Below are 122,562 nucleotides of genomic sequence, written 5' to 3' on the forward strand. Positions count from 1 at the left end.
GTGTGTGTGTGTGTGAAAAAGATGCTTCTTATTTTTCTTTCTATCCAGCTGCTCACTTTCTTGCTCACACAAGTGTAGCTTCATATCAACGTCTTACTATTCCATTAGAAACAACTTTATTGAGCCTTCGGTCAATGACCTTTCTCCAGCAAGTTAGACATCTGTTAAATCGTTGCATAACCGTAAAGACATCAAATATTTGGGCTACATGGCAACAGGGTACTGACGAGTGCAATCTTACGTGGGACAGTACCTAGATTGTTAGTGAATGTTATAACTCCCGACACAATTAAGCCTTCTAATTAATGTAACACCCAACACCATTAGGAAGCGTCCAAATATTTCAAACAAAAATTTCCCTGAGGAGTGATAGTATTGGCTGCTAAGAATTCTGATGTCATTAATATTTGCCTAACATCAATTAAACATTAAACATTTAAACACCCAATTAGTGGTTTTTCGATGTAGAAAAATTAGAGTTTATAATGAATAATGTTTGTAAGCTTGTATGTTTCTCACTACAAGTCAATATCCGTACACGATGTACTTCTATAACATGTTAGTTATTTCTTACAATGTTTTCACAACATACAGAATTATTGCCGACACCAGCTTAGAAGTCTTGCTTGAGATAGAGAAAGCAGACTAATACAAATGCTCACTTCTCTTCAAAAACCCATGTTTCTTCAGATAAAAATATGAAATTTCTATTTTCTGACAGGAACAAAGGGTATGGGATCTCACTAAACTAAAAGTAACATTTTGACAAAACACGGATGTCTGGTGGGTCTATAAAACCATGAGATTTGCGCGGCAAACGGTGAATTTTAAAGCGAGCTAATACTTAAAACAAGATTCTTTTCTTAATGCACAAAATTAAAGATGTGAAGATTGCTTAGTCTCTATATTTATATCTATAATGTTATTAATGTCACCCAAGCAGACGTTTGATAAAATACCTTTTACTCCTGTATTAGATGTCAGGAACATTTCGATGCGAATGTTTAAACTGCAATGACAAATATAGGAAAAAAATCAAACATTAACAGCATAAGACCTTCAGCTTTAAGCAGAAAAGGTGAAGCAAATACACGTTGTTTGAAGTAGAGTGGAGTAGAGAGTGTAGTGGTTGCCGCAGCCAAGTCCTTCACAGTTCATGTCGTGGAACTGCTTTTCCCTGGTGACCCTGCGGAGTGACTACCCGACCAAACAGGGTCCGAGCAGGAACGATAACGAGGCTGGGGTGACGAGGGTTTAAACACGTGATTCCACGAAGACAATAGAGTTCCGAAGCTGCATGTACCTAACCTTTCTTAATGATGAGGTTTGACAGAATTACTTGGCTGTGCTCTGGCCTGGGGTCTGATGTCTTGATGCATCACAAGGTACCACAGGATCTTTTTGTACAGTTTGTGTCACATCTAGCTAAAAAATACATACCCATACTTCCCTTCGGTAAGCTGCATTTTTTGTGCAGTATTGATACCTTTCTAGTGAAGGATATAAGTGATATGCGAAACACGAGATTATCTCCGAGCTATAGGTGTTAGTAGAAGGAATATTGCAAAATTCACACTTTGTTACTGGCAACACGTTGCACGTGCGTATATTCTATTAACGCAAATACACTCACCTTAATTATCCTATGATCCGTTTTCTTACTAATGAGGTTGAAAGTGAAGGAGACTTAGTTCTTCTCTAAAGCTAATGAGAACGAGTAGACAAAGACGTATCAACAACGTACTTTGCATCTCAATCTTTTCTCGTGAAATCTGTTTTATGTCGTTCAATAAATCTTCGTTTTAGTTCGTCTCCCTGAAATGGATCGGATGACAGGTTATAAAACGTTCTAGTGTCTTACAAACACTTGTTGTTTGGACGACACATCGCACGTGACGTGTGTTGTATATGAGTGCTTGCTGATTTCACAGAATAACTGTCCTAACGCAGTTCTAAATCGAGACGATCGGGAGAAGTAAACAAAAAAGTTGATGCATCTGTTGATGAGTAAAACAACGAATGTCACAGCAGAGAGAGGCACAGAAGGTCTCGAAACACGCTCCAGAGGCTAAACACTCGGTGATGAACTGCAGGCTGATTTGCTGCATCACGAACGGCACCATGACGATGACGTAGACGCACGACACGATGACGAGCATAGACGTGAGCGCCGCCTGGTGGCTGTTGCTGTCAGACGTTGCGGAGCTTGTCTGTTGTCGCCACCTGATGGCGGATTTGAGTTTTACAACTGTGACAGCTGTTGCAGCCAACACCGTCAGGAAACTAGCGACGGGTAGAACTGTTCCCAGTAGTAGGTACGCATACATGTCCACTAGTGTCTTGTTTTCAAAGTAAAATAATGTGGGAATAAAAAACCATTGCTCGCTTTGCCCCCAAGTTATAGAAACTGGAATAAACATAAATTGAAAAATTAAATGAGAGGACTGAGACAGGACAAGGCACGAGACCATGACGAGAGCCATGGTACGGGGACTTACGATGGTGGAAGCCCGCAGTGGAAACACCACACACACGCATCTCTCCACCGCGATCACCGCCTCCATCCACTCAGATGCCGACCGGAAGCCGTACAACACACTGCCGACGTAGGTAAAAGCTAAGACGTAAAATTTTTCTCCAATGGCCTCATCACAGAGGCGCAGCAGCTCTGTCAGAGAGAGGACTGTAAAGGTAGAGAGCAGATAAGAACAGTCGGTGAGGGCCAGACAGAAGAGACAGAGGTTCATATGGTCCTTCAGCCCCTGGCGCCAGAAGACCAGGCAGCTGAGGACGTTGACTACAACACCAACACAACACAGGAGAGATGTGAGTCCGCCATAACAAACGATCTCAACGACTCTCCGACTCTGCCGACTAATGAACCTGTCAGCACTGAGGTAGAAGATGTACGAGTCCATTGTCAAGTTGGTTTCTGTCCGGATCGTCAGGTTTGCAGTGCTGTTCATGGTGCAGTTTGCAGGAGTGGAGCAAACAAATCATAACAGATTGACAGAAGGAATCCACTCCGAGTCCATCTTATTCAAGGTGTGGTCGAGTAGCGGCTTCTTAAAATAAGATATGCACCTGTCTTTACCTACTTTTTAATCACGGCAGTTTGCTGACAGAAAATAATCAAAAGATAGAGTAAAAAATAAATAAACTGTTTCTCAGAACAGCAATTATTTGGAAGATTACTGTGTTCTAATCTCTTGAAAGAATAATTCAGTAATAATCATAACATACACTCATGAAATGGAAAACAAAAAAATCGCAATCAAATAACCTGCAAACAAGAAATCGCAAATATGATATAATATAAAGGAAAATAAAACTCCTTGCAATGGTGCAAATTCTTTGGTATTTTCAAAATACTAATTAGATGTGTTACCGCTTTACTCAGAAATTTGACAGAAACTCGATAAAATGCTTTTCTTTTACGTTACAGTCTTTGAAAATTGTTAAGGGGTGAAATGCAAATATATTTAATTTGTTCTAAGTGATAAGCACACATAATTCACACGTGCATGCTGTCGCGTGTCAGCGATTGTGCTGTCATCATTGCATGCCTCCCATACTGAGCTTTCCCATCGTTAGGTGTTGTCTTCACGCTTTTGTCCTCTCTTTTTTCTTACGTCTTGCGCGCGCGCACAGCTTCCTTGATGCGTCATTTTACTTTTTCCTTCTTTGACGTCATGGGTAGTCGTCATCAAGTAACAGACGGTGCTGGACCGTGGCCATGACAGTCAGAGTTTTTCATTTTTGTATCGACCGATCTGCCACAAGCCGTTTTGGGTGAGTAGAGATCCATTCTGTCGGGTTCCACACCATTCTAGTCTGTAAGGGGCCTTGGGTGGCGGTGGAAGTGCAAGTGAGAGAATCCTTTTATGTTCAAAGCCATAGTCCGATGTTTAATTGCAAGACTTGTACTTTGTTAGGTTAACGTTCGTGATTGCCGGGTCGCGACGCTTGTAGCGCGTACTCGTTTCCCGTTGTATGGATTAGTGTAAGATCAACATTAGAATTTGAGCGAATCTTATGACTAGTCCGATGGTCAGATATATGTGTCGGTGTGAAAATATTGTTTTAGAAATTGAGCAGTTTCAGGACACGCCTGTTGATTGTAAGAATTGTTTTATCTACAGGCTTATTTTTCGTTCTTCTTCACTCTTCCATTTGTTGTTGTTTTTCGCTCTTCCTTCGTGTCACCGTGTCTTCACATCCTTTGTTCGCATTGCTGTCCGTCAGCGTGTCGAGCGTCCACCCTGCACCATCATCATCATCTCGTCGGCGAGTGAACTCGCGACCCTGCTGCACCAGTGTGCGGAAAGGCTTTCGACTGAACACCTAGAGCAGGAACCTTCGAGCAGGAGCTCACGTGACCAGTGGCCGGCCAACATCATTGCATCTGGACGAGAAGACAGAGGGGTGGGGGTACGTCGTTAGAGCGGCAAGCAAGGCCAGAGGGCGGGCTGCCGTCTGTGGACACCTTCAACGGACTTCTAAACTGTCACCCTGCAGTGCATGCGGGTGATGTATTGTATATACGGTGACTGAGATTAGCCTGTGCACAGGGCAGCTGTTTTGTCTTATTTTAATTTATCTATTTTTTGTTTGTTGTATTGTTCGCGCTGATCTATATTTGTTCATGTGAGAGTGTGGAATGTTTGATTTTTGATTCCTATCAGTATTATTTTTGTAGCTAATAAATTAGTTTTGATTTGTTATGTGAATTTTGTCTTTGTGATTTCTGTGTATGGTCTGCGCTCAGTTGAAGTTCGACTGGCTTCGTCGCGGTCACGCGACACTACTGACACCAAAATTCCGCAATTGCCTCAGCAGGAACAGGCGTTGATGTGCTTTCCTAAAAACAACGCTGGTGTTTTCCTGAAAGGACAGTTTGTTGTCTAGCACAGTGACGAGGTATCTAAAACTTTGCACCTGTTCTATTACCTCATTATCAATAATTATGGGGGTGTGGACAGGTTGATATTTTCTTCTGTCAAGGACCACTTCCTTAGTTTTGGAGACATTGAGCACCAGGAAGTTTTCTTCAAACCATGAGTGTAATTTCTGAACCTGGAGGAAATAACTTGCCAGTGACTCCTCATCCTTGAGCCTAGCAACCAATGCCATATCGTCTGCAAACTTAATCAATGATAGGAAACAATTTGAGAATTCCGTCCTGACTTCACTAGTATAAACAGAGAACAGTATCGGGGTTTGGAACCTACATCCTTGCTACAGTATGTCCAGAACTTACATGCTTACTGACAGACCACAGTGATGAACACCATCACAGTAGCTGGATGCCGAGTAATAAAACTGTGCTCTAATCGTTGTAGGATTCCCGGTGTAATTCACACAGAAGCCAGTAATTCGTGACCTGACCATCACCTGTGGTTGGGGGATGACATGGACGGATGCGGCAGCTGACAGGGCCACCACGCTTGTCTATTGTGGGTCAGCAGGTCCTGTACAAGACTACCAATCCAGTCTTGGACCTTCGTGTCAGTTCTTCCTCTGACCACCGTGGAATCGGCCACCCTCTAAGGTACCTTGAGAGTAGTCTTTGACAGGGTGTCGTGCCGGGTCACGTGACCAAAGACAGGCTTACGTCGCCTAAGTGTTAAAAGTAAAGCTTGCTGGAGGCCTACGAGTGTTTCGCACAAAAGTACGAATAGTTCATGTGACTAGCAGCGCAGTTCTTACAGTGGATTAAAGTTTTATCACTTACTAAGTCGTATAAAGCAAAATGAAGTAAAGTGCTAGTGTTAGTGTCGCATTGACACCACGTGGTTCATGTTTGGCGGGAAATATCATATCGATGATGTGTACCTGGTGCCTTGTTTCCTACCGTCTTTATTCTTTATGTTTATTTTCACTGTGTTTAGATGTTTATCGTGGGTCAAAATCGTATAAAACGCTAACGAAATTGCGATGTTTGTCTAAACTATCCGTGGACAGCTTCTAACAATGCTGATAAAGGACAGAGAGAAAGACTGAGAGAAAGAGAGAGATAGGGAAAGAAAGAGGTGCGTGTGTGTGCGCGTGAAAGATGCTTCTTATCTTTCTTTCTATCCAGCTGCTCACTTTCTTGCTCACACAAGTGTAGCTTCATATCAACATCTAACGATTCCCTTAGAAACAACTTTATTGAGCCGTCGGTCAATGACCTTTCTCCAGCAAGTTAGACAGACTGTTAAATCGTTGCATAACCGTAAAGACATCAAATATTTGGGCTGCATGGCAACAGGCTACTGACGAGTGCAATCTCACTTGGGGACAGTATCTAGATTGTTAGTGAATGTTATTAACGCCGGACACTATTAGGACGCGTCCAAATATTTGAAAACAAAAATTTCCCTGAGGAGTGATAGTATTGGCCTGCCAATGGTTCTAATGTCATTAATATTTGCCTAACATCATTAAACATTTAAACACCCGATTAGTGGTTTTTCGATGTAGAAAAAAATAGAGTTTATAATGTTTTTAAGCTTGTATGTTTCTCACTGCAAGTCAGTATCCGTACACGATGTTCTTCTATAACATGTTAGCTATTTCTTACAATATTTTCAGACCTACAAAATTATTGCCTACACCAGCTTGGAAGTCTTGCTTTATGATATAGATGAAGCAGTCTAATACAGATACTCACTTCTCTTCCAAGACCCATGTTCCTCAGATAAAAAGATGAAATTTCTATTTTGACAGGAACGAATGGTATGGGATCTCACTAAACTAAAAGTAACATTTTGACAAAAACTAACGTCTGGTGGGTCTATAAAACCATGAGCTTTGAGCGGCAAACAGTGAATTTGAAAGTGAGCTAATACTTAACACAACATTTGTTTCTTAACGCAAAAAATTAAAGATGTGAAGATTGCTTAGTCTCTATGTCTACAATGTTATTAATGTCACCTAAGCAGACGTTTGGTAAAATACCTTTTACTCCTGTATTAGATGTCCAGGAACATTTTGATGCTAATGTTTTAACGACAATAACAAATACAGAAAAAAATCAAACATGCACTGAATAAGAATTCGTCAGAAATGGTGAAGCAAATACACGTTGTTTAAAGTAGAGTGGAGTAGAGAGTGTAGTGGCTGCAGCAGCCAAGTCCTTCACAGTTCATGGTGTGGAGTCTGCGGAGTGGCTACCCGACCAGACAGGGTCCGAGCAGGAACGATAACGAGGTGACGAGGGTTTAAACACGTGATTCCACGAAGACGGGAGCGTTCCGAAGCTGCATGTACCTAACATTTCTTAATAATGAGGTTTGGCAAAAGCTACTTGGCTGTGCTTTGGCCTGCGTCTGATGACTTGATGTTTTACAAGCTACTACGGGATCTTTTTGTACAGTTTGCTTCACATGTAGCTACAAAAAAATACATACCCATACTTCCCTTCGGTTTGCTGCAGTTTTATAATGTATTGATACCGTTATAGTGAAGGATAAAAATGATACGCGAAACATGACATTATTTTTTATCACATGGTCTCCGAGCTATAGGTGTTATTAGAAGTAATATTGCAAAATTCTCATTTTGTTACTGGCAAAACGTGGCACGTGCGTATATTTATTAAGGCAAATATACTCGACTTAATTATCCTATAATCCGTATTGTTACTAATGAGGTTGAAAGTGAAGGAGACTTAGGTTCTTCTCCAAAGTCAATGAGAACGAGTAGACAAAGACGCACCAACAACTTACTTTGCATCTCAATTTTTTTTGGTAAAATCTCGTCTTCGTTTCATTTCGTCACCTTGAAATCGATCAAATTAAGGTTATGAAACGTTCTAGTGTCTTACAAACGCCTGTTGTTTAGACGACACATCGCACGTGACGTGTGTTGTATATGAGTGGTTGCTGATTTCACAGAATAGCTTGCCCAACGCAGTTCGAAATCGAGACGATCGTGAGAAATAAACAAAAAAGTTGATGCACCTGTTGATGAGTAGAACAACGTACACCACAGCGGAGAGGGCAGAGAAGATCTCGAAACACGCACCAGAGGCTAAGCACTCGGTGATGAACTGCAGGCTGATTTGCCGCGTCACAAACGGCACCATGACGATGACGTAGACGCACGAGACGATGACGAGCATAGACGTGAGCGACGCCTGGTGGCTGTTGCTGGCAGACGTTGCGGAGCTCGTCTGGCGTCGCCACCTGATGGCGGATTTGAGTTTTACAACTGTGACAGCTGTTGCAGCGAAAACCGTCATGAAGCTAGCAACGGGTAGAACTGTTCCCAGTAGTAGGTACGCATACATGTCCACTAGTGTCTTGTTTTCAAAGTAAAATAATGTGGGAATAAAAACCCATTGCTCACTTTGCCCCAAAGTTATAGAAACCGGAATAAACATATATTGGAAAATTAAATGAGAGGACTGAGATAGGACAAGGCACAAGACCATGACAAGAGCCATGGTGCGAGGACTTACGATGGTGGAGGCCCGCAGTGGAAACACTACACACACGCATCTCTCCACCGCGATCACCGCCTCCATCCACTCAGATGCCGACCGGAAGCCGTACAACACACTGCCGACGTAGGTAAAAGCTAGGACGTAAAATTTTTCTCCAATGGCCTCATCATAGAGGCGCAGGAGCTCTGTCAGGGAGAGGACTGTAAAGGTAGAGAGCAGATAAGAACAGTCGGTGATGGCCAGACAGAAGAGACAGAGGTTCATGTGATCCTTCAGTCCCTGGCGCCAGAAGACCATGCAGCTGAGGACGTTGACTACAACACCAACACAACACAGGAGAGAGGTGAGTCCGCCATAACAAACGATCTCAACGACTCTCCGACTCTGCCGACTAATGAACCTGTCAGCACCGAGGTAGAAGATGTACGAGTCCATTGTCAAGTTGGTTTCTGTCCTGATCGCCATGTTTGCAGTGCTGTTCATTGTGCAGTTTGTAGGAGTGGAGCAAACAAATCATAACAGATTGACAGAAGCAGTCCACTCCAAGTCCATCTTATTCAAGGTGTGGTAGAGTAGCGGCTTCTTAAAATAAGATATGCACCTGTCTTTACCTACTTTTTAATCACGGCTGTTTGCTGACAGAAAATAATCAAAAGATAGAGTAAAAAATAAATAAACTGTTTCTCAGAACAGCAATTATTTGGAAGATTACTGTGTTCTAATCTCTTGAAAGAATAATTCAGTAATAATCAGAACATACACTCATAAAAGGGAAAAGAAAAAAAATCGCAAGCAAATAACCTGCAAACAAGAAATCGCAAATATGATATAATATAAAGGAAAATAAAACTCTCTGCAAAGGTGTAAATTCTTTGGCATTTTAAAAATACTAATTATACGTGTTACAGCTTTACTCAGAAATTTGACAAAAAACTCGATAAAATGGTTTTCTTTTACGTTAGAATCTTTGAAAATTGTTAAGGGGTGAAATGCATATATATTTAATTTTTTGTTCTAAGTGATAAGCACACATAATTTACATGTCAACATCCAACTGCGCGCTCGCACACACACACACACTCGAATTTGTGTCTGGCATCCTCCCCACGGCAAAACAGTTTGTGGAGGTAGTATATTTTCGTTCCCCCTCACCCCTGTCCTGCCCATTTGACCTCCACCAGTCCTGCAATGTCCACTGATACCGTCCGAGCTCGAGAGTGAGTTGTTGCACCTGTCTGCACCGATGTCACGTACGGACATTGGACTTGGCAGTGGATGTTCTTTCCTTCAACTTTGGTTTTGCAGATATCAAGTTGACAAGGGTTAGTTAATTTTGTGAATTAGGCCAACGAGGCCCACTGTGGTCCTTTGTCCATTTACGTGTGGGCCAATCTGCGGATTAAAATCTCCGATGACGGCGAGGATGTGATTTATAGGTACCGCTTGGATAGTCTTCTCCAACTGTTTGTACAACAGGTCCATGTCCTGTACCCGTGGTCGAAAATGGAACGTACACCTGAATGATTTTCAGGTCATGAAGCGTGGCAGTGATTCGGATTGAGATGATCGTGCTCGAGGTGTGAGCCAATAATGAAGAACCACCCCTCCCCATTTTTCTAGACAAGGAATTCAACCATGTGCTCATGTTTAGGACTGTTCAGTGGGTCGGGGAGCAAATTTGACATTCGGATTAAAAGGAAACAGGTAGCTCATTAATATTTTAATCCTCTCACTTCTGGAGAAACAGAGATGTACGACAAGTTTATGTTGTATTTGTTCAGAAAGTGTCTGTGGTTAGTTGATAGGTTGTGTAGTGGAGGATCAAGAAATCGTGATTCAGTAGCAGTATACAGCTGAATGTCGGCTCAGGCAAAACAGCAGACACTTCTCACCATTCTTAAGCTTTCCTTTCAAGAAACTATATTTCTTTTCCGTGTGAACTATAATTTTTAACTGCATATGATTTTGGAAGTAGGAGCACTGCAGCAGCAGTGATGATCCTGAACTCTTGTAAGTGAAGTTCACTGTATGCAGTCTGGTACACTACAATGCTAGTTCAGAATTTCACATAATTTTTACATGCCGGATGACTTTCAATGAATATTTAAAAGAACCCTGACCAGAGAGGCTAACCTTTGTCTTCATGAGTGTGTGTTGAGCTTTTGACTTTATCTGTCATATTTACTTCAGAAATTATGACTGCACATGCCCATGCCCCACTTGTGAACTCCAGGAAGTGTGATAAGTGATGGAAGTAGAGGATGAAATAAAATTTTCTTCAGCTGACAATGATTGTAGTGACTGCAATTAGCTTCTCTGGCATATCACACAAATGCAATGTTTGAAAAATTATTAGTTCAGGAAGGGAATATGTACACTGTCTCTGTCCTTTGGTCTGTAATTTTTGTGAATTTTATATCATTAATTTTAAATCATCAATAATTTTGATGCTTCTGTTACTGAAATGTTCAGATTTATATCGTCTTACCGTGATTACATTCACTAACCCTGCTATTACTAGTACTATTAGTAATAATTTAAAACTTTTAAAACGAATTTCAACAGCAATTCTTCTCTGTGTATGCAATTTAAATTAAGGGAAAAATTGCTTTTTTAACATTGATTGCTAACGATTGTCCAAATATGGAACTCACACAGTCAGTTTGGCAATCGTATAATATAATTATTAACTAGTAAAGATTCAAACACTACTGCACATTTGTTTTTAAGTTCTTTATTGTTTTAAACGGTAGACATTACAAATGTGTCTCAACATTGTCCACATCTCTCTCGTTTCGCGTACATTTACAAGGGAAGCAACTTCTGTAACCCTTCTAACGTCAGTCGATTCGAAAGACATTGACTGTCTCCCTTTGTGATTTCTAACTTGCACAGTGCTGATATCTTCCATAAACTGCTGTCTTCTTCCGATTCAAACCTTATTGCATTACATACATCAGATCTCTTGTTACTAGACACATCGAAAGAGGTAAAGAGAAGTTATTTTGTTCCCAAATTTTTAAATAATCGGCAAATCAGGTGTTATTGCCGTAATTTGTCTAGGGATTATCATTCTTTTTTATCTTCTTTCTTGAACATTTTTAACCGTCTGGTAGTATAAAATTGTAAATGCCACTATATATATATAATCCATTGAGGTATGTACATAAACTTTAAAGTTTCCAATTGTTTTCAGCGTGTAATCGGTAAATTACTCCTAATAAAGCGCCGTTTAAAACAATTAACAATGAAAAGCAAAACCTTTTCCAACATTTTTTAAAATATCTCGAAATAAAATAAAATAAAAATTACTATGTAACACAAATTTCAAACATACAATGTAAACAATTAATTAGGGCATTGGTTAGAGGGTGAAAGACCTCGGTACTTGACTTATTTTATTTGTCAGGCAAATGTACTTTATTTATGTAGTAGATTGAGTTTACGTGTTTACAACAAATAGCTGTCAAGCAATACACAGAGAAAATTTAGGGTATAAAGTCAGCTTACGTTTACAATACCTGTCAAGCGATCTCTAGAGATAATTGATGTTGTAAAATTTACCTGTTCACTGTAGAAACAATGATCAGAACATGTTTACTAAAAATAAAAAAGGGAAATAAAAAAAAAACTTTTTTTTAGCAGTAATCAATTAAATTATAAAACCAATTCTTTCATAAATAGTAAATTAAATGCACGTTTATTTTCAAGGCACTCGGCGTTCAACGATGATTTATTTAATAAGAGAGGGGTCAGGTCCTTTTTATGTTTTCTATAAATTACTCTAGTGATCAGAGAAAAGCGTTCAGCCAAGCTTTACGTTTGTCCATAAAATACAATACCTGATCAAAATGCTCCCACACACTTCATGCTTTGTTTATTATCTGTTAAAACTTACGCAGTTTTTTGTAAAGGATAAAGAATTTAGATACAACAACTTTTAATCGAACTGGGGGATGTCATTTCGCGAAATATTCAATTGTTATTGAGCTAGTGAGGGTTTAGTGCAGTTCAGTGGAAGTCAGCAACACTGGCAAGAAACAGATGATCCGCTGTAAAGAAATGTCACAACTTTTTGAAAGTTTGTTTTTATCCAATACCATTGTACTTGCCTAATCCATATAAACCGCCGAGTTTTACAATCAATTGCTTTTTTTTTTTTTGGTACAACAAGTACAATTTTTCTAAGATTTCACAGCTTGTCCATGTATTTTGATAAAAAAGAGAAGTCGGAACCCTTTAAACGCTGGAAAAAAAAGTAGTTTGAACTCATCAAGATGGCAGTGAAGAATGAACCTTAGTATGGTGCAGGGGTCCTGAAACTAGGTCAGTCTCACCTAGTTTCTGCAGTTCCAATTATCCGACAATGCTTCTCTCCCCGGCCTGAGGTAAACAAAGCTAATGACAGGTATATATTAAGGTATTGATTACACTCTACTGTGTGCAACAGGTCGATCTCAGCCTCAAGCTGCAAAGTTTTTCCAATATATGATGGCCATGTTATTATTTCCAGTATACGACGGTCTACTCATGCTACTGTGCAAAAAACAAATCCATGACCTGATAGCTTTCATGCTGTCCTGAATGTAGTTTAAAATGAATCTCGAAACACACTATAGATGTATTCTGCCTGTAGTTACATATATGCACTCACTGTGCGAGGGAACTCACATTCACAGGAGTTGATAGGCAGTAGGAGCACCATGCTCTGTAAAGAAATATGAGGTCACTGAGCATTGATGAGGTCTGATGAGAGAATTTCAGCGATCAGGCATTACAATCTGATCACGTGGCAGTCTAGCGTTCCTCTTTCCTGTGAGTTGGATATCCACAGTCTAAGAAACTGTGTGGGACAAAAAAAATATTTTAACGTTAGGAATTGAATTATTTTCTTGCGAAAAAGATTCATTTAACTGAGTACTGGCTCTTTATCTAAATAAATATCTACTGCATGGTTATGAGTCATCAGACACCACTTTGGTAGAATCCTCTGTTCAAAGTTTACGAACATGTTGATCGAAAAAGTTTATGTTTTGCTTGTAAAGTAATGTAGATCATTCTGTCTAAAGTCAGTAGTAATCACGGTGAGGATTGCAACTCAAGGGAAGGTAGTAAGAAAATAGTAACACTTGGGTGTCCACTTCCAAGATGGCGTCTCATAGTGTGTCAGGTACAGCAGAATAATTGGTCTCGTGATACAAACCCAACCCTGCTGTACTGATAAACAAGCTGTGGTTTGTTATTACTGGCCTGTTGTGTGACAGCACGACTGAGTTGTTGCCTACAAGTCCTGCGTTGAGAAGCCCTCAGTGACATGCGGTTGCCTGTGACTGGCACAGACGACTCGAAGAGCTGAGCGGAAGCGCGATGAGCGCCAGCAGTAGATGAAGACGTGGACAGAGCTGTTGACGTGCGACACCGCATACGCCACGGCGCTGATGATGGTGTAGGTGACGTAACAATGACCGCTGGCCACACAATCAAACATAAACCACAAAGATGCCTGCCGGGTTACAAAGGGGGCCATCGTGATGACGTAGATCAGAGACACAGTCACAAGCATTGAGGTCAGAGAGGTCAGTTCTCTCCTTTGACCTTGCCCTTCGAAAGGCGTGGATCTCGTCTTTTCTCGCCAAGTCACTGCGGTTCGTAACTTAAATACAGTGATGGAAGTTGAGATGCATATTATCAGAAACATACACAGAGGCACTATCGTCCCCATTACAGTATACAGAAATGTGTAGACCACCGTCATGTTCTCTATGAAGAATGCTGTGGGAACGTGCAGCCATTCAATTTCATCTCCTATTTAACAAGTTTTGCGTGAAAAGAAAATGGCAGCACAAGATAGCAAGCATGGAACAACAAAAATGACAGGGACACGAATGCACCCAGGGTGCGGTTTTCCATGATATTCGAAGCATGTAGCGGGTACACAACACACACGCACCTTTCCACAGCAATCAACACGTTGATGAATCCGGAAGTCAACCGAAGACCGTTTAGAAAACATCCAATAAAGACAAATGATTTTGCGTAATATTCTTCACTCAGGCTCTTATCATGAAACCAAATAAAAGAACTGACTGAAAAGATAGTGAAAAACGCAAATTAAATACAAACAGTCAACTACTGATAGTAAAAATAAACACAGTATCATGCGATAGTGGAGGCCTTGGCGCCTGAACACCAAACAGTTGAGGATGTTTGCGGGAATTCCGAGCAGACAGATGAAAGTCGTCAGACCAGTGTAGAGAACTACCTTGACGATGTCGTCAACGTTTATCCCACTAGCATCGTTCATGCTGTACACCTGGAGAAACACATCAGGTGTTGTATCTACATCTTGCTGGTTTAAAATCTGCTTCTGTTATTTTTGTGATGTTTACAGAGAGATTCATTTTACAAAACCGAGAATTTCTATTCTGAGCTGCTTTGACACAAGTTGTCTGCGACTAATTTCTAGGTACTTCGTGTATAGACCCAGGAGACACTTTATACTGTGAGGAACATATTTTTTTGAAAATTAGAAAATGGCGCAGTTGTTTCCACGCATTCTAATTAGTGACAAAGGGTGTTAAACTTTTCATGTTTACTGCTGTCGATTTTTCTCGAGGGGAAAAACATTTTCAGGAAGCAATTTTCATTTAATTATAATGCGGAAAGTAGTTTTACAACCAAGTACTCTACAGATATTCCTTAGAAAATAAAAAGTCTCACCAACCATAGCTGTTTCCTAAATTCCCACAAAGATTCTTTTAAATAATAGTTATTAGCTAAATTCTTGTTGTTGCTTACGTGTGTGTGTGTGTCAGAGAGAAAGAAAAAAAGTTCATTATAGTAACCTGGTTTAATGATGTATATATTTATATTTTTGCCCATAGCTTGTTTTCTCATAAGCATTTAGTTTGAAATAGGACATTAACTATAGTTTGATTAAAAAAAAGAAATCAGACAAGCACACACGCACACGCCTGTACTAATGCGAGAACGTTGGACATCGCCGGTTGTCGTCGCTGTCTGACATGAAGCTGGTGTTGAGAGGAGGTCGAGTCTCAGGATGGAGCTGAAGGACGCACAGCATGAATGTATCAGGTGTAGTGACTCAAGGGCTCTAATTCCCGGTGCAGATGACATCAGAGGACTAGTGATGACACTTTATGTGTGTAATCGTCTATTTTTTCTGTTAAATAAATATTTATTATTGTTCATAAGTCATTATTGTTGTGTGTTCGGGGAACAGGAAACGGTAAGGGCTCATGAGCCACTGAGTGATCGAGTGTGAGTATAGCACATGTGGTTCCCTGCAAATTAATGTTGACGTGGGTAGCAGGAGTTCAGCCTATCGCCCACAGGTCCTGCTCTCTGGGGCAGTCTTCACGTTTTAACCTAAAAATTAAGAAATACTGCAACTATTTCCTTTCTTATTAAAATCTCTAATAACATGTAAAGTCTTGTCTGACATGGGGTGCTGTCTGGCAGAGATCCGGAACATATTTCTGTTGTAGATGCTTCAACACATATTTAAAGTAGAAACAAAACTTGCCCTTATGAACATGATAATGATTTCTAGAGGCCTACAACGATGTCCTCAATGCCAGAACATTTAGGTTAGAACGGGTATCATGTCGCGAAACACACATCGAAAATTGGAGGACCGCCGGTAGTACACGAAAAAGTTGGTGGCGCTGCTGGTGAGGGAGACAACTGTTGCCACTGCTGTGAGTGATGCATATGTCTCGTAGCATCTCCCACTTTCAGCACATGAGGACAGAAAATACAGCCCAACCTGTCGACCGACATACGGGATCTTTGTGATGATGTAAACCAGTGAGACTGTCACGAGCATCTTATTCAGCGCCACCTGACGGCTGTCACTGTCACTGCCGGTAAAACATGAGTTTTTCCTCCATTTCAAGGCATCTCTAAGCTTGCTGACAGTGACAACCGTTGTGGCTGACACAACAACGAACGTAATAATAGGTAATACTGTTCCCAAGACGAGGTTGAGAACAAAGTAAACAAAGTCTTTATTGTCTTCACCGAATTTGGTGTAAGGCATCGTTAAAACCCAGTCCGTGCCATTTCCCACAATAACAGACACTCGAGAGAGTGGAAGCAAAATGTAACAGGACTGAAGCAGCAAAAAGGAAAAGAACAATATTAAAGCAGTCGTCTTAATTCTCATCGCTCTTGTCGCCACAAGGGGAAACACAACTCCTGCCAACATCTGTGTGGCTATTAACATTCCGAAGACTAAAGAACTGGACCTAAAGCTGGATAAAACGCAAAGAAAGGCAGTGTTGTTTGTAATGAGAAGGTATTGTCTACAGGTGTCACCATCGTAGAAGTTAATCATTCGAGACACAGGCTGGTTGATGAAAGTTAAGGTGAGATACAAGGTGTCGACGACGGCCAGGGCCCAGAGGCTGATGTTCATCCCATCACCCAGACCCTGGCGCCAGAACACAACACAGTTGATGATGTTGGTGGGAATACCGACAGCGCACAACAACGTTGCTATGGCTACGTAACAAACTGTCTCCACCACCTGGCGGGTCTCCTCACTCATCAAATCGGACTCGCGATGTAAGAAGACTATACTCTCGGTTGTGTTTATATTGTCCTGCATCGCAAGAGTCACACAGTTTAGGTCTGTCTGGTCTCAGCCGGCAAAACACTTTGTTGCAGGGCAGCCGTGAAGGAAGCCAACATACTGGTCATCAGAGGGAATCAAAATGATGAATGTATAATACAAGACAGGGTGCTCCGTGCCCACCTGTTTGCTGCCAGGAGTGGATGGTTCATCAGCCATGTGTGACCCCGAGTCAGCACATCACGGACCGGTACCCTAGCCCGCATAAACATTCAGAACCCGAGTTGCTATACAACAACAAGGCGTTGCCTAGAGCGTTAAATATAATAACCGCAGACTAAAGACTGTTCTTAAGTTAAATAATGGGGAGTTTGTATTTAACAGTTAATAGATAAAACAATGAAAAACAATTAATAGGTAAGACAAAACAATATATGTAAGTACAATGCAAATATGGTTTTGGGTGTGTGTGTGCGTGCGTGCGTGCGTGCGTGAGAAAATAAATAAAGTTGGAGTAAAACTACGAGGAAGAAAGTTGGTAAATACTTGTCAAATATAATTGCCACGCAGTGTTAGCAACGGTCGAGACTTTAGATGGCGTTTGCGTGAGTGGAAGAGAGAAAATGTACAATAAAACATGTTGCCAGCTCATTTCACACAGGTAGCTTCATGCTCCCTTGACTGCACGCACGTACTTGTGTGTGTGTGTGTGTGTGTGTGTGTGTGTGTGTGTGTGTGTGTGTGTGTGTGTGTGTGTGTGTGTGTGTGTGTGTGTGTGTGTGTGTGTGTGTGTGTGTGTGTGTGTGTGTGTGTGTGTGTGTGTGTGTGTGTGTGTTTGATTAATTCCTTTTCTTTCTGTTTTTGGCTAGAAGCACAGTGCCTTCATTTTGTTTAATTTCAACTTTATTCAAATTAAGCTGAATAAACACATAAAAGTAGTTCGTTCGCTGTCTTTTCTTTAAATTCGCGTCTCTCTTTTTCATCCAATTAATTATGTACCTAATCAATTTATTTCATTATTTACTGTAACGCACAGCGACATTTACAGAAATGTGCCAAACAAAATGGGACATACCTGTATCATGCTCACGTGACACACACACACCTGCCCTCTAATTAGCTGTTACAATTTACATATGATTATTTTACACAAGAGCTTTGGGCTTTAGTCTGCATTTTACAGGCCATCGCAGGTTTAGACAGCAATAAATGGAAGCAGTAGTTTTAGTCATCACTTCGAAGTAGCGGTATTCTTTTTCTTAACTGATTGTGGTGTTTTACCGGTTAACATTGCGAGATTTTATTGTAGGGGAGACAAACCCTGTGTGTGTTGTGCAGTTTTAAACAGAGTCATCTCCCCTAGCTCTGTGAATATGATACACGTTAATTAGGTGTTAACGAGGAACTGTCTTGTCATGATGAGAGTAAGTGCCTCGCCAGGGTGGACCGGTTTGTTACAGTGAAAGTTGTGGCACGAGCTGAGTATCAGAACAGTTTTTAAAAAAGTAAAACAAAAACACAAAGGATGTCGGCTGCTTTAATGGAAAAGGTTAAAAATGAAATATTAAAAGAAAATACATTTTCTTAACATCGATTTGTGGCACACAGGTAAATTGATCCCAACTTTACTAGAGCAAAAATAACGAGAAGTTTGTGACTATAAAGATGAAAATAAAGAAATGAAATTATTAAATATTGCTGAAAATTAGAGCTCACTTCACGTGTCCAGTAGCTGAAGATAGTGCAGCATTCACAAATAAATAGAAAACTCCACTCTTTCCTGAAAAAACTCAATAAAATGAGTTTTTAATTTACTTTCATTCCGCTGAATGTATCCCAAGATTCGTGTCTGTGTTTTAACATCCTAGTAACAAAGTTAATAAAGTGATGCAAAAGATTTCTAAGCGCTTTATATATATATATGTGTGGGTAGAGAGAGGTAGCATTTGAGGTAGAATGGTGGCCGTGGAGTGTACAGGTGTTGTGGATGGTGATTTAGGGACGACGACGACGACGACGACATGATGCACGCGAGAAACTTGCGACTAACCTCGCTGATGCCTCGTATTTTGAATGAGCGCAAAATATTGACAAAGAGAACAAGAGAGACAAAGAAAGGTATTATGGAAGTCCTAGAAGTCCTTGCAGGATTTGTTGTATTTAACCTTTTAAGTCCGATGGTTTTACAGCCTAAATGTACGCGTCATAAACAAAAACAAGCTATGTTGCCTGTTTATTGCATGTTTACACTGTGACATGGTAACGATGATCTCAGCCTCTGTATTCCCACTTGCGTTCAACAGAAAATAATTCGGACTTTATGAGTTTTGTCCTTTGTATTGATAGAAAAAGTATATCCGGTTTATGAGACATTTATAAATTCTTTATCTTTGACAATAATTGTTGCATTAATAGAATGTATGTATTTTTCAGTAGTAATTTACCAGCTTTTACAAACTACGGAACACTTGTTGTTACAACACTGGAAGTGACATGACCTGAGCTTTCTTCTCTGTCGTCCACTAAACCCTTTTCCCTCTCTCTATCTCTCTTTCAGTTCGTTTCTAAACATATAGAAATAACAGGCAACTCATTAGCGTATAAGGTATCACTCACTAACATAATTCAAATTTTTTTCGCGAATGTATTATAACATTGCACAGCAATAAAACTGTCGAAGTTAGTCAATCTGTTTTTTTTTTTTCTTATGACTGTGTAAAATGCGACGCACTTGAGAAAGTGAAATTACTTGTGAAACTTTTTAGCTCTATATATGCGTGTTTGTTTCTGTTATGTTTGGTCCAAAAAATATTTCTTCCTCAACAGACAATCTTTATTATACTGCCCTAATAAGAACAAAACATTAAAGTCTTCTGAGTGAGCAGCCTAAACGATTTTTATAATAATTGTAAAACTTTCCCCATGCACTATAAATTGTATTGTGTATTAATTGTCTATGAGACAAGGCCATTAATGGAAGATTATGTTTATTTTGTGCTGTGTCTACACGTGTACCCTCATGCATGTACTAATTAATTAACTCCTAGTTAGAGCGGACGGATTTAATCAACTTCATAAGGTTATCAAGACCTCCGACTGCAATAAATAGTAACATCATGTCACTAGCTGCATGCAAGTGGTAGAAGTACAACAGTAAACAAATAAAGTACAGTGTACGCCTCTCTGTAAATACTTGTGAGGTAGGAGAGGTGTCAGTACCGACACTTAGCAATGATTAATAATGACTTTTCCTCCTCCATACGCGCCGCAGTGTGGCGATCATATTGACAATAATGAGGCGAGACAAGTGTTCATTGTTATTTATGATCACAGCGTATGAACACGTTGAAACAACTTCCTTTTCTGAGTTCAAAATCCTCCTGCTGCCTGGCATGTACACTGTCTATGATAGAGTGTCAATATTGTACTTTTTATTCTTCGTGTATTTATTATTACCTCAGCAGAGTTCATACCTATTATTACATTAGCCACTGCCTTTTAGCAGTTGTAAAGAATTATGCTCTATCAGCGGGTCTGTCATGAACTTCATGCTAACAGAATGCTAAAAAAAGAAAAAAACAAAACAAAACAGGATATGAACTGAAGGCTGGCAGATCTGAAACACAGAAAAATACAGTTCACCACTAGAGACACAAATTAAAATTATCTAAGGAAGATAGGACGAAACTTACATATGAAAATATATTTATGTAATCTGACAAAAGGTTGATCGACATTTTCAAACGGTCTAATGCTAATGTCTAAGTAGACATTCAAAATTATTTAACCTGCCATTGAAAAGTCCAACTCACTCGTCAGGTGACATGAACATTGCCGCATATAATCTTGTTATCAGTGGAATTTTTTCTTCTCACAGTGACTGACATATGAGCACGAGTTTCACAAAAATAAACATCAATACTCATCACTTTTTGCCTCCCAGTGCCAAACGCCAATCCCGTTTATGGAAGGTAATCCACATCAACACATCCCAAAAACAAAACTTGTTTCCACTTTAAATAAACCGTTTGGGAAGCAAACAATTAAAGGTCACATGACAAAGGTCCAGTGTCTAGACTCAACCACAAGGTTCACATCGGGGTCACCAGTTCAACAGTCCGCCTCTCCCAACACCAGAATGCTGAAGGTTCCTGAAGTCTACCTCTGAATGTAATCACACATTTTTGAAACCTTTCTTGAAACATCTAATGCTCACAAGTCTGTAGAAAGCCACAATTTCTGTTCAAACGCAGCTTACGGAGACTCGCAATCGATGTAGTTTATTAGTCAAGAAAATGAACACAAAACTTACAAATAATCAACTTGTATTGCCAGAACTTAGTATCCATCTTCCTCAAAAACTAAAGCGAATTTCTGTAAGTGTTTATCTGCGTGCACCACTCGCAATTTACTAAACAGTTAAGCACAACAATGGACATGGTCACTACTCACTCGGTTTATTTGCATATTTTACATCGAGGTATTAGCCAAATGGTTAATTTCTGACAATGCAGTGTTCCTTGAATCAAAAAGAATAAATGGAACTTCATGTCCTAGTTATTTGTAAATTGTTTTTATTATGTCAAATAATGATCGAAATCGGTTGTTGAATATAAGAGAGAGATGATCTGTCAGTATCTGCTTGTAGAGTCTAAGGAGTTGGCAGTCATGGTGTCAGTGAAGCTAAAGAAACTGTGAAACACTTTCCGAAACCGCGACGACCTTAAGAAATACACAAAGAAGGGAAATGAGCTGTTGACGTTGGACAAGACATTTACGACGGTGATGACTGTCATGTAGCTGTTGTAGCACACGCCGCTGGTGACACAGTTGCTGATAAAATAAAAAGCAGCTTGGTGCACAACTACCGGCGCCATGGTAACGATGTACACACAGCAGACAAGCACCAGCATGGACGTCAGCTGGTGGTTGTGACTGGCGCTGGTGGTGATGACACTCGTTTTCTCCCGCCACGTCATCGCCGCTGATAATTTTTTTAAAGTGATGGTCGTGGCAACCGTTACAGTAAGAAAGGAGACGACTGGCATCAAGGTTCCGAGCAGCACGTTGCCAACAACGTAGACGAATGTGGGATTTGTTTCACAGAATCTCGTGGGTACAAACAGGGTTAACGTGTCGTCTGGAAGTTTAACTATCTCTAACCGGTAAGAAACAGGTATAATAATATAGAAGATCTGAAACCCCAAGGAGCATGAGAGCAATATGAGAGCCATTGTTCTGGTCCGCATGAGACGAGTGGCGTGGAGTGGATAAACAACACACAGGCATCGCTCTATGCAATCACCATGGTGATACACCCGGACGTTGACCTCAGTCCGCTTATTAACCCTGTTAAGTTGGTATTGATAGTCAAAGTATATTGTTCAATGTCTAGGCTACCCAAGTTCAGCCCTATTGTGATCAGACACTGTGTGAGAAAGGTCAGCAGCAGGTAGCAGCCGTCCACCATTGCCAGAGAGAAGAGACAGAGGTTCATGCGGTCTCTCAGTCCCTGTCGCCAGAACACCAGGACATTCATCAGGTTTGTTGGGATGCCCACTAGACAGAGCAGAGTGGTCACTCCTCCGTAACACACAGTCTCCACAGTCCTGCGGATATCTTTGCTGACAACATCGTGAACTGGATACCTGTTGTGTTGTTGTTAACAATGACATACATAGTAGCTACAGTTCTATTGCTGAACGTATACATCGTGCCTGGAGTGTAAGATCAGACAGACGGCGCAGTGCTTTATATACCCAAAGCCACGACTAATTGCATCCCGGTGTGTTTTACAACAAAGATTTTACTTTCCCCAATAAAATAGAAATTAGCTTAATCAGGAAAATAAGTTACATTTATTTATATAATCAATCCTTTTTATACAAATTGAACGGCACGAGCAAGGAAATCAGAACCCGAACACACGAAGGAAAAAAAACTGAACAAATTATAAAGCAAAAAAAAAAAAAAAAAAAAAAAAAAAAATCAAATATGTCAGTCACGAGTAGAGAATATCAACTTGTGACAGAATTGTAAATCATCTCTGACTCCGGTCGAAGATATAGTCTAAAGACATATCTTGTATATCTTGATCTTTTGCTTCCAGGCTTTGCAAAGGCGGAATTGTGTCTTGGTGAGAGGAAAACATTTTTATGATGATTATGTTGCTGTTGTTGTGTTGATGCTGCTGTTGCTGCTGATATATATATCATTTTGCTTTTCATTAACTCTTTAATTATCGTTAACGTTGCTGATGATTAATTACTTACATCACCATACACTTCGCTGTTTTCACACAGATGAAGATTAGAGAGTCAGTCGTGTAAATTTCTAGTAGACACAAAATTTAGCTAGGGAGGCAGTTGATTGTGTGTTAGCGATATTTTTCCAAAATTTAAAAGTGCGCTGCTTACTATCCTGCAAATGTGAAAGTGAGGCCATGAGGCACAGTAATGATTTGTTAAAATATAGACATGCGGTCGCAAACGCCTTTTGCTCAAGGAAAAACACCGCAGAAATAGCTGTTTAAGCAGGTTTATCTTGATGGAGATAATATTTTTCAATCCTTTTCAATTTGGTCTAAAAGTTTAGTCATGAAGAATGCATTTTAAGGGGAGATATTTTTAAAAGACAACCTGCCTGGTTCTCCGACAGTCAATAATGACAAATAAACACTTTGTATCTTCTTGTGTGTGTGTGTTGTGTGTTTCTCTCTTGTTTTAACTTATATTTCAAAGCTAATTATTGTTATTATCAACACGTGTGCTCTCTAGTTTACTAATGGTCTACTGACATCGTCGCTCGCCGGGTGGATAAGTGACTGTTGGTGATGGATGTGCGCGCGCATAAGAGGGTGGAGGGTGGATTGGCTGGATCGTGAAAGTTTCACACGGGACTCCATGGAGGACGATCATTGTTCGGGACTCGTGTCTTGCGTTTTGGAGGAAACATGGCCATGAAGTCACCTTTGTCCATTGTGTCATACATAGAAGCGTGTACAAACACGTCATAGACAAGAAGTCAATACTGTGATAAATCGTGAACTTTATTGGAAAATATGAGGTCCAACATCTGGCAATTTATCTTGCTGTTCAAGCAGATCACAAAGATGCTCTCTACCACGCAAGTGGTGGGTAAGCTTGAGAAAAGTTGCTAAGCGAGTTTTTGGGGATTTGGAGAAAAATAGTTTTATCATTAGAATGAAAGAAAAATAAAAAGCCAAAGGCTTTCTCTAAATTTTGTAATTTCCAATGGGCGCACAGATTGTATTTGTTGCTGACATCATAGACCAGGAGTTAATAACTTTTTCGACTCTAAGAACTACTTGAAGACTACTAAATAATACGAGGAACTACTGGCTTAATACAAACTTACCGTGTAATGAAGCTGCACAGTTCAACTTCAATGAATATCAAACCACACAAACACACTGCTTGCATCTCAAACCACCCTCAAGGTTCACCTACATCACTCACCCACGTGCGACATTGCACTGACCATCGAGCAGCTGGACAACTGGGTTACAGCCGAGTGTCCATTACATTAGCAGGATGTTTGTCTGAATTCCGTGAGACAAACTCTCCTGCTAGGACAGGGTGAGCTAATGATTAATGGTATGCGCCCGAGGTTAGAAACTTCTAGAACTTGTAAATGTAATTTACTGTTTGTCAAGTATTTCACTTTTTTGTATGTTCATGTACTAACTACAATTGAGCTTGATATATGATGCAAGAAAGAACCTAAATGACAAATGTGGGAACTCTTAGCCCGAGAGGACAGGCCGTGCACGAGTCGTGTGGACTAATGAGCTGAAAAATGCAAAGAGCGATCGACATGGCCGGGATGAGGGCTCAGTCTCCGGTGAGTTTACTGAAGCCACGCCCTTCTACTGTCAATAAGATAGTTGTTTTCTGGAGTGTTTGCCCAAATTAATCAAGAGCAGGATCACTTCGTGCCGTATGATTATATTTTGTTCTTTTATTCTTCTCATGCCAATACAGTGGTCCTGCTGACACCTGGACAATGACCCCCGCGCTATGGTTGAGCTGAGACTGGACGATCCAGTTTAAACTTTGCTGCTGTATGTAGTGGGAAGGAAAGTTTAGGTTTTGCATGTCAATCTTAGGTTTTTTTAATGGTTTTCGTTGGTTATATATATTCTATATTCTCTGACAACTCTATGTAACTTTGGCACACACTTACATGACAAGAGAGTTGGAACTGTACACTAGTGTGAGCAAGGCTCAACCTTCTGATGTCGTCTGCTTGTCTCGACGTTTCCTTTGTCACGAGCAGCACCGGCGGTCGATGATGTTCTCTACAACACAGGGATTCATTACACTTACAGACATAGAGACAAGCTCACATTCCTAACATCATTAGGACTTGCTAAAGTTGCTTCCTTCACTACTAGGACCTGCCTGCTAGAGTACCTGTACTCGCCATCTCATTAGGATCTGTTCCATTCCATGTCACTGGAGCTTGTTACACCATTAAAACATATCCAATAAGTAGTGATTAAAAAGTCACTAAATCTCCAGAACCTATGAATTCAGACAAATTGAAGCAGATCCCATTTCCTAAAGTATTGTATGTTTGCTAGAGCTGCTACAGGTTGCTCACAGTCCGTAGTAAGAAAGTTCGGACAGTGAAAGACAAAAACGTGTTGGAGACGAGAACTACCGACAGACGGAGGGTGACATCAATGTACTGTGTTTACTTCCCGTTCGTATCCCAGTAGGCTAGTGAAATAAAGCCACTGTAAACTTCGAGTTAAAATTTGGAGCTGTGACAAATCAAAAATCAAATATACAATAATCATAGTGGTAATATTTTAAGCAGTATTTCAACACCGCAACAGGAAAAACTCAACGACTCTGGCTTGGGTAACATTCTGAAATTTGACAGCCAGACCTTGCTATTTCCTTGTTAAATATTTTATAAATGCTTTGCTGAAGTAAAAAAACAAATCAGTTACTTGAATTTCATGGTTGTTTACACAATTGTAATATTTCCAAGTGTAGCCACATACGCCTCGCCTTAGATGCACATCCACATCTAAACCCACAAAATTGTTTCTACACAAGTTTGTTTAGGTGTGTGCACCAAACATCAAACAGAACAAAGATCAGTGGATCCCTCTAAAATGCCAAAGATACAAAAATATTAAATGAAAAATTATTTTTATATTATTTGTAAAATACTAAATGAAAAATTATTTTGATACTATTTGTGAAGCTGCTTTAAAAAATAAATTGTATTTAAAAAAAACAATAATTGCAGGAAGATATCGTGGTATGCAGTGTTGATTCAAGTATCCATGGGTGGGTTGCGAGTTCATCTTTCCGTTTTTATTTGGAGAATGGCTGCAAAACTAAATATGGAATATGGTTGGCCTGTCGTGCTTGAACAGAAATCGTAGAAAATTGTATTTAGGCAATTGTTTAACTATGTTTGCAATTAAATCATATACAAACCATAATAAACAGAAATGAATGAGCAATTTTAAAATTTAACCTGTGCTTATATTTACCAACCAGTTCTTTATAAACTGCCTCATACAGAATTACACCTACTTTACTTATTTGTATCTGAGTATTAAGTGGGTTGGTGTCGACTATCGTAGCATGAATAACTCTAATCATCCTACGAATCCTGAGGATGTTAATAAAACCATGAGCAACTTGCTTGTCTGGAATGAAGATCGTTTCATCACGCAGGAAGCCCGGAAGATGACAGAGACAGTGTTTTATGCAGGTCTAACAACAATTGAGTGTCTGTTGGGCATCCCGGCAAATGTCATCAACAGTCTGGTGTTCTGGCGACAAGGATTGAAAGATCGAATGAATCTTTGTCTCTTCTCGCTGGCTGTCGTGGACGGTTCCTACCTGGTCATCACATTCCTCATCTTTTGTGTCACTTCATTAATTCGCATTTTCGATGCTGCTTTAAGCGACAAGTATTATGCAAAAATGTTTTGCTTTCCTCGGAAGTTTCCTCTACGGCTATAGGTCAACATCCGGGTTCATCGGTGTGGTCATCGCCGTGGAGAGGTGCGTGTGTGTTTTGTTTCCTCTCCGGGCTTCAACCTTAATGCAAACCCACACATTAGGGATAATGTTATTATCATTCTTCTTTATATTTCAAGGTTCTCATCTTCTATATCAGTTTATGTTTGAGCCTGTGGCCATCCATACCAAATATGGCGTGCTGTGGACGTTCACAGACACTCAGTTTTATAGAGATCACAAAGTCCTGGTAGAAATCATCACATTCACTGTGCTCGGGACCATAATTCCTGTCACAAACTTTGTCATCGTGTCCAGTGCCACGGCAGTTACAGTCTCGAGACTGAGAGCCGCCGCGGCGTGGCGGAGGATGACGAGTTCTACATCTAGTGACAGCCACAACCAACAGATGGCGCTCACCGCCATGCTGGTCATCGTCTCGTGCGTCTACGTCATCACTATGGCGCCGTTCGTTATTCGCCAGATGCTATTTTTGTTTGTCGTGAGTTGTTTATCCGATGGACAGTGCGTGGAATCGTACACCGCCTTCACTGCTGTGGTGTATGCAATACTACACGTCAACAACTCTATCAATATTTTTATTTATTATAATCGCTCATCCAAGTTCAGGTTGGTGTTTCAAAGAATGATGCCATGTGGTAGAGATGCCAGTGATAAGGACAACGGCCTAGTAAAGTCGGTTTATGGAAAGTAACTCGCCCTTGTGACAGCTATTGTCATCAAATATTTCGCTTGGCTTGCTCAGCTTGTATTTCTATTACCAACATTGGCCATCCATCTTGACCTCATGTTATATATGCTTGTCGCTGCTTTAAATTTTCGATCCTTTAAAATCTTCCATCTATGATAACAAATACCTATTATTATTATTATTATTATTATTATTATTATTATTATTATTATTATTATTATTATTATTATTATTAGAAAAGCGAGGTGTTGTGCAGCACTTTATATATATATTTTGATATATATATATACAGTCCGTGCTGTGGCGCTGCTGTCAGAAATCCGCGTGGTCTCCTTCGTCACAACGATAACCTCTTGATGTAGAGCGAGCGTGCTAGAGCTACGAAAATAATTAGTAAAAATAGTAAAATAGTAAAATTTATCATAGGCCTGATAATCAAAGTGGTGATGTACAAGGATGTCCATTGTCTTGGGCATAGGATGTAGGGAGAAGACTTGAAATGTTTCTTCCTCGATTTTTCCCATTTTTCCATCTGACAGACAAGTCGAGGCAGAAAAAACCCAAAGGCTTTTTTTTAAGATTAAAAATGTGCTTCGTACTACTAATAGCAACACTTAACACTGTATTGGTAGGGTAATTAAGATTTAAGCATTTGAGAATAGTGTCAGGTTAGAGAGAGACAGATGTAAGAAATACAACAATCTGCTATCAGGCATCTTGAATATAATTCGGCAAATGTAACTTGACGGACTGTTTGTGTTATTAAAGTTTGCATGTGACAGAAAAAAAAAACCTTCACAACCTGACAATGAATAAAATACCAACAATATCAATACTGTGTTCGCTAACTTTCATCAGTATCAAAGAAGCAAACAAAGAATTTTAATTTTTATTTTTATCGTCAGTAGCAAATAATACAGCAGCTCTAGTCATTTGTAAATTACTACAGTAGGAAATGTTGTAGTTGAACAAGTCAGCCTCTTACCCATTTTCCCTACCCCATATAAAACAAGATAAGACGACGAAACAGATCCGGATAATTGTTTTTAATTAATTAAATGACGGAAAAGTATGGACTATTTATGATTTCATACATTGTTGAACGAAAACTTGAATTTAAATAGTTCTATAAAAGGCTTTTAAGTTTCAGTATTAAGCTTAAATGACAATCCCCTGAAAATCACATTATTATGAAACGGTGTAATGAGTGGCATCATGCTCATTAGAGGTTGGACTTGTTTGCACATAAAGAGCTAATTACGACTGGTCTCCCTTTATTAACAGATTTTCCACTTTCGCATTAGTTCAACGCTTTAGTAACTTATTACATGTTCTCTAAGTATGTCCAAGACAGACACTTGTTGATTTCTTTGATTTTTTTAATATTTTTTTGAATATGTTATTCTTTTGAAATTATCGCATTGATTACCAAGCGCATTTTTTACGAACATCAAACGGGTGACTTGATGCAATCGCAATATTTTGTGTATTTATTTCTTCACGAGGTGATTAGGGTGGGGAGAGAGATATTTATTCTTCTTCGACTTTTGTTTTTAGAGTCGCGCCAAGCTTTTGATGATTCATTTTGGCCTACATCTGGTACATGGAATATTTTCCTTTATTTTTGTTACTTGATTTGATCTTTTTTGTTACATCTAGAAAAAAGTATTTGAAACCTTGCTGATGCGATTTGATTTAGTAAACGTTAAACTTGGTTATAAAGAACTGATTATTTTTGTTAGAAATTTGTTAGATTTTTGAGGAAAGAAAAATTGCCACAGAAACAGTGATGAACACTGATCCTAAAAAATAAACATTCCTAGCTGCACAAGAAAACTGGTGACACATGGGTTTTGTCATGAAATTTGTGGGGTACAGGTGGCATATTGACACAAGAGTAGAACAAAAGTGTAAAATGCCTTTTACTGCAACCTGTGTCGACTTTACCTCTACATGTATGTGATTAGGTTCCCTATGTCCCCCATGTCTGCCTGAAGTCCCAAATGAAGTTTAGATTATTATAAATGTTTTTAAGTACCACGTGTTTTAAATAGTTTTGTTATTTTCTGGATATTGTGCTGTTTTAGCGTTATAATATTGTTTGATAAATGAGGAATATTCTGAAAATAAATCACTCAGAATAATTGAAAGAATGACAGTCTTCGTGGGAACTCCACACTGGAACGGTCAAGGGTTTTGTACCTTGTTTCAACTTCTTCACGAAAAAACTAGAATCACAATGTCAGGTAACATAACTGACATATCATAATATAAGCAAAAGACGAATTTACGTTGCCTTAAGTTTACATCTATGGTAGAAATTACCACTGAAGTAAGCGTAAAGATATATTAGACATACATAATTACTAATCAATAAAACTTACCTAAAAGTAGGAACTGTAGACAAGCCATCGTATATATATATATCAGAGAAAAAGACTAGTTTTTCCCTCTGGGAATGTCCCTCTTAAAACATTTGTTTTGGAGAATGTCCCGTTGTCAGAGGATACCTACCTGAAAATATAAAAATACCTGTTACCATCTTCATGACACCTCTCTTGCTTTTTGCGGACACCAGTCTTGGACGACTAAAAATATATTTCTTTGATTGTAACAAGACTCAAGGTTGATCTCTCTGAAATGTTCAACACACATTTTAAATACCAAAAACAATTATTAGAGTAAAAGTAGATTATTTTATTGTTAATATTTGACCGGTACTTTGGTTGTTTAATCTTCACTAAAGAATTAAACAATCTGCTAAGAACGAGATTGAAATTAAAACAGATGTTTTTAATAAAACAAAAAATATGTGGAAATCAATTGTTTTTAAAACATTTTTAAAAACTGGACACACAGAATGGATATTTAGATTATGTCATTCTCGGTGAGTTTTGCTTTGCAGTGAGTAGACTGAAATCGTAGTAGAAAGGAATTCAAGTTATTCATGTGACGCAAATAACATCTGTAGCAGACATATCGGATCGAAAAGCAGAGAGTAAAGAACAATTAAACTAAGTGCATAATAAGTATTTGTCTAAACAAATTTCTTCAAAAAGCAGTATCAGGCGCGCTTTAAAAAAAAGCGAAATTATTAATTTGTTTGTTTACAATTTGTACACGTTTTTCTATTTTCTTGCTCACATGCAAGCACACATGAACATTTTATGACCATCAACACACGCACACACAGACATACACACAAAAGAGCAACAATTACAGAAGACTCCAACACAAACAAAAGGAAAACATTGATGTTCTTCAGTGGTTCTAACAGATTATTAACGGAGTATAGAAACAGAATGTCAAAAACTACTACAATATTTAATCATTGCAGGATAAACAACGATGTCTTTGTTTCTTTTCTATAAACGGCCTTTTCTACATTGCTGATGTTTGTTTTCTTCCCCAGTAATTAATTTCAGTTTGATACATCGCTTAATAAATTTTTAAGAATATATATAAAAATTAAAAAAAATATAAAAGCATACATTTTCCGTCTTTAAACAAAGAGTTCTATTAATTAATTCGTCGATTTAGGACAAAGTCTCTATAAACTTGGAACATTACTAACTGTCTGGTGGCTCAGGCTCTCAATTAATGTCTGGCCATCGTGATGAACATCTTACTAAACAATACCAACTCGGAGGCAACTAATTCCTCGCTTGACCTTATCCTCCCTTGGAGCCATTCAAGACGATTTCATCAGCACGGAGGCCCACCATGTGATCGAAGTAGTGTGTTATGGTGTTGTCACGACTTCTTATGTTTGTTTGGCATTCCTGCAAATATGATCAACTGTCTGGTCTTCTTGGCGCCAGGGCCTGCGAGACCGAATGAATCTTTGTCTCTTTTCTTTATCTTTAGTGGATTGTTTGTACCTCGGAATCAGCTTTTCAATTCTTTCTGTGACTTCGCTCACCAATTTGTACAACCAGTCTTTCAGCAGAGAGTACTATGCAATGGCTGTTTGTTATCTCGGAAATGTGTTCTACAGCCTCAGAGCGACCTCTGGGTGTATAGGTGTGGTGATCGCGGTGGAGAGTGTGTGTGCGTGGTATTTCCACTGCGGGCTTCCACTCTGATGCGATCCAGAACTATGGGCATCACCTTGTTTGTATGCTTCTTGCTTGTGCAAGGCTTACATCTGATATATCGGTTTATGTACTTACCTGCTGCAGTCAATACATCCGCAGGTGTCATGTGGATATTTGTCGGCACACAAGTGTACCTGGAAAACAAACTGATTTTTGAGACTATTGCTTTCACCGTTCTCGGAACATGCCTCCCTGTCATCAGCTTTCTAGTTGTGTCATCTGCAACTACTGTTACAGTCATCAGACTGAGAGCCACCATGAGTTGGCGCATGATGACGAGTTCAACATCTAGTGACAGTCACAGCCAGCAGACGGCGCTCACCGCCATGCTGGTGATGGTTTCCTGTGTCTACGTCATCACAATGGTTCCGTTTGTCGCCGGCAGGTAGGCTACTTCTTTGTGGGCACGTGTTCACTTGCTGGCCGTTGTTTACAGTTTTATGCTGCAGTCACTGCTATCGCCTACGCTGTGCTACACATCAACAACGTCATCAACATCTTCATCTACTACTGCCGCTCGTCAAGGTTTAGACTGGAATTTCTCAAATTGTTTGGGTTCAATGGAGGACAACCAGAGATCGCTATTGTAACATCAACCAATTATTTCAAAACTGAAGTCGACACGGATGTGACTGAACAAAGGTTTTAGGTTCACGATCTACAATTCATTGCCCAGACATCTAATTGCACCTTTAGTACTGTATACGGGCTTTATTATTCGTGTGCAGGGGCTACATCTACCAAATTGGTTCCCCTGATGACTAGTACAGGCGGACCACCAAAACCGTTTGTTAACTAATACCAGTCACTTGAGTTTTGCCGACAACGACCCTTTTATTCATTCGAGTTTGGTTTTGCGACATATGGAAGGCGAACTGACCACATGTCGACAGTTCAAGTCACTGGGGATAAACTGAAAGTGATTATAAAGAGGTGAACTGCAGGTGGTGAGTAGTCATAGAAGGTGGGCCAGCCACCAAAGGTCTATGACTTGTGTGTACGAGGTATCAGTCGTCTAAAGAAGTGGGCGAGATGGAGTCTGGTGGGTGATATCCACCTTTGTGTCTTAAATACAATTTCGGTATGCAACATGCGTGGCATGTTTATGTCAATCAATTACTATAATCACACTTTGTCCAGGATGAATCTAACATACGTCTGAAAAACGTGCTTACTTAGAACAAGTTTGACACTCGCTTTTGATACTTTCGGCCGCTAAAAAAGTCAAAGAAAGCAGACAATCACAATTAGAAATAAAATCGCAACGAACATACCAACCATGCGTCGATGCTGTAAACGGGAGTTTATTCATAATGACTTCAGTATTATGAGCAGTCACAGTGACCACGGACGTGTGTAGGTGGACTGCTGTCTGTCTGCGAGACCAATGCTTAGTCTCTTGCGAAGGGTTCCGCTGTCTCGGAGAGCCTAAACAATGAAAGTGACTAAAGCGGAAGCTTTGCAGTCTAATGCCTCGTTTTAGTAGTTAACTGGAAAAATCGTCTTCCAGCAGTCCAGTAATACAAGTTCGTGGAGTGACCATGTGTGTCACGGGTACGTTTTCATTTTTAACATAGCAATACCTATTTGTCAACCGCCACTTTTGAAATTCGTTTACTTTATTGTTTTATAAACTTGGAAATATATATTTTTAGTGTTAGGCAACTATGTATACAGCGAGAGTTAGGAAAATCAAGATTTACAAGACAACTCTGTCAAGAAATGCAAGTTACCAGTTAACAGCGAGAAAGTAATGAGCAGCAACAAACTATCGTTGGTAAGGTCAGAGTTAAGACCACTTACTACCCTCTCACAAGTATGGTGGTATCATGCAACACAGCCATCTGTGAATAAATGAACGAGTGCATAAGGGAGGAAACTTCTGCAACCTTTGTGAATTGTTCCACTATCGATTACTTCCCATTAACAGCTGAAAGAAAAAAAAAATAGTCAACTAATCGGGTGTTTTGTTATGTTAGAAAGCAGGCGAAGGTTCAATTGATCAAATGCCATGTTGTAGTCGGTTTCCCGTCATTATTTAAGCTCCAACAACTCAAATGAGAAGACAGCAGTAATATTTAAATTCCAATGTATATTCTAAAAACTATATGTTTATTTGGTACTTTATATACATTGTGAAACTAATATTTGTTAATTTCTACCTTTTAATCTTGTCGTTTATCTTGAGTTCTACGTCTCATACAATTGCAATTTTTTTAATTTAATATTAGTACAAGAAAATAAAACCTATATTTCTTAATGAACCCACGTGAATGCTCTTTAACACGGAATATCCCAGTTTGTTGTCTTTATTGTTGGTTAATACAAATGCCGGTAGAAATTTCAATCGCAAACATTAGTCGCCACGACATTAAGTACTCAACACCCCTTGGGAAACATAACACTTTTTATGTGCATGATATGGGCATTATTATAATAAAAACACACAATGATTTATTGTGGATTTAAGATATTTTATTTCAGTTGTTAATGTACACGGCACGTTGCTGGCCTCCGTTGCTGCGCCGAGACTGAATATCAACATCAGATTTACTACCATGTCCACTTATGTTTCATACATACACACACATATCCCCATTGTGTAAAACAAACTGTTCTGTCAACACGATTTCACTCGTCACATGCAACTGTGAGTTACTATCGTACAAGATAAAAAACACCAACACCCGAATTTAAGACATTTATACACTAGTAAAACACAATATTAGGCATACTTTCAAACACATAAAACAGTAAGCCCTCATTTTACAATAAAGGTTTTCTTCACAGTTGACTGACGCACAGTTTCTTGTGAAGCCTCCAGCACCAAACATCGATACAAGTTTTTTCTAGGACCCCGCCGTTTTCAAAGTCGAAGCAAGATCCGCCAAATTTCTCAAAGAAAATGCAAATAAACAAAAGGAAAGAAAGAAAGCGGACAAAACATAAGTTTCTTTAAATCTAACAAATCAGATTTATATGTACTGTACTACTAATTTTGTATTCTCCACTTACATTCATCACTAAAATTGCACAAACATAAAGACTAAGCAAAACTAAAAGACTGACCTCAACAGGTTTTCGCGATTTACACTCTTGTAGCAAGTGCTGTCAGTTTAGGCTTTACATCAATTATAGATGAAATGTGTTTAAATTACAAGTTTCTTAATAGAAGTGTTGATATAAACGTGATGCATGATGCACATAATTAAATAAGGTTGTTTACAATTATCCATTTTGTCGCAGATAGCTGTGACTAGTATAATTACAAATTATAATCATTTTACAAAGATCCATTCTCCCTATATTATAAATATATAAGTGAATTGTACAAAAGAATGTTATATATATATATCTTACTAACAATCTACACATATTGAATGTGTCTTTATAGATGTACACACTGATATCAGGACTGTACATTATATGGATATAAAGCATGGTTATAATAATATATTCTTTTTCTATATCATGATCTTGAAATCAAAATGTATGGCGTGGTTTGAAGTTAAAATAAACATCACTCAAATTGCCTTGGCATTAGTATTTCTACCTGACTGTGGTCGCTAGACCGTGTGATCATGGGAACTAAACAAGTGAAGTTGGGGCCACCAGGTGGTCATTGACTGCAGCACAAAGTCACTGAGATAAACAATGTTACATCACTGATATAGACAGTGTACATCACTGAGATGAACAGTGCTACATCACTGATATAGACAGTGCTACATCACTGAGATGAACAGTGCTACATCACTGATATAGACAGTGCTACATCACTGAGATGAACAGTGTTGCATCATTGAGACAAAACGTGCTCGTTATTGCTCAAACACTTTCACCTGCTACTACCGCTTCCATTATTCTTGTATTTATTCCTATAATGCCTACAAATCCTACCAGCTGTTATCTTACTGCTAATCCCATTCGTACTCCTACCACTAATGTTACTTTGACTTCTACAACTACTATTGACACTGTGCCTGTTATGCACAATAAGCTCAACATTTTCTACGAGCTCTTTGATAGAAGCTTTTACATTATAAAACATACAAACCGTACTACAGGGATGTGATCTGTTCATTTGTAAAATGCTATCGACATTTCGACTTGGTATTTCCAATAAAGATAAGTTTTAGGAACGTGTATGGCTTGATTGTCCAACTATATAAGGTGCTCCATGCCATGGAATGTCTCTAATGAGTATATCCGACATGATGTGAACTTGTCACAGCCAGCAAGCAATTTCCTACTTGAAAACATGTATGTATCTTTTTGCTCCGCTGTAAAATTTTACTCAAGGAGTTTTAGTAAACATTTTCCTTGAAACTTCAGAAGAATACAGTCCTGTCCATGTTTGCGATGTAGTAATGTTTTCTCCAAGAAGCCTGTTATTGACAGCGGCTCGTTTGAAGTAGGACACGTGCTTGTAGTTTGCTCTATTATTTGAGACCCAAGATACTTTTTAAGAAAACAAGTTTGTTTGCAAAGCAATTACGCGATGGTACATTGAAAATAAAAATTTAAAACGATTTAAAATGACAGATTGAAGAGCACAAATTAAGTTCAAGGTAATAGGATGTGTACACAGGTCTTCTCCACACACCCACAGAAATAGTAATAGTTTCCAAGCAAAGATAGGCAACACGTGCACACATTCGCAAACGCACAACATCAATTGATAATAACACTTAAATATTAGTGTTTTTAGAATCTGAAAAACAATTATCAAATAAATAAGATGAATGTATGTTTAGTTGATTTATTTCATTTAATCGAGCCACATTCCAGCACTGCAAATAAAATTGGGAAAATAATTTTATCAGCCAGTGTAATTATCATTACTGGATCTTTAAGGACGTGTAGCTAATTTGTGTGATTTTCTGTCAAGTAGTGAGGACTGTGTAGAATTACTTAAATAAAATTGAACTGATTTAAATCAGAAAAAATACAAGGTACACAAAATGTACGAATTTGTCCAACGTCCTTACGATCATTTAAAAATGTTATAGCCTTCAATGAATTGTCGAGAAGTATTTTTAGGAAAAGCTAGTCGATATTATGCACATGGATAAAACAGTAGAACAAAATTCAGTAGCGAAACAGTGAATAAGTACAAGGTTAATGGACACCCCGGGAGCAAAACTTAAATGAAAGGAATTTGTGATCGCGCGTGTTTATCATGGCTGTCTTGGAGAATCAGTCAGAGATCGTTTTCTCTGATTTCTCAGGTCAAAGTATTTCTGCCAGTTGGGACATAAGCCTTGCCACATACCTACTGATACACACGATATGTAGCGATTATCTCTCTACAGTCATCTGCCTCGTCGGTATCCCTGCCAACATCATCAACTGTCTCGTCTTCTATCGTCAGGGTCTTCGAGATCGAATGAACCTGTGTTTGTTTTGTCTATCTCTAGATGATCTGGGCCTGCTAGTCTGTGTGTTTACCATTTCTTCTCTCAGCTTCTTTATCGCCTTGGTGGACAAGGCTTTTAGTAACGAATATCTGATGAAGGCACTTGCTGGAGGAGGAGGAGTAGTGTATGCATTTCGTTCTGCATCCGGGTGTATAACTATGATAATATCTATTGAGAGATGTATTTGTGTTGTGTTTCCTTTAAGGGCGACATCTCTTATACGAACCCAAACCATGGGCGTGCTGCTGGGAGCCTGTTTATTCCTCCTTCAGCTCGCTCAGATAGTGCTCCCCCTCAAAGTCAGTGCTGTCGGAGTGTACAGCAACTTCACCAGACAAATAGAGTGGTACATGGTGCCAACAAAGCTCGGAGTCACTCACAAAGAACTGCTTGATATCATTGAAAACACCATTCTGAGTATATGCGTGCCAATAATAACTTTCGTCGTGGTTTCTTCAGCAACTGCTGTCACCGTTGTTCGTCTGAAGACGGCAATGAAATGGCGGGAGACGTCCACCTCCGTCAGCAGCGAGTCCACGAGCCGCCAGAGGGCGCTGACTAAGATGCTGGTGCTAGTCTCCTGCGTCTACATCGTCAGCATGGTCCCATTCGTCGCTGTTATTATCGCTCGTCTCTTCGTGGAAGAGTTCTCTCCCTACGGCAGGTGCCATAACCTGTACCTGGCGTGCAACACGATTGTCAACCAGCTGCCTCTCGTCAACAGCGCCGTCAACTTCTTCCTCTACTGTGGTCAGTCCACCCGCTATCGCGCTGACCTGCGGGCTGTAGTTCACTGTGATACTAAGGTCAAAGTCAGGTCCTTCAATCTAAAAGTGTCTCAACAACAGACCGCCCATCAGCATCATAATAATTCGTTGTGGAAGGTAGAGTAACGAATCCTAGGCTGAAACGTGAGTCTACACCTCACTGATACCATAAGACACGGATATATATTTTTCAAAATAGTTTTCAATCTTCTGAAAAAAGTTGTTTAGGAGTTGTTCAATCAAATCATCATCGAATTTTTCTATTCCTGACATGTACATTTTCCAACAGCATAATTTGAAATTTGGTTTGATAAGTAGCTATATTGTCCCTCCGTGTCATGCTCCTTAAATGTGTCATTTAATTGATGCTTGTACTAGAAGTTTATTATATAATGTATGCGAATAAAAATAATAATAACAACAACGAAGATGACAACGCTGACGATGACAATGGAGACGAGGAAGTAGAGAGAATGGAAAGTTAAGAAGGAGGAGAAAAAAGATAGCAAGAAGGTAGAAGGAAATTTTCTGAGTAAATAAGGAGCTCAACACTAACTATTAATTCAAAGTAATAATTAACACTATAATGGCTGTGTTACTCTATCTTTTAATTGCAGAAACGTCTAAAATGCTGCTGCGGTCCTGTTGTATTTAAATTATGCAACTAATCAGCTTAAAATCGACTAATTATATCGTCGTGTTAGCTTACATATAAGTATCCACAGTCTAGGCTCTGTGACAACCAGAGTTCAAACACTCGGCAGTCAACGCCGCCACATCTACATCACGCACAGCCTTCTGTTGTCGCTTTATATTTCTGCAGACACATTGTTACTAAAATATTTATATTTTACCCAGTTGCTGCCTCCATCTAAAGCAAGTGCTGACATGGAGGTGTATTTTGAACGAAGCTATGATGGCGATACATTTGTTTCTACTGAACACCTCGACATGACTTTCCCAGAAAAAAAATCAGTTCACCTTTTAAAATATTTTAGGAGAAAAGGAAAGAAATTCATTTTCTCTTATTACAGCGCTGGTATTTTATTGCTAGAAACTAAAATAATCTTGTAAAATATTCAGTAGTGTTTGTGGCAACTCTGGCGAACAGAATACAAAAGCCTGACTAGATGTTTTATTGCAACTACAGTAATTGTAGAGGGATACGTTTGGTGACATGTATCATGGCATGGCACCATTGCATATTATGGAAATGTAGTATAAGCCCTTTAGGATGTTAGAGACAGTAATTTCCTCAGCTTAGTGTTTTAATAGGGTGGTGCCTGCCTCCTCTTCCTCTCTGTTTTGTGCCCCTTAGTCGCTTCATCGCGGAAACTACACCGACCCCACGAGTACGGAACTGACTAGAATATTTACATCTTGCATCCAACAAAAGTACAACTGTATAACAACTACATGGTTCTGCTTTTATGTTTATGACCCAAAATCAAATCCGCTCGCCTCAGCTGAGATACTAAGAATGATAATGTGACCAACCTTGGCAAAGATTTTATCATGTACAAACTTTGGCAACTATATTACGCTCAAGTCTAAAAATTGGCAAAAAGTTTATATACCTGTCATGTAAAACATTGCCAAACTCATTTTTCCGATTGTTTACAAGTGAAAACCACATAATTTTCAGTTTTCTACTAAAATGAATGCTGCTCAGGGGTGATATAAAGTGCAAGATAGGAGTCGTACTGTTGTCTACCTCCCTTCTGTTCAAAGCAAAACAAGAACCAAAAATGCGTTAATTACCTCTATAAGTTACCTCTATATTGCTTTAAAATGATGGCGTACATAACATAAACAGTAGATTGCTTTGTGTCATTTTCTTCAAATTGTTGCCGCATGTAAGGCCCTGGTGGATGGCTGGTGGTAGTACGATTAGCAAGTAATTAACAGCTTCTCTGAGCCACAATCAAAAATGTTTCATTACAGTAAGCACACTCACGCACATGCCACACACACAGAGAGAGACATGCCATACACACATGCCACAAACACATTTTTTTCTTTTTTTCTTTTTTTCTTTCTGTCTCTCACACACACTCTCACACATTGTGTCCCTAACGCGCACACATTTCCATCTTGTTTAACAAAATGAATACACTTTATTTTTTAAGCGTCAATCTTTCTCGCACATCTTACTTTTATATAAATTGACAAACATACAACAGGCCAATGAATTGTTAATAATTAAATCTATAATAAGCAGGACTTCTTGTTGCATTCCATTAAAATCGTCGATATTTGTGGCTATTGCGAGGACTTTTAAATCGACAGGACAAGCGTTTAAAGACCAACCTGAAGGGCTGCATGTTTGTAGATATCTGTAGATATCGGTGATATAAACGTAACCTGTAAATCTCAGCTTCCAAAACCAAACCGTTAATTGATTATCCGCTAGCAAAGTATGCATTTGGCTTCTGCCATCAATGAACACCGCTAATTGAGTGCCACGTCACGCTAACAGTGTACTACGTCAAGCTAAGAGTGTATACTACGTCAAGCTAAGAGTGTACTACGTCAAGCTAACGGTGTACTACGTCACACTAACAATTTAAAGATGTAAAAATGTTAAACAGATTGGCGCAGAATCCAGCAAGTCTTATAATCACAAAGTTATTAATAAATACACCCAACTGACAAAATAATGCACTTCTGTCCCGTATAAAAATATTGAAAGACATTAATGTCGGTGTGACTAATGAAATAAAAAATGTCAGAAATGCGCTTACTTTAAAACTTTATTTAAAAACTCATTTTGTACTATTTGGAAAGAAGAAACGGAAATTGTAAGTTAAACTTAAATAATAAATTTTGAGTAACAATGATATCTGTGTTTCAAATTGCTTCAAACTGGAAAGCAATCGCTTGCAAAACATAAGATTAGGGTCATGTGACCTCACATCGTCAAAAGGACGGAGTTGATATTTGCTTATCGTGGAAATTGTGTGTAGTAAGGTGTTGTTACAGCTCGGTAACTGTAAGCTTTAATATTGGAAATCAACAAAGACGTTGACGGGCCAACGACCTCAGATTTTGTTTTTGTGAAACTTAGTCAACCTTGAGACCGATGAACAGACAATAATCCTCGCACACACATAAACAATATGAAAACAGTGAATGTCACCTGTGTTATCAAAGGTAACTACGACCAGTGTGTAGACACCAGGCTCGCTATGCTGATCTCTGTAGGTAGAGAAAGTCACGTGACAAGTGGACGCAAGTGGTTCCAGTATCAAGTCAGTCCGTCGCATTCTTGTCAACTAGAATCCACTGAGTAAAGCTTCACTGTCACACTTTAGTAGGAATTTTTTTCTTTCCCGATAAAGTGTGCGAACATGCCCACCAGTACGTCACTGCAATGAAGTCTAACTTTTATGTAAATAATTCCTAGACAACCGGAAATTTTAGTTGCTCTTTGTAAAAATGGCAAAAGATTTCATTTATGTATAATTTAATATTTCACCTGCCTCACCCTCTATCTCCTTTATTTACACACACACGCGCGCGCCCACACACACACCGCGTGCACGTTCATTGGATGTAACAGCCAGTGAAGTCACGCCCACAATATGTCTGATCTCAAAAGCGTGAGTCGTATTCGTTGATCTTAAACCTGTTTTCCCGTTCAGTCAATTGCTTCCTTTGATCGTTACCCATGATGCTCCAGTGCCATGAGTACAAATGTCTACCAACGTAAACAGACGCATGCTATTGTCTTGTACAAGTATAGATCACTGTCTACATCCTGGGTAGAATGTGTGTTAGATGTGTGGCTATACTTCACAGGTACTTAGTGATTAAAGTTTAGAATTTTTTATACCTTAGTTTAATTTATTATCATTGATAAGCTCTGAAGATTTTTGTTTGAAACAAACTGTTCTGCCGTAGCTGTCAAAACCGTGAAGAGATTCTTTTGTTGAACTTCTAACTTTTCAATACACTGTAATCACGATCAGTATGTAGACACACCAGCTGGTCATTCTCTGTCCACGAGGAGAGGTTGTAGATGTCCGGGGTGTGCTTCCGTGGACCTTCTGTCACTCGGCACCACTGACGACAGGACTTCTGGTCCTCCCTACCATCCAAACCCAAACTGTGGTGTCGGTGATCTGGACAAGATTTTCGTTGTTAAGCCATTAGTAACATATCATAAATGTAAATATGAGAAGTTGAAATAAAGTGTTACTTAAAAATACATACTGGAGAACTTACCGGAAAATCTGTCAATAATGTGCAGGAAAGCAAGAGAAAGTTTCGCTCCTCCTCTGTCTGTCTTTCTTTGCCATTTCCAGAGTAAGAAGAGAAGAGGCAAAGAGAAAAATAAAAAAAAATTAATTAAGGCATGAAATAAAAAATAAAACACTAGCAAGAAAACAAAATATTTTTACTTGTATGATTATAACACATAATTAACTATCCTTAAGACTTCCGTTGAACGAAAAATACAATATTTTTCTTTTGCGTCTCACAGACAATATTGTGTTTCATGCATTTTCTGTTTTTCAAACCCTGCATTAGTGAATTACCTTCAAGTAAGTTCTGGAAGAAAGAGAACGCTCAAAACACACACACGCACACATACACACGCACGCGCATATATATAGATATGTTCTGAAACTTTGGAGAATTAATTAAAAGCATGCATCGATGAAAAATATTCTTTGTTAACATGTTATTATCTGAGGGTTCAGTAATGCGACTAACAGAATTTAACTTGACATCTACCTCATTATATTCGCCACCAACGACCCACTTGGGATTCATCAGCCATCAACTGTATGAGTTCATACACAGGCTGTGTGGTCAAGTCGTCACCACGATTATCTGTGTCGTCGGCATTTTCACCAACATCGTCAACTGTCTCGTCTTCTATCGTCAGGGCCTGCGAGACCGAATGAACCTCTGCCTCTTCTCTCTGGCGCTCATCGATCTTTATCTCTTGCTTTGCATCTTCGCGACTTTTTCTGTTAGTTCTTTTATCGAGCAGTTGGACGAGTCAGTCGGAGAGGAATATTTAATTCGTGTGACGGCGGGTATGTCGGGTATAATTTACGCTTTTCGCGCTGCCTCGGGTCTTATCACTGCTCTGATCGCGTTGGAACGCTGCGCATGCGTGATGCTACCTCTCAGGGCAACTTCCCTTATCAGCACTCGCAGCACGGCAGTGGTCCTAACCTCGGGGGTTGTAGTCCTGCAGGTAGGTTTCCTAGTCGTGCCGTTAGAGGCGGATGTTGCGCTCATTGATGAGAATGAGACTGAGAGAGAGTGGCATTTGGTCCCCACGACAACAGCCGAGAAAAGCCAACTGGTGTCGGAAGCTGTCGTCTTCTCATTATTGAATATCTCTCTCCCCATCCTCACGTTTGTCGTCGTGTCGCTGGCCACCGCCCTCACCGTCACCCGCCTCCAAACGGCCATCAAGTGGCGTCAGACGTCCAGCTCCTCCACATGCGACAACGGCCGCCGACAGGTGGCGCTGACTAAGATGCTCGTGCTCGTCTCGTGCATGTACATCGTCACCATGGTACCCGTCGTCACCATCATCGTGTGTCGTCTGTTGGTGGTGGACTTTTCGCCGTACGGTCATCACCACACCCTCTACCTGACGTGCAGCACGCTCGCCGACCAGCTTCCCCTCGTCAACTGCGCCTTCAACTTCGTCGTGTACTGTACCCAGTCCTCCCGCTATCGCGCCTACCTCCGCCAACTGCTGTCTTGCCTTTTGAAAAATGGAAACCAGTTTCCGGTCTTTTCAATAACAAACTCTCTGACATGTCTCTATTGACGACACTGCAGCACACTTCTATTGAGACAATTGATTGTTTGTTAAGCGATCGGAAAATTGCAATTTTTGGTGTGAAGTAAATTATTTATTTAAACTGGTTTTCTTTATAATCACAGTCCACCAAGTTCAGTGTGGCGAATTTACCTCAAACTATAGTTTTGAACATTTCAGGAGCGCTTGGGTAGGGGTAGGGTAGATTCTTCAAACCAAAGCGAGCTCAGTGAATGTTTGAATGGTGCTACACTTTCAGCTTTAGCTGGATGTTCATTTCTGTGTATATTACATAGTGTGTATATATGTAGTATAAGAGTGTATATTACTCTTGCATTATAAATTTATTACCAAAGCGACATGTAAGACAGTGAACTGTACCATTGCTCTGCTTTCTCGTAAAGTGTAAAACAAGAATGTGCTAAATTCCATTGTGCTAGGCATACTATAATCTCTGCCATATAAACTCTAGATGTTAACAGTTATTCAGGAGTGACAGTAGAGTGTATTTACTAATCCTCGTGTATCAATGAAGTCAGTGCTGGTCTGGCACTCGGTTTTCTGGAAGGTTCTACGCGACTAAGGTAAGTACGTGTTCACGTGAGCACAGACCAACTGTTTGCTCTCCTGTAATCCGCAATATTGAAATCCATGTCATGCTGGCCAGTCAACTAAACTGTTACCGCATCATGGCTTGACACTTTTATTCTGTGGGTCCATCAAATCCTAAACAAAGCTCTAAGAACTACCCGGTGCATCGTTTAGCACTAAGAAAACAGCCAGACTAAGTCTTACTGAGGAGGAGATGATGAGCTGACCTGTGGGTCATTGTAGGTTTTGTTATTTGCAAGACTTTGCTGGTCGCAATAATTGTAATCCACCGCCTGCTCTGTTGATTTCCGTTTTTCTGCTGCATGACCCTCGTCACCAAGATTTTGCTTTTGCTAAAGCTTTGCTGTGTGTTGACATGTCTCTACTGGATCATGTCTCCTCCACACGCATGTGAACACTGCCTTCTGCAACCTGTACAGTACTTTCAATATTCACAGCCATTGTAAAGATTCTCTGTACAGTTTTTAACACATCACTACCTCAATATTTTCATCCTCACTGATACGCGGCAAGGAGATGACAGCGTGAGTGTCGATCTCACTCCAGTGAGCTACTGTCTGAAATCATTCCCCAGTCCTACACATGGAGGCGGCATTGCTGTTATCTACAAATCATCACTTACCTCGTACCTGTCTTTTACTACTACTTCACACACATCTTTTGAATGTGTACACGTCTCTATTTCGACTTCCTATTGCTCGATACACATGTTCTACATCTGTAGACCCCCTGCGAATGCCAAGAACAAACTCACAGCCTCTACCTTTTTCTCGGAATTTCATGATATACTGGACTATAGCTCTTGTTGTTGTTATTTGGTTCCTCTTTGTGTTTCCCCGTATTTGATTTTATTCTTTGTTTAGTACGGCTGTTCATTCTATTATAGTTCATATGTTATTTATTTGTTTTCCTGTCCCTTATATGCTGTCCATGTTTCGCTCATGTTCTTAAGTGCTACGAGCATGATCCTTAGGAGTGTGAGTATGCGCTTTAAAAATTTTACATTTATTATTATTATAACTGATATGTCACCCCACACGCACCTGGCTTACAGGGATGTGTCAAGGTTTCATGTTGGCTCAAAGACAGCTACTTGCTCCTAAGATTTCTCATACCAAGACACATTGAAGTGATAACAGCCCAGTATATTAACTTGCTTCGTAGGAATATAAGTAACTCCAGTCTATCTCATATATTTAGAGACAATCCCCCTTAACGTGTTTTGAATATGTTTCTGTTACGAACAATAGTGTGCTAGTCTGAACTTCATATTGACAGAAATGATTCAGAAATAAAGATGAACAATTTTTTGCTTCATTTACTTGTGTTGCAAACAATTTAAATTAGTTTAGCTAACATCGACATGACATAGAGGGGCTTTCGTGATTTTACTTTCTCCGAAGAGCGGACTAAGCGAGGTTTGACAACTCGGCATCGAGGCGGAGCTCACTTGTTGTAAGGCTATTTAGCGAAAGAAATACAGGGAAGAACATTTAATCATTGTCTTTGGTTAATGTTTTAACCATACGATTAAAACCTGGTCTAGGCGAGGTTAATCCTAAAGAAGTCGCACCGCACCGCACCCACCGTCCATGGCCGCTACCCTGGTGGACTCTAATCTCAACTCGGGAGATGTACATGTCGTGACTAAGGCTCGTCTTCTTCCTTCAGGACTGGTCAGAGACATAAACATTATTAAAATCTTGTTAGTAGTTTGATTCCTAACGACCTGAGCTGGTTCAAAAACTAAACATCTATTAAGATATATATATATACACACACGCACGATAAAAAGTAAAATTCAAATTTTTTTTTGATTGGTGCAAGAAGTGTTTCATTTTTTATCATCGGAGATAACAGTGGATAAGAAAAGCAATATTGTTTTATTTATTATTTACATTATAAATAATGTAAATGCATGACAAACATTATAGAGAACTAATGTCATTACCGGATCTCAGAAGCACAGGAGTTGCCAGCCTTACTGTCAGCTGACTGGTGTCTACATTCTTACCTCCATTGTTTTTCGTAGCCCCAGTGTTCTTAATTACATCGCTATGCTGTCGTGTCCTAGAGTAAACAATTAGAAATAGTCTTGTCTAATAGTTGTAAAGAGGTGTTCAGACTACCTACCCCCCCACTCGATACTGCTCGACCTGGTCTGGGGAGAAATATTTTTTTGCTTGCCATTCAGTTGCATATGTGTGCGTGCATGTGACTATCTTATGATCTGCTAAAGTGTGTTGTATGTTTTTGCAGACATTTAATATTGTGGGCAAACTTTTTTTATCTACTACGAGTCTATGTAAAGTAAATTCGTTAAATGAATAATTAACAAAACCGTGAATCACAAAGACCGTCTAGTCGCGATAAGTTCCCCATGCTGACAGAGCTATGTGTGTTGTACTTTCACTTTCTGTTTCTCTCAAATGTTCTACTTTTGCTTTCGCTTTGTCCTATATGTTCTTCTTTTGGTGTCTACTCATCTTGTTCCTTTTTGTTATTCTGATAACTCCTTGCTTTTCAACATGCACACATAAACTGCTGTTGTTAAATTTATTTGAATTATTTGATCTGTTTACACAATGGCGCAATATAAACAACGAGATTTGTAAAATATGGCAGACAGACGGACAGACAGAGAAGTAGGTAGGTAAACAGAGATTTACAAAAACAACGAGAGGGTTTTTTTTACAAAAGTTCTTATCTCATTTCTAAAAAAAGCCCTTACTATGAAGTTCGTTGACGATTCACATCCAGGGACATGCAAACATGAATATTGAACAGAAACCACGGAATGCAATAACTGACAAAGGAACAGATTTCAACCGGTCGTCCTCTCTAAAGTTGAGTGAGACATAATAACATCCAAGGGCACCTTCAGAAGACTTGATTTAAGGTGAAAGGTCATCTCAGTTGTAAAAAATGTTGAGTGGCGAGGTGATCACTTGTCAACCTTTCACCCGAGCGCTTCTCTAGTTCTGCCTGTTTGTTGAACGTCTGCAGCTGAAAAGGTATAAAAAGAAAAAGAGAATACATTCACTTTATTTTTAAAGGTGGCATTCACGACTTCTTCTAAGAGCTCAAGGAGATTGATTTAGCTTTTCTTAAATCGTCGCTGCTTTCGTTTTCCTGTATGAGGGGGAGAGTGAGTCAGTGCAAAGGTTTGTTGTCACGGGGTTACTCAGGATCGACCTGTTCACGTGACTACACGTTTATGTACACGGCCTCTGGGATTACCAAGTAAAAAGGTTTAGAAAAAGGTGAATGACAATATCAGACCTTGCCACCTTCTTGTCAGAGATAGACAAGTTTTGCTTTGACTTACTTCACAATTGCTGCTACTTTTAGTTTCGTAGTTCTAAGTTGGTGTACACTTACCTGCTACAACAATTAAACCTCTCTCTAACATATCTATGTGCTTTGGAGTGTTTAAATATGTGCAAATAACATAGGTGTCAACACTTGAACACATGGCTAACTCTGAAGGATGTTTTGACGTATGGTCTGCACGTCTTCTTAAAATAATAATAAATTAGGATATATAAAGCACACACCATCTTCCTTGACACAAACCCAAAGACGTTTTTAACACATACTATACTCTAGTACCCTAACCCCGATGTCTAAACGATCAACTATACCTAAGCTTATGTTCTACAGCCAAACGTTAGAATACGTGTGGGTCACTGTCATGTCTGGGATACACCTTCGAAAGAATTAGCTTATGAAAAGTTTCTCTTAAAAGCTACAGTAAACATTTGAACTTTTGTGACTCCCGAGGACGCCTTTCCCGATGTATAGACGCATGCTGCCAAACGTGACCTCTTTGACCTGACGGCCATTGAGGTTAAAGTAGGTCAAGAAGACAGAAGGAAAAATGGGGTCACGTTCTATGAACAGGTTTTCAAAGGTCGCCAAGGGGCTCCAAGAGACACACAAGAAAAAGAACTGCGCGCAAACACACAAGAAGGGAAGAGATCACGTGACACACTCGAAGCCTGTTATAAGGATCATAAAGTAAACATGGTTACTTTGGGTCGGAAAGTTAAATTCTAATAGGCTGGGCGTTTATCAGCACCATCGGCGCGATAGGCAACTTTGAGATGATAAAAGAGGAACAAAACTTATATAACCTGGTAAAGCACAAAATAGTTCTCAAGCACTGAGTCATAATCCTTTTTTTTTATTTATTGAGCTTCTTGTCTGCAAACATATCCATGGATAGATATAAATGTTCATAAAGCCAAGTAATTAACCTGTGACAGTCTTTCCCCATTAGTTCCACTATTGATACCTTAGAAGTATTTGTTTACATTCTCGATGCCATCGTCTCAGACGATTTTTATGTTATCGTGAGGTTGTAGGATGAAAGGAGCAGGGTGTACTCTTGACTCATACTGTGATAGGATATTGTTTCAAACTGAGCTTTGACTATTCATTCGAAAACAAACATTGCAGTCGAACTGTCAGACTCATCAGAAAATAAAACATAAACCACTTTTTTTCTGTGGGAAAAAAGCCTACACAAATTTCAGATATTTTAACAACACACTATATGAATTCGTGTGCAAAAATACAAGCGCCTGATGAACTATTTTTACATTTTCTGGATTTATATTCTCAATAATTATAATATAAATGCATTGATTTTAAGTATTATACAAATGAAAGCGCTTATAAATTAAATTCAGTTTGTGCGTTGTTTATTGCTTTTGTTTTTTCCATACGTCTTTTCAAATAAATATCACTCTTTTGTCGAAATTCTTCTGCAGACTTACCTAAAGCTTTATGAGATTAAAAAAAACGAGATTGTATTCAAGACTAAAAATCAAACTAAAACAACATTCAGGACATGACCCTGTCCCTAAGGTAAATAATATGGAAAGACAACGTAGTCTAGACTAGGACATTTTAAGGAATGAACAAAGCTCAAAACAAGAGACATGTTTCTATTGTTTATTCATACAGTGAGGTACATCGTAGGTAAATTTACTTTATTTTCATTTGAGGTCATTGTTCATTCTTGTTGCTTCAATCCTCACATACACCTTCACCTTTTACCACAACTCATTCTGCGATGAACACGATGCGTATCGCTGATCACCACCAACTCTTCTTTGACTTAGTAAACAAAATGTCATCCAAGAGTATAACGATGACAATTTTATGTGCCATCCTGAATGAAGTAACTGCTTACTTGTAAGCCAGTGTTCAATATGAACTGAACTACAAAACTATAAAGCTTGTCTGCCCTATCAGCCACTTGCATTCTCAAAGAAAATCATCTTTAGTACAAGCGAGACCTCTACCAAAGCTTCATAGACTTTATAAAAATACTTGACAGAGTCTGCCACAAAGGAATATGGCGAGTGATGCTCATATTCAACATCGAAGAAGACCTCGTTCAAGTCGTCAAAGTGGGATACAATAGCTCAACGAGTTCAGTTCTGATGAACAGCCAACAAGAAGCTTACTTTCGAACCCCAGTAGGCGTACGTCAAGGATGAACACTATTACTATATTTATTGATATTATTACTATTATTATTAATGTGGCTTAATATCTTCTTGGAGAATATCATGCTTGAAGCACTCCACGACCATCATCTTGTCAGAATGGCATCCATTAGTCAACCTAAACTTTTTTCCCTGCTATTCGAGGATAATGATTAAACGATGTTCTTTATCAGAATACGGTGAGTATATCCAGCAATATATTTTATATATCTATTGATATGTATTATGTGTGCACGCATTATTGAATTATGATATAGATATGCATAATTATTATGATACTATTGTTTCGACATGTTTACTTGTGTTGACATTATTGTTGTACTGATACGCAGCTGTTTAGTCTGTCCGTTGGAATGTGTACTCGGCACCTGTGTGTATGAGGAATGGTGCAAGCCTGTACCTCAATGAACGTGTACGATTGTGTATACAGTGCGTCATGTAGTATGTATCTGTATATAAGTGTTCACTATTTATATGTTTGTAAGTTATTCTCTATTCTGATATTTTTTTACTGTCTCTCTTGCTAGCTGCCTACCCTAAACAGACCAAAGAAGCTGCCTTTTTCGTCGTTGGACACAAAGAGGGATCCGAGACCTTAACATACAGTTTGTCCCCCTTGTGGAGCTCGAGCAGTCCTCCTACGTAGCTGCTGTGGCGGTCGTTGTCCTTGTCATTGCGGGTGTGGCGGGTCTTGAGCACGATACCCGTCGCGTGAGGGTCCACCAGGCTGTCGCGGAACACGTAGCTGCTGGCTACCCGAGTGTTGGAATCGATGTTGTCGTAGAGGATCTGACAGTAGACGTAGTACATGCCACGGTTGATGACGTAGATAGTGTTGTCGTAAAAGGTCAAGCCGGGTCGCAGGTATGACATCACTGAAGCATCCGGGCCTTTCAGCTGTTGCACCTCGTTTGTCCGTGACCCTGGAAAAACAGCTTATGAGCATAATATTGGTATTTCATTACTACTTTAACATTAATGACTTAGGTTAGATAGGGGATCCAGAGCTACAGAGAAATAGAATGAAAGAGTAACAGGGACTCTTTTATGGATATATTTTAGAAGTTCGCTCTTAAGTTGTTTTTTGAACTTTTCTTTCAGAGTAACACCAAATATCACGAGACAGCACACACGCACACAATCACACGCATGTACCAACTCTCTCACTGGCAGTAAAACACGTCAATCCTTAAACAGAAAGAAACAAAGAAAGAAAGACGGGTTCGATAATATATGCTGAAAAGAAACTGGAACTGGTTATACGTGGGTTGCTGTCAACGTGCTTATGCTTATGTCTGACGATGAATGATTGCAGACCTTTCACATCGCTGTTCCTTTATTGGGTGTGAGAGTTGGACAGCTGGTCACTGTTGACCACTTGCACACATTTGCTGCCTGGAGGTGTTACAATGAAGAAAGACCCACACACCCCTTAGTATGTTCTAATCTCCTCCTAGTACAGCGAGGCAGAGATGGTGTCTCAGCAAGCTACACTGGAAGAAAAGCTCTCCTTCATCTTATAACTACAAAAAAATTGAAGTCTGACAAGCATGAACCCTGGAACTCAAATAAAAATGGCTGCGACATCAAGGGGGGGAGGGGATAATGGGTGAAATTATTTACACGGCTGCATGTCGGCTACAAATGCGACAAACAAACACCGTCTAGAATTGTCAACAGAATTCCGTCAACATGTAATTTAATAAGCTTCTACGATGCTTGACCTTGATTGCCAGGTGACCCGAACTCCACCTTGACCTCTGCAAGCGCAGTCAGCAAAGTGCAGTTGATGACTAGACCGGGCTTAGGCCATGTTTGCTGGTCTTTGTGTGAGTTTTACCTGCGATCGTTACCTGCAGCTATCAGCAAGCACTCCTGGCGGTCAATACATATCGACAACCCCAGTGCACCTCAGGTTACAGAGAGAGGAGAGAGACACAGTTAGGTGAGATAGATACATAGACACAGAGGTCGCATTGTAGACAAACTGCTGCACTTTGTGACATCTGCAGAACCCTCTTACCTGGCTTAAAGACAAGATGAGCAGCAGCCACAGCTTCCATGTTGGGCTGTTCTTCTGTACCTCTAAGGACATCTGTAGACCAATTAATTAATAAAGAAGCACTGCATATTCTGTAGACTTAAAAACTGCTAGACAAACATTTTTGATTAAAACTAAGGACATTAAAATACTATAATATTGTATCTCTATTTAATTCTTTTTCCAGTCGTTCATGACGATTAGCAAAACCTCACCCTGTGTCACCTCAATCTATCTCTTTGAAATCAAGCATTGATATTATAGTGTATAATAGAATCCTGTGACATCTGAAGTCACTTAAGGTCTCCTCATATTTGTGTACCATACCTGCAAGTCTCTGAACCTGTTGCTGTCTCTGAAGAATCTGAAACCAAGAAAAATACAACAAAACTAAGATGCATTTTCTTCATTTCTATGTTAGATGTTCAGGCTAACAATGTGTATTACATTGTTGTGTGTTTAAAATGAGCTTTAGAAGGAAAACAAAGCAGGCTTAGCTGAATGATATACTTTGCTATACAATATTCCCGTTGCTTTACTCACCAGTCTAAAGAGCGCGGCAAACTGCGCGTTGGTGTGCGCACAGCATGTCTTTGAATCGTTGTTGTTATCGATTCTGACATCCAGCACTTCCAGCAGAGGAGAGTCCGTACCGGTAACAGGGTCAGAGGTCAGCTGCACACACGGGAGACAAACCTCTTCGCTCGGCGACAAGGAAGGCTCAATGGACCAACTGTCCACTCTGCCAACGAGGATCCAGATGACAACGGTTCCAGTGATAACCAGAGTCGCGATGCCGACGACCAGAGAGAGCCAGGCCAAGCAGACGACAGTGGACCTGGTTGAGTGGATCTCCCTACCTTTGCGGACTTGAAAGCCATCATCTGTTAGATGAAGATCTTTGTCGACCCGCAGCAGGTGCGAGATGCTGTTGTCACTGATGTCTGATTCCATGGACGAGGATGAGCCTCTTGCATCCATTATCTCATTACTAATTACTCATTCACAAAGGTAACTCTACATTGCGAGTGCATGCCATCCTAACCTTTCTGTGTCTATACCTACTACATGGCTGTTAGAAACAACCGACGCGTTGAGGTCTTTATGCTGTCAACTAACCAGCCATTGGCTGCTTTGAATGCTCAGCCAGGTGTGCACACGGCCGCTCAATGTCGTCGCCCGAGCGACTCGATATTTGCTGTTACCTGGGCTCCAGCCAGGTGGTAGCAGGAAAGAACGAAGTAGAAAATAGATTTCAACTTTCGTTTTAGCTGTCAACTCATATACCACCGCCATGTTTATCGACAAGGTATACAAGTGAATCACAGACTGAAAGTCCCACAGAGAAACAAGTTTTCTGGGAATACAGCGCATTCATGAAAATCTCAAGGTTCAAAAAGAGAAGCGAAAATGTCATTCCAACACATGACAAAGAGTATAATAATTTGATGATATGATGTGAAACCAATCCATGTCATAGCTTTTTGATGATGGTGACATAATACTGAAATGCAAGGCATAAGACAATGATATATATATATTTGTCTTATTCTTACTGCATGTGCATTTTATTAAATTTGCTTATTATTTTGCATTGTCATTTTACCTAAACAAAATTAATTTTAAATTAGGTTGCATTTAACACTACAATGAAATCAACAAAAGTAAGGCAAGGTCAGACGAGTAAAAAGTGATTTTGTTGTATTTGTGTCGCAAAACAGTATTAGTGGGAGACACACACTTAAAAATACATCACACGCCTTAGAGAGAAGGCCCATGTCCTGTAGCTCTGTCTCTCAAACAACTGTAAACTATTATTTATGACTTCTTAGAACAAAGGATATTGTTCATCTTAGTCTATCGTCTGTAAGTGTTATTTAGAGCAGGTCCCTCCCTTTGTATCCGGATTCATTCATTTATTATAGCAGGTGTCTAAGGGTGTAGAAGCTTTTCCTCAGAAAACTCTTTTGCACAGAAATCGATTACGTGGAAGTCTCCACACACACACATATATACATATTGTAAGTGTCTTTCAAATATGAACAATACACAGTTACATTGTTAGAATCATAAGTATGGTCAAAACTTGCTGAGTGTACCATGTACCAAAGGAAAATAAAGCTAGCAAGGAGCGGAGAAAAAGGACAGGTGAGAAAGAAAAATGAAAGGGTTGTAATACCGAGAAATAAGTGAGGTGAAAAACAGTAATAAAATGAGTGAGATGCAGAGAAACAAGGAGGGAGAAAAAGAGAACTAATTCGCACGGAGGATAGAAAACGAGAAGAAGTACAGGAAGACAGGTAGACTGAACGACGGTTTTTAGAGAAAAACAAATTTAAATGTCAACGGCTATTTGTAAAAGATAAAATTGACAGATAAAAGTGCTAATGTATTTCACTACCTTTAAATATCTACTTCGCTTAGTGAAACATTCATTCCATCAAAGCAGAAAGCTGTTTGTAGGACATGGTGGCCTGCCTGATCCGAGACATGTCGAGGTCTTGTTATAAATTAGCCTTATCTCTGTGAACAAAACAACGCCGTCAAAACCGAGCAGGATACACGTATCCCACAATGTATCCTGTTATGTTCCCCTGACAGACCTCGCCCTCTTAAAAAAAGACAAAAACTTTCCTGACCTCCTTTGGAGTTGTACTGGTACAAAACATTCGTAAAACTGATATAAACACTTGCTCCTGCCAACGCCCTTTGCTCTGTAGAAGAAAACACTCATAAAACCCCTAAGGCACACAACATCGATGCTGGAGACCCTTTAAAACTCTTTTCCATCTTACGTTCGCTACTTGAAGACACTATTCAACCGCCCACTGAAAACATATCTTTTAAAAATAGTATTATGCACATGTCGAAAACTACAGGAATTTGGTAGTACATATTTTCGGATGTGTTTCCACTGACCTTAACCCATTCATTGGAAAAAGTAGACATTTACCACATCTTTAAAGGTTAAAGGCAATTGTTTGTATCAAGTCTTAGAACAAAGAACATCCACGAATAAATCATCAAAAGGTTTCTTCTGTGCAGGTGACAATAACCTGTTTGAAAAATTGCAGAAAATGCTTTCAAATGGTCTAAACTTCTACAATATCAACTACGTTTTTAGCCCAAACGAGGAAAGAACTCCATCTGACATCTACTGATCATTATCATTTAAACATTTAAACACGCAGACTGCATGTTCCACACAGCAAATCGTGGGTAACCAGGAGTTTGAAGCATGTACTAAATAAATAAAAAAAGCGTGTTTATTTCACCGGCGATGACTTGGCTAAAACATCTACGGATAGAGAGGTGGGGGACGAGATCAAAAGAGCTAAAACAGAAGAATAAAGACAAACACGAGTTTGGTTACTGTGCTGGCGACCTTTGACACGCCTGGCAGGAGGTCAAGTCTATGTCGTCTGTCAATCACAAGAAGGACCGCACTAGGAAAGTAATCAAACTCAATGGCGAGAGCGATCAGGACTTGCCTAATGTTTTCAACAACTTCTACGCATGTTTGGAGAACCGTGATTTTTTCCTTTATAGTCAGGGAACTGAGACAGTCGTTTGTCTCCGACATCGACAAAGTCATTTCTGAAGTCTGCGTGATGGAACTGCTATAGCGGGTCAAGGTCAAGAAGTCGCAGGGGCTGATGGGATCTGTGGGCGTGTCCTAACATCTGTGCTGTTCAGTTTGGCGGAGTGTTTCAACTCTCAACTCCTTCTCGACTCAAGGCACATTCCAGCGTGTTGTATGTGTGATGTGTGTGATATTGTAGGTGCGCACATGAATATTCCTAATGTAATTTTTTGTTTAAATAATTATATATATAATTGTCTCTTGCACATTTTTTCATTTCCTAATATTTTTTTCATGGTGACATATTTTAACGCATCACCTTACAACGAACTTTCTCTCTTATTTTTATTTCTTACTTTTACTTTAGTGGTTAGAGCACCTTTCCAGGTTCTAATTGCCTACTAGGACAAATAAATTCATTGTTATTGTATTTACCCTGTTGTATCAGTTAAGTTTATTAAGATATTGTGTCCCTAAATTACATTGTGGTATCAGCTAACTACTCTGTTGTATTAGTCAAATACTCTGGTAGTAGTACATTACACTGTTGTATCAGTTTAACAAACAGTGTACCAGCTAAAGACATACCCGAAAGGGTTTTCTTGTGTTCCAATTTCTGTCTGTAAAGTACAGATTTGTATAACCGTCCCAAACACACGAATCTCTTGATGAACTGTAACTATCAATGTCAAGCGTATACACACTTAATCAAAACAATGTTTTGTTGTCATAGTAGCTTAACTTTTATTTTTGTCGTTTTGTGTATTTGTTAACACATCATGATTGACTTAGCAAAACATACATCGAAAGTTACTCGTTAAATATAATCGTCCTTAAAGTGGACTCAGTACATTTACCTCAATTATAGACTTTAGACACATCCCCTGAGAGCTGTAGCAAAATGTCTGCATTCAAGTCATTGTTCTTTCTTCACCTCCAGTGCCGGCACTCAACAGCCTCCAGCCCAGACTCAAGCATCACCAACTCTGAAGAGACCAAAGAAGCTCGATTTCTCATCGCTGGACACGAGGGACGGATCGGAAACTTTCACGTACAAATTGTCTCCCCTGTCAAGCAAGACGAGTCGGCCGACGTAGTTACCATGGCGATCATTCACGTCGTCGTGCCGGAAGTGACGTGTTTTCATCAGTATGCCTGAGGCTTCCGGTGAGATGAGGCTGTCACGAAGGACATAACTGCTGACAAGTCTTGAGTTACTTCCCTTCTCTTCGTCTTCGAGATCAAAGAGGATGTGGCAGTAGACGTAGTACAGGCCGGGGCTGACCACGTAGATGGCGTTGTCTCGGAACGTCAGACCAGGGCGCACGTGAGAAAATGATGAATCTTCTGGAGCTCGCCAACGCTGCACAAGCTTTTGGGGGGACTCTCCTGCACGCCAGATAGGTTTATCTGTGTTTATCACTGCAATGTTTACACGATTTGTCCTGGCTCTCTCTCAAATTCGTAAACACGACAGTACACACATAAACACACACACATATGAAAACACACATAAACACACACACATGAACACACACATGAACACATACACACACATGAACCCACACACACAAAAACACAAATGAACACACACACAACTAGGAAGTTAGAGGTCTGACACCATTACGGGGGACTGTGCCCTAATGACATGTCAACGGATCAGGAAGTGTAACTAATGTTCAGGTATTCCCTATCTTATCAGTTTCTGGTTTTCCTTGTCTGATCCAGACGTGACTTCTGGTAAATACAACACAAAATTTCTTATAAGTTCAAAGGGTAAATTTAGCTATAAATATAAAATGAGATTTACCATAGAGGGTTTCATGTTTAATGAAAATTAGTCATCCTGGATATTTAGGTTATGAACAGGGTGTACCTTGGATACCTCTGACCATATTATTAGAAACAACCCTAACCCTGACACTATTATTAGAGACAATAGCTAGACACACCTGTGGCACAGGTAACAAGGTGTTTCTGTCATACATACCTCTGTTAGCGGCAGAGTTGAGAATAAGATGAGCTGAGACAGCCGAGCTCTTGTTGTACACACTGTAGTCGGACTCTTTCAAAATTTCTGTGAAAAGATGCATGGTATTATTATAATGTCCGGCAAATAATACTACAAGATAATAAAGATCAGTAATGTTTGCACAGGCTTACACTGAAAGGTCGCCTAGTGGGTTTGTAAGTAAGACTAACTTTATTGTAGTGTATTTGAAGTAATAAAGGTAAGGAGATGCTGTCAATTTGTGAGAACTTAAGCCAAAAAATTAAAAAAAAAAAAAAGGACGCATGAAGTCTCACCTGCCAGGTGTCGAGCCCCTTGCTGTCTCAGTAAAATCTGTGAAGACAGAAGGTCAGGTTAGTCTGTTTAGTATGGTCAGGATTGTATTTTTCACCATAAAGCTTTTGTTTATAAATAGAAAGCAGTGTCCGAGAAATAATATTGTTAACGGCCGTCACTCATTTTAATCTTTCTAAAGATAAAGGTATTGCGAAAGTAAAATACGTTTCACGTGTTCTTATTTAAACTTATCATAATATTATTGCAATATTATCTTAGTGCTGAAGTTTTATTCTAGTTTAAATATTTTTGTGTCCAGTCCTACATTGATGTCATGTAAAGCTGAAGTATAAAACTAACAGTGTTTACTATATGTGGCATGAAAAAGCAACAAAGCTAGTTTGTAAAATGCAAATACTTATTTATATTACAATAGAAGATTAATCGAGTTCCTATCCTGCTAAACATAGTGACAACTTTATATGTACATATAGCTTATATAGTGTCAAACACGTGGTTGAATATCTTAAATGGTGTAATGTTGTCATGTATGAGCATTTACTGTACTTCTATAGCTTTTAGTGTGAATATGTCATGTATTGATGCAACACACACACACACACACTTGTATTAACGTGTTTGTGTGTGCTTTCTTTTAAATGTGTGAAGTTAAACACATATACAGTACAAAGCATAATAAATCAGAGAATCACTCATGTTCTACTGATGACCTGTTGTACCATGCACACAACTTGGCACATTAATTAATATAATAACTATGCATTTTTGGAACTTATTAGGTTATTAATGCACTGGAGAGCATATACACACCGGAAAACAAAGCATTGCTACAGCTGTATAGCATGTGCAACATCCCGTTAGCTGGGTAGTTGCTGAGGTCAAGAGGTGAACTTACCAGTTTGAACACTGCGGCATACTGTGAACGTGTCCTTGCGCAACAAATCTCTTCGTCTGCCTCGACATGGACGTCCAACGTCTCCAACAACATCGACTTCACCTCGCTAGTGGGGTCAGGGGTCAGCTGGAGGCAGGGGACACAGGTCTGTTCCTCGCTCTCTTGTCTAGCAGCCACGTGACTGCGTACGACGACGACTACAGCTGTGGCGGCGACGATGAGAAAGCAGACGACGGTAATGACGAAAGAGAGGATTGCGAGACGCAAGGCGGGCCTCGACCTGACGACAACCTCGCCAGGCTCGCGACACAAGTGTCGATACCTGTCGTGTGACTGCTGCTCGACATCGCTGCTCATCAACGTGTTGCCAGGCAACTTTGAGTCCGTTGTGATGGTCTTGGAGCCAAATAATGTCGAGAAGCCCATTTTCTCTTGACTTTAGAAATGATTTGGGTGATTTGGTGAAGCGTTTCAACAGAGAAGTAGATTATCGGCCATCACCTAACGCTCGCCCCGTTCATCTAGCGATGTATGAGAAGTCGCTATTTTTAGCCTCATGAATATTCATAGGGGAATGCCCCTTTCTGCTCAGGTGGCGAGCAGGCCAGGGTGACACGCTTTACCTGAGCTCCGCCATTGCTACTGTTAAGCCAGTTCCTGCAATAATATCAACGTTAGCTTTATAAGAATTGGGGTGTAGTTAATGCAATCTTTAGGTCAGTCCACAAACCTTTAAATAAATCGTTGTATGTTTGTGTGCCATTGTGTTTTGCAAGTTCAGGATAGTGAGTTAAATTTTAGCTATGTAATTGACATTCATCATTACCTTACAGTCACATTCAGTAATGTTTAAATTACAGTATAATTAGAGCTCTGTTAGACAAGGAGAGAATCCATTCATCGATCAAAGTAACAGGCTAGAGATTGCTAAACACACTGCTTTGAGTCAAAGAGAACTCGCTGCTTGTCTCTATTTAATTAAGGCAATGTTATCTGTAAATTTTCAGAAAACACGAGTCAAGAATTTTATGAGAAAGAATCAGCACTGAATATAGTAGGGTGAGATATCCCGGTGAGTCACACGCGTGGCTCTTTGTCGGAGAACTAGGCTACCTGTAATGTGATAAGCTTTACCTGGTGACGGTCATGTAAGGTCCCAAACTTCCAGTAAACACACGCAAGTCTTTCTCCCTTCGCATGTCAGGGTCTGTCTATCCTACTGTACAAAACAAACAAAACTGGATCCGGAAGACCAACAGCTGAAAACCATCGGCCAAAGGCACTGAGGGGTGAGCGGAGTGGTGTGGGGGAGACACCAGCAAGTGCGGGTACACTCAAACCTGCACACAGGAGGTCAGGGAATAGGTTCTCGCTCTACTGGACCGAAGCAGTAGAGAGTTTGGCAGCCCCTCCTAGTGACTAAACAACTCTGGTTAGGACCACTGTGCCCACTTCTGTAGTGTGAGGCAGGGGTGAGAAAATGTCCTGCTTACTTATTAAGTGTGGCCAGAAAATTGCAAGCACGACTCCAATCACTTCGATGATTTCCTTGTCTGTCTCTGGTTCACAGTCGACTGAATCTTACTATTTGCTTAGTGCTGAGGGAGAAAAGCTTCTAACAAAGAAGCGAAAGACCCTGCAGAAATCGAACTCTTCTAAACCGGTTCTTCCGTAAAGATGAAGACTTTGTCCACTTGATGAAGACAAACTACGACCTTGACACTCAACCCACAGACGAGGCAGACGAGGAGGTCACTAAGCAAATAGTAAATAATAAAGGTCCAGGATCAGGTGGTATCCCTTTGTCGCTATAGAAACGACAGGTGTGGCCTTATTGGAGAAAATGACAATTGTCTCAGTGCGATGAATGCATGTTCTTGACATTTTCCCTGGATGTGTCATCAGCAAAGATATGTTGGTGCCATTCGCTGATGGCTTTCAGTGACACTGTCAGTAAGAGGAGGCGATGAAGGAGAAGCCATGCGAGGATTTTCACTGCTCTGGGAGGCAGAGAGATGTGCCTGTTGTAAGTGCGGGACTTTGTAGATGTGGAATATAGCGGCTTCGTTAGGTTGCTAGGAGACCGTGCATTCATCCCACACGCACTGAGAGGATTAGGTCATTTCCTCCAATAAGCAGTTGCGATATCGAGAGCTGAGTCAGGAGAAGCGCACAATCTCGGGGGAGGGGGAGGGAGACCAGAATAAGAGAGGTCGGCACCATCAAAGCCACCCTCAGGATCTTACCCCTGACCACCTACCCTGACACAGCGCCCTCACCCCTCGGGAACCCATGCTGCTCATGCCGGACATGTCACGAAATTTGTGTTTGTTTATTTATTTAAAGTTATGGTCATCGCCGGCTATTGCTTGGAGGCCTTTAACAACTGTTTTGCGAGAATCTGTGATGGCTAGATGATCAAGAATTTCAATATCAATATACTTTCCTCTAATTTCGTTAAACTACTCAGCAGGAGCAAACCTGTTGTAACAGGTGTTGTTGATGTTTACAAGATGGACACAATTTCTATATTAATGTGCCATAGATAAAATATAGCATAAAATAAATAAATCTCATTCGATACGTCAGGGTTCAACGAGGTCAACTCAGTCAGTGTAGTGCAGCTATTTATTTATTTAAATTCATGTTTAATGTTCTAATTCAAGCATTCGTCACAATCGCATGAACATCACCTGCAACGAAGCTTTTGAGCTAAGAGTCTACACACACACACACACACACACAGAATTCACTACACAAACATGGGAAGAGAAAGAGTTGGAGACCAAGGCATGCTGGGATTTGCCTGTGAGATCAGCAATGAGATGTTCTCAAGACTGTGCCTGTAGAATGTGGCATCTCTACTGAATGGTTTGCCTCCTCACACGTCCTCTCGTCCTCTTAGCTGTTGTGTAAGTGCAGCCCACGTGCAATAATGTACACATCTATGTATGATAAAACACTTCACAAGCTCTTCCTCGGGCCATTCCTTAGGATGAAAGTCATCGGGTACAATGTCCGACTCTTGCAAGACATTGAAATAAACTTCAAACATGCAATGTCAGACTTGATACTGTCAGGCTACCCTAGCCCTTCTCTGTCTGTCCTCACCTCGCCTCTGGTCACATCCACTCACTCCCCGACCCTAAACAGACCAAAGAAGCTGCCTTTCTCATCGTTGGACACGAGGTCGGAATCGGACAACTTAACATACAGTTTGTCTCCCTTGTGGAGAGCGACGAGTCCCCCCACGTAGCTGGCGTGGTGGTCGGTTTGCTGGACGTACTTGGTGTGGCGGGTCTTGAGCACGATACCCGACATCATGGGGTTCATCAGGCTCTCGCGGTACACGTAGCTGCTGACCACCCCAGTAGTAGTATCAACCTGGTACAGGATCTGACAGTAGACGTAGTACATGCCGGACGTGATGACGTAGATAGTGTTGTCGTAAAACGTCAAGCCGGGTCTCACGTGCGAGAGTCCATGGCCATCCGGGGCTTTCCACTGTTGTATTTCTTCTTTTCCTGTTCCTTTGACAATAAATATAAACTCTAGGTGAATACATGAAATGTATTAAGGATCGACAACGGATATATATATATAAACTTATAACATACATATATTACTTAATGGAAGATAATTTAATGAATGTTGCAAAAAGTGTTAGATGAAATAACAAATAAGAAAACAAAGAAAAGCAAATAAAAGAAATATCAAAAAGTCTACGGGTATCACTTTTAGCTATGCCGTATGAGCAGACCTGAAGTAGAAACAATTGTCTGAAACAGTAAGCATATTTATGTTTCACTGAACCCGACTCATAACAACTTTTGCTTTCGTTTTTGAGTACCTGGTGTTTTTATCTTCTTATCGACACTGTTTACTCTTCTCTATTTCATAATAAATCAGATAGAGGACGACTGATTACGCAATCGTCAGAGGTGATAAAGTCGAGGGTTGGATTCTGATAACAGTCTCTCTTGGCACAGAGCCACAAAGATTGCGGCAACCTTCCTGACCTTCTATTTGCATTTGTAAATGTTTACGTCAGCCTCTGGTTAAGTAGGTTACATAAGGTCAAGGACGTGACCCTGCTGTTACTGGATGTCTGTGTATCAATGTTTGGGCTTGAAACACCTGCTTAGCAGGTCGCGGCTCTTGCTGCCTTTATAACTCGCTCATTGTGAGATCACAGTCCTCACGAGGTTAATAGAGATTTTACAAGACACAGGTGTGACAAGATCCCTCACCAGCCTTGAAGAGCAGGTGAGCCGAGACAGCACTCGTGTCGTTTGTACTGGCCGGGTTCTGACCTCCAGCAGGTTCCAAACTATCTGCAGGATACAAGAGTAGATCCATCAGACCCAAAACATTGTAGCTTTATACCAAACAAGTGGTTTGAGTTCAACACACATACTTTCTAGAAAAAGGATGATGAAATGCAAGGTATAAAAAAAAACCCCAAAACAAAAACATTCATTCTGTTACTGGATATTTTCAATACAAAAACGTTATGACTATTATTTAATTTTGATGATTGCTTTTAAATAATTAAATATTTTCAAACGCTATTTCTTTTGGTCAACATTACCAGTAAAAATAAAATGCAGTATTCTCACCTGCTAGCTTTTTGATCGTTTGCTGCCGCTGAATGATCTGGAGAAAAATCAACCATGAAGAGGATTATTGCTGAGTTTTGAGTAACCATTGTATGTAATTTCTAGCAACCTACAAATACATTTTATTTACAAAAAATGACAGATTGGCTAGGTTTTGTTGAGTTGCTACTCACGAAGCTACTGAGACAATAAGAGAACATTTTACCAGTTTGAGGAGAGCAGCGAATTGAGCGTTCGTGCGAGCGCAGCAGACGGTCAGGTCACTGTTGTCGTCTCTCCTGACCTCCAGCACGTCCAGCAGAGACGAATCCGTGTCGCTGACGGGGTCAGAGTTCAGCTGTACACAAGGAAGACAAACCTCGTCACTCACTGAGACTTGTGCTTGCAGGTCCCCGTGGATAAGTTCACTGTCGTTGAAGAAGACGAAGGCACCGACGAGAAGGACAGCGAGGATACTGATGACACTAAGGACAAGAGAGATGACGGTGACAACGACCAGTTTCCTCCTCCTTCCTCTGGTTTGTGTCTGTCGGCGGTCTGGGAAGCCTCCTCCTTTCACGAGGAGCTCCTCCTCAACCCGCACGGCGTACGTACTGTCACCGCTGGTGGTGGAGTCCATGGAGGACTCGGAGGACAGCCTGGTCTTCATGTCGTTGTTGTTGCTGTCGGCAAAGTTGTTATCGCTGAAGCGACTGCTGCAGGTCTAAGTCCTACTTTGTCTCGTTGGCTTTTCTGCTCTCAAAGGATTGTAAACATAACTAGTGTTGAAGCAGGAGATGACCTAGTGTCTGTGTGTGTGTGAATGTGTGAGATACTGTCGCGAGCAGCGATGTTGCCCTCCCCCTGTCCCTTGGCGGTGGCGAGGTTGTGTGAGCTTTATATAGGTAGCGGGCACAAGGAAGGTAAGCAAAGCCGACCTACCTGACGAGTCACGTGGGGCGAGACACGACCACCGATGAAAGCCCTGGTGGAGATATATCTTTCTTCCTGCACTGTGCCCTCAACTACAGATGTTTACTGACAACACAAAATGGAAGGAAGGCTATAGCACAAAAGCGAACACCTGCACGGGGAAATCAAATTAATGCACCTTACGATGTCAGTAGATGTGTATATCTGCTCAGTGTACATTACGGGACCGTTAATGCTTGACACTATGTACTAACATGCACTTTAGAAGATGCACTTCCGAAGAATATTGATATTTTGAGACAGAAGGCATTTAATTTTTCTGATATTATGGCAAACTTATCCCCTGCACCATGTGAAGAACAGAGGTGAGACAGAGTTAAGTGACCTCGGTTACGTCACGTCGTGACCTCCTTTCAGTTTCATACCTTCCTCTTTCTCTCTGTGTACGCTCGTGTGTTTGTGTGCATGCGAATGTGATTGTGATATGTGTGTGCGTGCGTGCTTTTACGTGTATGTATGTGAGATATTAATTATAAATAGTGTTCATTCCGCCTTTTTTCCAAAACCTGTTTCATGTGTGAGCCATGTATCAAGCGTTGAAGTGATAGTAAGATGACATCTTGATAGCTGGGTAGATAATGAATGTAGAACACACGTGATAAAAAGTAGAAAAAAACCTTCAAACAATAGTTATACAACACGATTTTTAGCACACTGTTTAAAATATAATAAATAATTCATCTGAATTACTTATAAATCAACGTCTTCTAACTGCTAACCTCACACAGGCGCACACACACACTACACGCTACCACCAGAAACTGTCAGATCCCAAGGTCTGTGTTTATTTTCCCTGGCAACGAGGACGATGAAAATTATTATTACTTCTGGACATATGGTGAAAAAAAAAATGTTACTACACTGCGTTGTAGTGTTAGAATTTGCTGTGTAGACATGACAGAAGTAATGATGAACTAACAAAGTGTTTTCTGAAGTATTCCGAGTGGTCCCACTTGTAGTGAGGAGGTGGCCAACTGTAAAGGTGGTCAGACCTGAATTCTCAGAAAGTCAAAGTCAGTCTTCAGAACTAAATTCACAAGTAGTCTCGCGCATGTCAAATCGTTGCTGTAAATTTAAACTGTAAGCGCCAGGAACATTTTCTGGAAAATTGGTCGTTTTTATTTCTAAGAAACCCTGAATGAAAGATTGCTTTCTTTACACTTCTACAATCTGCGGAGACATGTTTGCACACATACCTCCTGGCAGGGTTCACCTACCTGAGTTACAGGTGTCAATACTTTAAGTGTCTGTATGTTAGGTACACGTCTATAAAATAATAGCTCATAATTGAGGGTATGGGGGACATTCAGTACCTCACCCCGTGAAATGAATTGTTAGTAAACAATCCACTGTTAGCATTGCACTGCATAGAATTCTAGTAGAAATTCGTAAATAGAAACTTTATATCTTGCGATGATCGAAACTATCTAGTGGGCAATGGCTGTTAGATAACATAATAATGTACTTAAGGACAGTATATCTGGCTACATTTGAATTTCTACATTCTGATTGCTATGCACTGTATAAACTGTAATATCTACTCATATTTTCTTTCGGAGCTCCCTACGAAGAAAAATTTCTATGTCTCTTGCGAACATAGACAATAAAGATTTTCTTTATCTTGTATCTTGTAATACTAATGCCTACATGTGTATTAAACATTAACAATACACCCAACCTTCTTTCTTATTATGTACATCACGACCAACAAATACGAAGAAAATTAGCTTTCGTTATATATTTCTGGAATACAAGAAACTAAGTGAAACGAAAAATAGGCTTTTGTATATATTGAGTGGAATATTAGTTTGTATAGTGTGTACTGTTTCAGCTTCTAAAATAAACGTTATGTGATAGTAAGTAATGTACAGTCTTCTGTATATAATCAGAGTGGACATACGATGTTTTACGAGAAACAAAGTATCGTTTGCGCTGGCAGGAAGGACAGAAATAGAGGTTTGGGAGAGTAAAGGTGGATGTCGACAGGTGACAAATGACACCCGCTCCCTAATTGTGACAAAACTGACAGCCAGTTGGTTAGACCGTCGACATCCTGGACTGTTGACCGCACACTAAATGACAATACTCGCCAATTACCTCCAATTATACCAGTCCTTGACCTGTCTTTACCTTTATCTAATGTAGATGATTATTTTAGTACATCTGACAATTGTCAGCAAAATCGTCAGATGATTTCAAGGATTTCAATATTGTAGGGTCTCAGTAGTGACAAAAATCAATGTCGATTTTCCGAAATTCAGGTTTGTAATGAAAATAGACAATTTCAAGAAGTTACTTTCGTTTTGATTAGAATTAGTATGGTACGACTGACGCCCCATATGGTGGCAGTGGGTGACATAAGCATGAGACCGTTTCTCAGAAATAGCCGACAATGTTTTCCTAAACCTTTCTCAACTGCTCTCGTATGTACCTGAGAGAGGTCATTGCTTTTAGCTGACAGCGTCTCACTGAGGTCCAGTGACCTGACCCTGATAACCGTCTTGTTGATATGCACCGTGATTACACTTCGGTTACAACATTAGATACAGTCCATGGAAATCCCACAACATACTCTTACTGTCTCAGTGTTATCAAGATAAATCTCGTGTTGCAGATAAAATTATGTAACAAAATCAGGACAATAATAAAATTGTTGGGTGTCTCAGTATAGGATGCTAGTCATGCAGATTTCAATTTTATAGAAATCCCCACCTCTAGGTAACTGTCTTTAGGTGTCACCTACTCCTGTACAAGGTTAGAGTTATATTGATAGTATGTTATATTTAAATAAAAGAATATTAATATCAAAAGCAAGTGAGGATGATAGAAGAAGGACGACATCAGAGACTTTTGTAAGTGAAAGATTTTATCTGTGGTCCTTTTATTTAAAGTTTATGGTAGTCAGTAGAGATGTTCTTTACCTGCTCCATCGTCAATACCATATCACAAACAAAATAGTTAAATGTAGTTTCATATTTTCAAATATCAAGAATAGTCTTCTCTGTGTGCGTGTGTCCGCACTCGCGCGCGGGTGCGTGCGTGTGTGTTTGTATGTGTCAGTTTTTAAGTAAATAGGTGAAACCCAGAGAAAGTGAAAAATCTTGATTTAAAGGCCATGTTATACTAAAACACAAAGAGGTTTTCTTTTTTGAAATAGATGATTAACACTCTGCGGTTTAAAAATAGAACATGGAAATGTCAAACTATTGCGACGGTTGAGTAAGTCGTGTCTGACGGCTTTGACTCCTTAGCCACTTCACCTCGGCCAGGTGATCTCAGATTTCACTTTGTAATAAAGAGCCAAGTCTCCAGGTGAGACTCTATTTATAGACATGATATGAAGGACGATAGCACCACACTGATGAAGCATCAACACCACGCACGAAGAACAGAGGAAACGGCGTATAGAAAAAATTATTATTATTGTAAAAGGACTGTCTGCAGTTAATTTAGTGAAGGAAATTTAAAAGTGCTGTTGTGAGATATTGCATTCAAGATCAATTACCGAACGTTCTGGACATTACATGTAACTACCTTCACAAGACAGGGAACAGAAGGGACGTGAGAATGTACGGCATCGAGTGATGATGGAAGAGACGAGAATACAGAGAATACCTGTGTATTTATGTCTCTACATCTTCACACATCAAAGAACGAAAAACACATAACAGGTTGAATATTTATAGAAAAAAAATTTCAACATTATTACAGATAGCACTGGCCACACATCTTTATTTACTTCAACATAAGAGTATGTAGTTTCAACACACACACACAAACATACACACACTACACACACACTATACACACACACACACTACACACACACACACACAATGTTGTGCTTGTACCAGATTATCACTATCAGGGGAGGCATAGACCAGACTATCAGTCAGGTGTAGCTTGTACCTTTTGAGCGGAATATCATCGGTAACTGTACAGAGGGCGTGCACAACACATGTTATACTGGGTACATGTCACGCACGTCACTCTGGATACACGTCACGTCACTTACCATACATACACACGTCACATACTAGTCAATTTTCACTTGAGATCACACATCACACACGTCAATCAATCACACATCATTTCCAAGTCAATATTAACTCGAGTACTTTGCGCGTCATCACAGTGTAACCACCCGTGTAAACCTGAGACGAAGAGGAACAGTGAAACCTTGCCGTTAGAATACATCTCTGCAAGGGGCCAAAGGTCATCATTCCCGTCATCATCTAGTAGCACAGCACAGTGAGTGTGTCAAACGTGTGTTGCGATGATTCAAGGAACACATTCATATGAGTACACCTACTTCTAATATAAATCAGATCTTCACAGTACACCATTTTAAATCTCAAGATGATGATGATGATGATGACGATGATGTCTTTCTACCCACTCGTGCCAGTCATTCAAAACTTCCTCTCCTGCCCTATTGTAACCATGCCAGACACCCTGCAGCAACTCTACTCGCCCACCCTAAACAAGCCAAAGAAGCTGCCTTTCTCGTCGTTGGACACAGCAGAGGGTTCAGAGACCTTGACGTAGAGTTTGTCTCCCTTGTGGAGAGCAACAAGTCCCCCCACGTAGCTGGTGTGCCGGTCGGTCTGCTGGCTGTACCGGGTGTGGCGAGTTTTGAGCATGATACCTGACATGACGGGGTCTATCAGGCTCTCGCGGTACACGTAGCTGCTGACCACCTGAGGAACATCTTCGTTGTTGTCGTCGCCGCGGTTGTTGTAAAGCATCTGACAGTAGACGTAGTACATGCCGGACGTGACGACGTAGATAGTGTTGTCGTGAAAGGTCAGGCCGGTTCTCACGTGCGACAGTCCAGAAGCATCCGGTCCCTTCCATTGCTGCAATCCTCCCTGCCCTGTACCTAAAGCCAAAATAGACATAAACATTAAAAATCCAGCTGCATCTTTTCACCTAGTTTAGATATTTATATATATTACATAATCTACCGCTGTATTCACAATCTTACTTGAGACCAAACACAGTTTATTTAGAGAAGAAATACACTTTCAATCTCATTTGAGTGCAAGTCGTTTATCTATTCTCTCGACCTTCATCTGTCACCTAGCTCTGTTGATAACTCTTTTCTACTTGAAAATCAGTAGTGATCAGCGGTTGTAGTGGATAGATGTGATTCTGACAGGTAAGGTGTCCTATGACCTGGCACAGCGCCAGAGACTGATATCGCAGGTTGACAAACAATACCCGCCAGCCTGAGGTCAAGCAAACCTCGTACATGCATGTTGACAGTCCAAGATGTGTCACAACTGATTGGTGCATAAGAGGGCTAGGGCTTAATTATTTATTGATAATTAGTCTGCTGCTCTTGCCAAATATTGATCACCGCCACATAGCAGAGGGTTAGGGTGTATCACGTGACATGACGGACACAGAACTACAACCTAGTCTCTCACCAGCTTGAATGAGCAGATGAGCTGAGACTGCACTGCTTGAGCCTGTCTTTGCAATTTTATGACCTCCAGCAGGTTCCAGGATATCTGTAAGAAGATACAGGAGAAAATTAGTCATATCTGAAATTGTCCTCGTGATAATATTTCTGGTGACTGTTGTTAGTAAGTAATTTGTGTGTTTGTGTGTGTGTGACTGTCAAAGCAGGGTGAATGTCCGACGTGTTGGAGGTACTTTGAGGTCTGATTATTCAATAATAAATCCTCGAACATCAATACACCTTTTACTTTGATAGAATGTTACTGCTTCTGCATAAATCAAGTCCACATAGGTAGTACGATAAATTGTAATTTTGTAATTTTTGTATATTTTATCAGGGCAATATAGACTGTTATACAAATAATTTGTTTTATTCTCACCTGTAAGCTTCTGTATCATTTGTTGTCGTTGAATGATCTGAAATAATCAATGAAAAGATTAAGGAGAAATATTGGAAAACAAAACTTTAGGTTTTTATTTTTTGAAATGTTGTTTATTCTCTTAAATACACATTCTTTCCCACAATTATAGCAAGCAAAGACTATTTACCAGTTTAAAAAGTGCGGCGAATTGGACGTTAGTGCGCGCGCAGCAGATGGTTGGCTTGCTTTCGTCGTCTTTCCTGACATCAAGAAGGTCAAGCAGAGATGAACCCTTGCCGCTGACGGGGTCAGAGTTCAGCTGTACGCAAGGCAGACAAACCTCTTCACCCGCCGCAACTTGTGTCTGTTGGCCTCCGAGTATGATGTCGCTGTTATTGAAGAAGACGAAAGCAGTGATGAGAAGGACAGCGAGGAGACTGATGACACTAAGGACAAGAGAGATGACGGCGACAACGAATAGTCTCCGCCTCCTTCCCAGGGCCTGTGTCTGTCGGGGTAGTGGGAAGCCTCCTCCCTTCACGAGCAGCTGCTCCTCAACCCGCACAGCATATGTACTGTCACCACTACTGTCACCACTACTGGCAGAGTCCATGGAGGACTCGGAGGATGGCCGGGTCTTCATGTCACAGATGTCGTGGATGTTGTTCTTTCTTCACGTGGTGTTAGTCTTGCTACTGCCTCCCTCACTTGCTCCAAGTTGTTATGAAATGTTAATCAATTCTCGAGTGGGTTCAAATATTTGTAATGAAGACCACGACAAAAACATTGCCGTCAATATAAATTTAAAGTAGTACATCTACTAGGAGCTTATTGGTGTTTTGTGACACGTGTATAACTAGGACTACTGGTGAGAGAGACACTGCTGTCTACCGCCCTCCCCCAGGCCAGGTGTGACTACCTCCACGGCGCAAGGCGACCTGAGCTTTTGTAGGCCACGTACACGGAACACACACACCTGAGTCCCTGGCGAATCCTGTGCCGGGACCTCTACCTGTCGGGGGAAAATCCAGTGAGGTCACATACTTCTTCCTAGTTTCAGTTCACAAAATCCCTACGTAGAAAGATAATATTTGCGCATAATACTTACACTCAAAGATATCCATAGAGAGTAGATGCAATTATGCTGTATTTGTGATTAAGATAGGGTAATTCCCTTACTTCCAATGCTGTAATTATTGGTATATCCAACACACCTGTATCCTATGGTAACAGTTTGATTGGGTATTTTAGCAGACGATGATATTTGTTTATTCAGGTATTGTATTTTAGACTTTTTTGCGTAAAAGAAATGTTAACTCATTTTTATCATTTTGCTTTGTGTTGTCACGATTAATTAATTTATTACAAAAGGTAAACGAATATTCTCATTGTTACCAGCACTCTCAATAGACATTACTACAATTATTATAACCATCTTCGTCATCTTTGTCGTCGTCATCATCGCTGTATTGTAAAGATTTAAAAATATATTAAGGGTTTTAGTAGAATACATTAACTCTTTTGAAAAGAGTCTCAGTCCGACCTTTGTTTGTAGCCGAAATGTTGCCCAGGAGACGGCCTTCCACACTTCACCTGCCGTATGGAATGCTCATGAAAAAAACATAAAAAAATTCTTATGCATAAAAGAGTAACAAGGTCATTTACCAGAAACTAGATACACACCACTAACCCGACAGGTCAGGGGGAACATAAATTCATATCTCCAGGAGCTATAGACTTTTAAATCCGCGTAATTTCCAAGGGGTTGGAAAATGTCTCCACCTTTCTTTTTAAAAGCAGGTTTGTGTATGTCTCTTTCAGAGCTCGCTCAGGTGTGTGTGTGTGTTGGTGTGTGTGTGTGAGAGAGAGAGAGAGAGAATGTGTGTGCGTGCGTGTGTGTGTGCGCGTGTGTGCATGCTTTCCTTTTGTGATATACAAGAGCCTGAGGTGACACGCACGGACACACACGTTTCACAACACGGAGATGAGCAACATTTATTGCACGGACGTGTCTGTCGACTGCTGTCAGTTATCAGTCGTCGTTGTTGTGTCAACGACTGACAGCTGCTCCTTACTGTCGATGTCGAGTTTCAGTTTATGATTTCGTGTGTAAACTCCATTTGATGAGCTAGTAACACGATATTAAAATAAAGTAGTAAACATTAAACAGGCAGCCAGTAGGAGAGAGAACACTCACGGGGGAGATAGTTGACGCGGAACATTCTTCTTATATACCTCCCACACCTCTCCCCCCCCCCCCACACACACAAATAGACACACATACATACAGACATACCTACCTGGATGCTACATCCTAGACTTGTCGGCACCATCATTTTCCGACAAACACGAAGGACGGGGATGTAGTTATCAAGATAGAACAACATCGGGCACGAAAATAGTTTTCTTCTGTTAAAATGCGATGCCGCGACAAAGAAAATTTTCTCTCGCTTTATAAATTTGATACCAGGACTAAAATACCATCTACTGGGTGTGGACACTGTTTAAACCCACGGAATTAAGACACTCGTGTAGTTGCTACTCAAATCTCGCCAGGGGTCTCGTCTTACTCTAGTTTCACAGCTACGGGCCCTGGGTGTTGATACTTGCCTATATCTTGCAAGTCAGACAAAAACAAAATTAATTAGCCTGACATTGTACTATTGCTCTGATTTGTTTGAAATCATCGAATTTTTATGATGGCGGGTCAAATGGCTGACATATTCTCAGCTTTCTCCATAGCAACAGTACAAGTCATGTAGTTGATAAAGGACTGTAAATCTTACTACATGATACAAAAGCTGTTTCTAAGAAAGTCAACGTTCGTCTTTACCCCGGACTTGCACTTGATAAGGAGCTAGTTCACTAGGTGCACACAGCAACATGCAAGGGGTACACTTGTAAATCTTCAGTTATACACGGGGTACACTAAGTCTTCAGTCCTACTTACACGGGGTACACTGAGCTTACCAAATGTCTGGTGTAGCATATACAGCTCACTGTGTGCACATTATTGTCATGTAAAGCAACCTTCAGGGTGCACCCGAGCGTTTCGATAAACATTTGACCCTGCGTCGAGACCTCCAGGCCTACATTACAATAAAAGATTTACGAGAAGTCAGGTACACCAGACATTTTTGACTTTGTAGCTTTGCATTTATTTTCAAGAAGCTGTCACACGGACATGCATTGTTCACTACTACCCTTGTTATTGTTTCGAATTATTACAATGCATGCACAATCACGCTTCATCATATATACACAAACTGATTCTTAATGACCCCTCTCTCTCTCATATAAATGTTAAAATGTATAGATAGAAATGAACTGTATATACACATACAGAGATAAAGAGAGACTGGCATTTTTTCGGATTTCGGTCACAGCCTAATTTGTTTCGCTTTATCCGACACCGACATAGGACAAATAAAATAATAGAAACAAAAGCAACGCAGCTATACCAGTAGCTGGTCACAAATGATTGAATGTTGAAACAAAACACAAAATGAGTCTAAGTTTGCAAAACTAGTCTTATCGTCCAAAAAAAAAATAGCCTTAGCACCAGTTAACCTGAGACATGTATCTTTGGAAACATATGGTCATCAGGTACCCACACCCGACAATGACTATACATGGGTATGTATACCAGCTAAATCGGATAAACATGGTGTCAATGTTTGCGATGATAAAGGAGAGGATGATGATGTTAGCGTGGAGTCTAGTCCCTTTGCAACACACATATCCAGTGTCAAGAGATGCTGGTAAACAACAATTTATGTATGTAAATAAAGAGGATTTGTATCAAGCGGTGGGTAAAGTGACAGTGAGAGGACAGTTGTGACCAGTTGTTTGGATGATGGAAAACCGACGAGTACATTTGATGTTGATATAAAAAGGTGAAGGTCTCAAAAGGTCGAATTAAAACAACAACAACAACAACAACAACAACAACAACAACAACAACAACAACAACAACAACAACAACAACAACACTAACAACAACACTACTTACTCATTTGGCATGTTTATTACAAAAGACAGAGAATGTGTGTTGCTTGATGGCGCATTAAAGTAACAGAAAAGAAAACAAGTTCAGATCTTTGGTACTTCAGCTTGATGCTGGCAAACTTACATTTCACAAGTTATTTTATTTACGTTTGGATGTTGACACTAACCTATGGCTGAGTATCTCAAATGAAGTTATCCCAAGTTTCCTAGTCATCCTACCCCAAGCATGCCAAATACCCGTTTTCTTTGAAGTCTAGTCCCCGACCTTAAACATGCCAAAGAAACTGCCCTTCTCGTCATAGGACACGAGGACGGGTGGGACAGCTTGACATAGAGTTTGTCTCCCTTGTGCAGCAGGAGTTGTCCCCCGACAAAGGTGCTGTGTCGGTCTTGTTTGTCACCCTGGGTGTGGCGGGACTTGAGCACGATACCCGACATGTTGGGGTACATCAGGCTAGTGACGTACACGTAGCTGCTGGCCACCTGAGGACCGTCATCGATGCTGTCATCGCTGATGTTGTAGAGGATCTGACAGTAGACGTAGTACGTGCCGGATGTGATGACGTAGATAGTGTTGTCGTGAAAGGTCAGCCCAGGTCGCACTAGTGACCAGCTGCTCTCTTCAGGACCTTTCCACTGCTGCTTGTCTTGAGATCCCGACCCTGGAACAGGTGAACAGGTGAAACCATGCAAATACTGGCGTGTCAAGGGTGACAGTGAAAGGTTACATGAATTTCAAGATGGAGGTGAAAACATAATGTAGATGGTATAAAGGTCAAGATGGCAGATGACAAGCTATGAGAAGACGTTTGAATTAACGAAACGAATTAGCAAAAGAGAGAAGGAAAATTCGTAGTGCGTGTGTTTGCTAGTCTGCTATTTGTAAAATCTCTTCACGTGTGTCGTACGTCATCCTTACGTACTCAATAGTACTTGTTGTTTGTAGGTTTCTTGCTAAAGAGTCATCAATGATGTAAATAAACCTGTTCCTTCCTTACCTGGTTTCCAGAGCAAGTGAGCGGATACCTCCATCTTTGTGTTTGTACTCAAGAGGCTGACGGCGTTAGGCGGCGCTTTAAGCTCTGCAGATGACAATAAACACAGAAGTCTTGTGATATACACTTCATACATCATACACCCCGTTACACACACACACACACACATATATATAATGTATTCTATGCACACCGAGATATAATTACACTGAGAAAACACATCGGGCGATGCACGCTGTAACATCATGACATCCGGCAATGAATGCTTGAGTGCCAGTGCGACTTTTTGTTACATCTATTTTTATTTATTAGTTATTTTATTACCTGTTCTCTACTAAAATGATGAGGTCTTCTAGGTTCTTAAAAATGTTTTGAATCAGCCTTTTGACACAGTTTACGCCAAAAGAAAAAAATTTTCTTGATCAAAGAAAAATCCTTTTAATTAAAACTACCATAGGACAAAGAATGTTAGTGTGTTCTGTATTATTATATTTATTTATTTATCAAGAGTGATATATTGTGTTTTTGAATAGACGGACAGAGGCTCACCATAACGAGATAAAAACATCCCAATGTTAAAACAAATGTCAAGGACTAAGTAGGTAGTTCTCAAAACTAAGAAACAGATTCGCTAGTAGCCTGTGTCTTACCTGAAGATGCTCGAATGCTTTCTTGACGCTGGAGCATCTGAAATCGAATTGGCTTCAGGTAGTTTAATCTACATAATGTGGTTTAATTGGAAAAAATATTTAATAATTTCCTTGGAGGTCATTGTAAACTAATGTATTCAGAACGATATTATCACATTCTAATTAGCGATACTCAATTAAAGCTGTGTTCATACTTTCTGCTATATACAATGGCAAGACTGTAATTATAGATGGAAGGGAAGAGCCGAGTTATTAGAGCGCTGGCGTCTAAACTGAAAGGGTCGCAGGTTCGATACCCGAGTAGCGCTGCAAACTTCCCTTAGTAGACACATCCGGTAGGAATGGGTACCCGACTTCAGTGAGGGTTGGGAAAGGTAAGGCAGCAAACGGAAGGTTGGTTCCGAGAAACGTGAGGTCTCTAATACTTCACCCCTCCAACGACCCTAAAAGGTCAGGGACGACCTTACTTGATATGTATCTGTGTTGTTGAGTGAACATGTCCAGACGTTAATTCCGGCGAACATCTCATGTATATACAAAGACTCGGGAATATACGAGAGTACATATAACATATACTTACCAGTTTGAAAAGTGCGGCCAGTTGTGCATTAGTGCTTGCGCAGCAAATCTTCAAATCGTTGTTGTCTTTTATGACCTCCAGCCCGTCAGGCAGAGGTGAGAGCAGGTCAGCGACAGGGTCAGAGGTTAGTTGAGCGCACGGGAGACATACTTCGTCTTGTAAGTTAACAAGTTGTGTTGACAAAGCATCGTTCAAGAGCAACCACCCAGCAGCAGCAACGGCCAACAGCAAGCTGGCAATACTCAGACACACGGAGATTCCAACGATGAAGCCTAAATTTGTTCTTGTCTTTTGAGATCCTTCTTTCTTCACCAGGAACTCGACTTCCACAGGGAGGGCATAGGACAAGCTGCTGCCTCCCCCGATGCTGCCAGATGCTAGGGACGATACTCGACTATCAGACATATCAAAACCTTTGGACAACAACTTTGCTTCAAGAGTTTGAGAGTCAGACTTCTATACATGAGCTAAAGAAGGCGGGTAATTTGTTAGGTATCATGAACACAAACGTCTTGTATTTAAATTCTCCGATACTTGCAGTCAAATAATCCTACTTTCATTATAAACTACAGTTTGAATCCTCCATTTTTTAATCTGAAATATCTTGCCGCGCTTTCATAGCCGCTCTCTCCATTGTTTCTATTAAGTTACATAGAAATTCTTTACTAATTTCCTACCGTGTTTGTGCCGACTTCTACAAACATTCTCATCCCTCTACAGCTTTGCTTCCTTCTAAAGCCAACAGGGTATATCCGGGGTCATGTGACAAAATGTCGTGGTTGACTGAAGAAGTGGGGTTTGAGCAGTTTAAGGCACTGACGTGTAAGAAGCTCACCTGTGGCTGCCACCTTCACGGAAGTGGAGAAGGTTAAAGTTACTCCTGATATAAAAATGCAACAGGACACTCCAGTCTAATCATGTTTCTGTCTCACAAGAAAGTAGAAGATTTGTGAAGGGGGTTTCCGAGAAAAGAAAGAACGAAAACGATTAGATAGATAAAAAGAAAGGAGATAACGAAACAGGGTGATAATAGAAAGAGAGGAAGAGAGCACACTAGAGTGGATTAAAGATTGGCAAACAAATAAAAATAAACGAATTTAAATATTTCAAATAGTCTGTAAGCTAGTGCTGAACACACCGTAAATCTCTCGGTTCTGTAGACTACTACTACTACTGTTCGCTGGTACATTGCTGTATTCTGCCCTATAGAAAGGCTCAAGGCACTGCCCTATAGTCAAGTTTAAGGCGATTCACAAATGACAGATCACGAGATTGAGAAGGAACCGAAGCCACCGACACGGAAGAGACACTACATTCCACACGCACGATGGTAGGTTGTCACTAATATACACAATCACAATCACAATCACACACGAGGAAGACGTCAGATAAGACAAAATACAACACAGCTCTGTCCCTCCAGTTAGACGGGGGGATACCACTCTCTCTCTCTCTTCCCCCTCATGTGGATTTCGCTCTCTCTCGCTGCGTCCATGAGTATGTGGAAATGATTACAACATTCTGGTAAATGAAACCGCCAACAGTGGCTACGGGGCTACACACAGATGACTGAACACCCACCAGCCATCCCGCTTGTCGTCGCTCCTCGTTGTAACAATCAAGATGGCTGACTCACAGGGTGCCAGGACGTGTAACAGGCCAGACTTACCCACTAGTTGCTCGGGTGTAAACAGAAGTACCCTCTATACCCTGACCACTCTGTGTTTCTACTTGTTTATCAATTATCAAACAGCTAGTGACAGGTAATCAGAAATAATGACAAATACACAACCTATGACATAATACATTGTCATCTCAAAGGTTGACTGATAGCCGACTGCTGCAGGGAGAAGAGTCAAACTAAAGTTCACAGAAAGTCTGATATAGTAGTACAGAACATTCTAGTAAGATATGAAAGTCCGCTGATCACACATTACAGTCTGTCCGTGTCATCTGCTTGTAATGTCGTGAATAAGACAGACCACAAGGAAGCTTCCTTGTTGCGAGGCAAGTCTGTCTGTGGGCGTGTGGCTTCATTCTAGGGATAAGTACTCACCTTACAATAGTCAAATCGTTTGTTGACAAATTAAGGTCGGGAAATTAACCGTCAATATTTAAATTAAGAAAAAAGAAACGGTGCATAGAAACATCGTGAGAACATCGTAGACCGGATGAATGCTTTCCTCCCTACTGCCAGATTCTAAGGACGACAATGGACCTTTGCACCTCATATAAAGCCTTTGGTCAACAATTTTATTTTAAGAGCCTTAATCTCAGACCTCTTCACTATTGAAGCTGTTTTTGGTATCCTTTCTCTAATTTTCATGTGTTTATGATCTTTAATTTTTACAATACTTGGCGAGAACCTCAACAACTCCTTGTGCACTTCGATTTCCTTGTCTTCTACAATAGCAGATGGCTTGAAGGTCTATTTATAGCGTTGTTGGTATTGATGATTGCAGCTTAGCAAAGTGACAAATAGGGCATAAACGTAAAAAAAAAAACCAAACTGAACAAAAATAATAATAAAAAAGTATTTTTGGTATTTTTTCCTATCTCACTGTGTTGATTTTTATCTAATTTTTTTGTGCATATGCCAATGTATGTCATTATGTGTGTAGATAATAGAGACCTTGCTTTTTCTTATTTTTAACCATCATTTTTTATCAATGAATGATTGTTCGAAAACTTTGTTTAAATTTTTTTTTTACTGTTTTGCTTCTCTTCGATAATTTTAACTCTAGATCCTTAACGGTGTTCGTCAAATTATTATTATTATTTTTTTCTTTTTTTTTTGCAACAAAGCACACCGGTATTTGCCAAGGAAACATGCTCACATCTGTTAATTAAAAACATGTTGCTACTATTCTAAAAATATCGGAAAGTATTTGCTACTTCTCGTTGATCAAACAAGCTGTTCTTATAAAATCCTCAGTCAGCAGGACATGTTTGGTAAAGGCGTGCCTTCTAGTTTCTAGTTGGAGAATCGCTTTCATGTCTTTGTTGCTTTGACAATCTTTGAAGCTGACAGACAAGACCTTATTGTTTGAGACTACATCTCGGTGTCTGATGTCTGGGTGTTGGCCCCATCCGCTGGTGCTGGACGATTTCTCTCAGACTGTGCCACCTGGACAGTTCCTTAAGAGTTCTACCTGGGTATGACATCTGCTTCAGATGACACCTCCAGCACAATGACTTCTACATTAAACTCGAGTGCATGTAGTCACGCGTTTCTCGACACCAACAATTCGAATGGTTGTGAGAGTCAGAAAACCCGACATCTGATTGAGATGATATTTTACACAGGTTTTGGAACTCTCAAATGTCTGGTTGGCATGACGACCACCATCATCAGCTGTATGGTGTTTCGGCGACAGGGTCTTCGAGATCGTATAAACGTGGAATTGTTTTCACTTGCTCTGGTTGACTGCTTTTACTTCATCGGTTTCTTCGCTCAGTTTCCTGTACCCTTTTTCATCCGTCTACACAATAGTCATCTTTATGAAGAGTACTCATCCATATCAACAGTAACATTGACAGGTGTAATTCGCGGCTTCTCCCTGACATCAGGTTGTATCAACATGGTGGTGGCTGTGGACACGCGTGTGTGTGTCGTGTGTCCACACCGTGCTGCCAGCATTATGCGCACCAAGACAATGATTTTCCTGATAGTCTCGTGTTTCCTATTCATACAAGTCGCTTATTTTGTCTGTCCGTTGTCTTATATCCCTCTCAAAATTACGACAGGAGAAAGTGTACATTGGTCAATTGTTACATCTAAATTTTTTTCCGAAAACAAATTATTTGTATATTTCTTAAAAAATATTGTGCTTGAAACAGGTCTCCCTCTTGTTAATTTGACGACTGTGTCGATAAGCACCATCATCACAGTAAGCAGGCTGAGATCAGCGATATCATGGAGAGCAAAGAGCAGTCACATCGCGAATAACTTCAACATCCGACAGGTGGCGCTAACGAAGATGCTGGTGGTCGTGGCCGGTGTTTATATTGTAGTCATGCTACCATACGTAGCCTGCCAGCTGAGCTTGTGTTTTATTTTCTCCATTTTAGGGGAAGCCAGTGTTCTGGACATGTTCATGTCTGGCCTTGCGGTGGTGAACACAGTTACTCAAGTCAACGGCTGCATCAACTTCTTTATCTATTATCATCGCTCCTCCAGATTCCGTCAGGAACTGCGGCACATGTTAACATGTTGTGTGAGAACATCACACACATCATCTACATCAGCCAGTCATCAACAACCTTATTTGAGTGATACATTTTAAAATAAAATTTTACCTAATTAGTAAATGTATCGGTTGTGAGCTTAACACTAATAATGTACCGCAATCCGCACTGCCACCTTTTCAATGTACTGCAGAAAATATTTAAAGGGAGGTTATTCGCTCAGTCGCTTCAGGCTATACCATTCACAATGGTCTCCCCTTTTACCTCTCCGACTCCCATATTCGGACTGCCCACGTTTTGTAATTTCATTTATATATACATAATGTGAAACAGTGAAAAATTGTTGTTGGAAGCCTCTATTGTGGAACGATAAAGAAGAGCGACTGATTTGCGCGAGGACTTTTAGAAGCCGCGACTCGCCGGTGGTCAGGTGACAGTAGGTAGTTAGCTTGTAAACACCAGCAGGGTGCGGATACACTGCCAAAGGTCAAATTCTTAGACATACAGCAGTCAGGTAGAATCGATGCTAAGGCCATTTTTTAAGTAACATATTTTTAGTAAATAAATGTTGAGTATAATCAGTGAATATTTATTTTACATCACGTATGATTAAAAAAAAGAAATATTGGTTTGTAAGTAACTATTAAAAAGGGTAGGTTGTCTTTGAAAGAGCTGATGGATAAAAAAAAGCTAAGGAACTTCCATATCCTAGTGTTTTCTTTTGTGGTGTAAATTCTGTTTTTTAAAATAGAAACACCTGCTGGATGTAATAAACGTTTACAGTTTTACAGTTAGTCTTCCTGTCACCAGAACAAGTATGGTCACACGACTTTTACAGCAGTGGAACTCTTTTCTCTTCCATATCAACCCGACTACCACCATTGACTGCTTCAAACGTGAACTAAAACATTTCTGCTGCATGAAAACTAATTCCTAATAACAACCCAAATTCCGCTAATCCGTTTTCTAATCCGTTCTTTTGCTTGTTTTCATCTATTAACAAGTCTGCCTTCTTGTCTTCCTCTGCAAATTAACGAAACTCTCAATGCCTTGAGTGTGTTCTCCCTCATGATCGCGGTCATGCGCTTACACATCACACCTTGTCGTCATTATTATTATTATTATTTTTATCGTATTGTAGCCGAGTGGTGGGGTTTATGGAGTGGCAACAACAACCGTCCAACACTTAAATAAAGGCAGGAACCGTCAGCAGGTGCGCAACCCTGTAATGCACGGGCGAGAACAATGGCCACGGTTACTCCGCTTGTTTTTGTCGTCCTTTTCTGAACCAGTGTCGTCTGCTCTTTTTTTGTCGTCACCTTATTTTGACGTCACATCACCTTATGTCATTTGCTCAAGGGTTAGATTTGAAATCTGCGTATCGGCAGTGTCGACTTTAAACTTTAATTAATTGCCTTTCACCAGCTACTTGACAAATGACATCCGGGCCTCTACATCATTAAGAAGGAAAATATTTTTACTTTCGGTTACTTTCATACTAAGAAAAACACGAAGTTAATATACCTTCCTATGGTATGAGTCCTGCATTTTTGTTACATGAACTTTTTAAAAATTAACGAAAAATTCAGAGATTTTTCTCTGACAATTGTCCTTTTCTAGACCATGATATTGCATGCGAATACCACTTACCTATGATTACCTCGCGTTCCGAAAGCCAGTAAAACACAAGCGAGTTCTTGTTTCCGTTCTTTATTGTCGGTACAGTAAAACACACCTGAGATCTGCTTTTGTACAATTGTGCATCTGTAGCTGCACTTTCTTGCTTTGACAAATGTATGACTACGACATTTACAATGACGATGATCGTTATCATCATTACCTCATTATCTATAGGAACGGTCTTTATAGAATCGTTACGCGGATACTTTTAACTTTACGACTTTTACACAGTAGAGAAACTTCATTTAAAACACAACATTGTATGACACTGTTAGCCTTTACTTTTGGTTACTCGCAGAAAAGAAACAATAAAGATGAAGAAAGTTTAAATTATAAATCAAGAAACCTTCTGTCTTTTTTTCCTTTTTGTGAAATAAGGAAAAGCGCGGGCGGATGAGCGAGGGTGTGCATCTGATGACGTCACGTTTTTGCATGTAAGTTTTGAATGAGAAAAGTATTTTGCAAAATACATCAAACCAAATCAAATCAAATCAAACTTTATTGTCTGTCCGAGGAAGTCCAAGACATAATTTTTTCTTTTGTTGACAAGCCCAACCACATATATGAGTATACATATATACAATACAATACAATACAACTTTATTCATCCGCAAGGGCAATTATAGGTATGATGACACGCCAGCACACTAGAGGCAAGATTATGTAAGAGATTAAAGGGAATAGATTCTGGCGACATACATACACACACACACACACACACACACACACACACACTCATATAGTAACACAGCAAGTTCAGTGGGCACCCCGCACAAGGTCACCTCAGGCTGACACATCATCACAGCTAGTGAAATTTAAAAAGTGGATGGCTCGCGGAATGAACGAGTTAAGGTAACGGTTCGTTCGACTTACCGGTACAGCGTATCTGTGACCAGACCGCAGGAGTGAGAACTCACTCGCCAACACATGACCAGGAATAGTTAGGATACGAGATGCCGTCCTAAGGATTTGCTGCTTATTTAAGAGGGCTAAATCCCTCTGCTTGGTTCCGGTGATTTTGGAACAGATATATATACAGTGATACCTCGGTTCTCGAACATAATTCGTTCCGGGAGGACGGTCGAGAACCAAATTGTTCGAGAACCGAAGCAATGAAACCCATAGGAAATAATGGAAACTGGATTAATTCGTTCCAAGCCCCAGAAAAGGCCTATTTACTGGCCTAATTTGTATATAATATATAGAAAAACATGAGTCTCAACAAGAAATAAGAAATAAAAGTGTATTTATTAAAACAAACAAAAAAATAATAAAATGTACAGTACAGTAAATTTTCATTTACTGTACCTGTACCAAACTTTATGGCAGGAGGGAATGAATGTGGAGGGAGGAGGGAAGGGGGATGGTTATTGTCACTGATGACGCAAGCAAAGCGCGCTGGGCAGAATGAACGCCATTCGGCTCAACTCGGCTCATCTCGGACGTTCGGATGTTCGAGTTCCAAATATTTGTTCGAATTCCAAGACAAAATTTTCTCGAATTTCCTGGTCGAATACCGATTTGGTCGAAAGTCAAGGCGTTCGAGAACCGAGGTATCACTGTATATACACAACATAATTAAGATGCACATCCCTTAGGGATACCCGTGTTGAGGATCTGCTCGCCTTACCAAATCGTTCCATCCATTGACAGATTTACCCGTTCAGACGAGCTCAACACTACTGTACCTGTTGGTGGAACTCTGACCCACCCTGTGTGGTCGCTCCTTCAAGAACGATCGTATCACAGAGCTAGGCTGGTGTTAAAATCCAAGTCTAGTAGGCGTTCTACTTAAGGGTGGGGCTGGACTGTGTTGAAGACGTTGGAAACATCCATGAACAGGAACCAGAGGTGTCCAAGTGTTGTAGGATATCATCTAAAAGAGTGAGAGTGGCATCAGATCCCCAACTACGTGGCCTGTAGGCAAACTGCAGAGGATCCAGGCGATCAGCACAGTGTAGGTTATCAAACTTCCCACAACCCTATCCAAACTTTTGCCAGCACCAGACTACCGAGCTCACCACCGACCAGCTTCACAACCTCCCACTATCACGACTGCTGACATTTTATTCTCCGGACAATCACTTTGATAACCTACTCATAACTGCTGGTCATGTGTGTTTCCTACACACGTGTTTAAGTCTCTAAACAATAGCATCGTAAATATGTACTAAGTACATTCTTTTTGAATAACAGCATTGATAGGAAAAGCCCAACTGAGGTTAGAGGTGCTGTGACGATAATCACACATGTTGTCATATCTTTGAGTTGTCTATCAGAGAAGCGAAAATATATTTTAATCTTATGGTGTCCAGAAATTTAATTTTAGCTTGCTTAATTTCTGCTGAATGTAAATCACACACACACACACAGAGACACAGACACAGACACACGGAAACACACACACACACACACTCACACGAGCTGACATACCTGCAAACGCATAATTGCATTCACAGAAATCCACATAAGAGACATTAACACGAAATGGCAGGTACACCACCCGACGTTTGTATTTTACATTTACTTTCATCAAACTAAATTGCACAGTGCTCTGGTTATCTGAAAATGGAGGGAAAATAACAATATAAGATAAAAATGTAATCCTCAAAAGTGCTTAGAATCAATGATTGCCTACCTGTTTGAGCTAAAAGTTCATCTGAGATGCACATGAAAATTACTCGTTAAATACATTTTACCAGAAAGACAATAATATTTATGTTTGTTTTGTTGCATTTCTTGAGAAGACTTCGAAACTGCTGTCAGAAACTAGTTATTAGGTACTAGATTTTTGAATAAGAATATGATTATACTTTCAGTACATGTGTAAATGCTTTTTTTCAATTCCCAGAGAATGCAGCAATTATTTTGAACAAATGTTATATTTTTAATAAATGACTCTTTGCGCCATTTTTAATGTTTCTTTGTACAAAAGCAATTACCTCAAAGTGTATTTATCTGCTTTGATGTGTTCCTTTAGAGATATGTTTTGTTACTGGGATGGCAGATGACTTTGAGAAATCAAATATGTCGGCTATAATACAGAATGTGGAAGCGAGCAGCCTTAGAGGTTGGACTAACTGGACAGAACTGCAGGACTACCTAGTGAGTGAGAAGGTTTACCGCTACATACTACTCACATTTGGCGGTTTTGTGCCGTTTGTCGTTTCGCTCATTGGAATCCCTGGAAACATAGTCTGCTGCGTAATATTCCAGCGCCTGGGACTCAGGGACCGCATGAATCTCTGTCTCTTCTCTCTTGCCCTCGTTGACCTTCTTCACGTTGCTTACGCATTAGTGTGGTCATCTAGTGTTCTGTTGACCTACTTTAGTTGGTTTGGATTGGACGAGGAGAAGTACGTCACGTGCCTGCGTGTCAACCTTGGCGTTTCCTACGGTCTTCGAACGACCTCTGGCCTTTACTTCCTCGTGATTGCAATTGAACGGTGCTTCTGTGTGTTGTTCCCCCTGCGTGCATCCTCCCTACTGCGCACCCGCACGATGGCAGCACTGCTACTTGTCTTCGCTTTTTTTCCTCAGCTAGGATTTAGTCTATTGCCTTTAAAGTATAAAGTCGAACAGGTTGTGACAGTCGTTGGTGTCCGTTGGCAGCTTGTCCCATCCACCATGTGGTATCAACACAGAGTTATCATGGACGCCATCTTGTATATGATTATGAGCGTTGTAGTGCCAATAGTAACCTTTTTAATTATTTTCCTAGCGACAGTTATTACAATAATCAAGCTAAGAGCCGCGATGTCGTGGCGGGAGAAGGCGACCTCCACCATTGACCACAGTCACGTGCAGCAGACAGGACTGACCAAAATGTTGGTCCTCACCTCCTGCGTCTACATCATCACCATGGTGCCGTTTGTGTCGCTAATCATTATCCATCTCGTTATTCCCGAGTTTTCCACCAGCGGTCGGTATGTTAACGTGTACCTGGCTTACTACGCTGTGGCTGGTGCAGGTCCCTTCATCAACAGCGCCGTCAACGTCTTATCTACTACAGTCGTTCATCGCGTGTTAGAGCAGAGCTGCGTTTAATATGCAACTGCAACTTGTCAGAAACTTAATATAACAATTCAGATAATTGAAAGATGGCCAGCGACTGTCCTTTCAATCATTTTTCTTGCTTTGATATCCCTTCTTATTTCATTCTTATTTAGCACTATTGATTAGTTCTAACGTTCTCTTAGAATGAACTGAAATTTTGTTTATTTTCATCCGTAGTATAAGACATCTTGGTAGTACACTTCGTCGTAATTATTCTCTTGATGGTGCAGTAGCCCTTATACAGTCAATACAACTGTTGAAAGGGAGCGAGGACCTTCCAATCGACACAGATCCGAACCCTGTCCCAGTCTAGGGACGTACCCGTGATGTCTTTAACGAGTGCTTGCTGTCATACGCACCAAGATAAGGTAATGTCGGGTACAGCCGCCGAACGAACACCAACTTGGTGCAACATGATTCCCTCAACGGACTCATGCACATAAAGATTCACTGGTAGATGTAGCAATAAAATGTCCCAAGAACAGGTTTATTTTTTGGATGTTACAAATTCTCCCGACTGAAGTAGATCAGTACTTTGGTATTTAATCAAACTGAGCCAAACGGTGATTACTGCTAAAGAACCATCTATATCTTACAGCTATAAATCTTCGTTAAACAAACTACATTTTTTATACGTATGAAATGGTAAACTGATATAGTAACATTCTGGTAACTGGTAAAATGAGGCATCAGGAGAGGTAAGAGCAAATTATTAGCGGGTGTCAGTTATGATTTGCTTATGTGAGAATAGAAGAAATTATATATGTTGGACTCAGTTATGTGAATGACTACTGGTGTATTGTTCATTTGTTTTCTTCAGGTTTAAGGAAAAAACATGTCAGTGCCGAATCTCGTGGAAAACAAATATATTCATCATCGGCCACCGTGTCTTCTCGGGGAGGTTGGCGAACTACTTACATTTCAAACTTGACGATAGCGTTTCCAGAACCTTCCAAAAGCTCTCGCTACAGTAAATGACTACAGCACAGTCTGGCACAAAACTACCTACCCTTGACCTTTGCACTATTTATCTATCTATTCTCTCACCAATGAACGCGGTATCAACAGAAAAAGTATATCTCATCTGGATGGGGGCATAGTTTAATCAAGGGAGATAGCTATGCTTATTTTATTGCACGACACAGTTGCACTTCGCTCCCTTTTGATTGTGGTAGAGTAGAGCATCTCATCAACAAGAAGGACGCTGGCAATGAAACTAATGATTATTAAGTTGGTGACAACGAAAAGAAAAAAAGTTTTCGTAACGAATATTATTAAGTCTGCGTGACGTACAAATATTGATAAGTTGTCACAAACTTTTTACAATTTATGTGTTCTTTATTGTCCAACATATTTTCACAACTCTAAAACATGTTTAATTTAAAAACAAAAAGTGTAAAAATATGAAGACATAATACTGATAAGAGGAAATTTAAGTACATCAATCTAAACGTTTTTTTTTGCGCATGTAACAGCTGCCTTTTGAAGGTAAATTGATTGCCGTTAGTGATATGTAACATGTAACAGGTACACGGGATCAAGAGAGCAGTAGACCACGGTACACATATTGTCAGTAAAATATCCATCACACAATATCAGTAGATTATCCCCTCACACAATGCCAATGTAGTATACCCTCACAAGGTAAGTTCTCCCTTACATTGACAATAGAGAATCATATTGCTAGTAATCTTCTCACACAACCTGTGGAGTATCCTCCCTTCACACAACATTAACAGCAAAAAGTAAATCTCCTTGTATATCAGTGTAGCTTTATACAACAGTCCGTTGTCAGGATGTTGTTGGCAGAGAATATGATTGAATGCACACAGACTCGTCTCCGTTATTATTTCAATACAAGATAAGTACAATGAAATACTATTGCAGATAACAACATATATAGATATATAGATAAAAAGAAATAATGCACAAAATAAGTATCAGTCATAAGTGTCCCGGAGACACCACTTGTGTCATATCTGACCTCAACTGCTTTACATTGAAGCAATAAATGTTTTGTAATTTACATATTGATATCGTGATGAATGTTTGTAGAACTTTCTTAACGCAAGTCATTGCAGCCATATAAACTACTATTACAACGTAGAATTAAATGTCTCTATTATTTACATACGTATTCACAGTAATCTCGCACACAGTGCAAATTGTTTTGTCCTAAGACATACGAATGATGTGAGCATCTCGTCATGACAGGCTGACGCTGGATGTCACCACATGATTGTAACAGTAGACTGTGATGTCTAACCCTGTTAAGTGTAGCTGTGACACAGGTGTACACGAGGACTAACAGACATTGAAATTCACAACAGATAGTAAATACAAGAAACTGTTGCCAAGGTGAGAGGACGTCCCTCTCAGTTATAAACATCTTAAACACTGTGTTTAATGATAATTAATACAAATGTTTAAAACGCCTCACATCATCAGTGTAAAACTATAACCCTTGGCAAGGTAGCCTCTCACTAGTTTAACATCCATAAATAATTATGTACATTTTTATGCGTACGTACATATCCATAAGCATAAACACTTTGATGTGGATGTCTTTCTTCAATATAAAATATTTTACCTAATATATGATGTATGAAGCAATTCTTTTGTCAAGACAATAAATCTAATAATAGTCAATTGGTGAACATTTACATTGGGCATTTTGTTACGGTGTTTACAAGTTTATATCATACAAACGCCTTTTCTGTGTCTTAATCGCCTATCCTAAACAACCCGAAGAAGCTTCCCCTCTCGTCATTAGACACAAGAGTTGTGTTCGAGGTCCTGACGTACAGCTGGTCGCCGGCCTGCAGCTGGAAAAGCCCTCCGACATGAGAGACGTGGAAGTCCCTGTCGCCCCCGAGCCGAGTGTGACGAGCCTTCAGCAGGATACCCGAGATAGGGGGCAGCACCACACTGTCACGATACACGTAGCCACTGACCACGTGGGGTCCACCTTCCAAGTCGACGTCAAACAGGAACTGAGCATAGACGTAATACACACCCGGGGTGACCACGTACAGTGAATTGTCATAGAACCTGAGGCCAGGTGTGACATGAGACAGGTGTGTTTCGTTTGGTCCACTCCACTGCTGCCGCTGTCCTGATCCTAAACCTGTGACAGGGTGACAGATGAATATGTCAACTTCTTGGTTACATGTCGGTAAATGTGACAAGGTTTTAAATGTAACCCGTCAACTAACAGATAACATGTAGATAACTGAACATCCTTATCTTATTAATTTCTCGGAAATGATTTCCTGTTGAGTATAATGACTCAGCGCTGACAGTTTCACTTGGACAAAGATTGCTGTCACAGGAAGCATGATCATGTAAAGGTATAATAGTACTAATTTGAAAATCTACAAAATATCTTGGCTTACATGTTATTTTCACTCTGTTCCTACTTTAAAAGATAAACCACATCCTCATACAACAAAGAGTATTACTCGAGACTAAACACGCACACTGGGACTCGCACACCCACGCTTCTGTCCACAAGGAAGAAAATGGAGCACGACAGTTTCAACGACGTCTGACTCATCACATGCAGCAGTTATCACTGGCCCAGTTATGGATCCTCCCACTCACCCCTGGGTTCATGACCCATTGGGGTTGGGGTTTGATGTTCTTGTCTCTGCCCTGAACCCATTTCCTCTCCGTCTCTCTTATCTCTAACCCTGCTTTTTAACGCGAATAGACGGGACATCCTTGTCCTCATTGTGAGACTCATTTAGTCATCATGTGTTGGTATCATCGTCATCAGACTGATGGAACACTGACATGCACACCAGGTGGAATGGCTATCGTATCACAAGAGGGGGAAATGAATAAGGAGATCCTGAACTTGGGATGACTATCCAGATTACTGTGAACGAAGAAGACAGTGTTGTTCATAAAAAAATATCTTTTTTTATGCTGCAGATCCGTTTTTCTCAGGAAATTATTATTCCTATAACTAGTGAAGTTTAAATTATGTAAGGAGCTGTTGATCTGCTGACTTTGTGGGCACTCACCTCGTCGGAACAGCAGGTGTGCAGAGACAGCGCGCTGTGGGGCAGGAGGTGAAGGGACTGGAGGCTTTGTCTGTGTCCAGGGATCTGAAAAAAGGGGAAACAGTTTTAGACATTAGATGTGTTTACACTTCCAGCACAAAGCATGTCATGCTAGTATTAATAAACTCATTCAAACACTACCGACCCACTAACTAAATTTACCTGTATGTTCTTGTTCTTTTTTCTCCCGGCTTCGAAAACTCTGAAAGAAAACAAAAACCACTCTACATTAATCCATGTTAGCTAATTTGAGATGCAATTAAATGAACAATGACTTCGAGGCAAAAAAGTTTGATATAATGGTCATGACAAGAAATTCTGCCGCCACTATTTAGCTTCACTTAACAAACTTTCTTGTTTCTCTAAGAATTAGTTCAGGTGGGTAGAGTACACTGCAGACATTTTGGTCACTGACTATTAAGACTCGGGTAGAAGGATGATGTCCTTCAGTTAAAAACTAAGCATTATCAGCAAACGAATATAATTAAAGAAATATAATAAAAATGAAATGATACAATCTGTCACTTTGGTCTATTTTTAGATTGTGCTTTGTGTTACACCTGTGACAGTCAAGTTCGGAAGTTAATCTCGTGTACTACACAGTGTGAGTGACATTAGTCTGTGTATTTACCAGCTGAAGGAGGGTCAGGTACTGGGCTTTGGTTGTCGCACAGCACGTGACAGAGCCGTTGTGGTCCCTTCGAACCTCCAGAGCATTCTTCAGCCACGACCTGTCGGAAGGGTCATAGGTCACGTATTCACATGGAAGGCAAAGCGTTCTGTCAGTCTCTGCCAGGGAGGATGGCCAGTTTGTCAAACTGACGAGAAGAACCCAGACCGAGACACTAACGGCGATGAGGAGGCTGATAACACTGACAACACAGGCCACCCGGGCCAGTCGCAGTTTTCTCCCTTTGCTCTTTTTAAGGGACACGGAGGGATAACGACGGAGGCGACAGTTGTCCATGTCGACCACAAAAGCGTAAGTGCCGCTGGAAGAGCTGCAGCTGGAGACCGTGGACAAGTCCAACTTTTGCGAAGACATTTTCTGACACGTGCTACAACACAGACTGACCTCCGTTACATAAGTTACTAGAAGTCCTCGAAAACTCTTTTTTTTTTTTACCCAGGCAGCATTTGTCAGTCAGTGTGTGTAGATGATAAAATATGTATTACAGTTGTTACGTCTGTAATATTTCCATATGAGAGAAAAGTTTGAATGTTGAGTTTTGTTGGCATGAACCTGATATTTATATTCTAAACTTATCACAAGTAGGCGGATGTCTATGTTCACAACTATACAAGACGAAACTTCCCCTGTTAGTTCATTGGTCAAGTGTGAAGGTGGTAACCATAGTGACGAAAGGGTTATTCCCTGTTTCATTCACGTTCCTTATTTAGACCGTGTAGTGGATATTTTCACCCTCCCCCCACCACAGGGACGCATTTCAGCCTGGTGGCCCAGAAACACTGTCGTCGTGAAACTCACACATTAAAACGTATTACAAGGAAAATAAACGAAGCTAAGTAAAATAATCACATACACACAAAAGGCACACATACTCAAACACATAAATAAAAAGACACACACAAACATAAAGAACAGGCCCACACACACACACAAAAATAATAAAAACCCCCCCAAAAAAAAGCAGACATCATGCGTTCCATAATCATCGTCGTCGTCGTCATTATTATTACGATGCTTTTGTCTCCTAGAAATAAAAATAGTACTGATCGATATGCTGGTTAAGAAAGATGTAATATGTGTATATAATAGTATAATAATAAATGCAGAATTTATAAAGCGCATACTCACACTCCTAAGGAGCATGCTCTTAGCGCTTAAGGAACAAGAACGAAACATGGACAGTAATGAGAGACAGGAAAACAAACAAATAACATGAACTATACAAAACTCAACCACCGTACTAAACGAAGAATAAAATAAAATACAGAAAACACAAAGAGGAACCAAATAGCAAGAAAAAGAGCTGAGAGAAACATGATATTACAAAGGGAAGGGTGTGACAAAGGACTAGCATTATGGGACAGGTTGTGGGGAGCAATCTTTACGGAAAGATGCGTTTTCAGAGCACTTTAAAAGGATTTGCGTGTGCGTGTGTGTGCTTTATCTATCTAAGAACTTCCTCTATGATCGGTTTATTCGTGCTTAATATCTAATCTAGCGTTCTTCCCTTTTTCATGAAATAATCCAGTGACTATTATTTAAAAAAAGACCGGCTCACAATATTGTAACCATGCCGTCTGATTCACCCGAGTGTCGCGTGCGCGTACTCGAGAAAACACGAACCAATACATTGCGAGTATGTCAACGGAAAACTATACACTACATTTGTGAGAAGTTGTATAGAGGGTCAGCCACACGAAACTCAGCTTAGGTCAGACTGACCAATGGTTGTTTCTCTAACATTTTTTTTAAATGAAAACATTTTACTGTAAGTTATTTTAGTTCTCGACAGTAAAACTGTGGGGCTGTACTCTCGGTCCCCGATAACGGAAGTACATGGCATGAATTCGAATATGAAAGAGATTAGAGCTGTAGGACACAAATAGTTTGTCCATCTGTGCTGTATGTCAGTAGGTCATCATAAGGACTTTGGCATAGCCTAGTAAGGAGATGCCCTCTGTCCGGAAGTTACATTGTTTCAACTTCACAGAGGTGGCCATAGCAGCACACGTGGGCTTGGGGGGGGGGGAGAACCAAAAGTAGAAAGAAGAATCTCTTATTGTGGCCCTTCCCCCCCCCCAAAGAGTGTGTATGTAGGGGGGTCAGGGGCAGTTCCCTTGTCGCCACCTACAAAGGCCTCATCTGGCTCACACTTCACAGAGAGTAACGTACTTGATTGTGTGTGTGTGTATGTGTGTGTGTGTGTGTGTGTGTTTCGACAACAAATCTTCAATGAAATTGCAGGAAATCTACATCGAGTAAGAAAATAAATATCTGATTGAATTTCTATTAAAAAAAACCTTTTACTAAATGAGGTGATAATATCAATCAATTGTCACAAAAAGGTGAAATGAAGTTACGAGTCAGCACAGCGTGGGTGGCCGAGCCGCACCTATTAAATATATAATAGATTCGAGTATTTGTGGTAGAAAGTTGGGGGAGGATAAGGGGAAGACGACATCCAGCATCCAGCACTTCCTTCCCAATAAGACACGACAAGTGTCACGACATTGCGTGTGGGGAGTGGAGGCTTATTCTGTCTAAAATATGAGGAAATCCCATTTCTTTTGTAGTTCGGAAAGTGGAAAGTTTATTTTTTTCTTGTATTTGTGTAATGATTTATATTAGTATTTTTTGGAACTCCTAATAGGAGCGGTGTAAGGGTCAGGAGTGTTTGGGGCTGGCTACTGCCACGGGGTATTTAGACTTGTTGACAAGGTAGTACATTTTGTACTTGGACGAAGTAACCGGGTAAGTGCTGCTTTCCTCACAAGGGGGAACTTGCTAACCAAGAATAGTAAGACAGGAAGAAGTTGTGGCTGGTGGTTGCCAAGAGACAGAGTTTATAAAACCTGTATCCCTAGAGGCGGAGTCTGAGCACAGAGTGTGGTCACTTGTCTCCAGGAGGCAGCACCGTGTTGTTTTAACGTCTGTCCCCCAGTGGAGGGGTCAGTGTTTTTTTATGGAATATATAAATATCGCAAGCGAATGGCTCGTACAATCATACACACTGTATAAGAGCTCAAAAAGCGGGTTAATGCCAACTACAAAGGGAGCTTTCACCACAGTACGCCTCCGTCAGGGGTTCCTCAGTCATCTGTACTGTTTGGGCTTCTTTTGTGAACAATGGACATGATACCCTCCATTTGTGGAAGGCTGATTTGCCACCTACACTTTGAATACAACATCTGCCTGATATCAGACACGAGCAGAGAGCGCTTGGTACTTACATCACTTCTCTCACAAATATTAGTGATTTTCTGTGTGCACCCTTTCTTGAGTGTGTGTAAGTGTTGTCACATGATATGACTCATGCGAAGATGCTTAATTTACAAAAAGCTTCCGTGTTAGTTTCGAGCCATTGAAGTACTTTTGTCTGACCTGATTACAATCTCACACAACGAGAGACTTCAGGCCATACTCTACATACAATGATACACACATACACACCTACACAGACACACAGGCCGACACTATCTATCTATCTATTCCTCTTTGTGCATCAGGTTGCACATAAGGCCTCAACCAGAGTCCGCCACCGATGTCGATCGGCTGAAACACGCTCTAGGTGACCCCATGTCCAGCCCTTTCCTTTCATCTCCCTTTCCACTGTTCTTCTCCAAGTTTCCTTTGGGCGGCCTCGTTTTCTTCGGCCGTCTGGAGTCCATCGTAGGGCGACTCTGGAAAGGTCTGCTGTCTGCTGGCGGAGCACATGTCCAATCCATCGCCAACGCCTTCGTTGAACCTGCTTGGTGATGGACTCGGTTTCACTTCTTCGGTGGAGTTCTTCGTTGGTGATGTGTTTGGCCAAAAGATGTTAAGTATGCGCCTGAGGCATCTGTTTTGGAAGACGTCAAGCTTGTTACTGATGGTTTTGGTCATCTTCCAAGATTCTGATCCGTAAAGGAGGTGCTGATCACATTAGACTTGAAGATTCTCAGCTTGATCTTCTGGCTGATGTTTTTAGCCTTCCATGTGCTCCTGAGTGAGGCAAAGGCCTGACTGGCTTTCGCCAGTCGGCTCGAATCTCCACCTCCGCATCCCCCAGTTTTGACATTTTGGACCCAAGATAGGTGAAACTGTCAACTTCCTCAATCTCTTCTCCATTTAGTTTGATGCTGTCTTGGACTCTGGCGTTCACTCTCATACTGTTAGTCTTTTTTGTGCTGACCTTCAAGCCAAGGTTTCCAGCTGTTTCTGAGAAGGCCTTTGTTTTTTCCTGCATGTCTTGGTGGCGGTGTGACAGCAGGGCAATGTCATCAGCAAAGTCCAAGTCTTCCAGCGTTGTTGTTGCTGTCATAGTCATGGTCCATCTGATCCCTCTCCTCTCACTGTCGGTGGAAGTCTTCATGATCCAGTCCATGGCCAGGATGAAGAGGAACGGCGACAGAATGCAGCCCTGCTTCACCCCGGTACTGACGTTGAAGGGGTTTGTGAGCTCCGTGTCACAGACAACCTGGGATTTGAAATCGCTGTACAGCATTGCAATGACCTGAACAAGTTTTGCAGGGACTCCGTAATGCTCAGGATCTTCCATAAGGACTCGCGGTGGATGCTGTCAAAAGCCTTCTCCAGGTCGATGAAATTGATGTACAGCGGTGTGTTCCATTCGTTGCTCTGCTCCAGAATCTGTCGCAGAATGAAGATGTGTTCGAGCAGGATCGCCCAGGGCGAAATCCTGCTTGCTTGTGGTCGGAGGTCTTTCTCAAGAGTTGCCGTCAGTCTTGACAAAAACAATCTTGCTGAAGACCTTGCTGGTGAGGGAAAGAAGTGTTATGCCCCTCCAATTATTGCAGTCTCCAAGATCTCCTTTCTTGGGTAACTTGAAGATGAGCCCTGTCTTCCACGCAACAGGGACCTGCCCTGATTCCCAAATTTGCCTGAAGATTTCAGTCAGCTTGGGAGCTGTCACATTCACGTCTGCTTTCAACATCTCTGCTGTATTTCCATCTGCCCCTGGTGCTTTGCCGCTCTTCATGTCTTGACTGCTGCTGTCACTTCTTCCAGGCTTGGTGGGTCTGTGCAGATGTCAAGGTCTATAGCTGCTGGCTGGATGTCTGCAAGCTGAGGGGATCTGGTCTGTTCAGAACTGACTCAAAATGCTCCCTCCAGCGCTGTAGTTTTCCTGCCTCTCCCTCGACGACATTACCGTTCACGTCTTTCATTGGCACATCACTGTTCTTAAACCCGTTGTTTAGCTGTTTGTTTATCTTGTACAGTGTCTTCAGGTCATTTTTACTTGCTGCATTTTCTGCTTCATCTGCCAGTTTCTCTATGTGATATCTTTTGTCGGTTCTTGTCATCCTCTTTACCTCTTTGTTCAGTTTTGCATATCTTTCTGTGTTGTTCCTTCAGGCGTTCAGATCTGGTGCTGTTGATTCTTTGTTTGGCTGACTTTCTCTCTTCTATCTTCTTCCATGTCTCTTCTCTGATCCACTGTTCTTTCTTTTTCCGTTGGAAGCCCAGTATTTTCTCTCCTGATTCCTGTAAGACTCGATTGAAGTCGTCTAAGGTCATCTCTTGTTGTCTCCTAGTGCCTGGAACCTGTTCTTTACTTCCATAGCAAAGGCCTTTCGGTGGCTGGATTTTTTAGTTTGCCGGAGTCCACTCTCTGCTGACGTGCCTGTTTTCCTCGTGATCGACGCAGCTTCAGAGAAACTGTGGCTATCACAAGAGTGTGGTCACTGCAATGTCTGCTCCTCTGTAGGCTCTAACATCTTGAAGTGAGCTCCTCCATTTTCGGTTGATGATGACATGGTCTATCTGGTTCTTTGTGATCCCATCTGGTGATGTCCATGTTGCTTGTGGATGTCTTTGTGTGGGAAGAGTGTGCCCAATCAGTAGGTTGTTTTCTTCACAAAAGTCTGCAGTCTCTCCGTTGTCATTGATGCTTCCGATTCCATGTTTGCCCATGACATGCTCCCTGCAGTGTTGTCACTTCCCACCTTGGCATTGAGATCGCCGATGATGAGCAACATGTCGTGGGCTGGAACGCTTTCTGAGGCTGCCTGGAGCTGATCGTAAAAAGCATCCTTGTCTTCTGCCTCAGAGTCATTTGTTGGTGCATAGCAAGCTAGCACTGTCAGCTTGGTGTACTTGGAATGGAATCTTGCTCTCAAAAGCCTGGGTCCATAAGGCTTCCATTCCAGCAGTGCCTTTTCCGTTTTCTTGTTGAGGAGTAGAGCTACTCCTTCAGAGTGCTGAGCGTCTGATCTTCCTGAGAACAAGATGGTATGTCCTGACGCTAGTCTCCTCTTTCCCGTGCCGGTCCATCTGACCTCACTGACTCCCAGGATGTCCAAGTTGTAGTTGTCAAACTCCTTGACTAATTGGAGCATCCTGCCAGTCTGGTTACAAGGTCTGGACGTTCCAGCACCCACCCTCAACTTCTGCCTCGGCTTCAGTAAATCCGCTGTCGGGGCGCCAGCTCCCTTTCGGGTTTGGCTGTCGTCCGTCATTAGTCCAGTCTCCTGGTGTGCTTCATTACCTCCGCCATCTGTGACGAGTTCTCTGGTTTTAGTTTCTGTAACAGGATTTTTTTTACATGGTGGGGTTGTTAGCCCTACCACAACCTATTTTACCTCTAGGTGAGGTGTCCACCTTAGTCGCCTCTTACGACATGCCTGGCTGGATGGCAGGGACCCTATTCTTGCAATACTTGCTAGGCAAGCATACCCCGGGGTCCCACAGGGGACAGGCCGACACAGGGTGCAAATTTTGGAAGTAGATCTTCACTTGCCTGTGTGTGTGGTTTATTTCTGAAGGTTTATTAGCCTGTGGATAACTGTGTGTGTGAAAGAAAGTGTATTTTTGTGATTTTGTCTATTTGTGCTTGCTGTGTGTGTGGAATGGAAAAGGTCTTGATTTATTTTCCACCTTGCGTTTCTGCCTGTATAATATGATAACTTTATGTACAAGAATGATTTTTTGTTATTTCTATTAACACCAAATAATACTAAGTTAGTACATGGCATGAATTAAAATTTGAAAGAGATTAGAGCTCTAGGACAAAAATAGTTTGTGCATCTGTGCTCCATGTCAGTCAGTCATTATAAGCACTTTGGATTCACCCAGTATAAATTACTTTTTTGTGATTTCTTTCGACTACCACTAATTAATACTAACTTTTTATATTTGATGATAGTTACAAAGCCGTCAAACTTTGTTATTCACAATTATGTTATGATCTTAATTTTTTTTAAACAATCGTCATAAACTTTTTTAGGTTCTAAGATTAAGTTGTTATTATGTTGTTATTGTTGTTATTATTATCTTAATTTTTATTATTAAAACTTTAAATATGTAGCAAATGGGTTTAACTCAGTGAGCACTATAGTTATGTAAGATCTTAAAGTAAAGGCTGACTAATGTAAAAATTTATCCTTACAAAGGACTTAAATTATAGCCCTTTATCTGTTTACCAAAGAATAGCATGATTTTATATACACCTTTAAAGCAAAATTGTTCTTGTGTTTGTTAGTAATGGGATGAGGAAGCGTTTGCCTCTTCTGAGACAAGATTTAATGGACACAAGTCCCAGTAATCAAACACAACAGCCGTCACTACAGGCAACCCACTGTCAACAAGTCAACTCACTGCTTTTCTGCTGTTACTGAAATATTTGTTTACCAGCCCCATTATCACAACTATTGCATTTGTTACAGAAGTGTTTGTTTTCAATTAAACATCAGAAAAACCTAATGTATTTGTGAACAATATAATCAAGGAAGTGATGTCATTGATGCGATTCTAACCCGCCTCATTGTTTGCACGCACACGTGAAGATCTAGTAATGCCTTACCAGAGAAGTCGTGGAAATAGTTGCACAACTTCGAGGCAGGAGGGAAAAACGAACTACAAGTGGAGCTTGTGAGTACATCCTTTCAGTCAACCTGACTTCACTCTCTTATTATTGAAGATGAAGCCGTCACAAACATGGCGATATATCAACTGAATCATTGCCTGCTGTTAAATATAACAAAATAGTTGATCGGCTGACGTTTGTCATCATTCTAAGGGAAGTAATCGCTAGTAGGACAATCCCTTCAGGAACCAACAGTTTCTTCCCCTACTTATTTACGCATTTCTCCACTTGCTTTTGACTGCCATTACTACCTAAAACTAAGCTTTTGTGTACATCAGCTCAGTCAAACTTACTTTACTCTTTAAAATATTTTAGAAAATGTGACAGATATTTAAGACACCAAGGATAATGCGTAGTTTAGAAAGTCCCAGCTACACACAGAAGAAACTGTGGTGTTGGTGGTCTATTCATGCATTACGTGGTTATCACGTAATCGTTCCTAACGGGAATTTCCGACAGTAGCTGAGGCTTATATAGGAGGGCAAAACGCGAAATCCAGACATTCCCAACCACCTTGTCCTTTTGTTTTCAGTTGCCGATTGCCTCTGCCCGATTAACCACGTCTACGAATCCAAGCAAGTCTAACGTGTGCAGTCGTGAGCAGAGTGCAGTGCCCACGACTGATCATCAACGTAAGAAAGTCTAAGAAAATAGGCACAGAAAATGTGTGGAAAATAATGAGTTTCACCGTTAAGTAAAGTCATTTTCTGCAAATGTGTTTCTGCTTTACATTTTAATTTTGACTGATAAGCCGCGGCTAGTTCAGTCTGCCACATTGTTCCAGGGCAAACATAGAAGATGAAACAGATGAAAGCGATTCATCTTGAGGACGTCGATGACCGCATTAGAAGTTTTTTTCTGGACTCACCCACGAGACAGGATCTTTCCAAGAACACATACCGACACAAGGTAGTCACACCTACATCATTGGCTGCTTAATTTTTAGAAAAACAATCTCTTGCTCCACTTTATATGCCCAAATATTCCTACATTGTCATTTATTCCTTCTTTGTTTCTTTTATTATGCTACTCTTCTGACTTTGTGTTATATAACTGTGATTTTTTCACGCAGAGTATTTATATAACAAGTCACATTGGACGAATTCTGATTGAAAGCTTCTTTGACCTGGAACTTTCTGACTACACGTTGTCTGGAAGACTGAAGTCATTTCCTGGAAACTGGCGGGGTCCTCCTCCTCTTGAAATGGCTTTAGCAGGTTTCAACTACATCGATACCGGTAACAACTTAAAATGATTGGCATATTTACTGATTTACTGAACTGCTTTAAAAGGGCTAGTACAAACAACAACTATTAAGTTAGATGCTTTTATAAGTGGTATCTATAAAGAGTTCCAGATGGGGCGTAGGCTGTTGAAAGCATGCATGACCTTGTTGATGTGGCTTTTGATATCATCATCCACTCCACCATCCTTGTTGACAATGCTCCCCAGATACACAAAGCGATCTGTTTCCAGAAGGTTATCTCCTTTAAGTTGGATTGGGAGTTCCTGCTTGTTAATGGTTCTCATCACTTTGGCCTTCTTTCTGCCAGTCTTCTCCGCTTCCTCTGCTTGCTTACTCAGTTTGGTTTGTGCCTGTTGCTGCAGATGAGATAGGAGACTAATATCATCTGTACAGTCCAGGTACACTAGCTGTTTGGGAAGGTCCACTGGATACCGGTGTTGTTGTCTAGGGTCTTGCGCATAATCCAGTCTGTGACAGTCAGTAAAACTGTCGGTGGTAATATTCAATCCTGTCTTACGCCGGTCTTTATTACAAAAGGTTTAGTGAGTTTGTCTTTGTGAATAACTTGGCAGGACGAGTCTTCGTACAACCCCTGCATAATGTTTATGAGCTTAGGTGGAAGGCCATAGTGGGTCATCAGCCTCCAGATGACGTCCCTGGCTACACTGTTCAAGTCCACAAAGATTGTAAAAAGGGAGGACTGCCACTCGATAGACTGCTCAATGATAGTACGGAGGGTTGCAATGTGGTCAGTGCATGACTTACACTGGTGAAACGGTGTCTGCTCTGGTCTTAGTCTCTTGTCTAGTGCCTTCTTCAATCTTTCTAGTATTACCCTTGTCAGGATTTTGCTGAGAATGGACAACCGCATTATATATATATATGATCAGTAGATATACATATGTTACGTACTGTTATTTGATAAGGCTGTGCATTAATTCTCCATTTTGATTTCCGTCATGTAGTACCTTGTTATATGTCAGATAGTTCTCGATGTCTTTCATCCTGCTTTCAGAACGGGTGACGTGCTTCAACTGTCGACTAGAGATTCGAACTCAGGAAGGAGAGAATACATGCCCATGGACGTCGCACAAGACGTTCGCACCAAACTGTGCCCACCTCAGGCGTTACCATGTCAACGGCTTCTCCTCCCTGGTAACGAGCACTGATTTTTCAGTATTTATTAAATTATCAAACAAGATATACTTTCAATGAAAATTCAGTATGATGTTGAAAATTTAACTTGAATGAATTGAAAGGTTCTGAGACAATGAAATGAGGAAAATGCTTTTTTTAACCCCAAAATAAAGCGCTTTTACGAGAATGTCTTGTTAAAATTTTCCCTCAGAAGGAAGGAAAACGCATCAATAGGAATTCTTCATCGGATACCTACAGGCTGATAAAATGACGTGGAGTGATTGATGAAAGTGAATCCTACCTCTACTCTACGATCTTCGCCCACACCTTGATGTCGAAACCGGTTCTCTCTTCTCTTTTCAGCGAGATTTTCTTTAATGACTATCATAGATTCTTTTACCTTTGTTGTAGATGCCAGTATCCGTTGTTAAAATCAGCGCTTTAAATATAATACAACTTTTTATATATAATCAGCTAAGATGGTAGTTAAGAAAAACCATATTGTACTTGACAGACTGAGACAGTTAATTGTTAATCACAGCTATGGCTCTGACCAAACAGTTGTAATATTGTCCGTGTACAATATACATTACTCCCAGGCACCCTTACGAGTACGACTTGTGTGTATTTTATCGAAATTAAAGTGATGCAGCGTGATGTTGCAGATGACCTTTTGTGACAATAATGGCACAGTATGATAGTAAAATGACCTACCAAACCGGTAGTGATTACATGTAAGGGAGGACCTGGCTTATCAATACAATTACTCGACCTTACAACTTGTTGTTTGTCTCAGTGACAGTGTGATGTGAGAAGGAAGTATACAATATGAGAAGGGCATACAATGTAAAAGTCTGGAATAGTCACTTTTTCTCTTCGAATACGGCATTTATTAAATGGTTTTGATTTTATATGTGTTCATTTTGTTTCATAACAGGTCTGCTTCGATAGGCTACTATCCCCCACCTCATTATTACTTTCATGTTTCAAATACACATAACTTGCTTTACCTGTTGCCTTTAGTTCTGCTGGTTACCCGCACACATACTGACATACATACTGACATGCAAACACACACTGACACATACACACTGGCACACACTTCACACGCACTCACAAACTGATGCACTCACACACACACACTCACAGAACTCCCCCGGACACACGTGTCTGTGTTGCTAGGAGACGAAATACAACAAGTAAGCGGTGACACATTGCGTTTGTTTCTTTTGAAAACAATGGTTCTCATTATTGTGTTAGACCACGTGGTGCAGTCCGTGAACAGCTCACAGACTACACTGAACAAAGCACGGACTACACACTGGATGGTGTTGCTTACTCACCACACACATATGACACTTTATCCAGTCTCTTACTTGACCAGGATTTGTATATAATTTACAGAAGGAAATTAATACCTGCACCTACATTTTTGCTTATTGTTTACATTTATAGGTTGGTCTTATACATCAACTTCTTTCTACCGACACAATCGCTAATCTGAGCTTATATTTAGTTGACTAAACGATAACAAGTAGTTACTTCACTGTTACAACTAGTCACCTGTCATTCAGTAATATCATCACTGACAATAATAGTGACAGTAATGGCCTTTAGACAAATTTATTATGTGTATTTATGTTAGCTGCGGGTAGTCTTACCACAAGTAGCTAATCAGCTTCACAGTAACACTCGCCTCTGACATACACTGTCAGCAGCATCAAGCAGCATCAACAGTTTGCTCGCGATGAGACTTTATGCTCATAAGGAGGTTCTGTGCTCGCAGGTGAAGACAAGGTTGATATAGATGTGAACACACAGCAATACGAGTTTTATAGGTGCAACCGCGTGGGCTATAAATAGAAATGTGAGGCTGCCTAACATGGAAACAGGTAGAAGAGGGTTTCGGTCTTTAGAATGGATTTTGTTAAAAAAGAATGTTTGTGCTTTATTTATTAGACCAAAGTGACAGTATGACTGTTGTTTACTTACCATTGACAAGCTTATGAATAAAGCCTGCACATCACTTGCACGTGTGTACTGTTCAGCGTGTTGTTACTCACAGCAAGTACTATAAAGTCTGTAGGTCTTCCATCCTCTCATGGACCTCAACTCGTGTATTCCTCCTGTCTTATTTCTTAGAGAGTAGTCTCCCTCGTCGTCGTCGTCGTCGTGTGTGGGCTTACTGTGTAGTTAATTTATTTATGCCTTTATCGACACACTCTGCTATAACATCCGTGAAATCACAAGTGTAAGAACTGTGTGATCAGAGTAAGTACGTGACAACATTCTCGACACATTTCTTAAACTTTCCAACACTAGTACCACTAGTGAACAGCTCACATGTATTTATCTTCTATCATCGGACACTAGTTTTGTCTCCAAGACTGGGGCTTTAGCCAAAAGGGACAGAGACACAGGAAAATATCAGAACACATGAGTTATGGAGCCCTGACTCAGGGGACTAGTCAGCAGAAACGAAATTTGTCGTTCTTGGTCAGTCAGTTACCTGTAGTTGGGGGGAATCACGTGAATAGACGCGGTAGGTGATGGAGCCCTCCACTCTTGCTTATTCTGGGAGATAGTCAGCAGGTCTTGTACACTTTGTAGACACCTCCCGAAAACATCAAAGAGGTGTTAATGTCAACAACAGAGGAGGTTCTAGGGCAACATAAGAGCAAGAAACAGCCATTCTAGATCTTTGTAACCAGGAAAGGGCCATAGAGAGAGAGAAGATAAAGTAAACCTGAAGAAGCTGCAAAATACAGAGAAGTGAACTATGCCATCAAGGAAGGGATGAAAGCAGCTAGAAATAACTGTATTTAGAGCCAATGCCGGAACACAGAAGATGTAATGACATGAGGTGGTAGAAACAAAGATCCTCACTAAGACAGGTCGGCACAAGACCTCAGTCATCCAAGACAACAGAGGCCACCTTCTGACACAAAACATTGCTGTACTCAACAGATGGACTGAGTACTGCAGGTATCTGTACAGCTTTCAGCTGAAGACCGACACCAACATCCTCCAAAACAACCTCCATAGTATAGACAATGAACCTGCAGACCTGCCAGTCCTACGGGAAGAAGTCGAAAGAGCTGTGCACAATCTGAAGGGAGGAAAGTCGCCAGGCTTTGATAATGAACCAGCTGGACTGCTGAAGTAGGATAGGGAGGAAACTTTACAGACCCTGTCTGTCTTGTACCAAAGAGTTTGGGAACGCAAGGAATGACTTACTGAATGTAAATAAACGAGAGACCACGAAACCTGAGAGAGACCACGACAATGATTAGAATATCACGGACGTGAATACAAGTTCGTCACATGCAGGCCTGGTCCTGAGCACCACAATGAGGCCACTTTGTTGTCAACACCTCAGCGACAGATAAGCAGTGTGTGGAGGAGGGAGAAGTGGTTGGGGGCTCAGCCACAGAGAGACCAGCACGAGTGCAGCATCCGCTACAAAAGTCACATGGTATGCTGGCTGTTCTATCTTTAGACCACACCCAAGCGCCCGACTCAGTCTGTTGCCGGCGCTGCACCACCTCACATCACCTCTATTTTTGGCACCGCTCCAGAAACACAGGTTACCTCGGGAAAGTCACAGGTAAGATTATACTTCCTTCACAGCGAGTGCTTACTCATTCTGTCCGCTACTTTCTTTTTCGCATAGAGCGCGGTGTAGGAGACGTTGAGCGAATGTATGGACATAGATAACGGAGAGAACGAGTAAATGTGTTACTTTTCAACAAAATCCTCTTCATGCCTCCGTGTTTGTTTGTTTGTGAGTGGATTGATGGGTATATTTTGTGTTTGCGCGCGTGCGTGTGTGAGTAATACATGCAGCAATACATATAATTATATGTTTAAGTAGGTTTGTGTTCATGTTTTTACATATAAAGTATTTGTCACAGCTACATATGCCTTATATTTATTGGTGAAAATGTTGAGCCACCTGTTTAAACCGTTGGCTATACCCTGAGAATTGTCCATTGTTAATACAGTGACACTGACATGTGTAGTGTTCTTTCAGTGTCACTCTGTCATGTAGGCGTTAGTCTTGCTTTTTCAGACAGTTTTTTTCCAGTTTACACATGGTCACAAATGCAGTTCTTTTGGTTGCAATTTTCCAAGATAACAGTTCTATCAGAAAACGTTTGTTCACGCATACACACCTGATCACAATATGCCCCACACCATATTGTGCACTTCTCATTCCTGATAATCTTACAGACACTGCCACAACCTCTCACCTCCATTCAATTCTCACATTTCTTTCTTGCTGAGCTGTGTGGAACAAATAATACTTCACGCTAGGTACCCAAAAATAATTACAACGACGACGACGACGACGAGATGATGATGATGATGATGATGATGATAATGATGATATTAAATAAATATTTTTCGTCAACAATGTGGAATTAAATGAAGTCGAAATTTTACCAGGAAACAGGTCACGGCAAAATGTCTTCACACATTCAGCTACGACATAAGTCGAGATGTCACATTCAAACCTGTGTCACGTGTCATGAGCGAGAGCCCATCGTCCTCTTCTTCCCATGTGGTCACGTGATCACGTGCTCGCCGTGCTCGGAGACCATGGTCAGCTGTGCCTCGTGTGGGAGGAGGATTCTGGGCTCGTGTGTCCTCGCTCCACCAAGTCCCTCGTGCAGGACAAGCAGGGTGTGAAGGCAGCGTGACGACATCGTCACGTGGGAGGCTTCATGTACAGCCAGACGTCCTGCCGCCTATACCTTGTGTAGACGGAGAGTATTGACGAGGGACAATTGTTACCATGCATGTCATCTCTTGATACTAAAACCAGCACCGACAAGTGAGCATTATATAACCCTGACTACAGCACTAAGATGGTAGACACTAGTTTCACTTTTCTCTGTTACATTGTTGTTGTTGACTGAAGTGTATTGACATTTTGTATGTTTAATTTCCATATTATCCCAATCACGTGTACTATAAATGTCACATATTGACTTTAAAATGTCATAAGCAGTCAAAATATTTGTCTAGTTTTATGTCTAGTAAATACCCCCAATTAAAATCAATGCACGAGGCGTCTTATTTTTAATTCTTGATGATATACTCTTCCTACAAATGTGAATGGATTTTGGAAAGACTTTTAAGAAGAAATTTTTTTGCCAAAATATTATAAGGGCTTTTTTATCATTAAAATGTTTTTAAATTATTGTTTTTTTATCAATGAAGAAGCTTCCTAAAAATTATTTTTTAAAAGTAGCTATATTCTAAACCGAAACCAAATGCAACGCTTAAGCTGGACAAGATGTGTAGAAGTGTAAGGCTTCTCGCCGTACACATAAATGTGAATGTATTAAGTATTTTATCAAATATTTCTCTAAAAAAAAAGAAAGACCAAGAACTGTCTCTCTGTCTCGCTCTATTGTCTAATTGTCAGGTATTCCAACATGAGGCAAACGGGAATATACGGGTCTTTCGAGGGATTTTCAACCCCCCCCTCCCACCTCTACAGTACAGCCCCTTCAACTCAAATACAAAAAAAAAAAAATTCTCCATCATAGGCATAGCCACTTAAAACACACGGTCCCATCCATCCCAGAATATAACCAAGCCTTTACGGTTTATTTTTTTTCTTAGGAAAACATAGAAATGATTGGATAATAATGTAAAGTATGTATCATGTTCCAATTCAACACCCCACCCCCACACACACACACGAGCGAACACGCGGACGAACACGCACACAGTCATACAATACATTCCTTCATGATGGTTACTAGCAAGCGTTATTTTACTATTGTTAGTATGAAATCCTTTTCTTTCCTGGGAATAGCCTTTACAGGAGATTTTAGTTCCGTGGACGCAGTCCCGCCCCCTGCAAGCTGCTGTGTCATCTGATTGGCTGACCGGAGGCGGGGCCAACACCAGATGGAGGCTTCATTGCCAGATCGCCTTCGAGGACAGAGTGGTCTGTGTGCTTGCAGAGGTAAGTGCCTACAGAGACCTTTGTAACCTTACAGATATTCAGATAGGTTTTCATGTTTTAAATATTTAGTTTTTATGTCTGAGTGGTCTCGGTTGTTACAAGAAAAGCCTGGAGCGTGTTGTAGCGGCAAGTCAATAGAAGTTTCAAACTGACCTATTGTGTTTGGATACAGTATACACAAAGCAAATTGTGATCCGTGACTAGCTCCGCCACGTGCCGATGAACATGGAGAAAATAAGATGTCTGTTGCTGACACCTTTACCCTTACCACCACACTTGAGACACTTGTAGACACAGCAGCAGTAGCAGCATCTACTACAACTGCACTTCTCAGGATCGTGTCTTTCTTGTTTTGTTGAGATGACATTGGTAATGCTACTTCTAGTGCTTCTGCTGTTCTTACGACTACTTCTTTCATCATCATCATTACGGAAGTGTGGTCTGACTGCTGTTTGCCTACTGCCACTAATATTTGACTACTTCGTTCACTGCTACTGCGCACCTTGTGACTCGATTTCACAGAGATCACTGATGACGAACTTTCACAGATATAACAGCTGGTACACTGACTAGATACCAATCCTGGCGAGTTTCTCACTGGTGATCTTTCTGGGAGTGGAACAGACAACTTTCTGCTTATATTGTGGCCGTGCCGCTATAAATACAATGCTGACGTCATGGAAGCACGTGTCACTTGGTCAGCTTTGTGCTGGCGATATATTTAACCATCGGGTTTTCCCGCTCTGTACACCTCCCCTAGAAACCTTTCCAGTTAAGGCTGTCAGAGGGTTTTTTCCGCAACTGCCAAAAGATGACTAGATGACATTTCTTCCAATGGGAGAGGATTTGAGGGTGCAAAATGTTTCTTGACACTGTTTGCAAACAAGTCATAATGTGTTAAGAACGGGGTGGGGGTGGAGACTGATTAATGATTCACAGAGGCAAACAACAGTTTAAAACAGACTAGTCGTTGAGGATTGATCTTACATAAATACATAAGTTACGAGCAGGAATTACGATGGGGTGAGGCTAAACAGTAATGATGCGTTAATTGTTTATAGGCATTTAAAATCAATGCTTATTTCTTAAGAATGTTTATTACACGCGGATTTCTCTAACGCAAAGACATGAACAGACAACTGACACAATGTATTTCTATTTTGGTGTTATATTGTAATTTTTAAGTTTAATCGACTCTAAATAATGTACCTAAATGTGTTCGGTACATTGCTAGCAGACTGACGTATGTGTCTTTAGTAGATGTACAGAAAGTTTTGGGAAAGTCCGCTAATTGACTCTAGTCTTTATGTGTAATAAATGTCCACAAAGTGCCGTGTATTTCACTAACGTGTCTGTGTTCTGTAGCCGGACTGCCGCTGGCAGACGACGCAGCGAGATCCAAAATGGCGCAGCCCCGTAGGGCTTCAGGTGTTTCTCTCCTCGACTCTCATTGGCGAGAGATAACAAAGGCGCTCTATGAGGAGGACGTCGATGACTTTGTGAGAGGGTTTTACCCCGACTCACCCACACGCCTACAACTGCTGGCTGAGAGCCACAGACACAAGGTATGAGACTTGTTGTTTACCAGGCTACAGCAAAACATTTGTTGAATTGTTAAAACTCTTTTAGCGACTAGACAGACCTCAGGGTGGCGCTGGAGTCGCGGTGTTGTGAACACATTTGTCGTCTCTTCTTGCTTTCTGAATAGTTCATAGAACACATGTGTTATCTTTTATTTCTCCGTTTAAGTACCTTTTTACCTTTTTTCCTGAGAGATTTTTGCTATAGTACATTTCTCATTTATTGTACTATCCTGTTTTTTATTGTAAAGGCATAACAAGCTTACATCCTTCCATTTCAAGTAATTAATATAGTTTAAAACTGTTTTAATATCAACAGGCTATATTTGTCAGCGGAAATCTTGGCAAAACCCTAACAGATAGTTTCCATGATCTCTCTAACCCTCTAATGACTCTGAGTGGAAGAAAACTCAGCTTTTCGCAGGACTGGAGAGGCCCCCATCCTCTAGAAATGGCGCTAGCAGGGTTCTTCTACACCAGCACAGGTCTGGTCAAGATCCATGGACATAATTACAATGCATATTATTGAATGATTTATCTAAAGATAAAGTACTTTCCTCTCAACATTAACTATATAATTTATTATACTGTTTTGAAAGCAAGTTCAAACTGCGTTTTCTTTGCGACTGCTTTGATTTTAGTTAGAACCTATGTTCAGCTATGAGAAACATACTGAAAGCGTGTGGTGGTAGTGATTTATAACATATAACCCTATCAGGAAAGTTATAGTCCGTCTAAAGAGCTACCTGTGATTCTTTACTTTTTGATCTCGCAGGCCAGGTGGAGTGCTGCAACTGTGGACTGCAGGTGAGGGATGCCAGTGAACCCAGGACGTGTCCATGGAGAGTTCACATGGAGCTTGCACCCCGCTGCGTGCACCTGGCACGGTACAATGCTCAGGGACCCTCCTACAAGGTAGAACACACTATACACTCCATAAAACTTTAACAACACATATACACTGCACACCTCTATAAAATACTAAAGCAACGCATATACGCTTTACACCATAATAACAATAATAAAATGGACACATTTGATGTCCATTTTCCAATGATTTGTTCAAAGCGGTTTACTGAAGTGAGATAAAGACCAATCCAGGTGAACAGAATCACTAAGAACCACGCATCCATATTTTCATGTAACAGACACATTAACAGACACATTCCTTTAACATACCTTCCTACTCACTCACAAGGTAAACACAGACACACTTATGCTTTCTTGTAGTCGCTGTGAAGTTTCTGTTTTTGAAAAATGTTTGGACTTAGCAGTTGTAAGAGAATCAGAGTGACGAAGGTTTAACAGTAATCTGCTGACTTGTTGTCTTTTTTTTATTTATTCTGACAGAGAAGTAAACTAATCAGAGTGAATTCTACGTCAGCCTTTCTTGACCTTCTGAGATAGTCTCAGGTCCAGGAGACCTCAACATTTAGTCGCAGTTTGACTGATGTGTGTGGGTGTGACCGAGGTGTGAGCTACAGTTTGTCCAGCCTTCAGACAGATCGGAACTCCTTTTGTCGGAGACTGAGGAGTAGGGGTGAGTGTATACAAGTGCAGGAACCATGACACCCATTGACTTACATCTTTGTGTGGTCCATGATCTTCTCATCAGGCAGCACCCATTCCCAGCATCTGGTCCAACTTACATCAGCGCTACGGTCGGTAGACGACTCGTGTTAGAAGCATCTGCAAAATTATCTTTGGGATTAGGATTAGAAAGTGTGTAGTAACTGAACTAGGGATTAGAGTATGTAAAGAAAACACAGCTTGTATGGATGCCATACTCATACCTGATACATCTATGTGGTACTAGGTGTTACTGGAAGGTTTTCTGTTGTTAATGTCGTGTCAAAGTTTGTTGAAACGGCGTGTTTGTAATATGTTCTGTTGTAATACAAGTAATATTAATAATTTTCTACTGTTAGAATATTATTTTAATTTAATTGTCTATATTGCTTACATTTATTCATGTTTTTTCGTTCAAAGTCCACTTTCGAAACTGTGATTTTAGTTTATATTCTCCAGGAGTTTTGTCGCTCAGGATTGATCTTTTACCAATATTTTTAAAGACTATCTAAATGTAATAAATTAATCAAAAATAAATAAATTACTGTATGCGCTTACGTATGTGTTTTGGGAATAAATACACACATCAGTAGCAGGGTGTGGCGGATAGAAAGAGTATTTTGGGCTAACAGCAAAGGAAAGGGTGTTAGACGGGTGTGCACCCTAATCTGTTGTCTACTAAGACTACACTGTAGACTACACTGTAGACTAACTTGTAGACTATACTCACGTGTTTGACCTGTTTTTTGCTGGTGCTTTACCTGCTAACATCGGATCTAGTCATGGCACACCTCCGACAATATATCCTTTGCTAGAAAAAACCGATGTAAGATTTACACATCGAATATAGTCTCTTTCTCTCGCCTAGACATGGGGATTATGAGTCCTGATGTGATAATAAAAGGTGATAATAAAGGGCTATCTTTCAACCAAAATCAGTTATTTTTGATGAGTAAGAGAGAGAAAGAAAGAAAGAGTATGTGCATGTGTGTGTGTGTGCATGTCTTATGCATGTATGTCTAATGTTGTGTGCACATCATGTTATTTAGCTCTTCATGGCCTCTTGTGGTAAGGAGAGGTCAGGGAATGGCATCAAATCTTTTTCTTCTCTGTGAATTCTGCAAGTCGGACACCGAGCCCAGGGTTACGTGTGCTGGTGATTAAGTAAATATTCACTCCATGCCTCCATGTTTTTATTCTCATTACTGTTATGCTTCCAATCATTACAGAAAAGTCTAAAATTACCCTGACAAGTCGACAAGCTGGTAGACATCATCAGTCAACACAAGCAACATTACATGATTGACTGGACGATTGTTGGAGAAAACAGGGCTTGTTCTATCCATGATCCATGTGTATCCGAACTGCTGTGTCGGACAGTTCATAGTGTTTTATCCAAGACATCAAAAGCTTCTCGCCGACTACACATTTTTCCCATTTACCTTAAAGCAGTTCATTTAAAATTATTTTGTAGAGAAACACTGGCTATAAAATGATAGTCAACATTCTTACCGCGATAAAGATGATTTTGATTGGAGAATGACTGTTAAATTCTTTTCATCTGTCGCTTCTTCATGCTTGTAAAATTCAGTCAGTAACATAAAATTAATAAATAATTACCAGGCTAGCTCTTCATCTCAACAGATTTCTTCGCTGATGACCCATTACTGAAGAATTGTTAGGTAACCTGTCGGCGGGTTTTAAATATTTAAACTGTTTTACACTTGAGTAGAACACCTTGATGGATCTCCTTGCTTGCGACATGGTTGGACTTAACTGATTGAACACATATATCATTCTGCTCGCCAGTCTGTAGTTTTCTGATCGAATACATCTACTGTGTAATTACTAATGTAGTTTACTGCACTAGACATTGCTGCTCCTCGCGCACGCCTTTTTTTTCTAAAATCTTTATAAATACTTTTTTCTACATCTTCGGCTGCTCTGATTAATTAACGTTTTTGCTCATAGGAAGCAAAAGCTTCTACTTAAATTCCAACATGTACAGCCGTTGATAAATTAAGTGCGCACAGCTCCTACATTTCCAGAGATATTAAATTTCATGAAAAATACAGTTACACGAAAAAGTCGATAGACACCAACAGATTCACATACAAGACTTACAGGAACGAAAACACACACACACACATGCACATGCTCACACACACGCCACAGACACACGCGCGTGCACACAAACACACAGAGATAAGTGCACGAACGCTTTATTGGAAGGCGAAAGACTAGAATAACGGAATTATTACATTAGTTTTTCATTGTATTCTTCTAATTAGCTCAATTTGGTTCATGATTCTCTCCTCGCAAGAAATCGAGTTGACATTTTCTAAGCGGGAAAGTTTTATATTTCTTTTTTCTTTTTTAATTTTGTGTCAGATGTTACACCATTTTTTAATTATCGATATTTTGTCTTACATTGATGCTTTTTTGTTTTTGCTAATGTCATGACAGAACTCGATATTTTTAAATTAAAACATAAATGTGCTTTAAAAAATTGTGTTAAATTATTTTTGAGAAATGTGTATAAAAGTTTAATTGTTTCAGGAAACATCTTGGCAATGATAAAGAAGTTATACAGTCTTTCATCTGACAATACACAGAATCACCTCTAAAAATTAGCAAAAGATTGTGCTGGTCGAAAAGTCTTTACTGTTAAAGACAAAAGCAAAGTTTTCACCAGAGATTGGCCGTTATTTCAGTGTTCTTTATCCTTTGATGTTAGATGGTGTGTATTTTTACCTGAACTAAAAAGAAACTGAAGTGGTGACGGACATTGTTTTGTTTTCTAGTAGTTGCAAGTGAGATCAACCCAGCAAAAACCAGGTAGAAACCGTCCTGCATTCATCATTTAAACACAGGATCCGTTAGACAGTGAGACCCAGCATACTTCAACCGCCGCATACAAAATTCGTATACCTGGCGTTATCAAATATTTCTTAAACATTTCTCGCTGGTAACCATGTTAAACACGACAAACTCAGGTACATATAGTAACATAACTATCGTTACCAATAATTCGATTAATAATGAAAACTTTCGGCAGATAGTGGAAGGTGTATTTTACGGTGCTTTGGGGACTGTGGAATGTCTGGTTGGCATGGTGACCAACGTCATCAACTGCCTGGTGTTCTGGCGACAGGGTCTTAGAGACCGCATCAACCTGTGTCTCTTCTCTCTAGCATTGGTGGATGGTTTGTACTTTGCAATAATGTGTTCAATATATACAGTAGCCTGGTTAATTCGTTTTTACGATGTTGCTCTGTATGACGAGTACCTGGCAAAAGCTAAAATTGTTCTGATAGGTGTGTTGCGCGGGTGTGCGCTGACATCCAGTTGTATCAACATGGCGGTGGCTGTGGACACGTGTGTTTGTGTCGTGTGTCCGCACCGAGCTGCCAGCATCATAAATACTAAGACAATGAAGTCGCTGATACTCTCATCCTTCTTGCTCATTCAGGTCTCCTATATTGTATTTCCATTTTCTTATAGTGCTTATCTCACTACGACAACAGAGCGGGTACAGTGGGTAATTGTTCGCTCTAAATTTCACGAAGAAAACAAATTATTTGTATACGTGTTTCACAACCTTATTCTTGAAACAGTGCTTACCTCTCTTTAACTTGGTAGTCGTGTCCGTTACAACAAGTGTTACAGTAAAAACTCTCAGGTCAGCCATAGCCTGGCAGGAAACCACGATGAACAATAATAACCTCCGAAGTAGAGAGGTGGCACTGATCAAGATGTTAACAATAATCGCCTTTGTCTTTATTATCGTGATGAGTCCGTTTATCGCTTGTCAGGTGAGTTTGTGGTTTCTTCCTCGCCTTTTTGATTACACGACAATCGCAGAGCAGTTTATAACAGCTACATCGATAATATTTGTCTTGTGTCACATCTACGGATGCGTTAACTTTTTCATCTACTATTATCGCTCCTCGAGGTTCCGTCAGGTCCTGCGCCGCATATGTAATGTCAGTGACACTACATCGTAAAGTACAATACTAAGGTAGGAAATGGTGTTCATCATCTGACCTGGCTGATCTTATTTTTTTATATGTGACGTGTACTCAATATAAAAAGAAGTAGGTGTATGTAATCGCCAGTCCAGTGCTATTTCACACCTGTGATGGTCTCCTGTGATGGTCGCCGCGGTGACCACTGAATCCCACGAGCAGTTGTCAGAGACCTCTAGCGTTGACCTCATTGTTGACCTTAGGTCATACGTGAAGAATTGAATCCACGAGGTCGTCTGTCTGTAGTGTCAACCTACATATCCCAGACTTCGAACGACAACGACCATCGTGTAATGTCACAGATGTGTTAAGGACACAGGTCTGGACCTGGTCTTCCACTGACCATTGGCTGAACTCACAAAGCCTGGTGGTATCACAAAAAGCACCGCACTGTTTGTAATTAAATAAATAAATCAGCCTTAAAGGATTGTTTGACTAAGAATTACTTCCATTGTGAAGCTACAGTGGTAAAGCAATCAGGTGTTTTGTTATAGTTCAGTATATTTGCAAATAGGCAATGAGTCCGGTGGTCAAAAGTCGTGTGTAAGATAGTTGCCGTAAACCTAACTTGACATGGATGTTTACCACAATACCAATACCAGGATAAAAGTGAGTAATATTTGAAATCTATTTTTATTCTAACAAAATATTTCATTGTTTTGCATTTTATGTTTGCAAAATAATTTTGTAAATATTCTTTGTATTCTGCCTCGTAAGCTTTCCATTCCATATTGTTGCCATCTTTCATTTAAATTTCAAAGAAGAAAGCAATGTATATATACATACATTTCTTGCAAATCCCATAGCTTTATTGTTTCAACAAATTCTCTGTAAATTGGCCTATTAGTGATGGTTATCTTTTCTTTAAAGCTAGCAGTATATATTCATATATGTTGTATATGTTGATATATATGTGTTGAATTATTTTATTATTTATTGCTTAATTTATTATTTATTGCTTAAAGTGGATTATATAAGTTTAAGTCTAGAACTGCCCTTAAGAGTAGTACCCTTAGAATATGTGAATTCATTTGGTGTGTCTTGATGCAACTTGTATTAGTTGATGTGCATTGTATATTTTTGTGTTATTTTCCTCTTCGATTTTCTTGTCCATCCCAGGGTCACGATTAGCTATTGTAGTATATGTATGAATGTAGTTAGGTAATTTGCTTTGTCATGAATAGAGCTGGACAGGATTACAAGAGAGAAATAAGAAAGCAGTTTAAACTCTACCAGCAAAAATGGTTTAGGAAAATTAGACACTTAAGAAGTAAGGACCCAAAGGTTTTCTGGAACATTCTGAACAAGAATACAGTGATAAAATAAAGAAGGAAACCCCAACCTGTAATGAATTTTTACAGCACTTCATGGAGATAAACAATCCTGGCAATCACACCTGAAACTGACCTACTTGTGAATACCACTGAAACTAGCAATAACTATCTCAACAGTGAAGTAACAGAGAGTGAGGTTTGCTAATTGCCTAAAAAAAGCTAAAAGAAATAAAAGCTTGTGGAAATGACAATATAATAAATGAATTTTTAAAATTTTTCTCAACCAAAGACTCTGACCCTATTCACAGCCCTCTTTAACCTCATATTAGCAACAGGTCATGCCCCCACAGATGGCAACAGGATTATAACACCAGTTTTTAAAAACAAAGGAAAACAAAGTGATCCAAATAACTACCGTGGCATTACAATCCTTAGCTGTTTTGGTAAGCTATTCACAAGTGTCCTTAATGTACGCTTAAAACATTACCAGAGGAAAATGATCTCATAGGACAGGAACAGCAGGCTTTCGGCAGGGAGTTATCACACCTTGACCACCTATTCACCATGCAAAGCATCCTCGAAATTTACTAAGTAGAAAAAAAACGAGTTTCTGCGCGTTTTTATAGATTACCAGAAAGCATTCGACAAGATAGATAGAACTTACTTGTGGAAAAATTGCTAGATTCTTGGAGCGAAGGGAAAATTCATGAATATAATCAGGATATATACAAAAAGGCAAAAATCCTGTGTTAAGATTAATGGAAACCAGTCAGAGTTTTTTAAAAGTAGTCATGGTATCAGACAAGGAGAAACCATCTCCTCTATTATTTGCAATTTATACTTAATGATCTGAAAACGCATCTCTTAGCAGACTCTGTTAGTGTCTCCCAGAACTAGCCAACTGACACCAAATACTCACCCCCCAAGAAACTGTGTGCTTCTAAATATTCATACTCCTATATGCAGATGATACTGTTATTTTATCCGAAACACCAGAAAACTCTACAGAATGCTTAGACAGCATGAAAAAATACTGTGACAAGTGAACCTGACAATTAACTCAGACAAAACAAAAATAGTATTTTCTCTAGAGGTAAAATAAGAAAGAAACCAACATTTTGTTATAACGGTGAGAAACTTGAAATAGTAGACTATACTCCTATCTTGCCTGAAACTAAACTACAATAACAAATTTCTAGTAGCACAAAAAGACCTATATGACAGAGCCTCAAGAGCCATGTTTGCTTACTGAAAATAATGTAAAAAGTCACAGAGAAACCTACCACTAATATTCAACTCGACATGTGACAGAATTGTTCTTCCCAGTACTTACCTATGGTTGTGAAATATGGCATCAGGAATTAGTGACATTTGTGGTAAACTACCAGCTAGATTTTATAAAATGGTCTCAAAATAAGAAAGTCACCCATCTTAGTATAGTGGCTTGGAGAATGTGGTCGCTCCTGTTAGTCTTCTATTAAAGTAAGATGCTTAGCTTGGTTAAATTAGATTAGCAACAGTAATAAACTATCAAGCACTAATATAGAATTGCTCTTAAATCTACACGAACAAACATTCTTAGTCTAGCTATATCATTACTATCCAGACAACGCTGCAAGACCTTGGCCTAAGTGGAATATGGATAACCAGAAAAGCATAAACATAACAGGTGATTGGTTCAAGAAGAAAGTTAGATACCCCTACAGGACCAGTATATCCAGAATTGTTAGGGAACTAGACTCCAAACAAATACTCAAATTACAGAATGTTTAAAAGCAGCTTCTACGAGAACCCTACTTAAAAATCCTACCCCCACCATGATTACCTCCCTTTAATAAAATTTAGGTCATTGAATAACCACTTTCAGTTGAATAAAGGTAGGCAAACAGATATCCCTAGAATGAAAGGTTTCTGTAGACTCTGCAACACCAAGACATAGGGAAAATTCCACTATCTTTTAATTGTAACAAATTTGATACCCAGCCGAAAAAATAGCTTACCAAGCTACTATACTCGTAACCCAAATGCTTACAAATTCCAATCTTTATTAGCCTCAAAAAATAAAAAGACCCTTAGTAGACTATCTCAATTGTAAAGATTACTAAGAACAGTAAATTTAGTTAAAATTGATAAAACGTGTGTGTGGGATATATTTACACAGGATGGATGGGAGTGCATTACCCTGTGATAAAGAAATATAAAGAATACAGAACACCTGTGAAAGAGAGTGAGCGGAGAACAAGAGAGTGGTTATCCATGTTCTGATATGTCAGATGCTTAACCTACTCGATTACAATATCCAAGTTTACACGAAATGATTGGAAAAAGGAAAGAATGAGTGGATGATTTTTGAATATAGTAAATGAGAGACACCCTATATAATTAATGATAAGAATGTGAATGTATATGCATTGATACTTCCTAATTTCTCAATACCCCCTGGAGGGCGACAGAATAAAAGAATAAAAGAATCTTGAGAATCTTGAATCAGAATCATAGAATAGAAAAAAGTATAATCAAAATGCGATCCTGACAGTACAATGCAATCTTTCTGATTTGTTGAACGAGCTTGCCATTGTTACAGAGAGACTGACGAAACTTTTTTTGCATTGCAGTAAACTGTACATAGTAAAGAAAAAAGATATCGTTGTTTCTGATTAAGACGATTATTGTATAAGCTGTTTCAGAGAACATTTTATTTCTTAAATCAGTTTTTTTAAAGCAGTAAAAGATGTGTTTGAATGCTCGTGTAAGTGTGTGTGTTGCTGGTGGATTGCAATTAAAAAAGTAAAATGTAGAAAAAAATTAAGAATAGTATCTACCCTTTATTCATAATTTGTGTTGTAGATCTTTAGAGTTATTCATTGTTTTATGGCATTGTGTCTAAAGTGTTAGTCAACTCAAATCAATGGTTAGGAAAATGGTGATGAAGGCAGAACATTGGCACTGGAAGCTTTTTAAGTAGACAAGATGCCCTATAATACTGAAAAGGATGATGTTGTACTATAGTTTCTCAAAACACGGGTATTAAGATGGGCAGCATGCCTACCTCCAGCCTCAGAGGCTGCTTCCCTGACCCCTACTGTCCAGCAATTAAGCAAATCAAGTAAATAAAATGAAGTATTATAGTATTTTACAAACGTTTTCAGTTGTAGGGTCCAAGGTATGACCACACCGTACTTTGTATGGCAATCTGTTCATTTATTTCTAAAAGTTCATTATTTTGTGAAACAAGCTACTGTGATGTGTTCAATAAAGTTTAGGTCAGTAATTGGCAGAGGGCTATTGTTGTCTTGCTAAGGGAAGAGGACAACCCAATAATGTCGTTTCATGAAATACCTGAGTGAATTTTACTCAGCTACTGTGTTGGCTAAAACTACCTCAGTCTCCTAAAAATACATAAAATTCTGCAAAATATGTTCCATGAGACCAGTGTATCTACCAACCGTGGGAACGGAAACCTCTCAGGACTGGTGTTCAGTGAGAGGTCGGTCCTCGGTTAACTTAGTTTGACATGACTTTCATAAGGAATACTGTAGCTTTATCTAATCTAGAAATGCTTCCTATTTTTCTACCTAGAGATGAAATAAACTCGTACTTTATTTCGCTGATAAATGATTGAGATTCTTAAGCGTTATATGATTACCCGCTGATTCGCGCCTCGTAATACTAGCATTGTATGAACATAAATTTTACGGTGAAGAAAGATACGTATCATTAAGATAAACTCAACTTAATTATCGCAAAGCTGTACATTTAATGCTTGAGTTACATATTGTTCTTCCAAGTAGGTCTGCATCTTAAGTTCAAGGTTCATTGCTGCAAGTGGCGGGTACACTTTGTTTAGAAGTCAGGTCGACCTGTTCATTCGATTTCACGACACTTGTCACCTGTTAGTCTTCTCTCGATCCTGTGGTTCGACCTTAGCTTCGTGCATGTTACAGTCCAGGGGGTGAAGAACAAGAACATGTCAAGTGAGCAGGGGCCTCAACTTCTGACATCACCCTGAAAGTTCATTTGTGATAGAGCGGGACATAGTGAACTTTATTGGAATCTTCGACATGTAAGGTTCCCACCCACCCCCATGCTCACCTGTATGCCGATTTTGATTTGTTTTTCACACAGTATAGATATTACTGACAAAGAAAACCTTTAATGAAGCAAAGTTCAACCAAAATCTGTCGAAGAAATGTAAAAATAATTATTAATTTGAAAGCTAATAAAGATGGTTTCTAAAGTTTTCGTAAGTACTGAGTTTTTTTCTTTGTGTGTGTGTAAATGTGTCATTTTTGTTGATGTCGAATTTGGTTACCATCGACGGTTAATGTTTTGTAAAAGTAGTTTGCTAGTCAGTTAATGTCAGTAGACATTCGTAGACACTACAGCAAAAGCTTGGGGTGTCTCTTCTATCTCTAGACTAGACTCAGTGATATTACCTCAGTTCTGGGTGATTCCTCACATCTGTTTTATAGATAAAAGCTGAAAATAAACACAAAATAAAAAGGGAGACGACGCCAGTGAAAAGATATTCTTCTTGTCCGTAGAATTGAGGATTGCAAAGTAAATAGGAAAAAGAGATGGAAACTACATTTCCAACCGCTGTTTAGTTGTTCTCACACCTTACTCTCACGATGTTAGGGTACTCACTTCACTTCTTGAAATTATTTGAATAATGAACACAGTTCCTTGCTTAGCTGAAATGTTAACAACACAAGCCTGAAGTCTCTCCTTTTGTTATTTTTCTGTGGATTATGATGTTTGTATGTTCAACACCAAAAAGTATGTTGCCTTCCACTGGCCGATTCAGTCCATACCCTTGCGATGAAAGCTATTTTTCTGATTTGAGCAAACTATTCAGAAAGCTGGGGAAAGTCAGGCAGCAAGGCACAGAAGATGAACATAAACTGGATAAAAGATAAACGAGGGCACTAGAACATGCTACCACAACTTTAGTTCGTTCTCTACTAAAGCATTTTTAAACGACAAAAGTTGTTTGTTTAAAATAAAAGAGAACAAACGCTCAAAAAGGCTGTCAAAAGGCAAAATTAATATCTCCTTTGTATTTATTGAATGCGAATGTTAGACTCGCTGCGCTCAATTCTAGTGCGTGACAGTGCAGTCAGGTGTGGTACTCTTTGATGTCAAAGACAGGAAAACAGTAAATTATTTATTGAGAATTTGGTAAAGGTAAAAAGTGATAAATACTACTACTTCAAATATATATCTCTCTCTTTCTTTCTCTCTCTCTCTCTCTCTCACACACACCACACACACAGATCATACGTATTTAGTAAGCATGCAGAAAAGCTCACTTTCCTTGCAGAATGCTCAGTGTTTCTGATTATCCAGCTACCTTTATTTTAAAAAAAACCTGTTGATTTAGAAAGATAAAATAAACATGTTCTTAAGTGAGCCAAATCGCTAGCATTGTTTGATCTAATAAATACACCTTTTTCGCCTGTTAAATATCATGTGCTAGCAGAAGACGAACTATGTTTACTTCCTATAGGACCAGCATTTTCTTGCAATCAATTGCCAGCAAGACTGCGTGGTTTAACAATATCCTAAAAAACTCGTCAGGAAACTTATCTAAAGGCCAGTAATTGTATTGTATTCTTTTATTTTTAAAACTGTAAAAGAAATAATGAAAGAAATAATTTTTTGCAAATTTACACAAAAAGCATTGCTTTTCTCTTGTGAAACACTAGTGATATATAAACAAACATTATGGAAAAGACGCCTTTGTCGTCTTACTTAATAACGGGACAAAAAAATTACGAATTTTCTAAACATGTTTTTAAGAAGAAAACTATAAATTATTACAAAGCTGCTTAAAGTAATGTTCGACATGGAGAACACCTCTAGTACTGCAAACAATGAGATAATCACTCATCTTGCGGACGGTTCGCAGGAACTGTTTAGTCCTGAGACTCGTCAGATAACGGAGACAGTGTGTTACGCGGGTCTGTCCACACTTCTGGTTCTGTTCGGTGTTCCGACCAACATCATCAACTGCCTGGTGTTCTGGCGACAAGGTCTACGGGACCGCATGAACCTTTGTCTGTTCTGCCTGGCGCTGGCTGATTGCTCTTTACTCTTCTGCGTGTTCTCAGTGCAGGTAGTCAGCTCATTTCTACGTTTCTATGACAACGACCTGTACGAGATGTACTACTGTGTAAGCACGGCCGCACTGGGGGTGTCACTCGCGGACTGATGCAAACATCTAGTTGTATCACCATGGTGATTGCTGTCGAGAGGTGCGTGTGTGTGTTTCCCCATCTTGCCTCTACCCTCCTCGGCACACGAACAATGGGTGCAGGGATTTTAATCTTGTTTTTTCTTCTGCAGATTGGTTATCTGATATTTCCCCTTTCCTTTAAGCTAGCCAAATCACAACAGAAGGACGATCACAATGGATGCTGTACCCGACCCAATTCTACGAGGACAACAAACTGCTTGTTTACCTGTCTCAGAATGTCCTACTCGAGGGCGTGATACCTGCTGCAAGCTTGTCAGTCGTGGTAGTGGCAACAGCCATCACTGTGAAGCAGCTGCGCGCCTCCATCACTTGGCGGAAAAGATGAGCTCTGTTAGAAATCACGACCACCAGACGGCGCTGACCAAGATGCTGGTGATCATCTCGTCTGTCTACGTCGTCACTACGACGCCTTACGTGGTGCGGCAGATGAGCTACTGGTTCCTGGTTGATTGCATCGCTACCACCAGGTGTCGCGAAACCTTCTTGACCTTTAATGCTATGGCCAG

The 122,562-nt window shown here is 40.2% G+C and overlaps 10 protein-coding genes across 14 annotated transcripts in view; 3 read left to right on the forward strand and 7 right to left on the reverse strand.

The window, feature by feature from the left end:
* Positions 1 to 2,966, reverse strand: part of LOC112566167 — a 5,040-nt gene extending 2,074 nt beyond the window's left edge. The window contains exon 1 of the mRNA XM_025242161.1: positions 2,499 to 2,966. Coding sequence (XP_025097946.1) covers positions 2,499 to 2,966 — 468 coding nt within the window. The remainder of the gene's footprint in view (positions 1 to 2,498) is intronic.
* Positions 2,967 to 42,741: 39,775 nt separating this feature from the next.
* Positions 42,742 to 43,833, forward strand: LOC112566168. The gene has a single exon (XM_025242162.1). The coding sequence runs from the start codon at positions 42,742 to 42,744 to the stop codon at positions 43,831 to 43,833; it is 1,092 nt and encodes a 363-aa protein (XP_025097947.1).
* A 5,327-nt stretch (positions 43,834 to 49,160) lies between these two features.
* LOC112566675 (CD40 ligand-like) lies at positions 49,161 to 53,157 on the reverse strand. The gene is made up of 4 exons (XM_025242979.1): positions 52,540 to 53,157; positions 52,324 to 52,360; positions 51,979 to 52,050; positions 49,161 to 50,878 (listed from the first exon to the last, which is right to left on the reverse strand). The coding sequence occupies exons 1-4, from the start codon at positions 52,975 to 52,977 to the stop codon at positions 50,487 to 50,489; spliced, it is 939 nt and encodes a 312-aa protein (XP_025098764.1). The 5' UTR covers positions 52,978 to 53,157; the 3' UTR covers positions 49,161 to 50,486.
* Positions 53,158 to 56,298: 3,141 nt separating this feature from the next.
* LOC112567018 (tumor necrosis factor ligand superfamily member 11-like) lies at positions 56,299 to 59,330 on the reverse strand. The gene is made up of 4 exons (XM_025243452.1): positions 58,783 to 59,330; positions 57,887 to 57,923; positions 57,570 to 57,656; positions 56,299 to 56,968 (listed from the first exon to the last, which is right to left on the reverse strand). Exons 1-4 carry the CDS (start codon positions 59,206 to 59,208, stop codon positions 56,550 to 56,552), a joined length of 969 nt encoding a protein of 322 aa, XP_025099237.1. The 5' UTR covers positions 59,209 to 59,330; the 3' UTR covers positions 56,299 to 56,549.
* A 2,062-nt stretch (positions 59,331 to 61,392) lies between these two features.
* LOC112566724 (tumor necrosis factor-like) lies at positions 61,393 to 64,259 on the reverse strand. The gene is made up of 4 exons (XM_025243059.1): positions 63,607 to 64,259; positions 63,402 to 63,438; positions 63,033 to 63,116; positions 61,393 to 62,312 (listed from the first exon to the last, which is right to left on the reverse strand). The coding sequence occupies exons 1-4, from the start codon at positions 64,048 to 64,050 to the stop codon at positions 61,915 to 61,917; spliced, it is 963 nt and encodes a 320-aa protein (XP_025098844.1). The 5' UTR covers positions 64,051 to 64,259; the 3' UTR covers positions 61,393 to 61,914.
* Positions 64,260 to 68,088: 3,829 nt separating this feature from the next.
* LOC112567119 lies at positions 68,089 to 71,167 on the reverse strand. Its single transcript, XM_025243664.1, has 4 exons — positions 70,389 to 71,167; positions 70,220 to 70,256; positions 69,806 to 69,889; positions 68,089 to 69,255 (listed from the first exon to the last, which is right to left on the reverse strand). The coding sequence occupies exons 1-4, from the start codon at positions 70,842 to 70,844 to the stop codon at positions 68,840 to 68,842; spliced, it is 993 nt and encodes a 330-aa protein (XP_025099449.1). The 5' UTR covers positions 70,845 to 71,167; the 3' UTR covers positions 68,089 to 68,839.
* Positions 71,168 to 74,209: 3,042 nt separating this feature from the next.
* On the reverse strand, positions 74,210 to 77,261 carry LOC112567221 (tumor necrosis factor ligand superfamily member 6-like). Its single transcript, XM_025243830.1, is given in 5 exon segments — positions 74,210 to 74,521; positions 74,524 to 74,871; positions 75,208 to 75,291; positions 75,855 to 75,891; positions 76,435 to 77,261. Coding segments are annotated over 5 exon segments (933 nt in total). The 5' UTR covers positions 76,840 to 77,261; the 3' UTR covers positions 74,210 to 74,462.
* Positions 77,262 to 87,700: 10,439 nt separating this feature from the next.
* On the reverse strand, positions 87,701 to 92,005 carry LOC112566446 (tumor necrosis factor ligand superfamily member 10-like). The gene is made up of 4 exons (XM_025242650.1): positions 91,057 to 92,005; positions 90,588 to 90,627; positions 90,387 to 90,470; positions 87,701 to 89,485 (listed from the first exon to the last, which is right to left on the reverse strand). The coding sequence occupies exons 1-4, from the start codon at positions 91,468 to 91,470 to the stop codon at positions 89,082 to 89,084; spliced, it is 942 nt and encodes a 313-aa protein (XP_025098435.1). The 5' UTR covers positions 91,471 to 92,005; the 3' UTR covers positions 87,701 to 89,081.
* Positions 92,006 to 98,855: 6,850 nt separating this feature from the next.
* LOC112566357 lies at positions 98,856 to 102,139 on the forward strand. Of its 2 annotated transcripts, XM_025242512.1 has the most exons (6): positions 98,856 to 98,985; positions 99,513 to 99,612; positions 99,765 to 99,889; positions 100,053 to 100,218; positions 101,242 to 101,381; positions 101,575 to 102,139. In XM_025242512.1, exons 3-6 carry the CDS (start codon positions 99,779 to 99,781, stop codon positions 101,632 to 101,634), a joined length of 477 nt encoding a protein of 158 aa, XP_025098297.1. In that variant the 5' UTR covers positions 98,856 to 98,985; positions 99,513 to 99,612; positions 99,765 to 99,778; the 3' UTR covers positions 101,635 to 102,139. The 2 variants fall into 2 exon arrangements, with proteins under 2 accessions (XP_025098297.1, XP_025098298.1); XM_025242513.1 differs by lacking the exon at positions 99,513 to 99,612 and having other exon boundaries at positions 98,908 to 98,985.
* Positions 102,140 to 104,775: 2,636 nt separating this feature from the next.
* Positions 104,776 to 111,424, forward strand: LOC112566880 (baculoviral IAP repeat-containing protein 3-like). Of its 4 annotated transcripts, XM_025243291.1 has the most exons (7): positions 104,776 to 104,970; positions 105,813 to 106,200; positions 107,194 to 107,346; positions 108,712 to 108,911; positions 109,246 to 109,411; positions 109,702 to 109,841; positions 110,277 to 111,424. In XM_025243291.1, the coding sequence occupies exons 3-7, from the start codon at positions 107,289 to 107,291 to the stop codon at positions 110,331 to 110,333; spliced, it is 621 nt and encodes a 206-aa protein (XP_025099076.1). In that variant the 5' UTR covers positions 104,776 to 104,970; positions 105,813 to 106,200; positions 107,194 to 107,288; the 3' UTR covers positions 110,334 to 111,424. The 4 variants fall into 4 exon arrangements, with proteins under 4 accessions (XP_025099076.1, XP_025099077.1, XP_025099079.1 ...); XM_025243292.1 differs by lacking the exons at positions 104,776 to 104,970; positions 105,813 to 106,200; positions 107,194 to 107,346 and adding an exon at positions 108,156 to 108,495; XM_025243294.1 differs by lacking the exons at positions 104,776 to 104,970; positions 105,813 to 106,200; positions 107,194 to 107,346 and adding an exon at positions 108,161 to 108,382.
* The last annotated feature ends 11,138 nt before the right edge of the window (positions 111,425 to 122,562 follow it).

This window comes from Pomacea canaliculata, linkage group LG6 (genome assembly GCF_003073045.1).
Source record: "Pomacea canaliculata isolate SZHN2017 linkage group LG6, ASM307304v1, whole genome shotgun sequence".
Classification (NCBI taxonomy): Eukaryota; Metazoa; Mollusca; class Gastropoda; order Architaenioglossa; family Ampullariidae; genus Pomacea; species Pomacea canaliculata.

What these genes read in the sequence shown, in the direction of transcription:
- LOC112566168 (XM_025242162.1), top strand. Translation starts at nt 42,742, where the DNA reads ATGCGACTAACAGAATTTAACTTGACATCTACCTCATTATATTCGCCA.
- LOC112566675 (XM_025242979.1), bottom strand. Translation starts at nt 52,977, where the DNA reads ATGGATGCAAGAGGCTCATCCTCGTCCATGGAATCAGACATCAGTGAC. An exon ending in TTGCCGCGCTCTTTAGACTG is followed by an intron (nt 52,361 to 52,539) that starts GTGAGTAAAGCA and finishes TCTTGGTTTCAG; the next exon opens with ATTCTTCAGAGACAGCAACA. An exon ending in TCATCTTGTCTTTAAGCCAG is followed by an intron (nt 50,879 to 51,978) that starts GTAAGAGGGTTC and finishes CTGTTTTTCCAG; the next exon opens with GGTCACGGACAAACGAGGTG.
- LOC112567018 (XM_025243452.1), bottom strand. Translation starts at nt 59,208, where the DNA reads ATGGGCTTCTCGACATTATTTGGCTCCAAGACCATCACAACGGACTCA. An exon ending in ATGCCGCAGTGTTCAAACTG is followed by an intron (nt 57,924 to 58,782) that starts GTAAGTTCACCT and finishes CTGTCTTCACAG; the next exon opens with ATTTTACTGAGACAGCAAGG. An exon ending in AGGGGCTCGACACCTGGCAG is followed by an intron (nt 57,657 to 57,886) that starts GTGAGACTTCAT and finishes ATCTTTTCACAG; the next exon opens with AAATTTTGAAAGAGTCCGAC.
- LOC112566724 (XM_025243059.1), bottom strand. Translation starts at nt 64,050, where the DNA reads ATGAAGACCAGGCTGTCCTCCGAGTCCTCCATGGACTCCACCACCAGC. An exon ending in TCGCTGCTCTCCTCAAACTG is followed by an intron (nt 63,439 to 63,606) that starts GTAAAATGTTCT and finishes ATTTTTCTCCAG; the next exon opens with ATCATTCAGCGGCAGCAAAC. An exon ending in AACGATCAAAAAGCTAGCAG is followed by an intron (nt 63,117 to 63,401) that starts GTGAGAATACTG and finishes TGTATCCTGCAG; the next exon opens with ATAGTTTGGAACCTGCTGGA.
- LOC112567119 (XM_025243664.1), bottom strand. Translation starts at nt 70,844, where the DNA reads ATGAAGACCCGGCCATCCTCCGAGTCCTCCATGGACTCTGCCAGTAGT. An exon ending in TCGCCGCACTTTTTAAACTG is followed by an intron (nt 70,257 to 70,388) that starts GTAAATAGTCTT and finishes TGATTATTTCAG; the next exon opens with ATCATTCAACGACAACAAAT. An exon ending in AATGATACAGAAGCTTACAG is followed by an intron (nt 69,890 to 70,219) that starts GTGAGAATAAAA and finishes ATCTTCTTACAG; the next exon opens with ATATCCTGGAACCTGCTGGA.
- LOC112566446 (XM_025242650.1), bottom strand. Translation starts at nt 91,470, where the DNA reads ATGTCTTCGCAAAAGTTGGACTTGTCCACGGTCTCCAGCTGCAGCTCT. An exon ending in AAAAGAACAAGAACATACAG is followed by an intron (nt 90,471 to 90,587) that starts GTAAATTTAGTT and finishes CCCTTTTTTCAG; the next exon opens with ATCCCTGGACACAGACAAAG. An exon ending in ACACCTGCTGTTCCGACGAG is followed by an intron (nt 89,486 to 90,386) that starts GTGAGTGCCCAC and finishes ACCCTGTCACAG; the next exon opens with GTTTAGGATCAGGACAGCGG.
- LOC112566357 (XM_025242512.1), top strand. Translation starts at nt 99,779, where the DNA reads ATGAAACAGATGAAAGCGATTCATCTTGAGGACGTCGATGACCGCATT. An exon ending in TTTCAACTACATCGATACCG is followed by an intron (nt 100,219 to 101,241) that starts GTAACAACTTAA and finishes TCCTGCTTTCAG; the next exon opens with AACGGGTGACGTGCTTCAAC. An exon ending in TCAACGGCTTCTCCTCCCTG is followed by an intron (nt 101,382 to 101,574) that starts GTAACGAGCACT and finishes ATTTTCCCTCAG; the next exon opens with AAGGAAGGAAAACGCATCAA.
- LOC112566880 (XM_025243291.1), top strand. Translation starts at nt 107,289, where the DNA reads ATGGAGGCTTCATTGCCAGATCGCCTTCGAGGACAGAGTGGTCTGTGT. An exon ending in TGGTCTGTGTGCTTGCAGAG is followed by an intron (nt 107,347 to 108,711) that starts GTAAGTGCCTAC and finishes TGTGTTCTGTAG; the next exon opens with CCGGACTGCCGCTGGCAGAC. An exon ending in CTCAGGGACCCTCCTACAAG is followed by an intron (nt 109,842 to 110,276) that starts GTAGAACACACT and finishes TTATTCTGACAG; the next exon opens with AGAAGTAAACTAATCAGAGT.